This window comes from Syngnathus leptorhynchus, chromosome 11, assembly GCF_054491065.1.
Source record: "Syngnathus leptorhynchus isolate UIUO chromosome 11, UIUO_Slep, whole genome shotgun sequence".
NCBI lineage: Eukaryota > Metazoa > Chordata > Actinopteri > Syngnathiformes > Syngnathidae > Syngnathus > Syngnathus leptorhynchus.
The window spans coordinates 7,397,365-7,517,166 of record NC_141205.1 but is presented as its reverse complement, the minus strand read 5'-3'; the positions used below and the strand labels follow the sequence as shown (position 1 = coordinate 7,517,166).

General features: G+C 42.5%; 11 protein-coding genes, 1 long non-coding RNA gene and 1 other non-coding gene across 18 annotated transcripts; 10 read left to right on the top strand and 3 right to left on the bottom strand.

Annotated features, from left to right (window-relative positions):
• The first annotated feature begins 6,439 nt into the window (after nucleotides 1-6,439).
• Nucleotides 6,440-20,851, top strand: LOC147049224 (G protein-coupled receptor 22). The gene is made up of 2 exons (XM_085924310.1): nucleotides 6,440-6,590; nucleotides 18,107-20,851. The coding sequence occupies exon 2, from the start codon at nucleotides 18,196-18,198 to the stop codon at nucleotides 19,876-19,878; it is 1,683 nt and encodes a 560-aa protein (XP_085780436.1). The 5' UTR covers nucleotides 6,440-6,590; nucleotides 18,107-18,195; the 3' UTR covers nucleotides 19,879-20,851.
• Nucleotides 20,852-23,506: 2,655 nt separating this feature from the next.
• On the top strand, nucleotides 23,507-23,579 carry trnaf-gaa (transfer RNA phenylalanine (anticodon GAA)). The gene has a single exon. It is a non-coding gene; the product is annotated as a tRNA-Phe (tRNA).
• A 15,681-nt stretch (nucleotides 23,580-39,260) lies between these two features.
• LOC147049222 (inositol hexakisphosphate kinase 2-like) lies at nucleotides 39,261-44,061 on the top strand. Of its 2 annotated transcripts, XM_085924509.1 has the most exons (6): nucleotides 39,261-39,278; nucleotides 39,512-39,867; nucleotides 41,576-41,807; nucleotides 41,897-42,060; nucleotides 42,172-42,347; nucleotides 42,439-44,061. In XM_085924509.1, the coding sequence occupies exons 2-6, from the start codon at nucleotides 39,648-39,650 to the stop codon at nucleotides 43,030-43,032; spliced, it is 1,386 nt and encodes a 461-aa protein (XP_085780635.1). In that variant the 5' UTR covers nucleotides 39,261-39,278; nucleotides 39,512-39,647; the 3' UTR covers nucleotides 43,033-44,061. The 2 variants fall into 2 exon arrangements, with proteins under 2 accessions (XP_085780635.1, XP_085780634.1); XM_085924508.1 differs by lacking the exon at nucleotides 39,261-39,278 and having other exon boundaries at nucleotides 39,288-39,867.
• A 2,556-nt stretch (nucleotides 44,062-46,617) lies between these two features.
• On the top strand, nucleotides 46,618-50,612 carry sec61a1a (SEC61 translocon subunit alpha 1a). The gene is made up of 12 exons (XM_085924718.1): nucleotides 46,618-46,742; nucleotides 47,313-47,380; nucleotides 47,461-47,526; nucleotides 47,658-47,736; nucleotides 47,819-47,950; nucleotides 48,030-48,139; nucleotides 48,324-48,477; nucleotides 48,559-48,719; nucleotides 48,827-49,024; nucleotides 49,116-49,307; nucleotides 49,384-49,460; nucleotides 49,596-50,612. The coding sequence occupies exons 1-12, from the start codon at nucleotides 46,736-46,738 to the stop codon at nucleotides 49,780-49,782; spliced, it is 1,431 nt and encodes a 476-aa protein (XP_085780844.1). The 5' UTR covers nucleotides 46,618-46,735; the 3' UTR covers nucleotides 49,783-50,612.
• Nucleotides 50,613-51,043: 431 nt separating this feature from the next.
• On the top strand, nucleotides 51,044-52,506 carry chchd4b (coiled-coil-helix-coiled-coil-helix domain containing 4b). The gene is given in 5 exon segments (XM_085924148.1): nucleotides 51,044-51,257; nucleotides 51,259-51,289; nucleotides 51,530-51,628; nucleotides 51,798-52,078; nucleotides 52,080-52,506. Coding segments are annotated over 5 exon segments (531 nt in total). The 5' UTR covers nucleotides 51,044-51,194; the 3' UTR covers nucleotides 52,137-52,506.
• A 786-nt stretch (nucleotides 52,507-53,292) lies between these two features.
• uroc1 (urocanate hydratase 1) lies at nucleotides 53,293-57,775 on the top strand. Its single transcript, XM_085924825.1, has 19 exons — nucleotides 53,293-53,471; nucleotides 53,852-53,982; nucleotides 54,079-54,172; nucleotides 54,245-54,304; nucleotides 54,521-54,649; nucleotides 54,727-54,788; nucleotides 54,855-54,921; nucleotides 55,062-55,205; nucleotides 55,268-55,356; nucleotides 55,433-55,495; nucleotides 55,574-55,753; nucleotides 55,824-55,921; nucleotides 56,184-56,256; nucleotides 56,324-56,513; nucleotides 56,601-56,699; nucleotides 56,953-57,052; nucleotides 57,157-57,238; nucleotides 57,323-57,422; nucleotides 57,496-57,775. Exons 1-19 carry the CDS (start codon nucleotides 53,346-53,348, stop codon nucleotides 57,634-57,636), a joined length of 2,028 nt encoding a protein of 675 aa, XP_085780951.1. The 5' UTR covers nucleotides 53,293-53,345; the 3' UTR covers nucleotides 57,637-57,775.
• Nucleotides 57,776-57,887: 112 nt separating this feature from the next.
• On the top strand, nucleotides 57,888-60,960 carry LOC147049218 (MAP kinase-activated protein kinase 2-like). Its single transcript, XM_085924827.1, has 10 exons — nucleotides 57,888-58,592; nucleotides 58,724-58,863; nucleotides 59,193-59,257; nucleotides 59,343-59,422; nucleotides 59,493-59,619; nucleotides 59,887-59,962; nucleotides 60,038-60,162; nucleotides 60,284-60,369; nucleotides 60,447-60,527; nucleotides 60,610-60,960. Exons 1-10 carry the CDS (start codon nucleotides 58,284-58,286, stop codon nucleotides 60,787-60,789), a joined length of 1,269 nt encoding a protein of 422 aa, XP_085780953.1. The 5' UTR covers nucleotides 57,888-58,283; the 3' UTR covers nucleotides 60,790-60,960.
• Nucleotides 60,961-62,865: 1,905 nt separating this feature from the next.
• On the top strand, nucleotides 62,866-70,435 carry pfkfb4b (6-phosphofructo-2-kinase/fructose-2,6-biphosphatase 4b). Of its 4 annotated transcripts, none has more exons than XM_085923646.1 (14): nucleotides 62,866-63,011; nucleotides 67,068-67,184; nucleotides 67,273-67,369; nucleotides 67,467-67,533; nucleotides 67,607-67,681; nucleotides 67,742-67,798; nucleotides 67,866-67,987; nucleotides 68,054-68,261; nucleotides 68,334-68,480; nucleotides 68,554-68,658; nucleotides 68,738-68,867; nucleotides 68,950-69,012; nucleotides 69,089-69,153; nucleotides 69,224-70,435. In XM_085923646.1, the coding sequence occupies exons 1-14, from the start codon at nucleotides 62,969-62,971 to the stop codon at nucleotides 69,281-69,283; spliced, it is 1,356 nt and encodes a 451-aa protein (XP_085779772.1). In that variant the 5' UTR covers nucleotides 62,866-62,968; the 3' UTR covers nucleotides 69,284-70,435. The 4 variants fall into 4 exon arrangements, with proteins under 4 accessions (XP_085779772.1, XP_085779773.1, XP_085779771.1 ...); XM_085923647.1 differs by lacking the exon at nucleotides 62,866-63,011 and adding an exon at nucleotides 63,969-64,216; XM_085923645.1 differs by lacking the exon at nucleotides 62,866-63,011 and adding an exon at nucleotides 65,756-66,296 and having other exon boundaries at nucleotides 69,521-70,435.
• Nucleotides 70,436-70,579: 144 nt separating this feature from the next.
• On the bottom strand, nucleotides 70,580-72,419 carry arpc4 (actin related protein 2/3 complex, subunit 4). Its single transcript, XM_085923648.1, has 6 exons — nucleotides 72,285-72,419; nucleotides 71,698-71,816; nucleotides 71,512-71,623; nucleotides 71,343-71,438; nucleotides 71,009-71,179; nucleotides 70,580-70,918 (listed from the first exon to the last, which is right to left on the bottom strand). The coding sequence occupies exons 1-6, from the start codon at nucleotides 72,285-72,287 to the stop codon at nucleotides 70,913-70,915; spliced, it is 507 nt and encodes a 168-aa protein (XP_085779774.1). The 5' UTR covers nucleotides 72,288-72,419; the 3' UTR covers nucleotides 70,580-70,912.
• Nucleotides 72,420-75,781: 3,362 nt separating this feature from the next.
• Nucleotides 75,782-79,875, bottom strand: LOC147049215 (ras-related protein rab7-like). 2 transcript variants are annotated; one of them, XM_085924618.1, is made up of 6 exons: nucleotides 79,528-79,875; nucleotides 77,737-77,803; nucleotides 77,531-77,657; nucleotides 77,192-77,410; nucleotides 76,977-77,105; nucleotides 75,782-76,906 (listed from the first exon to the last, which is right to left on the bottom strand). In XM_085924618.1, exons 2-6 carry the CDS (start codon nucleotides 77,787-77,789, stop codon nucleotides 76,811-76,813), a joined length of 624 nt encoding a protein of 207 aa, XP_085780744.1. In that variant the 5' UTR covers nucleotides 77,790-77,803; nucleotides 79,528-79,875; the 3' UTR covers nucleotides 75,782-76,810. The 2 variants fall into 2 exon arrangements, with proteins under 2 accessions (XP_085780744.1, XP_085780746.1); XM_085924620.1 differs by having other exon boundaries at nucleotides 77,737-77,800.
• A 597-nt stretch (nucleotides 79,876-80,472) lies between these two features.
• On the top strand, nucleotides 80,473-83,903 carry LOC147049214 (fibroleukin). Its single transcript, XM_085924451.1, has 6 exons — nucleotides 80,473-81,664; nucleotides 81,905-82,094; nucleotides 82,384-82,461; nucleotides 82,890-83,002; nucleotides 83,110-83,372; nucleotides 83,457-83,903. The coding sequence occupies exons 1-6, from the start codon at nucleotides 81,278-81,280 to the stop codon at nucleotides 83,797-83,799; spliced, it is 1,374 nt and encodes a 457-aa protein (XP_085780577.1). The 5' UTR covers nucleotides 80,473-81,277; the 3' UTR covers nucleotides 83,800-83,903.
• Nucleotides 83,904-84,278: 375 nt separating this feature from the next.
• On the bottom strand, nucleotides 84,279-94,050 carry LOC147049213 (uncharacterized). The gene is made up of 3 exons (XR_015067583.1): nucleotides 92,812-94,050; nucleotides 87,803-87,883; nucleotides 84,279-85,578 (listed from the first exon to the last, which is right to left on the bottom strand). It is a non-coding gene; the product is annotated as an uncharacterized LOC147049213 (long non-coding RNA).
• Nucleotides 92,923-99,999, top strand: gata2b (GATA binding protein 2b). The gene is made up of 6 exons (XM_085924150.1): nucleotides 92,923-93,073; nucleotides 93,157-93,595; nucleotides 93,728-94,306; nucleotides 95,312-95,457; nucleotides 97,365-97,490; nucleotides 98,769-99,999. Exons 2-6 carry the CDS (start codon nucleotides 93,373-93,375, stop codon nucleotides 99,045-99,047), a joined length of 1,353 nt encoding a protein of 450 aa, XP_085780276.1. The 5' UTR covers nucleotides 92,923-93,073; nucleotides 93,157-93,372; the 3' UTR covers nucleotides 99,048-99,999.
• Nucleotides 100,000-119,802: the final 19,803 nt, after the last annotated feature.

Below are 119,802 nucleotides of genomic sequence, written 5' to 3'. Positions count from 1 at the left end.
CATGATTTCTTCTTTCCGAGTCGGAATCTCTCATGCCATCATTGCCATCAATGGGGGAGTCAAAATCCATTAGATACGTCAAGAGAAGATATTGTCTATTGAGAAAAAAGAAAAGAAATTAAGCCAATGTGACATGCAGAAGTGCTCTCAGAGTGACGATTAATGAGTTGTGACCAAGGTTATCTTGGCTGTATTACTCGGGCACTTTTTGGTTCTTTTATCACAAACAGGGTATTTTAGGTTGCATTACGTGACATGTTTCGGCATGAACTTCCGCCTTCATCAGAGTGAGAGAGACACTCTGATTAAACACCATCAGAGTGTGAGAGAGACACTCTGATGAAGGCGGAAGTTCATGCCGAAACATGTCAGGTAATGCAACCTAAAATACCCTGTTTGTAATAAAAGAACCAAAAAGTGATTGAAAAAGGAAACAGAATGAACTTAGTACAACTGTATTACTCGGGGTTACGCTGCCTAAGGGCTTCAATCCAGTCTGCATATCACGCCTCGACAAGCCTCACCTCAAATGTGTGCCCTATCAGCATCAAACGACACCCTGGTGCTGGTTTAGTGAAAGAAAACGCTGACACCCATCCACTAATGTTTTGGCGAGGTGATGACCACGAGCTGTTGGAAAGTTTCCATGCAGGTTGGAGAGCGGGGAGGCAGCAGATGCCGCTATGCCAGTTGCGTATGGCTGAGTGGGCAAGGCAAAGTGCTGACAGGTTGAATGCTTGGAGGAAGGAGGGGAACCAGAGGGACAGCGGAGAACGCAAGACAAGGGTCAGGAAGAACAGGCCCGGAACGGAAACAGGCGGCATTGAAGTGACAGGTCAGTGAACGTCTCATCTTCGATCCATCACACACTTCCTCAGAGCTTAGTGAACGTAGCCGCCAATGTCCGTCCGTCTATCTGCTGCACACATCTGTTCAGTCACATGTATATAATATAAACACAAAAATACTTTCAAGACATTTTCCATCATTAGTGTGACCTATAACCAACCAATACAACTACAAATTCAACTGTGATAATGTAGTTGTAAAAATCCCAACTCAGAATAGACCCAAAAGTTCAGATGTTTTCACAAGCGTTTCCTGACTTTTTAAAATATTTTGCTTTCTAACAGAAGCTTGAAGCTTTTGTGCTAACACCGACACCAATTTAGAACTGTTCAGAGCTCCCTAAAACTAACGCCCCAGTTCCAGGAGAAGACAAAGAGCCCTAAAGCATGATGTCATCACCAGCATGCTTCACTGGAGGCAAGACGCTCGGTATAAAAATGGATGTAGCATCATTTTCATGCCAGCGGAAGTCTTGTCGAGTGTGTTGGTGGCAAGCCAGTCTGGGCGTGCCAGGGCACAAAGCAGCCTCGCCCCCGACGGGGCAGTAGACTGAATTTGGTAGAACAGCGTTTCTGCCTCGCCTCAGCACATCTGCAAATTTGTGTGCACAGAAATTCGACTAGATTTCAGACTCAATAAAACCATGTCTAACTTGAGGCGCAGGTGGTTTAACTTGATTTTGGAGTATTTAATCGGGGCGCCAGTTAATGGTGGACATCTTTGTTCATCATGAATTGGACTTTTGTACAAATCAATTCATCCATTCCCGAATTCTAATATTTATAAAGCAGGAGCCAGTAAACCTTCCGAGGTTGCATAAACACCAACAGGACAATTACAGTTTCCGGTCACCCCTGAACAGACGTTAAAGGTGCATAGTGGGTCTCAGCGGGTCGTGCGGTCATACGGACAAAGTCCATAGTGAAGTGCCTTCCGGGTGCACTAATGAGAGGCTGAAGCCGGCTGCCAACCTTTTTAGAATCATTTTCAGTGAGGTGCTTTAGTCACATGTCTCTGGTTGCCCTTCCCGAGGCTGGCAAAAGGTAAATGTGAGCTCATTTATGATGCAGCGTTTTAATTGGCTCGAAGTCATTTCATCAGAGCGTCTTGTCTTTTGTGTCTCCTACTTGTACCTTCCCCCTCTTAATCCATTTGGCTCCAGGTATTACTGGCCATCAAATTTACCCACAATCCTCTCTGCCTGCCCTCTGCCCCTGGCTTAGCCTCTTTCAAACATCAGCCCAAGGTCATTTGGTGAGGCCACAATGGTCTCTTTCTCACCACCATCACGATGTTTGTTGTATACAGATCTGATTCTGGATTATTTATTAGCGATCTGAGTCCACTCCCCTCTCATCGGACTCGCTCTCAAGTCTGCGGGATCAATCTCTTCTCTTACAGTCAAGTGCTTCCCAGTTTGAGCAGAAAGTGTCGCTGAGTCAGTGGCTGACACGGGGAGGCATTGTGACATTTTCATTTGCACTTTCTCTCTTTAATAGGATACTCCAGCCAGAAGTCCTTCGTTGCCGTGACTGTAATAAGGTCAGCTATGAGGGTGCGTAGACAGCACGCTGCTTTCAAGGGCATTCACAAATAATGCTGGATATAAATAAGTGCCAAAGCATCCCCAATATAGAGAGAGATGGCTTGACATAGGAGTGACTTATACGTTTTTTCAAGATTTGAGCAGTGGTGGAGTTTTATAGCCTTTTAAGTAATGAATATTTGAACACAAACGATGGAGCAACCCATATAGGCAGACAATATAACAATACTAACAGGAATATATTATTAATCCTCTGAATGAGAATGACTGTCTGAACATTTTGCCTAAGTTGCGCAATGACCCTTATAATTATATTTTGCATGAGCCATTCAGTTGCCATATGAGTTTACAACCTAGTTTGAACTTTCTATTATTGTATTTTATCTTGACTGGTGTTGATGATTCGTAGAGGTTGCTCAGCATCTTGAATTAAATAGTGTCTGACCTTTCATGTTCCTTTTTACCAAGCAGCTACGGCCCCTGGAGACGTTTGGAAGTATAGTGATGACATCCGAGCAATCTGATTGCACGCTTAGTAAGTGCTTTCGTGCAATACCAGGGTTTGGTTGCCACATGAATGCTTTACTTCTTTGACTTCCAGTATTTAGTCGTGATTCTGAGTTTCGACATTCATAATGCCAATGAAGCAAAACTGAGCAATATTATACTTCAATTTGTGATACAGCCTTCATATTGGCTCTTTGATTGTGCTATACTGCGACTCCAGTAATGTTGGCAAACGTTTGCTGCGACTATCGTCGTCTACTGTACATGGAGCGTACAGTGTAGCATGCATTTGACCAATGTGCACGCTGTGGTGTGATCTAATCTCAGCTTTGAGCGTGCTGCGAGGTTGAAGGCGGGATGAGCCGCAGGGCTTGACTGTGGTCCAGGTTGACCAGAGGCTCCGCGGGGCTCTCTGATGCTGACACAAACACACGAGCATATGATCCATACCAAAGCGGCATGGGCAAATCTGTGACCCTGAATGCATTATAACTTCAATGAATGCTTCATCTCTACATTGATTTGAAAACCTGACCAGGAACACCGCAGGGAGCAAAATGGCGTCATGGTTCAGCGCTTGCTATTTACTGTCATGAAAATGGAGATAACTTCCAAGTAAATCTTCAAATATCAGGAGGGGGAAAGAAAAACCTTTGTGTATCAAAGGATCAAACGGCATGTGTATTTTTGGGGCTTTATCGTTCTGAACTTTAAAGAGCTGTAAAGGAAGATGTTTGTCTACTGAGGAGAAACGAGAGATACACGATTCTCCAGAGATGTTTTAGTCCAATCAAATGTTCGGCTGCTTATTGCTCTGAAGCTTCGTGAGTGGCATGTCATGTTGCTTCCTGATGCAGGAAATATGGAATGTAAAATATGGATCTAAATGTATCAATCTTTTAGCCATTGCGGCCTCCCCAAAAACCCAACAAATGTTTGCATCCTTGGTTTTTTTTTTTAATAAGGGAAATAGCACTCTTTTATATTGTACCATATAAAAACACATACTAATAACGTCATGAAATAGAATGTAAAGAATTAAGCAGCTTGTGCATTATAATTGATTGTGCTCGCTTTGGCCACCTGAAGGCAGTAAATATCCGATATACTAATATATACTAAGACGATCGCAACCAAGCAGAGCAAGAGGGGGATGAAGAATATATGCCTGTATTTATTCTTTTATATTGCTTGTCTACATGTGTTTCTCCACTGTTTCTATTCAAACATCCATTGCCTCAAGAAAGAATATACACTAGCTCACCTGCAGTGTTTTGCATTATTTGTTAGGATCAACAAGCGAAGTGGATTTTCCTAAGGCAAAAAAATGTGGTTATTTTAAATGCACATTGTGTAATACCATTAATTAGTCGGGGGGTAAACTTCATTTGCGAGTGGCATTAAACAGCTTGAAGCCTCTTGTTTTTTTTTTTTAATTGTTTTCTATCTACTCTATATAGGAATGTTGGAAGCATCCAATCAGAATGTTAGAGCTTCAAAATGTCAAATCGCTTAAAATGATGGCGTGTTAAACTTTATACGTGTTCATGTCAGTGAATGTGTTGTCATTTGGTTTCGTCGAACGTATGTGTGTGTGTTGGGGAGGTGTATGTGTGTATGTGTCTGAGTGGCACAAGCATACGGCATGTGGGTGTTTGGCACATGCTCCTAATTGCTGGCCAGCTTTGTCACTGTTTTCACAAGAGATTCTGAACGGTAGCAAGCGCACATCTGTGTTTGCTGAAAAAAGAAGGAAAAACTAATAAATAACCATGTGATGGTAAATGTGATGTGAAAAGGGAAAGGTGGGCTCCAGAAAAAAACCTGGTGAGGTGTGACTGTGCACGCCTAACACCTTTTAGCTGAGAGCGTAAGAGATATATGTCATACTGTGCAATCATACTTGGGCCAAACATGGAAATTAGGACCAGAGAGGAACCATATTTAGAAACATAAGCGTCTATGTCTTTGACGCCGACCTTGTATGCCTCCTTGCCTCAAACCCCATAATTAAACATTCCAGATAAGATTGAAAAGGGCGGCAAGCTGAACGAATAGCTTGCAAATCCACCTTCCAGAAAATGATCATAATAAAAAAAAAAAAAATCAAATTAGCAAAAAGAGAGAAAACCGCATCAAACCTCAGTCAATGAGCAGAATGCGGAGCTGCAAGTGTATGTAGCAATGTCCATGAAAATTCAAACACTCCATTCCCATACTAGCGAGGAGCAGTCTAATGTGGGCGAGACTAAGTTTCGATATTTTTGCAGGCACATGCAGCTTGGTGCAATTAAAAATGGGCGTTTGCGCCGTTGTGGCCGTGAACACAGCCGACATGCTTCACAGCCAAATCAAAATGGCTCCATTCGTACCCAAATCAACACACGAGAGGCACAGTCCTTGATATGGCACAAGAAGAAACCAAAACATTTTTGTAACACAGATTAATGTTTGTGTTTGATTAAAAAAAAAAAAAAAAACACTGGAAAAGGACATTGATAAAATATTTTCACACTCCAGTCACACCTAATAGAAAGAGAAGGTGCATCTACTGCATTAAACTCTCCTATTCATCAATGCTCCAATTTTGCACACGCCCATGCATATTTAATGGCCGTATAATAATCACGCTGTGTTTATTATTGGCCGATGATAAAAAAAAAGCTCCATTCCAGCAGGTTTTTCTCCTCAAGATGTGTGGAGCAGTGCGCTGCCGACATCTGCTCATGGACACCGCCCTATGCAGGTGTTCTCACCTTACATTTAACCCCATCCCCGTCCTCATCTCTTTCCTCATTCCACTTGATGTCTCCTGCCGGTCCTCTAACAAGTGTGTGCATATCAGCAGCAGGGGGACGTGGACCTCATATTTATGACATGACCAAGGTCACCGTTTAAACAGACTGTGACCTTGCTCATAGCTCATTGTGACAAAGTGGAAGCTCACGACAGAGGAGGATGATTCCATTGGCACCCGCTATAGAGTGATGTGGAATCCCACATCCCTCTCCAAAAAAAAAAAAATGGCTTCCTTACACGTTGAGGTGCTCGGCATCCGTTTCCATCTCTTTTTGTGCGCGTGCGTGTGTATGTGTGAAAGGGAATGCGGGGGTGCACGTAATTGGGAAATCTGCTTGAATTGAGAGTGTTCACCCTTGAGGAATCTCAGGTCGTCCTTGTGAAAAGCGTCTCTGCCTCTCACCCTGTCTCGTGCGCACACTCCTGTCCCTCATCCCTGTACTCCCGCATCCATGACTCCTCCCCCTTCCAACAAACACCCTCCATCCTCCCTCCCTCCCTCCTACCCTCCCTCCATCCTTCTGCAGATCAGCGTATCAGAGAGACTGCTTGAGAGCAGATGCGTTTGGCCGGTCCGTTTGTGGGATGCGGTGGAAAGTGCGCTGCGGCGCAGTGAAGAAGTGGAGTGCAGAGCGTGGAATTTAAACGCTGAGACGGCCAGGCGATACCTGTGTGCTGCCGCGGTGGAAGTTCCCCACCGCCATCAACCATCTTTAAACCACCACCTCCTGCCTATGTAATATTTATGACAAAAGGGAAGCGAAATATTCTGCTCACGTTTTGGGGCTGTCCGCCGGCTGTCCTGGGGAGCACCGGAGTGGAACCCGGTCCAGAAGCGGAGACGGACCCCTGTAGTAGGATGTAAACCAAGTTCCCACTCTTCATACTGGTGAGTTGACTTCTTAACATAAATCCATGAAAATTTGAAACAAAAAATTGAAGAAAAATACATGAAGGATTTTTTTCATATATTTTCTCCACAAATGCAAAAGGAATATGTTGAACAGTGTCTGACAAATAAAAAATAGGGACAATGGAATAATTGACCCAATTGAAGGTGTTTGTAATAGAATAGTCCTCAACGCAAATATGCACTTTGTAATCTGAAGTGCATTATTTTGTGATGGTGCTTGTTGTTGACGGGCTCCATGCAGTCACATGGACGGGCCACGCTTAACGCGATGTTCATTTTGGGGGCCGCATGCATCACTTCCCCAACTAATGTCCGCAACTGTATTGTTTCCCACAAATGGAGTTAATCACCCGGGACAATCATGCACCTTGGTATGCATCATCTCCATGTTCCTCTACAGGTCTCCTAATTGGCACATTTGAATTTGAAATGTGACATGATTTGAAAAAGCATGCCACCAGTGTGTCACATATGTGCTGATGAGATTGGTGAAATTGGCTCATGTGTGCACGGTGACAGCAGAGTGGTGCAAAAGTAGCATCTCATCTCATTAGGATGACGGCGATGCTCAAGGTCCCAATTAGCTGTATGCATAGCAGGTGTCACGCAATCGCTGAGCACCAGACCGCCGAGCCTCTGCTCAACTTTACATTCATTGCTTTTTATTTGCATTTTCTCTATCGAGACATCACCCAAATCCCATTTTAAGCTGCAGTTTGCCATGGGACAGGGAGCTAGTGGTTAGCATGTGTGCATCACAGTCAGGAGATCCGGGTTTGAATCTCGGTGTATTGTCTTGTGTGGGCTTTCTCCTGGTAGGCTACTCTGCGTCCTTCCACATCTCAAAAATGTCACTCATCTATCAACATGTGACTGACTGGCGACCGACCGTTCCAGGAGATACTTCTTGTCTCACTCAGTCAGCTGGGATACGCTCCAATTACCTGCAACTCTAATGAGAATAAATGGGATAGAAAATGGTTGGGGGGGAATTCGCAGCAGTGTAAAAGTACACTGATGTCTCTTTCTATTATTTGGTCAATTTTTAAATAAAATCTAGATTATAAACAGAACAATATTAAACACAATTTAATATCTATCAACAAGATGATTTAAAACGGTCATTATTGTTTAGGCTGAAAGTTCTATAGTCGAGAATCACATTAGATTGTGTGAGTGTATTGAGGGAAGAGTTTTAAAAACATTTTTTTTGTCATGTTTGTTAAACTGGTCAGTATGACGGAACAGGTTTTTGTGATTAGTCAATTAGTCATTATTTTGATCTGCACGGAACCACCACGTCAGAGGGGAAACAACCTTTGGAGGTGTGCCTGCTCTGGAATCTTAAGGGCTGACTTATGCCACCGAGTGCACAAGAAATGACTGACAGCTCATCAGTCACATTTTCTTCCTCTCACTGGTTGCTTCTTGTAAATAAAATTGAAAATTGAAGGCACAAGATGGGGCCAGGGATGGCTGCTGAACACCACCACCACCACATTCATTTTACTCATTATTTGTAATCACATTAACCATTATAACTATGTCAAAAAATGTTTTTGGAAAGTTGCAAACTCCCATTTAATGTAGGTGCCATTTTATTTTATTGTTATTTCAGTAATAAAATGTTCATTTAATCATTCTCAATAATCTTAATGTGGGTGATGTTAATAGATCCTATTTAAATGCTTCCCTCTAAATTTCTCTTTTTAGTTCATTAACATGCAACCTCAGCTCCTGAGATCGGTCAGCCCAAATTGAACTTTTTAGTAATCAGAGTGATTCAAATATGCAATGATTGCAAATGTCAACTAAAGCCCATCTCTCCTGTGCTGTTTACTTCAGCTGCATGTTTGCATACATTCTCACTCTGAAATGATTAGAAAGTATTTCCCATTTGCTCTCCGCTGATGTATTTGCATTGCATGTGGGTCATTGAGAGTTTGTGTTGTATGCATGTATTTATAGAGATGCTTTGATGCTGCTTATGAGGGAAATATTCCACCAGCAGTCACTCTGCAGCCAGACGCCGCAGCGCCGCCGAGGCCGGCTGTCGTATTTACTCGCTCGCCGTTGAGCAAAGTGATATGATGTGTGTGTCCACTTGTGGGTCTTTTCTACCTTTCACGTATGCCGTTGCTGAGTGGATGGCCAGACTCTCGCTGAGCCGATTAAAGAGGCGTCCCTCGTGTGCAAGATTTATGTAAGAGCTGCTCCATTGTCATACAAAGGAATCCTCAGAATGCCTCTTGCTTGCATTGGATTCAATTTAGGTTTTATTTGACTAGCAAAGACAATTGCATAGCATTTGATCTAATTGACTGGGCTTTTAATTAGTCAGATGAGGTACAGTTTTTGGAAAAGCACAATGGTGCCTTTAGTTGGAGGCTGAGAAAAATATTTCTATACATAATCAGGTGCAAAACAAAGGAAACCCAAAAAAGCCCACCTAGCCCCTGTTTGTGCAATGTCAAATTAACAGCGCTTTATCACCTGTTTCGTAAACAGCACGGCTCGCTGAAGAGCGCCTGTGTGTGTAAATGAGAAGGTGAAAGAGATCTTAGCGCAGTGGGACAAAAAAACAGGTGGATGGTTGTACAAAAAAAAAAAAAAAAAAAGATAACCAAAGAGGCAATATATAGAAGAGGCAGAGCGATAAATCAAAGCAGCACAGTGTTGTGAGCTGGCTGGAATTGACTATCAAGAGCCGGGAAAGTATGCTTGTATGGACTCCAGGGCACATGTATGAACACTTTACGGACTGAGCATGAGCCATCTGTTGTATACAATGTGGCTTGCATGTATTCCTGACAATTTGTATTTCAGAAATTCACCTAAGTGCTTTATTTTGAACAGTTTCTTATGACAAAAAACTGATTGCAATGTTTCATCAAGGTGCAACATACTTAAAAAATAAAAAAGTCATCCTACTTCTACTCTGAGTAAGCTTCAAAATGTTTTCATAAGACAATCACACTTGATTTTACCGTAATTATATTTTTCTTCTTTCTGGCTGGTAGTGGCGGGCTTATTTTCTAAAATCAGCAGTGGTTTTCACTCAAATTGTGCATCCAAAAATGCTGCCATTACGTGACGGAACGATTTAAATACACAATGGCTGACTTTGTGTGTGCAGCTCATTGTCATTCCTTTTCCTTGCTTCAAACAATACTGTTGTTTGTCATGATGGCCTTTGTTTTTCTCACACTGATAGAACAGAAAGGTCTTGGCCAAAGTCATCTGTGATAGGCTGTAGCTGACCCGTGACACTAATGACAACCAGCGCTATAGAAATAGTTGGACGGACAATCTTGTATTGTCAGTCGTCTGCTCAACCCATTGCTCTTGTGTTGTTGATACTTGAATCATGAAAACAAAATGGCTACGATTGGTTCTGAGGGAGGTGGGGTTGGAAGAGAAGCGATAAAATTTGAAGGACACTTCTGGCATCTTTAAAAAATATTCACCACATTGTTTTTTGTGGATAATAATCTTATCATTTCATTTTTAAGATGAACCTGTTTCATGTTCTCCTTGAGGTTAGACCTCCATCTGCCATGAAGGAACACCTGCAGGATGTGCTCACCTCTTGCCCAGCAATGTCCTGTCTGCAGCAGATAAATGGCAATAATTAAGTGCTAATTGCTTTGTTGAGCGAAACAGCTTAATCATTTTAACCTACCTCACCAGTTCCACTTCTTTCTTGTCACATCTTTTCTTGTCGTGACGGTTCCTCCTTGTTCTTCTCCTCCTTCTTGCATATATTTAGCAGCCTTACATAACATGGTGCCTAAATATAACAGCACCAAAAATCAATTTTAGGTGTAGAAATAGCGAGTGCTTCTGCTATTGGATGTTGTTGGAGTCAAGTATGGACCACAACTTGAAACTAGAAGAAGATGCCTGGAAGAGTGAACATGTTGAAGCAAGTGTGAAAAAGAAAGTGGAAGCAGCCACAGTATACGAGAAGAGAAGATTTCCCCAATCATGCACTGAGAGACTGTGTCCACTTTTGCCAAGTCGGCAATCGACAAAATGGCGAGTTTGGTTTTCTTGAAAGATGAAACTGCAATACTCTTGCTCACACACAAACTAATTTGGGGTGGAAGGCCATCTCCAAGTGTCCACTTCACAGCAGCGATCTTATTCCTTATATTTTGCATGCTTTGTTCTGCATATTGCATGAAAATGAAGAACCAATTTGGATAAGATAAGATATAGGAATTTCTACCATGTGACTCACAACAGAGGAGCCATCCACCCACTTGAAACATAACGGCACCCAAGTCCATTTGTAATCATCAATGAATCAGAAAGCCGTCTGCTAACTGGTAAACAGATGGGTAAACTAATAAAAGTTTACTTTTCAAAATATTATCCACAAATAACAATACAATAAATATAACCTGTCCATCTCAAATGTTTTTTTTTTCCTGGTTTCCAGGAAAAGTCTAATTGATTTATTAAGCTTAAGCCCTCTGCTAGAAAGCAAAAAAAAATAAACATAGAAAGCCAACTGAAGCTGCTGAAATTTATGTGGGGTTAATCAGAGGTACTTTAATGAGCGCTGGCGTTCATGAACAAATTTGGATAAGGCTGATTGATTCTGAACACAACCGCATTCCAGTTACTATAAAAGGGTGTGCACATTTGTGCAATCTCAATATTTCAGTCCTTTTATCTTACTTCCCCTCTTTTTAAAAATGTAATGTCCCGAAACCTGCCATCAACAGGGGTGTGTGAACTTTTTCATATCAACAATAGCGAATAGAAGCAACATCCATAAACGAAATGTTCACTCAGCCATCTGGCCGAGTGTGACTTCTGGGCCGTCGTCGCACAAAAGCTTATTGAGGCCTTAGAAAAGAACAGCAAAGAGGCTTGCTATCACACAAATAGCCACGGCAAAGTGTAAGATGACCTCGCGCAAAGACTTCTCTATTTAGTCACAACACAGTGCAACAGTTTGATTGTGCATTCCCACTGCGTACGCGTATAAAATGGCGCTGTAATGGAACACTCAAGTGAGCAGAAGGAATGTAGGCGTCCTTGCCAGCACGCTACACGTATAATACACGCTCCCCCTTGATCATGATCTTATTGTCTAAATAAGTCTCATCCTCATCATCATCATCACGGCCGTCATAGACTGTGGGATGCGAGCGCTGACTGTGATTTCAGCATTGTTGCCACTTTATCTTGATTTCTACCAGTTTTAAAGAAGTGTGATTGCGCGGCGGCTTTGATTAGAGCTTATTGATGGGCGGCACGTGTAATGGCAAAATTGCAGGCTAGGGACGTCATCGCCGCATATAATGTGGCGAGCTGCGCCGCTAATGAATGGCGGGACTAAATGAAATCCATCGAACAAGCTGTCAAGTGGTAATGATGTCTTGCACCCTGCGGACCGGCTGCCTTGAGACCAAAATCTTTGCTTTACGTACAGTTCACTGTATGGATTATCGGATGTGATAATTAACTGGACTTCTATTGCTTCTTTACTGATATTCTAGTAGATCAGTTTCAGAAGATAACATGTCAGAACGTCCTTGTCTTTCTTCGGCCAAAATGACATGCGTTGATATTTCTTGCTATATTGTGTCAAATGTAAAAGTTACATTGGTTTTGTTCAGGAGAGTGATTGGTTTAGTGAAGAAAACTTTGGGCCACTTGGTGAGCTGAATGGGGATGAATTTACTGTGACTACATTATGCAGCCATCCATAAAGTTTCATTGCTCCAAATTGGTTCATGGAAACTCCATTTGCTCAGCACAGCGTGCCATAGGGGATGAAATATTAAATTTCTTTTGTAGTCGACTATAACGTGATGAAAGTCAAAGTCGGGAGTTATTAGTTTTTGTTGTCACACAGTTGTTGCCCACACATTATTGGTATAACATTTTGACAACAAAGATGAATTTTCGCTTCCCTCTTTAGCTAAGGCGAGCAAGGCTAAACCCGATCCTCCACCAGCTTCTTTTTGTACTTTCAGATTCACGCTAATGTATAAAAAGTGTCGTCGGCCAAACATTTCAGAACTGAACTGAAGCTTTAATTCTTCAAGTAGCTAAGTCAACTCATTGTTGAACCCCTAATAGGTCATGTTTTGTTTTTGCCATGGCGATTGTAGAATTCAAAGGTTAGTGTATCTCTTTCGCTTTCAAGAACTCCCTCTTTGAGATTTGAATATCCAGGCTCTTTCTATTGTCACGGATGAGCAAAACAACACTTTTGTATCTGGCCCTGAGTCATAACAAATGTGTGAGCGAGGTCGCTGGCGACTTTCCCGGCTGACTAGTAAGGAAACATGATGGCGTGCAACAAGCATGTGTAAGTCAAAGAGGGATGGAATGAGGGGCGAGGTGGCCCGACTGGGACATTTCCAAAAGGTGATGGATGGAGGTGGCAAGCAGGGAGCAAACATCCCCCGCCAGCGATCACACCACGCCACATCCATCTGCGCACCCCCTACGACCCTTCATCCATCATCCATTCTTTGCACCTCACCTACAATTTGTATCTAAACTTCCGTTAGCTACTCCTCCCAAGTCATTCGGCCGTTTTGTATGTCGTGCACTTCGTACAGCCATCCGTCACATGCCTCATCCGCAGTGAGCGTGCTGGCGGGGAGCATGTGCAAGGAGCTGTGTGGGTGTCTGTGGGTGCGCCGTGTGGGCGGCGGTGAGAAACCGCTTTGCGCGAGTACAAATTGAAAATGTGACACTGGGAGCATGTTGTTGCTGTAGCTAACATAGAGTAAACATTGTTTTATGAACCACTTCAATTAGTTACATAGCAGGAAAACGACACATTTGTTTTTTTCTCATATGACAAAAACAAAAACAACCAGAAGCAACTTTATTTTGGGGGCAAGAGGGACAGTGCCCCACCATATCCAACAGAGGGTGCTGTTTTTCTTTTAAATGTGTATCGGAAGGTCATCAGCCTTGTACAATATTTTGAGATTATAAACATTGTGAAGTGGTGTAGGAATGTCATTGAGAAGGCAAGAATAGTTCTGCTCTACTTACTATTTTCTTTTCCAATCATGGTTTTACGAGACTTTACATCTGCTACCATGGAAACGGAACCAACAATGAATTGATTCACTTATGGAATGAATGTGTCCAACCTGTCCCATAATCCCCATTCAATGTTGTTTTTCTTGGAATGTGAGTCATCTTGACACTTTCTGCTCCTGTGAACACTTTATCCAGGGGCACAAGGTCATCAGCCCCTTGTGTCATGCAAACAGTAGACTGGGTCTTTTCGACATATGGGAATATTTTGTATTGATCTATGAAGCAATTATGATGAAGCCAACATCCTTGCCAGCGGCTATAGATGCAATATATTTCTTCAATGCCTCAGTTTTTCTTGTTGCTTTTCTTTTTTTTAATTCTACCAGACTTCAAGTTACCACAAAAATCTGAAATGAACTAAATCAAATGTTTTGTGCATTGCTGCATTTAGTGGCCCAATACATTGATTATTGTATCATTGATGATGATTTTTGATTTTCTAAGAAAAAAATTTGTATTCAAGACAATGCTGCCCATGTCTTGGATGCTGTAAGAAATTGAACCACAGCATTGTAGCAAGAGCGATCATGGCATCGGGAGCCTGCCACAGATGTTCCTGGCCACCTGCTGGTTACGCGCTGTTTGCGCTTCGAGAAGACTCGAGTGAGATAATGAAAGCATCGATCACTTGTTTCACTGCAGACATCGGGAATTCGTAAGACAGGGTGCTGTGTGCGCTATCAGCCTGTTGGCTTCCGTTCCTTCCTTTGTTAGCGCTTCCCTTTCCCATCTTACCTAAATGTCAACTTCTGGTGTCGCGCAGAATCAAAGCTTTCTTCTCGCCTCCCCATTTGTGTTGACATTTCACAGTATAACAAAGAAAAAATCCATAATAGAAGGAGCAGATGACAAGTTTCTCGATCCTCAGTAAACCGTTTTACACAGCGACAATGCCTTCCATCTTGGTGAATGTGTAGTCGGTTGGCACGCTGAGGATGTGACAATTATCCCCATCACTGGGTTGAACCGGGATTTTATATTGAATACCGAGTGTTTGGCAAGAGGTGAGTATGCACTTCTGCAGTATTGAAGGAGACGTTGAAAATAATAGGAGCAGTGGCTTGACACCCCGGCACGCAAGCAGCATAAAGGACAGCGTGCCTTCAAAAGTTTGTCAGGTGTTACGAGCAGGCTCACTAGACTGGAAGTGCACTTTAAAAGCCCGAGTTGACAATTTCTCTTATCGAGTACACAACAATAAAACATCCATCTATTTTCAATATCACATGACGATATGGTGACAGGAAATCTCGAACCACCAGGAAAAAAAAAAATGATAGCGATTCTATTATCAACCGCTGGTTGATTGCTTTGATGAATCTGTTTTAATTTTGACCTTTCATCACACTTCGTACTCCTACGCTCCTGATTGAATAATTAGGTCCTCAGCAGGCATCAACAGAGCCTACTGAGGACCTTTTAACTTCAGTCTAAATAGAAACATCTAACACGCAGGCTCAGGGTCCCCTAGGACCAAGACTGAGAAGCACTTTGAAGAATTGCACGTATGCACATGGAGCCTCTATTCATTTAACCTAACTTTCAGTGCAGTCATGTATCCAAGTACACATGTTGAATTTAGATGCACTTACAAGCCCTTCAAAAGAAAGAAGCTCTTTTATAACATCTTCAGATAATGCCCAAATATTTACTATATGACTGCGATTGCCTCGATTTCCCCACGGCAGACATCGTGTAGCTCTTCCACTTCACTCCATTTTGTTTTTGTTCCCATCTGCCGTTGTCAACATGCATGGTTCCTTGCTTTGTTCTCTGTGCCAAGAACAAAAACTGCTACATGTTGTGCAAAAGCAATTCAGTCCCTGGCAAGAAAGAAGTCTCAGTCCAAAACAAAACAAGTAAACACGATATGAATGTGATTGGCTCATGTCCGTACGGCACATTCGGCTTGGAGGTTTGCATGATGACAGCATGAGGTACAGTCAGGCCTTGACAACCATTAACATGCTGACACCAATAATGATCCTGCCAGCAGGGCCCAGGAAGCTACACATATTAGTGGTACACAGGATCACTCGACAGATCGGATGAAACGAGGTGACAAAATTAACAGCCTTCTTCTCTTTTGAGGGGATTTCAAAATCAATGTTAGTCAACATGTATTCTTTCAAAGTAGTCTCATTTGTCATTCGGACGCGCCGTCTCGTACCGTATCATCTCCGTGCAAGTGTTTCTCAAAGTGTGGTAGTTGGCTCCCTCTGGTGGCACATGAAAGAATATCTCAATTAAATTTGCAAATGGAGCATACTGACAGTGACGTATTTATCATCCAGTGTATTTTTAGAACTATTTCTTTATAAACGTTTATGTGTACTGAAAGCACCGTGAATTTATGTTGGTCATTTTTTTAGGTGGTACGACGCTAGTATACTGGAATGTCATTGGCTGACTCACATGTCAATCATTTCACATAGAAGTTGAAATAAAATAAGTTGACCTCTCTGGAAATTTAATTCCCAATGTTGATCATAGTATAAATGATACAGAAATGAGTTCAACTTTGTAAGGCATTTTTCCCATCGGCTGGTGAGATCGTCATCTCCCTCCACTGAGGGCTTTGACATTTCCCCTCAAAGCGCTAGCGAACGCAATCGTTTTCTTATATCTGTGTCCCTTTGAGTCACTTCCCAGCTCATCACACACGATGTTCATTATCTGAAAAATGGCATTGTCATTGTTGCACTTAGTCAGAGAATGGCACCAATTACACTTGGTGAAAGCTTCTTCGCCTGCTCATTTCAACAGTTCTCTATTAACCCCTTGTTAAGTGATAATGGCATCTAATGAGGACCTGATGCTCGGACAACTTCAGAACACAGTGCAAAATCTTCTTTTGTAAGAACATTGTGTCATTTTTACCAAACAGCTCGTCCGTTTGGGGTAAAGTAACAATTTTGCCGCCTCCTTAAAGATCTGTGGCTTCTCAGTGATTTTTGTAATTTTAGCCCAGTCATTTTCTCTGGCGTGATGTGGTAGTGCACTCTTTCTCATCTTTTCCTCTTGCAACAAACGATATTGTGACCTGTGTCACTCTAAATTAACAACAATCACAAGTGTTGGTAGGCACCACTTCAAATACGATCACAGGTGCCTGTGAGAGGACGATAGGGAGTGTGTTTGCACGCGCTCTTACCCGAGCTCGTCAGATCGATGATGCTTCAAATCAATGCTCCAGCAACACGGCGAACCCCGTGGAACCCATTAGTGGATTAAGATGTACCACTGTTCCATTCAGGACAAACTTCTGCCTCTCTCTTGACAAATGGGAGAGGAAGGTGTGAAATAAAACAAAGCGAAAAGGGCGCACAAGAGGGTGAGAACAGCAATTATGCCAGAGAAAAGGTCAACAGTGGGGCAAGGCTCAACAAGGCACCATCTTTACACAGAGGAACGTCAGGTGTGGCCAGGCCTCAAATTCGAGGGAGCTCAAGTTCACGCATTCATTTTGAATTCATTTATTCTCGTTAAAAGGTTTCACTGAGGTTTAGAGACTGTATTAAAGGATTTTATAAAGCTGGATGGTCCCTTTATGACAGTTGGCCTTTCCCACTGTATTATCTTCACAAGAGCATGGAGACCGGCATGAATACTGTCACCTTTATGCAAAACAGTCTGTCTCTTCCAGTTGAAGCAAAGTGGGAGCAGAGCAAGATGGGAAGAGCTGCTCTTTTTCTGATAGGCTTGTTTATGTGCCACTGTCTGTGGATCATTGATCCATTCGTCTTCATTACGTCCCCCTGTGAGAACTATTAACTGCTGCCACCCTCAGTCGGGTGTCTGAGATGTTGACATTCAGCACACAGTCTCACGCCGATCCTGCTACCTTTACTAAAGAAGGTTGAAGCTGACAGTTTTATTCTGCTCGTTGTATTTTAAATGATTCTTTTACGGCATACCCGCCGTTTGAATCAGCTTTCATTCTCATCAAGCTGTGTGCACTTTGGAAGCGAAAGATGGCCGCTAGTGGGCTAGCTAGTGTTCCTGTGGGTTTGACGACCACACGCACGCTTTCTGACCCATTTAATATACATTGCATAATCATGCATCCGCCTACTCAGTTTGAACAGAATGTTATATTATATTCAGCGCACAATTGGAGGTATTTCTGGAAGAGATTTCAAACTTGTGTGTCTTTTGTAAATCTATTAGCTGTTCAATGATCCCCTGCTAATGCGCCCAAATCAAGACTCTGCGGAGTGTTTCCCAACCTTTAGTGAGCCAACGCTCATCGTTTGCATAAGAGAAATTTCACGGCACATTATAATGATGTCGCCCCGATTTACTCACAAATGTATTTAGGATCTGGAAACAGAAGTTGGACTTGAACTTAAAAAATGGCTTGATCTAACACCTCTTCTGTTTCTCCTCCCCATTTGTTTTGTTCGCAGAAGACCACCCTGACACCCCATCTTCATCGATGACGATGAATTGGCGTGGTAGCAGCTGTTGCTATGTGTAAAGGAGTGCCGCGGCACCAATGGAGACCGAAGGCTATCGTGACCTCCCGGAGACCAGCGATGGTCAGGGGGTAGGCCTCCTGGATGGACGGGGCGGGGGTGGAGTGGAGGAGGACTGGAGCGCCCCATATCCGTTTGGCTTCCAGGTGTCTTTGACCACAGTGCTGATACTGGAGCTGGTCCTGGGCTTCAGCAGCAACTTGACTGTACTCGTGCTTTACTGCGCCCAGTCCAATCTGGTGGATTCAGTCAGCAACTTGGTCACCGTCAATCTCCACGTTCTGGACATCCTGGTGTGTGTATTGTGTGTGCCGCTGACGGTGGCCGTCATCTTGCTGCCGGCCAACGGAAGCGGCGTGGGCAGCTTGGCTACGTTGTGCTGCTTCCACGAAGCCTGCGTCACGTTCACCAGTGTGGCCACAGCCGTTAACGTGCTGGTGATCAGTTTGGACCGCTACGACATCTCCGTGCGTCCAGCCAGTCGGATCCTGAACCCTCGCCGCGCCGGACTTCTCCTAGCGGCCGTGTGGTTCGTCTCTCTGGCCGTCTTCTTCCTGCCTTTCCTTGAGGGTGACTTCTTCTCTTCTCAGGACAGTGAGGATGAGGAGGAAGTGGGCCCGAACAATGACTTTGAGTCCATTACAGGAACCACGACACTTTTTTCTTCCCTTGCACCTTCGGTTTTACCCTCAACATACCCGTCCTCGCCCTCCCACCACCTTTCTCCGATATGGCAAAACAGAACACTGCTGTGCATCGGGGGGCAAGGCTACTACACGGGAATGGCCATGTATTACCACTTGTTGCTCCAAGTGCCCTGCTTCTTCATCGCTGTGGTGGTCATGCTGTTCACCTACTCCCGGATCCTCCAGGCCCTCAACATCCGAATAGGTTCCCACATGATGAGGAGTAACCGTACAAAGGACTCTACCTGCAGGATACGCTGCAGGAGGACCAAGAAAAAGGACCTCACCTTGCCAACAGAGGTAGTGTCCTCCAATCAGAACCAGAATCTCTCTCATCCTCCCCTTATTCCGTCTCCCACCCCGACGCCTACGTCCCCGCCGCCCCTCTCCTCCATGCCCCAGGGGATATCCGACAGCGGCGCTACGGTCACGACCGTCAGTACGGCTGCCACCACTCCCGTCGCTACCACACCTGCCACCCCTGCTTCTCCGACTCCTGCTTCAGGATCCATGCAGACCCACGCCACCTCCCCACTCCCAGCTTCCTCCATGGGTGTCCAAGCTTCGGTTTCTGCGATCATTGCTTTGAGACGGGCCGTTCGTAGACACAGGGACCGTCGGGAGCGCCAACGTCGTGTCCTTAAAATGTCCCTAATCATTATATCCACCTTCTTGGGATGCTGGGCTCCGCTGTCGGCAGTCAACATTCTGATCCTGTGTATGGGCCCCAGCGACGGTTTAGTACGGATCCGTCTTTGCTTCTTGGCGATGGCTTATGGAACAACCATTTTCCATCCTCTGCTCTACGCTTTCACAAGGCAGAAGCTTCGTCGGGCCCTGAAAACACGAGTCAAGAAAAGGGTGGTGTCCCTTCTTCAGGTGGACCCAGCTCCCATCGGTGGGACGGTTATTCATAACTCCTGGGTGGAGGGGGGTGGCCAGAGGAAGAATCGCAAGCCCCGAGTGGAGGCCAGCGACGGCACTGATCGATGCCTCACCGAGGCAGTGAGGGAATGAGGATGGTTGTCCAACGCGTGTGTTTGGAATGCCATTTTCCTTTGATGAATGGTGTGTGTATATCCTTGCATGTGTGTGAGAAGCCATTCGTTTACAAAGGACAGGTCCCACGACTTCTGGCAGATGAGGAGCCCAGAGTCATGGGGTCCAAACAAGAGCCACCTTTCTGCACTCCCAATGTAAGCTAGTTGAGCGCGTTGAACTGTCTCCATGTTAGCATAGGAACTCAAGTGAACACATTATGGTGGTGATACCACACCTGAAAATGTCCCACGGTAGAGCAGAAGTTTTGGATGATTATTTAAAAACTGCTTTTCCAAGCATGTGCACACAACATATACACTGCACACTGATCTGCGCTTAGTCATAAAAAAAAAAAAAAGCACACAAACATCTAGATCTATCTGCACATGTATTCTCAGTGAGAACAAATTTTGAAGTCGATTTTTTTGTTTCCTCCCTCTTCTTTTCAAGCCTTAATTGGGTTCATGAAATATGCGTGTGGTGCTGAATGTCTTGTTTACAGAGGTAAGGGTTGAGGCTTCACAAATGCGTGAAACGTTATGGTCAGTAAATGCAAAGAAGTTTACAATGTGAAATTACCAGCAAACTGGTACAAATAAAAAAAAATGTAAAAAATAAAGAGAAGATATTTAATTTGACTTACATTACAGCAGAACAGAATTCATTTCAAAGGCATGACTTCTTTTTTTTTTTTTTTGAAACCGTTTTGAAAGCCGCATAGGAGACACGGTGGTCCCGGTGTTGTGTTTACATATGTGTATTGAGATGAGCTAAGCATTGACCCCCTTAAGATGTGAACAAAAAGAATGTGAATACACAACTGTTGGTTTTCTATTCACCATACAGCTAACACAACAGCGTTGACTTTTAACTATATGGCTAGCTAATTATGTTTTAACTCTGTGTATATGACGGGCCACTGTATCACTTCAGCTTTTCAATGGATATCAAAGGGCAATATTTTGTGAAATATCTCTGTAGTCACAGCAGGTAGTTTACTAGTTCCTGGACTGCTGACATAAGGGAAAATGTTCCATTTGAAACTCTCAATTTGGACTGAACTTTGAGGCAGATGGGCCTTTGCCATCTCCAGCACTGAGTCCTTGACTATTTACACTGTACCTGTGTTTCTCTATTTCCTCAGGGCTCAACATTTACGAACGTGCTGGACATGAAATAATAGAACCAGCCCTCAATTCCCTATTCTATTGTGTGTGTTGCTGTAAGTAAAGATTTATGTCACTTCTTAGGTAGACAACACGTCAAAGTTTATATAAACTCCTCAAGGCTTGGAAACCACCTCAGGTTTTGGGCTGTCTTCTCCATTATACTCTCACACCTTTTACACTAACGGTAAACCAAACAGAAGTCACTTGTGTGTTCATGTACATTTTTCAGGGATGTAAATATTGAAGTGTCAGATTTGGGTTTTAGTAAGAGATTTTTTTTTTTCCCCCCCAACTCCTTCTTTTTGGTCAAAATCATCTGCCGGACAGAAAGAGAGCCATTGTGATGAAATCAGCTACTGTAAAGAGATACATGTAATCGTATTTGTGTTAATACTGTATGTGTGTAAACAGTATTGTATATTTATGACCCCCGTGTATAGAGAAATGTTAGTATTGTATAAAAATTTATATTACTGTGTTATTGTATAGAACAGAATCTGTATTAAAATGTAATCTATGAGTTGATCCATCTCGGCTTTTTGTATTTGAGTGAATTGTCGACGATGAATCTCTTTTTGTGGTATAAAATCTGCAAGATTTGACACAATCCTTTCCAGGATACTTAACCTATTAACCTATTTCAATCAGTGTCAATGTTTAAGATAAATGAAATGGTTTTTATTTTTTAAATCAGAGGTTTTGTTGCTGTACATTTTCTTGGGAAATCAGCAGGGGGGTCACTTGGATTCATCCTGGTGGGGGTGAATGCGACATCCTTTCATTTTCCCCAGGACCTTAGCTGTCCTTCCCTGTCAGTGTCTTGGCTCTCCGCATGTATTTGATCCCTAAATTTAGAATCTGTGTCCCAGATACTTGTGGTATTTAGTGATGATTGTCATGAACCCTCACTAGTCATTGAGCTTGTACAGTTCAAATGCAGTTCTTTGTGCTGACTTTTTTCCCCCCCCCCTTCCGCTGTACCAAAGCAAATCTCTCCGTGAGTCTGTTCACAGATTTGCCAGGATCATACCATCCATGCCCTTCTTCTCATTCCCAATTTCCTCTCGTGCTTCTCCTCCTGCTTCCCCGGTGCACCGTTCAGCATCTCTCTCATCTCTTATCTACATTTGGGCCTTTCAAAACAAAGTGGGGAACAGCTGCAGTGTCTTGGAAGGAAGGAAAGTCACCTTGAAGGATGAGAGAGGAACCAAAAAAAAACATGCGCGAGCGAGAGAGTGGAGAGAGAGAGAGAGAGAGAGAGAGAGAGAGAGAGAGAGAGAGAGAGAGAGAGAGGTGGAGGGGGAGGCTGCCGTGCGAGCTGGCATCAGAACATTACATGACTAATAAAGGGAGAGACAAGTGCTGCATCACTGCAGATTAGCACAGTTTGCCATTGCACTCAGTCCACTGTATTTAGTCTTACTGTAGCTGTTCAATTCTACAAGCGAATGAGTCACAAATAATGATTAAGTTCCAAGTCCCCTGATCCCCACTGAATTGATATTTAGCTATAAATTAAGCCACATAGCTTTTTTTTACATTAGTACAGACTGCTGAAAAAAAGGGATACTCCATCTCCACCATATTGCTGTTTATTTGTGGTTTCACTGTATCGCTAATTTTAAAACCGTATATTGTGGATTTTGCAGTAAGCATTTTCTACTTCCACATTTTTAAGGTATTGCAGTCTAAGGATAGACACAACTGACGGTGCTTGTTATAGAATAAATGAGCAAATGATATGCAATAAGCACATTCCTACACTAGCTACAGGCCACAACTGCCGCCCAGGGGCCACCAACATGCCCCGGGGGTCCTTCAGACTTTTTGTTCATCCTGCAATGATATTCATACAATTTAATTTAGATGGGTGAAACTGGTATTTCTGAGTAGTTGCATCAGGGACGCCCTAAAATACATACATTTTCACAAAGATAATGTGCTTGCAAAAATGGGGGCGTTTTCAGCAATGAAATTTCCCTATTATTATTATTATTATTATTATTATTATTATTATTATTATTATTATTATTATTATTATTATTATTATTATTCAGGACCTCTGAATAAGATGGGACCGGTTGACAGAAAGTCGTCACAGCAGTTGTATATTTGTGATAACCCTAACCCTAACCCTAACCCTAACCCTAACCCTAACCCTAACCCTAACCCTGCACTGCAGCCAACATTAGATGTGATTACATTGATTGTACAGCAGTTATGGTCGCGTATGCAGCTCTAGCGTCTCCTGGTGTTCAAACATTTAAACAACATCACCCGACCTAGAAACTCAACACGCAACAAGCCATAAGTGGTAGAAAAATGCAAATTTTGACGTTCCACTACGTTAAGATTGTCCTCATTTAAAGTGCAATTCCGCCTCAGGTGACAGAAAATAAACTATAATAAAGCAATGTTTCCCATTTGTGACGTGTGCCGAAATAGCTCAGTTGGGAGAGCGTTAGACTGAAGATCTAAAGGTCCCTGGTTCGATCCCGGGTTTCGGCATATATGTGGAAAACCTTTTCTCTTTTGCTTTGCTAAAGAGACATTAACGACGTACTTTTGTAAAATTGGTAAAAACTACAATTGTAAACACTATTAAACTGTATATTGACGTCATGACTTGTTTACGTTGCAACGTCGGTAAGTGTCACATAACACATGTACGCATACAATGCCTTAATTGATACTTGCATTATTGTGCATCTTATTATGATTTTAAATCATTTACTTGAGTAATTACTATCCTCACATGATAGAATGTTTTTATATAAACGTGCGTCAAAGAGAAAAAATACAATTCGTGGCCAGAAGTCATCTCTAGGGGGCGACCTTGTCCAATAAACAATCTTTACCTCACTTCTTCACCTTTGCCATTGTGGGTGCTCTCACTTCCTTCTGGAACGTCCCCCCCCCCAAAAAAAAAAAGAGGAACCCCAAACTTGACACGTGAGTAGTTTATTCATGTATATGTGTATTGCCACGTCAATGAAAAAAAAAGAGGAAATTATATCAACCTATATACACAATGCACAAGTCATTTGTTCATATGTGGCAAAGAAATAATCAGCTCACACTGCCAATTGGCAAAATGTTCCATTGCAGCATTAGCCAAATAGCAGTCTGCAAGATTTGGGCCCCATGTATTTGATGTCATTCAGAGCACCTGTTCTTTTCTCATTTAAGCTTCACCATGCAAAAGACATGTTGTCTTTGTCTTTCTGTCAGCTGTTTTTCCATAACTGGTGTTGAGTTTGTATGTCAGCATTACACATGGGAGAAGAGAGAGAGGATAAGCAGTTTGTTTTGTAGCGCACTCAAAACATTGGCACTTCCTGTATTTAGCCAGACCCTCCCAAATCTACTTCCTGAATTCAGAAGCCAGTTTGGCCTCATGTAAACTTGAGATTATACCGCTTGTAACCCGTGCTGCTTTTGAGGGCTGCTAGCTTGCATATTTCCTTTCACCAACTCACTTCCTCATTGGCCCCCCGTCATGTCGCGTGAGTCTTTGAACGTTGGCAGGAAAGAGGTTGAAGAAGCAGAGGATGACCTTTCAGCTTTAGTTGGAGAGCTCATTTCTATGATGAGACAATCATGTGTCAAAATCTAATGTTTGAGGTACCAAGACGGACCAGTTTAACTTCTTTTCAATTTTTTTTGTTTTTGGATTTGAATTTTTGGAAAATCAATCTGACCTGCTCTAAATGTGGCCTCCAGCTACATTCCATTATGTAAGAACACAAAACGGGGGGTAATCGATATCAGAACTCAGTGATCAAGTATATGTGGTAGAGGGCCAATTTATTTATTCAAAGTGTATGTTGGAACTTGGGATATATTTCTTTTATCAGCAAATCGACGAAAGGATCCACTAAACAAAGAAATGTGGAGGTTCAATCTTTGGTAATGTTTGTCCAAAGTGATTACAGTATCTAGTAAATCAATAGCTTCTCTTCCAGGTTTGTAATGAGAACTCTACAAGGTCGTCTCGATATCTCTCGTATGACCACTTGCCGTGTCTCGCCTCACTCCAGTTGCCGATAGACACCAACGTAACGTGATCCAGAACAGGACTCAAAGTGCTAGGCCTTCTTTATTAGACTAAGAATGTCATTGACCGGCGCATCTCAATATAGCCTGGGAATTAACCATGACTGAGTTCTGGCTGCCAAAGAGATTTGCGTGCTCCTTATGTACCTGTGTTGGAACTGCTGTTCCACCACATGACAAAAGTCCCAGTGCGGTCTTAAGAGTTGACATTGGAAAGCGTCAGTGGGTTAACACCTGCGGCCCCGCACGTCGTCTGCGGCGGGCGACATGACCGAAGTCGTGTTACGTGCTAGCTCGGCAGGTGTGATAATGTGAGAACGTCAGGCAATAACCTTCCCTCTGTGTTTGTATGTTTACAAGGTGAGGGCTCACAGCTACAAGCATTTATATTATCCAAATGGAAGATGAATAATTATCTTCATATCGTTATGAAGTATTGAGATAGGGGCAACTTTGTTTTGTTTTATCCTTTCTTAAGAAGCAATCTACTGTTTCCTTGAAGATACTGGTGGGATTCCCCTCCCAGGATCAATAAAGTACAATCTTATCTAAAACACTGCTAACTGTCTAATTGATTAGGAGGGTTGTCTCAATACTATGAATAATATCAATATAAAATGTTTATCTCCACAAGCACTAGAAAAATTATTTGGGGAAAAAATGTCAACTTTTCAATTTAGATTTTTTAAAATATTTACTTACAATAATTTTGTGCATTACATGGTGCTTTTAAGCCACAAAAAAAAAGTACAAAATAATTGTGGGCTTTTTTGGGGGGGGCACTAAAGTACTTCAGTTGAAGTGACAATTGATTTTAACGGACAACCTCTTCCCTGTTGATGTGTTAAATTGAGGTTCCCCTGTTCATTGATCGTGAGTGCAGCATCGATTTCCTGATTCCGCTTAGAAGTAGCACACGTGAAACATTATCTTGTCCCTGCGTCTAAGAACCTGAGGAGGTTGGCCTGGATAGATGACATCGTAAATAGTCACATGAGGTTGTATCATTCCCACGGGGCTATGTAATAAGTATCCTTAATGTAGCGCTGTACAATATGTAATGAGTGACTCCATGGTGATGTAAAAAGAGAGGCTTGTTTTCATTTTAACAAGGTAGGATTTCTCTCCAAAACAAATGCTGTTTTTTTTGTTTTAGTTACAGAAGTACAGGAAACTTATGTAAGGCAAATGTTCCCCGTTCAGGACCTCAGCGGTGTCGTTGACCCTTTGCCTTGGCTTCCTTTGACCCTTTGAGGTGGTACCCGCAGGGGTTCCAGGTCAACTCAAGTGTGCTGACTCGCATGCTTGCCGCAAGAGATAAATGTCTGAGAACAATGTTCATGCACACCACACCACACCACACACACACACACTTTCCCAACAGGAATTGAGTTTAGGCTGGTGATGACAAGCAAACTGACGAATGACTTCAGAATTGAGGGGTCGTTGTCTTTAGGTGATGATGGGGCTACAAGTGGCGGTCATTCTAAAATTGATGGACTCACATCTGCCATGTACATACATCTTGACCTCTCGATTCCCATAACTAGATTCAAAAGCGTTGAAATCGGTTGAAGCTCTATAGACGATGTGAGGAAACACACTTCCTATTTGTGGCAGAATGCGCTCATCTTATTACTGCCACCTATAGGACAGGAGTGGAACATTATCACTTTGAATGTCTTTTTTTTGTTTTCATTTTGTTTTGTCTTGAGTCAACCAGCAGACAACAATGTTTATTTTAGGCCTTTCCTGTTTTCTATTATCTTGGTGTCCTTCTGGAAGGAAGCAGCGATGCAATTCCAGTGCCAAATTATTCTAATCACATCACCGCAATTGTATTAGCACAACCATCGTATTGCTCTACAAACTGGGAACAACAGAGCAAATCTGTACTTTATTAGATTTGCTATGGCTTGCGTTTTCCATTGACTCCCCCCTTCTCTTGGCGAGGATAAGGGACTCTTGTTCACAATAAACTCTGCAAAACAACGGCAAACAAAACAATCATTGAGCAGAAATTCATTGCGTAAGCATCAACGCAGATTGTAAATGAGCATGCGCCTTCACATAAGAGGATGGCAAAGGATTATGAGAAGACCTTTAACATGTCCCCGGTCACACTTGAAGTGTTCAACACAAGCTTTCACACCGATACGTACGACACATTTCATATAGGTGACTCAGAGGAGGAGGGTTGAGGCATGAAGGGCATGGCTGTTGCCAACATTAATCCCGGTGATATCGGATGGATATAGCCTTTGGATCGTTACACTCGGTGCAACTGAACTTTATTTATACATTGGGAAAGCCTTTCCCTTAAGTACCATAATGAGCAACATGTTTTGTGATCTACTCGTGCACGCATGGTGCATTTGATATTGTTTTCGTTGTTGGAAATGATAGCGGGTCATTTGTGGTGATTGCCAACTCTTTCTGTCTGGGCATGCCTCCTTCTTAACTCTGGCTATATTTAAACTTGTTCTTATTAAAAGCAAATGTATCCTCTTAAGTGTCGGCTTGAGCTCTAATTATTTTTGATTCCCAAGTCTTGCTAAAAGTCTCTGGAGTTTGCTTCTTCATTTTGTTTCAAATGACCCAAGAGAATGTTATGTCTGTTGAGACGATTGCATCACGCTAACAGGGGTGGGATGTTCTAGTTCCAAGATCTTAGACTTTTATGGGGGGGGCATGACTTATCTTCTAAAATTGAGAACCGCCTTATTCTCAATTTACAGCTCTGAATGCTCGCATTGTTTCATCTGCCAGTTGTCTTTTATCACAGCTTTTCACTTCACAGGCTTCCTTCCTATTCCCGACAGCACAAACCAACTGGCCATGTGCTGAAATGACTTTTCGCAGAGTAAACCTCGCTCATTTACTGGCAAGGCCTCCCGTCTGCCGCCTCAGCGTTCTCTGCGATTCTGTGTTCTCAGAGACAAGGTCCTGATGTCCTTTTCTGATAGCCAGCCCAGCAGTGTTACACCCACAACCTGTTCTATTTTATCCCATCTCTACATTGTTCACACTGTCCTCCTTTTGTCTGATCCCTTTCTTGATCTCTGGGATTTTCCACCGCTTGTCATCGTGTCGGGAGGAGGAGGGGGGGTCAAAGTTACGCAACCCCAGGATTATTTCCATGGACAAATTGTGTCCGACAGGCTGAAACCACAGGACATAGGTGAAGTTCAAATGCATTCCCACACCGTCCAGTGAGAAGTGATCCCACGCTCCGTTGTTTTAGCGCTAGCTTGAAAGATAGAGGATTTGTCCAGTTGCTATTGGACGATAACGTTAGCATCTTCAGATTAACCAGTTTTAAAGAAGATCCTTGCTTAACAGGCTTTAAGAATATTCAAACCAAACATCAAAATGGACAACAGATTAAATACCAGCCTTCATGTTTTGAAGTGCTTTACTTCTGGGTTTTGCACTTGTGTATCTAGCTAGTGTACTGCAGTGTAGCGGCACAGTGTCACTCCGGTTCTGACCATTCATGACCATATTATAGTGCTTAGCCATGATCCAAATACTGTTGTTGACTTTTGTACAGCTGGCGTGGGTTCACTTCTCACTCACGCACTCTTCATCATCACCCTTTGATTGTCCGACACAGTCCATGGGGTTGTCCAGCTTTTATCCTGAGTTAAGTGGAAATAGGCTGCAGCCCTCACCTGCCCTGACCTTGAACAGAATAAGCCATCGATAAAAAGAATTCTTTGTCCTTTGTATAATATGCTAGAAAACCCTTTGGAGACATTGTCGAACTGTGCACTCAATTGCACCGGAGCTGATTAGCAAATAAGCGTATGAGGTTCACCCTGCTTTAACATTGCTCATAGTAGGAGCACAAATGACTGGCACTGACTTGCTCCCCCCTCTGGCCCAGATCCCAAGCCCCTCAGGATTCCCACTAAAGCCCCTCTGTCACGAAGGACTGCCGGCTCTAGTTTCTCTTGGCACCATAATGAGAGCCGATGAGAGCAACAAATGACGGGAGGAGATCAGCTAGTGATGAGTGACTAAGTTTTCTCGCATTTACACAAACACATTTATTGCACAAGAAACACCCTCTCTAAGCTAATATGTGATGTGGTTCCCTATAAAATCCTGTCAAAATGACTTGGCGTCATCCTGACGGTATTTGGTTTACACCCATCTGTTTGGGGTGTTGTGTTATCTCGGCTGTTATCACTGTAGGCTTGAAATCATATATAAAAAGTTGCGACTATAGTATGTCACGTGTTTTTAGTTTTGCCAGGAGCGATGAGTCACAAATAGATAACATTTACTCTTTTGTGCAGGCAGTGCTTTAAGTAGTATAAAATAAGTGCCGGTATTTCCCTTTTATTGATTTTTACCAGGTAAATTAAGAGGTGGATTTAGATTTCATGATCAGAACTTTAAATGTAATATAAGGCAAGATACCTTCTGATTTTATACATGGACCAAGAATGGAAAAAGTACTCAACACACTAAGCAGTTTGACAGATAATTCTTCAAAAAAAGAGGCTTCAATTTGTTTTATTCCACTTCCAGATGACATCTATTGTTAAAATATACATAAAACAGAGAATTACACATTGTAAATTAAAAAAAACAACATAACTTTGTCTTAAAGTCTGTTAGCTTCATGCTAACATTGTCATATCAAAATATTTTAACCTCCAGCTAAATTGCAACCCTATTGACAATGAAGCATTATAGAAACTAGATGGATGAATAGATACAGTAAATTATCACCAAATCCAGCAAAGTTTTTCTAACAGGCTAGCATTTGATTCGTGGGACTGTAGTCTAACTTCCATCACCTTCAGTAGGTCAAATGCTATCATCGGTGGCTTCGCAAGACCAAGGTTTTCCACTTTGATCCACAAACATTCCTGCTCTATAATCATCATTATGTCATTACTCTTATGTCGTTGCCAGAAGATTACAGCAAAAGTCCTACTTGAGTCACATCCTCACCAAAATGACCTCAACTGCAACCACATTGCAACAGATGGCCACAGTTGTCACACTCACAGATTGTCATTAACACATTTCCACTCACCGCCTCCGTTTATTCCGCCACAAATGTTGCGGTGGATTAACATTCCTTCAACATAACCAATGTACAGTACTTCTCGACCTGCAATGAACGAGCTTAAAACATTATGATAAGCCTACTTTTCCATCAAGAAGAAAAAAAACATTTGAAAAATGAAACTCCTTGGGGTAGTGCAACAAAAATGTGATTTTAATGACATGAATTGATCCTGCTGAAAATTGAATAGCTGGACATAAATGTGGTTTGCTTGCATCTGGATCTTTCTACATGCACGACCTGTTTATGCGCTGGTACTTTTCCACTAGATGGATGGAGAAATATGAGAGGCCATTCATAACTGTTTTTCTTTTCTTTCATTTTTTTCAACTTTCATCATACCAAATTCACCCGTCCTTACCCGTCCTACTTCATCAGCATGAGCCCTAATACTGCAGCTTGGAAAATTCCACACTGCAGCAAAGAGACGGGTGGCAGAGAGGGAGCGAACGAGAGAGAGAGAGAGAGACAGAGAGAGAGACAGAAAGAGGTGTGCGGGTAGGATGAGTGTGGGAGGGACAAGATGAGAATATTTGACGACGGCAATCGTTGAATAGTGAATACATTGGCATGACAAAAAGACAAAATTTGTATGGATGAACAAAACCATTTAAAGATGCCGAACACAACGTTAACCCGAAGCTAAAGACTGCCCTTGAATATATTTGAACAGCTCGCAGTCTTGCAATAAGTATAAGCACAAAAAGTAGGACGGCAAATTGCTGCAGGAACTCGCGCCTATAACATAATGGACAGAAAGAGAGCTGCATTTTGAATTTGTACAAAATGGGATGCAGGCAGACGGAGCTCGAGTGAGTGAGGGTGGAGTGATGCGGCCGTGGGTACGCCTAATTCCTCCGAAACGTGCATCAATCATCACGTGCGCTGAGATTAAACAGAAAAGCACTGCAGTGCCCAAATACTGCTGCCCCCCCTCCCCGGACGCAACTCACGAGGCCTCATCTTCATTGTGAATCATCACACAGTGGCCATGGGCTCAGGTACTGTGCACCTGCACCACTTAATACTGCACACTAAAAGCAGCACTTGATATTGTTATGAGTAAAGGTACAGTGGGTATAAAAAGTCTGCACACCCCTGTTCAAATGCTTATTATAGTCATTCAAGAGGTGAAAACAAACAACTGAAATAATGTGTTTGCACAAGTGTTCACACCCTCAAATAATTTAGGAATGGCTGTGCTCGGAATTAATAATATTCAAATTCAAATTAAATAGGAGTCTATATCTGCCAGCAATTATAGTTCCTCTGAATAACCCCAAATACATTTTAAATGTTCTAGTAGACTTTCCCTGACCAGTTCCGGCTTGCAACCTCAAAGCATCACCACCATTCTAAGAGTGTGTGTGCACACTTTTTTTTTTTTCTACCTCTTTGTAAAACATTTTTGTGTGTTATACTGCTCGGTTTTAAATTCCATACTCTATCTAAAGTCTTGCATTTGAGCAGGGGTGTGTAGACTTTTTATATCCACTGCATGTAAATGACCTATTTGCACCATGCATGGATAACAACAGACGTCATTACTACACTCAATCAAACTGCATGTCGGGCATTGAAACATCAATTCAAATAGCAAGCTGTACAAATGTGTTATCGAGTGGCCGCGTGAAGGTTGCAAGCAGACGGATGCAACTGGCCAACACATCATCAAGTTCAAGTCGAAATTAATTTTACATATTGTGATTTTTTTTTTTAAACACAATCAGCAACATTATTAAGGTTCTCCATTTTCCAAAGTTGTGGAGTGTTTCTTGTTGCACTTTGCATTGCACTTTCATTTGTCTTTGTCTGATTTTGTGCTTTTATCTATTATTGGAAATCCTGCTGAACTTTCTAGTGAATTATTTACTCTGGGGTCACGGTGTGAAATGTCAACAGCCAAGCTCTTGTTACGCAGCGACTTTACATGCGTCAGTCTCTATACAATGCTAAAATGGACATGTTTGCATTGTGTTCCTTTGCTTGACCTCAGAACTCCTATTGCCTGGAGTTCCACATGTAAAGTTTCAAGCTCAAATTCCCTTCTGTTTTGGGTATGAAAGGGAAAAAAAAAGCAGCACATTGGTCAAACAATGTGGATTAGTGTGTACACTCAGCGACTCTGATCCTTCACAAACCCGGCGAACTGTAGAACATGTAGTTCTGGATTCTTCATAAAGTACTTCCAGGAACTCCGCCTCAATTTTGGGGGAATAGTTTATAACTTCCAGCTATCCACCATAACTCTTAACTGTCAGCTGCACCACTGAAAGAATTTTTATTTTGTGTTATACAACAATACAGCCATCCATTATTTTATTTCTTTTTTTTTTAACGATTATTATGCTAAAATTCCATACACACGTGCTATTCCTTCTGTTCTAGCTGGCTTTTTTTATGTACCTTTCTCACTAGTCATGTGAGCTTTTTTTCTATACATAAAGTTTTTGATTTTTTCGCTATTAGATTAATGTAAGTTTCTCACCAGTCATGTGACCTTTTTCCTAAATATAAACAGTTATTGAGTTTATTTGCTATTATGCAATATTGAGAAAACCTCAGCAATGTATGACGGACGGGTCAATGTTTTTCCCAGTATAATTGTATCTTTCACTACAGAACATTCTGTGCTCTGTCGTCGTCCGTCATACGTCTGTAATGTGCATGCCTAATGTTACATAACTGCGTCAACGTATACTCCCCTCTTACCCGCCCCCCACAACTATGCATGCACAAGACCACAATCACACGCTGAAAGCGGCAGAATTGAGAAACTCCAAAAGGCTGGACACAACAACACCAAGCCATGTGGAAGGAGGAGTCTGCATTTTAACAGCAGGCCATGTTTACTTTTTTTTTTCCCCCCCTTCCCTGATAAGACAGAAAAGTAGCAGTGAACTTGACAGTTAGCCAACAGGGTTTACAGCATTCATGGCCATGACCTTTGTACATAAATAAAGATTATGTTTGCACTTTTTTTTAGCTTGCTCCAGTCGATGTATTGTTTGTAACACGTGTTTAATAATTATTATGTTAGAAATTGAAAAAAATGAAAGTTCAACAAGGTCCTGCACCATTGTAGAAGCCGGGTGTTTCCATATGACCTGTTAACTTCTTGGAAGGACTTTGGATTGTAAATATCTTGCCTGTTTGTTTTGGGATCCTTAGCATGCGTGTGTCGCAGCTAGTGTGTGTGTGTGTGTGTGTGTGTGTGTGTGTGTGTGTGTGTGTGTGTGTGTGTGTGTGTGTGTGTGTGTGTGTGTGTGTGTGTGTGTGTGTGTGTGTGTGTGTGTGTGTGTGTGTGTGTGTGTGTGTGTGTGTGTGTGTGTGTGTGTGTGTGTGTGTGTGTGTGTGTGTGTGTGTGTGTGTGTGTGTGTGAGTGTGGCTGTGCACGAAAATCACAATATTATGGTTCTGGCTGCTGGCAATCTGAGGCTACACGTGATGTCCTGTGCAGCACGTGCGAGCCAAAAGAAGAAGGCTTGGTTTGCTGTTTTGTTCAATCTGACTGCTTGTGTCATATGTATAAATGCAGTGTTTACATTTTGTCACACTGTAACCTATTTTTTTTGTCAAGACTGTCTTAATGAGAATAATGAGTTGATTTTGAGCCAGCATAGTGTCAATTTAATAAGCGTCTCATATTTGAAAGAAAAAAACTGAAGTAGGTTATGAGGTTTGTTTTTCTTTTCTTGTTCTCATCTCCACCCACTAACCTTTCCAGACATACGGGATTTTTGCAAGTGTGTCGTGCCAATATTGGACTTGATCCAACATTAGCTTTAAAGTGGCATAGCATGCAAATAACTCGATTCAAGTGGGGGCGGGTTGAATGCCGGAGGCTGTTTTTGTTTTTGACTGTCACAATGACAGTCTGTCATTGGGTAATTGTCCAGAGCACTGAATGTCCTTGCACATTTTTGATCTGCAAAAATATGATGGTGATTTTGTCTCTTCAGTCATTGTAGAACTGACATTTTGGATTATGCTATGTTTGTGCTGCAAGATTTTTGCATTTACATCCTTTTGCAAATGTGCTGTTTGCAGGAAAAAAGGGAGTGAAATAACTGCTTGAATGTTACCACCGTGAAAGTATGAGTATAAAGCTGCCTAGTTATTGGACATCATCAAGCACATTCCTGTAGGCGAGATTACGAGGAACAATAATTTAATTGCCACTAAACAGATTTAGTCATTTAGCGGATGAGTGGAACACGTTTTATCGAGCATTGAGTATGTTGTGTTGTCACGTGACAAAAACAGTTCTTTCTGGTGCACGCTCAAATTTTGGCTGTGACGGGATGTTGATGTCGTTGATGGTGGGCCAGACAGGATGTGGGGCAGAGGCAGGGGACGGGGCCACCACTGAACAACGTAGAATGAAAAGATCACTTTAGACTTTTGACTGTACAGATTTAAGTTTTATCACACAAGGAACCATTTCAATCAAATGAAGGCAACGGTGAAGGTATCGGATGATGTTAAATTTCCCCGTGTCTGTCTGCAGCTTGTCCTTACGCTACACAGCAATTTAAACATTGACTAAATCGTCCTACAGTGCTGTCATGGCTACATGGTGTCCTCTGGAAACTGTTCCCATGGTGACATACCAGTGATGAACCTGCATTGATCCACAACGAGGAAAAAGTAGGCCATCAAACCGAAGCTGTCACTGTTTACAAGTCGTTACGTGTCTTTTCAAACTGTTTCGCCCCTTATGTGATTTATTTTTCACACTCTTTCAACCATGCCTACTGAAAATGCCTGCAGTATGACATATGTTTACAAACACAACTCATACGGGAGGTCCTCCTCCTTGAACCGAGGCAAAGTGGGTCATGGTTCTGTTGTTAGTTGACAGACGGGTTAAAGTGCTAATAGTGTAGCTTGAGCTCTCAACATTTCTGTAACCTGTTGACAAGACATGGACTTGTTCATCTAGGCCTCTCGGAAGGGGCTTTTTGGGTCATGAGGGGCTAGTTTATGTTGGCATGATGCCATGGGCTATTTCATGCTCTCAGCTTTCACCGCACGTGATTTCCTGCTCTTGTATTTAGTCGCCTATGTTGTTTGTTTTTGCACTGTTTCTGATTTTAAAAAGCTATAGTGTGTCACTGATTGAATATTTTGAGCTAACGAGATGTGGCACGTGTTATGATGTGTCAATATCTGGCCGCATCAGGCAGTAGTTTGTGTTTCCATGCATCATCACTGTGCAAAGACATGATTTAGAGGGGAATGGGCTATGCCAAGCTTCCGGAATGCATGTGTGGAATGTGTCAGTGGACTTGAAGAATGTAATCTCAATGTGTGAGACTGGTCAGGTGATTTCCACCTCACCCCACTATATTTGCACGTGTAGGCCTCCAATGCAAACATGGAATGTGACGTCTATGTACTAAATTTAAAAGCACAAAGGGACTTTATTGTTGGACTATTTACATTTGCTAGATTGCCCTTTGTATTGTGAGGATAAGACTGAGTTATTTATTTACCTTGAAAACTAAAGATGGCTGTTTGACTAGATGTCATTGATCACCAACAGGGCATTGCATTGGGATTGCCTAGTGTGAAATATCTTTTGATAAAATTTTGGATTAAATGTTTTGGATCAAATTAAATTAAACGCATGGATAAGCTTCTCCAGGTCTGCTTGGTGCGTGCAACCAATAAGAAGCCATGTTTCACAAAAAGGCTAAATGTTGGCTAAATTTAAACCACCTTTTCCGTTTCCCAGTAACACCCATTTCCTTGTCGTGAATGATGTTTTTATAACTTTACTCACGTTTTATGATTCCCAAGAAATACTCTTCAAACAGATGAATCACATTCCGTCATAGACAAATGGAATGATAAGAAATGCTGTGACGGGTGCTGGAGAGCGCGGTAGTAAACAAGGTTGTCCTTGATGAGGCATTTTGTGTCACCGCACCTTTGACATTCGCTATTAACACTGCTAGCGCCTCATTTGACAAGCAGGCCCCTTTTTCTAGCAAGCTATCACCCTGAGCCATGTTTCGCTTGCTCACGTGTTGGGGAAAAGAAGGGGGAGGATGCGTCGATCCAATGGGATGAAAATGGGATGTCCACTAACTACAACAAAGCCATGTGACTCCCCCAACCTTGAAATTCAATCCATGCTTTGCGTAACGACACATTTTGGCTTCTAAACTCTTCCCATATGTTTACTGTTTCTTGGGAGCAATAGAGGACAGCGATAATAGCTTTGGGATAAAGTTGCGAAAAATGAAAACAAGTCCATTGTTTACAATTTCAATCGGAGATTTATTGCCTTAAGGAATTCACAGAAAACATCAAGTTCATATGTGAGTGCCTTTGAATAGTAAACAAATAAATATGTTGACATTCAAAACAGATTTTTAGGAGAACTGAAGAACAAACAAATTTGTCTTCCAAATAATGCCACTGTGTTGAAGAATGTAAATGTAGGCTACAAAAGTAAAAAGATAAGAATAAGAAATATGAAACCAAATGTTGTAAAATGGCCGTATCACAGTCAATTTCGTGGAAAAAGAAAGTGAAACAAAATGTCTATAAACAAAGGCCTCAAATGCCCCTAAGTTTCCAATTCCACCAACATGTTTCAAAGAGTATTCACAATGTTTAAAATAGACACCATCGAAAGGTTCATGTTCTACTCGAGCCATAGCAATGTAAAATTAGGTTACAATGAAGATGAGCATCACGGAGTCTTCTTACGAGACCTACTGTGGTTGGAATTCTGCTGAAATGTACAATGTGTGTGGAAAAAGTGTTGGAGATTACATCACTACCCTGAGTCATTGCTGGTCTGAAGACCCGGTGGTACTGCCCGCGTCTATTGTCCATGCGCAGGGACCCATGACATGAGAGGAGCTAACAAAACACTGACAAAACAGTGAGGCCAGAGTGACGAGGCCAAAACCACGTCAATGGACATTTCTATGCGGCCAGGTTTCTAGTTACAGTCTAGGGGAAAAGCATTTTCTTTGGCCTACAAGGTCCAGACATACTTGTGTGCAGCAAGGTGATAGCCTCGGACCTTTCAAGCACAGACTACTGGAAATTTTTTCCCAGGAAAAGCAAATGAGAAAAGACTTGGTGTCCTGTTTAAGGGCTGATCATTTAATCCCTTCTCTGTCTGGCTCTGGGATTCTTTCTTTCCATTTGTAATCCCAGTGCTGAACTGGAACATCAGAGATTAGTGTAATGAGACTGTAACCAGTGACACATTAGTCTGACCTATTAAGTTGACCATCACTCAAAAAAACATTATTCATTCCCCAAAAATAAGAAAGAAGAGGAATGACATCACTTAAGTTATCTACAATAAGAATGCTTATTATGTGACACATTGATTCAAAATGTGTCACATGTGTGATACTAATGGGAACAGGATGACAAGTGCAGGCGGAATTCCAAGGAAGAGCTTGCTCACGTGCTCGACATGTTGAGAAGGTTACATCACTTAGCCCCTACACATTATGCTTGGTGGATACATATTAGAATGATAAACATTACCTATGTTATGACTAGCCACTGTTCCACCTAGAACAAACAAACTTCCACGGACATCTGACTCAATATGTCATCCATCCAACACACTGGTCAACAACTCCACCGCCCAGATGCAAAAATTGTTTTGCTTGGGTGAAAGTGTCAGGCAATGAATGTTGTTAATTAACCCCAATGTATCTAACTTGTTTTCATCACAGACATAATCATTATGGTTGCCATTGGGGAAAGTAGAAGTTACAAAATGCTAATGTAAACTGCTTATATTTTATGTAATTTAACAATATTCAAAATGCATTGGATTTTTATCATCTTATAGCTTGTTTCGAACAGAGGTCAAGGAAGATTGCGGCAAGTTTCGGGAGATCTGGCCCACGGGCCTTTTATTTGACACCTATGGTCCATGACCTATAGTTGATGTATTGAAAACTCCAGTTTGTGACCACACAGAGCACCTGATGATGGGCATGTCTGGAGTCAAACGGTCACATAAGCTGCCACTACGTAAGTACTCAAACAAGGTCTACTGTCTGGACATACAATTCTCGTGAGACGTCGGACTGTTACACTGTGTTCATGGTCAGCTTTTGAACACAAGTGTCATGTTTCCCACTGAGAGGCTTTAGTGCAATGCAGTGGGCAATTCACATGTTGCTCAAGTTCAAGCTCATTTAATTACTAATAATTAATGTAATTAAATCTGGATGATTTTTTTTACAAGACCGTGTGTCCCAATGTGTATTTTGAACACAATCATAAGCACTGGCTGACTTTAAACCTACATTCTTATATTATGAAATTCCTCGTGTTAGTCTTCCCACCTCTGGTCCTCCAAGAAACTATGCATTTTTCTGTCCCCTGATAGGTTGGTGAGTCAAAGCGAAACTTGTTCCAACCAACTCCGACCACGTCTGTAGCAATATGATTTATATCGGGTGCTTATTCTTTCATGTTTTTGGCATGTTATTGGATGAATAATAATTCTGAACTGCTCCAGATGATGTGTGGCACAACTGCAATTAGCTATACTGCATTTTTGAACAATAAAGTATAAAATATTGATGATTTCTATAAATGTGACATGACAGTGCTCACTTGTCAAATGCCAAATGCCCTGATTGTGATGACATATAATGCAGCTGTTCTGTCATAAATTCATGCATACCTCTACTTGTTGTTTAGTTACATGCTCTTTTTGGGTTTGTTCACTATTGTTGACATTTCGAGACCAAGTGCAAACCTTATATGCAAGCTGCAGGTTGTCTCCTGGGCAACAAAAGTGAAAAACCTGCAAAATGAGTAAACGACCACCACCAGGCGCACCCCCTCCCAAGAAAGTCTTCAGTGTTGTGTTTTTGTCTAGTATTTTTCCTGTTCTCCCCTCCCACTATTTTTTTTTCTCTCCCCCCCTTTGTTTGTGTGATCCTCTCGAGATGCCTTACCTCCTCCCAGAAACAACAGCACCTCCGTGATTGGCTGGTTTTCAGTGAGGAGGCGTGGTTTTAAGGCGGAGCTTCCTGTTCTTTACCAAGCAGCGACATTTGCTGGTACGTCAGTCGAGCCATAGCACCGCGATAGGTAACGTCCTTGCTAAGCCATTACGTTTTTATCAGCCTTTAGTGACGCACACGTAGCGTTTGATGACACGAAATTAGTCGCGGAAGCTATATAGTTCTACAGAAGAGCGATATACACTGTCCCAGGGCAGGTGACGCGTAGGGAATAAAGGGTTTTTCTTGCCTCCGTCCTTCCTGCCTAGGCTTTGTTTTTTTCCCCGCAGTCGCTCGAGTAGGTGACCGGCAGCGCCCCCTGTGGGCCCCATAGGAAACAAGTCCAGGATAGGGAGCCAGGCGAGTGCCGGAGCCCCTTGCCTCGCTTGCGACGTGGGTCCACCACGCTCTGATGTCCGATGCGGAATGAGGATGAGTCCCGCTCTGGAAGCCCTCATGCAGGCGGATGGAACTCCCTATTCGGGAAAGGGGGTGATGCTTGAACCCTTCGTGCACCAGGTGGGGGGGCACTCCTGCGTGCTGCGCTTCGGGGAGCAGACCATCTGCAAGCCGCTCATTCCCCGCGAGCATCAGTTCTACAAAAGCCTCCCCGCCGAAATGAGGAAGTTCACCCCGCAGTATAAAGGTAAGACCGACTCCCGGAGCTGAGTGTCCCATCATGGCGGTTACAAGCTAGCTCGCATGCTTCTCATTTACATGCTAAGCATTACGTAACGCTTTCTAGGCTGCAGTTACAGACTGATGTTGGCTTGAATAGTTTGCAGTAGGATTTGTTGAAAGCGCCTCAAGAACAGAATGTGAAAATCAATAGACGTTCTAGGAAATGTTATCTATAGATTTTAATGCCCTAGTCGTGTTCGCAGTTGATGGAAAAGCTGGGACCGGGGCCTTGCCTTTAGTACCTTGGTCTTTGGTGTGGCCTTACATATAATGTCACACATGGAGAAACTATCAATACAGGGGGAAATATTATAACAGGACTGGACTGTTGACTCATATGTACAGAACCCATCTGTTAAGTTTTGTTAGTCAGTTATTTCAATTATTGTTGGCCCGTAACCTTGGCCCTTAAGCAAATTTGAAATTTGAAGAAAGAATCCTACTGCAAATAAAATTTGAATTGTATCAAATAGTGCTCCTGATTCTGAAGCTGGTATTCATTGTCAGTATAGAGGTGAATAAGTCTTAGTGTCACCATTTTAAAAAATACTAATCCATCTCTTAACTTTGTTGGAATGTTTTTAAGCATATCATCTTAGGCAATAGAAAGACAAATGGCGCAGACAGTTCTCTGGGTCAGCAAGACAAGGCAGCTTTATTTAAAAGCACACTTCAAAGCATTTAAAGTCAAATTTAAAAGCAACGTAAAGAGAGATTTTAAAAAGTAGCTTAATAAAAAGAAACATACACTGCAGTGAGTGAGTAAAGCGACACTCAAATGTAATAATAAATGTAACCACTGACAATTAGTCCCCAGCCACCTTTTTATTGTTTTTGTCATAACTGTCCACTAGGTCTTTCTAATACCCAATTAGACAAATGACATTTAGTATAGACTGGTCCACATATCCAAAGGCCTCTCTGTTAAGGAGGTGAAATATCCATGTTATTTGACTCCGCCGAAATGCGGCGCGGTACTATAAAAAGAACGTGTGTGATGTCTGAGCAGTTACACGGCAGATTTCAAGGACTAGCTGATACTGCTAAGACACTACAATGATGAAACTTTTTCCTACAACTTCCAAAGGTGGCAACATAATGTTCCCAAGGACAATCGTCCACTCCTGGCGTATTTCACCTCTGCTGCCTCCGTATTCATTTAATAAAGAGCCGTTGAGTCACAAGTTCCCACACTGTAGTGGAATGACTATGCAAGTCTCCATTGGGCCAAACTGGTGGGGGCGAAAGGGCCTAAGGATGCTGATGTTAGCAGAGATGACGTCAAGCGTGAGAAGCGGCGTGGTTGCTGGGTCCTCGGGCACGCAGATTTAATGCAACGCAAACGTTTACAAAAGAGCTGCCTTGTCCTGTGAAAGTGTTTTGCTCTGTTAGGACACTACGTCCATGTCAATGTTTTGAGCTTGTATGTCTGTTAAATGCATGAGCCTGTGGTCTTGCTTACTCTGTTTGAGTTGCAATTTTTGAATAAATGCTTTGAATGACAACTCAAACCGTGTCTGTCTTTTTTTTTTAGTTGAGCTTTTATGGCCATGTATCATGATTATTTTTTTCCTTGTTGAGCGATTTCATTCGTAACATAATGATGTTCATGAAACTTCAGATGTCCTCTGGTGTGTTATATATTTGTAACGATGTTGTCCTCCTTTTCACAGGTGTGGTCTCGGTCAGTTTTGAAGAGGACGAGGGCGGGAACCTGTGCCTCATTGCGTACCCTCTTCATAGCGAAACGGGTGACCTGGAAAACAAGGACCCATCGACGGATTGCGAGCCCAAGAGCAAGATGTCGAAGCGGAGCAACAAAAAGCAGTCCCCTTTGCACGTAGAAAACGACAACTATAGCAAAGAAAGAGCGCGACAGAGCCGGAAAGAAGATAAGATCATAAGGTAAATGTTTCCTTGCTGTACATTGAAAGGCAAAAGCACTTTGTGACACAAACGCTGACCTTTCTATTTCTGTGTGCTTTTCTTTTTAGCTACCGTGACGATGTCCAGCCACAGCAGCAGGCCGAGGTCCTGTACTTAAGCCTAGAGAAGGGCAACATGGTGCCGCAGATCAAACACAATCCCTGGAGTCTCAAATGTCACCAGCAGCATTTACAGAGAATGAAGGACAACGCAAAGCACCGGAACCAATACAGTATCCTTTCATCACGCTCGTCGTGCAACACGTGACACATGTTCATAGGAAGAAACCGCATGTCGTATCGGTCTTGTGTTGTGTCGTGCATTCCTTGACTCGCTTCCACAGAGTTTATCCTTTTGGAGAACCTAACATGGCGTTACACAGTCCCATGTGTGTTGGACTTGAAGATGGGGACCCGCCAGCACGGCGATGACGCTTCAGAGGAGAAGAAAGCCAATCAGATCCGCAAGTGTCAGCAAAGCACGTCGGCCTCCATAGGAGTGCGCCTCTGCGGCATGCAGGTAAGATCAAGCCCCGAGGCGCTCATCCTGTCGTAGTCAAATTGTGCCGCCAGTCTGACTTAGTTGTCATTTTTCTCTCCGATGCCCGTAGGTGTACCAATCAGATTCTGACCAGCTCATGTTCATGAATAAGTACCACGGCCGAAAGCTGACCTTCGCAGGGTTCGAGGAGGCCCTCTACCAGTTTTTCCATAATGGACGTCGCCTGCGGCGCGAGCTGCTGTCCCCGGTGCTGCAACACCTCCGCGAGATGCAAGCCGCTCTGGAGTCCTGCGAGTCGTACCGATTCTATTCCAGCTCCTTGCTCATCATCTATGACGGAGACCCTCCCAGAACGCCATCTCGACCACGGCACCGCGGTGGAGAGGAGGGGGATGAGGATGAGTTGTCTGACGATGAGGAAGAGGAAGAAGGGGCCTTCGGGTTCCCTCGTTCCTCCTCGGCGGGCTGCAGCGCCGGCGGCGCCGCGGTGAGCGGCAACGGCAATAGCGGCCGCTCCGCCCACAGCCCGGCGGACTCCAGCAGCCCCGCCGTGGACGTGCGCATGATCGACTTTGCTCACACGACTTGCCGCCACTATGGCGAGGACAGCGTGGTGCACGAGGGCCAGGACAGCGGCTTCATCTTCGGCCTCCAGAACTTGATCACCATCATCTCCCAGCTGGAGGATCACAGCACTGACTGAGGTTCGCATCAGAGACCGCATGTTCTGAATTTCAATCCTGGGGAATGAGCCTGATGTGCCGACGCCCCGCTACTCCGAGGCGCACCGTCGTGGTGGTGCGACCCTGCCCGCCCGCTTGGAGGGAACCTCGGACCCCCTCGGGATCAGGAGGGAGAGTGCGCGGTTGGTCCCGTACTCGCCCTTACCCGCCAGAGGACGGGGCCGCTCGAGCCCCTCCTCACACTTTATCCTCTTTGAGACTGCTCCTTTTCTTTAGCGTGTAGTAGGAGGACCGAGATTGAGGTCTCACAACAGACTTGTAGCATCCAAGAACACTCCACCCACCTCCTCCTGCGGCACACACAGGTTCCTTTTATTGTGCATTCTCTCTGAGAGAGAAACGGCGTGCTAGATGGTTGAAATTCGAGTGTACTGTAGTTCAAAGAGGCTGACATGGTGCTTTAACCTGTGGCGTGAGTTTAGTTGGTGTTTTTAGGGGAGTACAGTTACAATTGGGAGTATAGCACATTCGTACTCTGGGGTAGGGACTTTTGAGGGCTGACCTTGGCTGGCTAGGTCAGCTGCCTTGTAGCAATTTCAAGTGAAAGCTCCTCATAACGACATTTTGCGTTTATGTTGATGTTTGCAAGAAATGTACGTTTTGTGTCCAATCGTATATTTTGATGGATTCTTGATACAGGACGGACAAGATTGAGACAGAAGAAGGGGTTTGCCTTTTTCCAACAGTCCTTTTAAAGATTTTTTTTTTTTATTCCCAATGTGTTTTTTCTTGGAATTTCTCTTATTCATTCCTTAAATGTGGACTTGAAGAGAATTTATTGATTTAAAATGACTAGCCTACCAAGAGACTATTTATTAAAAAAAAGCATTGTTGAAATTGAAAAAAAAAAAAATCACATTCCAAATAACCACTGTTGTATGTTTTCTTGTTATACTGAATTTATTTTGTTATTGCGAGAGCCGAAAAGCTCGCTTGTACACTTGTGCATTAGCAATGTCTTGAAAATAAAGACATTCATTTGTGGTAAAGACTTGTAATTATTCCAGTTTTTCATGAAGGAGTTAATGTGAGCTAAACAAATAAAGCAATAAATAATTTCAAGAAAAAAAATCCAAGAAAGTGAAGCAGTGCACGTCGGCACTAGCCGAAACTACACCCACATGAATTAAAATCCTATCTTGCAGTGATGTCACACGCTTGATTGTGCAAGAGAGTTCGCAAGAAGCATTGGAAGGTGTTGGCCACTGCCCACACACCATTAGCACAAAAAAAGAGAAAGAAAAAAAACCATGCTGAGCAATGGAATGTATTTTATCAGACAATACTCCGTTGTCAGTCTTGCGTGGGCATTGTGTCATTGGTAACAAAGAGTTTCTTCAACTGCCTGTCACAGGCACTAAACTACTTTGATTAAACTCTGTTTAATTAGGCCGCATGACGTGAAATGAACATTGTTGGCAAAAACAATCAAAAGCTTGGCCATTCATGTGATTTTAATACGGCAAAAAAATGCAGTCACAGAGCCGAGTGACTAACTTTAACGTGATCAGTTTTGAAGTCTAGATCTTGATTGTTATGCAACATACTGGAAGAACAACTAAAGCCAGGCTGACCCAATTGTACACTGGATGGTGTGGGCCATGACCTCTGTGATTTACAATAATATTGCTTCATTTATGACGCACAAAGAACAGCTCATTTTGAAAGGCCTCGCTGGGTGGAGGATTTTTAATCAGACTACATTGTTTTTCTAATATTCTGTTTTGAGCCATTTCTTTGCTTTGACTTACGAGCGGAAAAATTGTGATACAAAAGCCTTACAACAAGAACTGGTTTGGAAGAAAGTCAACAATTCTTTCAGAAATAGGTTTCAAGCTTTTAGAAGCCGCGACCACTTGCAAAATGCCGAGCTAACAAAATTCCATGTCCCAATGCTTTTTAGCTTCGTATATTTTAAAATAAAACGGTTTGGGATGATTTCATCATTGGATCAAAGGACACACTTGCGTATCTATGTAAACGTGTACCATGGGTGGAGCAGCAGTGCACACGTGTTTTTTTTTTATGTTCATAAATGCCATGGAAGTCGTCACAGTTCAAAGGTTGTGAAATATATTTATCTCATTGCTGAGTAGCATTCACGCACACCATCGCTGTTCATTATTTTATTTTGTTAATATAAAATTTCAGCATTTGGACATTTTCAAGAATAATTTTCCCTATTTATCCCAAACATCACTATTTATTTACGTGTATGTGGAATATCTATGCTGTTTTGACACAACAAATATAAGAGCGACACTGAATGGTAACTTTCCAACAGCTCCTGGCCTACATTATCACGAGCTACATTTCAAATGTGCACAAAGCAAGGGGTGTGTGAGTGTGTATACGTGTGAAGGCCTGATGATGATTATGATGCTTCTTATAAAACAGAAACCACCGAAAAAGGCTGTAGGGGGAATATATTTTGCTGCACATGACAGTGCAAGCATGATTAATTATCCTGGAGGAGTTAAAAATAGCCCAGGTCAAGGCGGGGCAGCATCTGTGGTAATCTGAATTAATCTCTATCTCAATTTCAGTAGTTGATTTGGATGGGTACATTTAGTTTGTGCCTCACAGTATTTTCTTCTGTGAAGTTGGCTTTTTGTCCTGATGGGTAAAAAATGGCTTGCGATGCATTGAGATAATTCGACGCTTTGCAATATCTGTGCTGCTGCAACAAATGACAGAAGATGCAATATACAGGTGTCACATGACCTTTACACGTGTTACATAAGAATGTTGTGGGGCTTTACAGATGTTGTTGCAAGCCTAGCGGGACCCAATACAGCCAAAACACGTATTCATTTCTAGTGTTATCTCAAAGTGTTCAAATGTTTTCACGACCTCTTCATTTTCACAGAATGGACCTTGTTTGCTCTACTTATTAAGGACATAGTTATCTTTTAATGAGTGGTCATCACATTTTGTGTTTGTGATTGATATCGACTAATCTGTACTTTAATCATCAATTATAATCTGTTTGCTAATCATTTAAATTGTCATCCAGTGATTAAATGATGGTTGCAAATTTTAATTTGTCCCAAAATACTATCATTAATGACCTTTTTTCTAGCTATGCCAGTGACGTGTATTGACAAACAGAACAATAAAATGATTTCCCTTTAGGTGGCAGAAATTACAGTAAACAAATATTTTTGGTTTGTAGTGTGTGATGAGATTTATCTCATGTAAAATAGGTGCAGTGACTTAATAAAGGTTGAGAAACTCGAATTAGGACTTTAACTCCTTGGTGCAAGTCTCATCGGTGAACATCTCATCTACTGTTCTCTGCTGCTGTCTCCTGGCTCAGAGGGTATAACACAATTTCACAATATCATTTTTTGTCATTGTCATCATATTTTGCTACTTTGAGGTGATTATTTGTAACTGTAAAATTTAAAGGTCATTGTAAAAGGGAAAATAAAGGGAAAAATACATATCTTCTAAATAAAGAGAAATCCGCGAATATGCGGGGGTACACTGTTTGGTGTACTGTCTCTTTAAGAAGCTTGTCTCGCGTGAAGTGACGGTGACGTGTCTGTTGTGCTTGTCAGTACACACGCACACTCCCGGCCGGTGTCGACCCAGATTCATCGCTGTGCTGGACTGTCTATCTTAACACAGTAGGACAATCAGGTGGACATTCCGGACACCATGGGTAGTGAGTATCCTCTTGTGGTTTAACTTGAACATAGTTTCTGGTCAGATTTGTGCTTTGAGAATCGAGTCAACGATCACGTAGTAGCGCAGGACATTAGCATGTTAGCTGGTGTTTCTAGCTAGCGCCATAGAAATGTCGCCCTTTTTATGTTTATATGTTGCTGGTGTATGGTGGTTAATTCAGAAAAACGGATAAAGCAATGTTTTTTTGGGGGGGGTTGTGTGGGGTATTTAGACCCGAGGGCTGTTGGGTGGCTGACTGTAAACAGTTGATGCTAACTTGCTAGCTACTCATTCCAATCCATTGATAAGTTAGTGATGACGACGCATAACACCGATGACATCCCATTGTCAATTCCCGATGTTTATCATCAGTTAGCAGTTGTAAACAAACATTAGTGCTACAGTGGGGTTTAAAGAGTGATTTTATTTGGTTGGTATTGTTTTGATTTTCACGTTTATCGGCTACGATTCTTCCTCGCAGCGTAAAGTCCGCCCCTCATTCATTGCCACGTCTCACGGGTGAGCAGCTGACATTATCTGAGAAATCTTCATATTTGTTTGATTTCAGTCAAATTCTTGGAAGTGATCAAGCCATTCTGTGCAGTTTTGCCAGAAATCCAAAAACCTGAAAGAAAGGTATGCGTTCAGTCAGTGATTACAGGTCACACAATTGTATTGTGTTGTAAATAAAACATATTATAATGTTCTTGGTTCAGATCCAGTTCAGGGAGAAGGTTCTATGGACCGCCATCACACTCTTTATCTTCCTGGTTTGCTGCCAAGTGAGTTTTTTTAATTTACGTTAATTTAAACATGCTTTTCAACAATTTTGTCACATTTTGCATATAAAAAAATACTCTTGGTTGTTTGGAGTAGCAGCAGCTTGCAGAAATGTATCCATCTTTTCTTTTAGATCCCTCTCTTTGGCATCATGTCATCCGATTCTGCAGATCCATTTTACTGGATGAGAGTGATTCTGGCCTCCAATCGAGGTGTGTGTCTATTATGAGCATGCTCAATATTTTCCCGTGGCACATGACTACTTCACAGTTTAATGTGGGGGTGTTCCCTCAGGCACATTGATGGAGTTGGGCATCTCCCCTATTGTCACCTCCGGCCTGATCATGCAACTCCTTGCTGGGGCTAAAATCATCGAAGTTGGAGACACACCCAAAGACAGAGCCCTTTTTAATGGAGCGCAGAAACGTACGAAAAAAGCCACCACTATTTTCATTTGGGTGACTGAAGTCAAGACAGGCGTCTGATGCTTCTTGATCTCTTTCAGTGTTTGGAATGATCATCACCATTGGCCAGGCTATTGTTTACGTGATGACTGGCATGTATGGTGACCCTTCAGAGATGGGAGCTGGAATCTGTCTGCTCATCATCATTCAGGTACAACCAACTTAAATGAGAAGGACTGGAGTGACAGCTAGTTACTCACCTTCCTTTTGATATGTTATCATCCGAATGAGCTCATCTGCCCACTCGTTAGTGTGACTTCCTCTAGTCACTTAGCAAATCATGATAGTGATACAATGTTTCTAAGCTGTTAACAACGCACATGTTTCCTCCAAAGTTGTTTGTGGCCGGACTGATCGTGCTGCTGCTGGATGAGCTGCTCCAAAAAGGCTACGGTCTTGGCTCGGGCATCTCACTGTTCATCGCAACCAACATTTGTGAAACCATTGTTTGGAAGGCTTTCAGCCCTACCACTGTGAACACCGGCAGAGGTAAGACGAATCAGCCCGGGAAGTCCCGATTATAGTTTTTATTTTATTTAATTGTACTTGCTATGGTGATGACGTTTGCAGGCACAGAATTTGAGGGAGCCATCATCGCCCTTTTCCATCTGCTGGCAACCAGGACGGACAAAGTGCGCGCCCTGAGAGAGGCCTTCTACAGACAGAACCTACCCAACCTCATGAACCTCATTGCCACCGTCTTTGTTTTTGCCGTAGTCATATATTTTCAAGTGAGTTCTTCTTTTTCGTGTGGGCGCAGGTCCCGCCCAAAGCTCCCAACGACAAAACATTTGTCGTGTTGTCAAATGATCTCCTGACCTCTCTCCTTGTGTCACAGGGATTCAGAGTGGATCTGCCAATCAAGTCTGCTCGCTACCGCGGCCAGTACAACACTTACCCCATCAAGCTCTTCTACACCTCCAACATTCCCATCATCCTGCAATCAGCGCTGGTCTCCAACTTGTACGTCATATCCCAGATGCTGTCCACGCGCTTCAGTGGCAACTTCTTGGTCAATCTGCTCGGAACGTGGTCTGTGAGTACACCTCCTATTTTCTAGTATTGACATTTTACACTCATTGCAAATAGATTTGATTTGTTAACAGCGACGGTTGTTGTATTTGTAGGACGCTTCAAGTGGCGGTCCAGCTCGGGCGTATCCCGTGGCTGGTCTTTGTTACTACCTCTCCCCGCCTGAGTCATTTGGATCAGTTCTAGAGGATCCAGTGCACGCCCTTATCTATATTGCCTTCATGCTTGGGTCATGCGCTTTCTTCTCCAAAACCTGGATCGAAGTCTCGGGCTCCTCTGCAAAAGATGTAAGATCAAATTTCTTGGATTGCATGTGCAGACAACTCAGCGTGACTCTGGAAAATAATAAATTTCGATGTGCAGGTGGCAAAACAGCTGAAAGAGCAGCAGATGGTGATGAGGGGACACAGGGAGACTTCCATGGTCCATGAACTCAACAGGTAAAGTCATCATTGAAAGACCTATTTTGATTTGCATCCATATCATCAGTTAGTATGGAGTTTTTGCTACGTTACTCAAAGTGTGACACTTTCCTTTATTTTGATAGTATTAATTCAACTTTATTTCTACTTTAGGTACATTCCGACTGCGGCTGCATTTGGCGGGCTGTGTATTGGCGGTCTGTCGGTCATGGCTGACTTCCTCGGCGCTATCGGCTCCGGCACGGGAATCCTTTTGGCTGTAACCATCATTTATCAGTACTTTGAGATTTTTGTCAAAGAGCAGAGTGAAGTAGGCAGTCTGGGAGGATATTTCTTTTAGGAATTCCCATGTTCGAGCAACTCCTATCAGCGTATTGCGTACTTTTGACACCTTTTGTGAAGCACTCCCCTCATCAGCTTCCCGTCAGTAGGACTTTTTGGATTCTCTCATCAAATGAGGTGTCGGACGTGTGAGATGACAGAATTTGTGCTACCTCCATTCATCCCCCAAAAGACATGGCAGTTGAATTTTTTTATGCTCCATTTTAAAGCTCCCCAATATTCATTTATAGACTGCCTTTGCAAGGGGCAATGAGCTTTTTTTGATTTATTTCATCGACCGACATGATAGAACGTCCGTATGCGGGCATGCTGGGATGGATGGTGGTGCCCCAATGCTTGCTGTGCGCATGACAACCGTCTCACAGAGCTTATACATTCTTATTCCACTTTGCTTTTTTTTTTCCTAATGAGCTGCAAATTTTAAGAAGCCGCAAAAAGCTGGCTGTACTGTGTCAGATCTTACCAATTGATGCTTCTGTGGACGTTTTTAATGGAACATAATGTAAGGGAAGAAAAAAACGATGTGAGGCTTACATTTGTGAATGGCAGGAATTCCAACTGCTTCTTTCATAAAAGGCAACCCTAGGGAGCTTCAGTATTAACTCAGTGGTCACGTTCATGTTCTTAATTTTTTCTTTGTTTTTATTGTCTGCTTCGAGAAATATTTTGTCACCGGCTAACCCCCCTCCCCCTCGACAGATAATTTATTGTTTTGTGTACATAGGCAATGTGGAATTGTTTTAAGTGTATAATAGTCTTTGGAATATGTAAAAACATGAAAACATTTCAGAACGAACATTTGCAAATAAAACAATTTTGGAAAAAAAATGTGTATTGTTGCACATGATAATCATTTGGAAGGTAATTTATTACACTGACTTGGACTCAAAAAAGGCATGACATGATCAAACCCAGGTGACAATGGAGAACAGGCAGTCACTTCCCAGTTTATAGCAGTTGTATTTGTAATGTTTGCCTGGTTTTTAATTTAATCATGAATAAGCAAAAGGGGAACATTCAAATAAGGTGACTTGTGATGCAGTGAGGACTGCAAATGCTATTTCCTGTTGACTCAAATAGTTGAAAAAAATTCTGACAGTTCACAAACAATGTAAGACTATTGTAATAAGTGAGGGAAATAGATATAATTACATTATTATATTTTCCTCAAAAGAACGAGTAAAACCAGGAGTCAAACTCCATACCAGTGGGTGGCAGTAATGCAACCATTAAGGTGTTTACCAATCCCTTCAAACAAGAAGAACAGTCATGCTAAAGCTAATAAGCTTTTCCCTTTCCTTCAATAGGAACTCGGCTCCTCCGAACCACCACTTGGATAATCGCCCGTCGTTGTGAAACAGTTAAAGATGCTTAACACGTGACACAATCGTATGTCTGTGACATGTTCAAATGACCCCGGTTGTACCCGACGGGTTGCTGTTGCTGCACTAAATCGAATTGTTCATCTTCATTTTGGGAAGAAATGACTACTGTCAGGCAAGAGGGTAAGCAGAACGCTGTGCTAGCTCGGCTAACTCATTCAATACAACTTGTATTCGGAAGTTTTTATGGCATATGTTTGAGACAGTTCCTCAAAATGTATTCTATAATAGTATTATGAAATGAAAATGCGTTGCATCAAATAAGAATTACATTCTTTGTTTTAATGTTTTTACTTAACCTTGAGCTGGTAACGTAAAGGTTCAGTTGTTCGTTCCATTCATTGGAAAATAAATTCTATACAGGAAAAGACAAAATAATCTTTGTCACCAAAGAAGATCACGCAACACCCAGCAACGCCGAGCTTGTTGAGGAAGACCCTGATGATCCTTATGAGGAGCGAGGTGAGTGACCAAAATAAGCTTTAAAAGCAGCGCTCATGCCACAAGATGTCGCCACAGCAGCCGTTCTAGCAGGAAAGTAGTAAAAGTGTCAAGTAAATATGTCGAAAGGAAATTATACTGTGCAAAACACACACAAAACAATTAATTCTCAGCATCTTTGTCTTATTAGGGCTCATTCTTCCCAGTGGGGAGATTAACTGGAGCTGTCCCTGCCTGGGTGGGATGGCCAGTGGTCCCTGTGGGACCGAATTTAAGGAGGCCTTCTCCTGCTTCCACTACAGTAAAGAGGAGCTGAAGGGCTCAGAGTGTCTAGATCAGTTCAAAGCAATGCAAGAGTGCATGCAGCTCTATCCGGAACTCTACCCTCAAGAAGAAAATAAGATACCTGAAGAAAATGCAGAGCAGACTTCAGAAGATGCCACAGCTTCTGATTCCATGGCCACATCTGACCCCCGTGCAGGACTTAAATAGCTCGCAAGCCAGTGCAGGGAGTTCACTGGAAAACTAATACCTGTCATCAGTTTGGGAAAGACTTTAGGTGGGCCCTGATGTGCTAGTTACCCATTTCCACTTTTTGTTTGTCTGATTCGGAAATAATAATCAGAGCACACAAATTGTTGACTACAGAACAAATAATTATTTCCAAAAAAATCTTCCATGTCCATACTTTTCTCACTGGTGTGTCATTTTTATTTCGTGTATCATGTACATTGCACTTGTTTTCATGTACTGTACTGTAATGCATTCAGCAGACTGATTTAAGAATTGAGCTTCAAAGTGGGGCCAAGCCTTCTGTAAAGCAGACACAGTATTTACCTCAACTCTTACGATGGCATTCATGTCACTTAAATAGTTACCAATAAATACCATTGAACGTTTTGAAATACGATTGGTCTTTTTTCAGTGTTTTGTGGTTGGAAGCACATTGGGCTGAGCTTGCCTGATTCAACTTTTCAATGAAGTTAACATGCATATTTATTTTTTTATTTGGGAGGAAGCCAGAGTACTCTGGGGATAAAAAACAATCACAGCAAAAACACAAACTCCATACAGGTATGGTTTCAAATCCTAAACTACAGAATCTGGCCACTTGGGGGCAGTATAATACTCATGCAGACAAATTTTACGTTTGAGTTTTGTGAGTGATTCTGTACACTGAATTTGAGTTGAGTGCTTTATAAAACATGTTTAACTGCAGCATAAGGAGTTTTTACCAATTATGCAGCCTTTAACCTAAATATCTAAAATACTGTGATGTCACCTGAAATGGATAATTGCTCCTCAAACCTCATACAACAGTTCTTAGCATGCACTATTCGCTCAAGAAATGTCATGAGCTACTCCAACACTTCAAAGTCACGTTCTAAACCAAATATCAAATATTACATCCTCTTTAAAGTTACACTTTGTCACCTAATCTGCCTGCCAGCTGTTTTCACAAGCTCACTTTTCTGGCTGCTTTTCAACCTGTCAGCTGCTGTTCCATCAAAAATGTGTCTGACTTTAGTCCCTTGTTCAAAGGTTCTGGCATTCATTTTTGTGTAAGCAAGTACCTGGGGTCAGAGGTCAGTTTAAGCCGCTTCAGATTCCCTTTGAGATCAATAATTACCAAACATCCTTTCCCGTTAGCCAATCAGACGATTCGGACGCAAGTCTTCTCCCTCAAATATTCAGCAGCGGTCTTTCCACATTCTTTTTAAATTGAGGACTTAACAGGATGGCCACCCTTAAGGAGATATGCAGCGGCTTACCTCTGGATGTTTTACCCCCAAACCGAGGACGAGACCCCAATGTGCCTCATGCGCCCGTTCGGACCCCAAACCTTACAGATCAAGAGGAGCGGGTAAGTAGATTCAGTCAAGGCTACGTTGAAAATCTAGAAAATACTTTCCTGGGTCAATTGTCCTCATTTGGGTCGTTGGTGAGCTGGAACATATCAAGTGATAGAGATTGTATTATTATTTATTATTATATTCTTGCATCTCTGATTTAAAAAAAAAAAAAAGTTGTTGACTAGTGTCATGTGGTGTACTTATTGCGTAATCACTGTTGACGGCTAAAATATTGATTCTTCTCCAAGGTCCTTCACTGATTGGCCAAAAGTGAAGCAAAGTCTTCAGTCAATAATTAAGAGAAGCTGGCTTTTTTTTTTTTTTTCTTTTACATATTATACCTGTTTCTGATAAACATGCTGTGATTATAATTTTTTTTTTCCCCTCTTAGCTGGCACTGAGAAACGCCCTGCGATATTTCCCCCCGACCCATCATGCAACTCTCGCACCAGAATTTGCACAAGAGCTGCGGCAATATGGGCACATTTACATGTACCGCTTTTGTCCTGTGCTACATCTGAGGTAAGACAACATCATAATCAGAAACTCAAATGAAGTTTTCATTTTTTAGTGTCTTGAGAGCATATTGACAGTTTTGCGCGTTGCTTCCTTGCTCAGAGCTTACCCCATCCACGAGTACCCGTGCCGCACACGCCAAGCGGCCTCAATCATGTTGATGATCATGAACAATTTAGACCCAGCAGTAGCCCAGGTAAGATTCTTCCACAATTTAATTCATTGAATTTCTTACCCCAAATAATCTAAGCCGCCTTTTTGTTTTTAGTTTCCCCAGGAGCTCGTCACCTATGGAGGAAATGGGCAAGTTTTCAGCAACTGGGCTCAGGTACAGTTAGTTAATATTGAAATATAATATCTTTGAAAAATTAAGATGTTTCAAAATTAGTCCATTTAATACGTCCAAGCTCCCACCTTTTTTTGGGGTGAAATAAATAAATAAATGTATCACATTGTACCACTCATGTTTTTGTCTTCTTCAACTATAAAGTTGCATTGAATCTAATTTTGAAAGACCCAACATATTGTGTGTACGTTTGTACAGTTCCGTCTCGTGATGAATTATCTGAGCGAGATGACCGAGGAGCAGACTTTGGTCATGTACAGTGGTCACCCCATGGGTCTATTCCCAAGCCTGCCCTCTTCACCCCGCGCCATCATTACCAACGGCATGGTACGAGCTAGCAACACAACACACACACTTACTCACCACATTCTAATGTGATGATCATCTTCTTGGTTTTTGTTTAGGTTATTCCAAACTACTCCTCCAGAGAGCAATATGAAAGGATGTTTGCTCTCGGCGTGTCAATGTAAGTCTTCAAAGTGTTCTTTGCAACAATGATGGTAGCCTGTTGCTCTATTTGCATATTTTGCAGGTATGGTCAAATGACAGCTGGCAGCTACTGCTACATTGGACCTCAAGGGATTGTTCATGGCACTATGGTACACATAATGAACTCATTTTGTTAAAATGTTCATTATTCTTGCAGCACAATGAAAACGGGATTAGTTTATCTGCACATCAATCCATTTTTTTTCCACCGAGCCTGTTGTCAAATTAGAAGTACTTATTTTGTGTGCAGCTGACTGTTCTGAACGCCGGTCGGAGGTACCTTGGCTCCGGCGACCTGAGGGGACGTGTCTTCGTGACCTCCGGCCTCGGGGGGATGAGTGGAGCTCAGGCTAAAGCCGCCGTCATTGCCGGTTGCATCGGCGTTATTGCGGAGGTGATGCCAGCCGTGACTTTCGGTGGGAGGTCTTGTGTGTGACCCGTGTGATTCCCTGTTAGGTGGATGAGGCTCCTCTCAAAAAGAGACACGAGCAAGGCTGGTTGATGGAGGTCACCGACGATATGGACCGCTGCATTAAACGTATCAGGTAGCAGACATGTTTCCATGATCATTAAATGTTATCGAAAGGAACACGCTGATTAGTTGATTTTGTTGGCTTGCAGAGAAAGCAGATCCACAAAGACTCCCCTTAGTTTGGGTTACCATGGCAACATTGTGGACTTGTGGTGAGTGGCACAATGTTTCGAATGAAAGTTGGATCTCGTAGACATGAGTTAAACTTTGATATTTGTATTCTTGATTAGGGAGAGGCTGCTGTTGGAGTACCAGAAGACAGGTGAGCTCCTGGTGGATTTGGGCTCAGACCAAACGTCCCTCCACAACCCCTTCAACGGAGGTTACTATCCGGTACAACTCAGCTTCCGCCAGGCCAACCAGCTCATGTCCACTGATCCGAGTCGATTCCGCAACATGGTCAAAGAAAGGTGCAAAAAGCCTGAAATCAAAGTATGTTGCTGTGAAGCTGACTCGTTCTTTTTTTTTACTATTCCATAGCCTCCAGAGACAAGTGAACGCGATCAACAAATTGTCAGATGCCGGCATGTTCTTTTGGGACTATGGCAATGCATTTCTACTGGAGGCGCAAAGAGCTGGTACAAATAACACTTTGAAATTGGCTCATATTCACAATAACAAGAAAATTATGCTGTCGGGCTTTCAGATGGACTTTTATGATGAACCTAAAATATGCTATTGTGAACTTATTGTGACCCTCTGTCAACTTTGGGATGCACATGTTTAGTATACTGAATTTTAAATATAATTATATAATTATATATTTTAAGTACAATTTTGTTGAAATCATAATTTTTTCATTTATTTTTTATTTTTAACATGTATTTGTTGTTTTTATAGGTGCCGAGGTGGAAAAGGTTGGTGGAGGTGCAACAGAATTCCGCTACCCATCCTATGTCCAACACATCATGGGGTAAGTTGTCCATTTTATTGACATCCCATTTTCTCTCTCATGCCCATTTGATGTCTCCATCCCTCAGAGACATTTTTTCTTTGGGCTTCGGTCCATTTCGTTGGGTGTGCACGTCTGGCGACCCCCAGGACCTCGCCGTAACCGACAACATCGCCGCATCTGTCTTGGAGAATTTGAGCGCCAATGTGACCGATAGAGTCCGACAGCAGTACAACGACAACATCCTCTGGATCAGGGAGGCGGGAAAACACAAAATGGTTTCTAACGACACTTTTGGACGTGGCTCACAAATCACCACTCGTGAGATGATTTTCTTTTGTGTGTGCGTGTGCGCTTTTTTGTAGGTCGTGGGGTCCCAGGCAAGAATTCTCTACTCGGACCACAAAGGAAGAGTTGCCATTGCTTTGGCCATCAACAGAGCTGTGGCTGAAGGAAAAGTTTCAGTAAGACTGTTTATGTTATACTTTTGCAGAAATGAAAAATCTCCCGCCCCGAATGTTGGCTATTTTTTATTCTTTTTATCTAATTGAATATTTTTTCTTTTATTGTAACTGTGTCTAGTAATATTTAGATGCCTAAAAATTCTAAGGTATTAGTTTGACATTCAGATTTTAATTTTTTTTTTTTTTCCTCCTACAAAAATTTCCCGCCAGTGTTTTATATAGTGAATGTGGACCTTTTTAAAATCTGTGTCAGGCTCCGGTGGTGATCAGCAGAGACCACCATGATGTGAGTGGTACCGACAGCCCCTTCAGAGAGACCTCCAATGTGTATGATGGCTCTGCATTCTGTGCAGGTTGTCTCATCTGATTTCAACATTCAAGTTGTACTTATTGCACATAGCCCACTTTGATTCCCGCAGTCTCCACCTTCATTGAAATGACTCCTTACTTCTTCTAGATATGGCAGTCCAGAACTTTGTTGGCGATGCCTTCAGGGGTGCCACCTGGGTAGCTTTACACAATGGTGGCGGTGTTGGCTGGTAAGATTTGGTTCTTGATTTTTATAAACCAGGGATGTCCAACGCCCCGATACGAAACCATGAACAAGTTGTTACTTGCTCCAGGGGTGAAGTGATGAACGGAGGATTTGGTTTGCTTTTGGACGGCTCTGAGGAAGCAGCGAAGCGAGCCTCTCTGATGCTCAACTGGGACGTGTCCAATGGGGTGAGACGATGCAGAAAAGTGGATTTGACAGATGGCTTGTGTGTGATGCTAATGACTTTTTCTGTTTGTGAAGGTGGCCCGGCGCAGCTGGTGTGGAAACTCCAACGCTTACGAGACCATCCAGCGCACCATGGAGGAGGTTCGACAGCTGCGCGTCACTATGCCTTTTCCGGTACATGATGAGCACGTACTGGACCGGGCTCTACAGGGCTAACTTCGAAGAACCGGAGAATCCAAATGAAAACAGCAGACATTTAAATTAAAGCAATTGCTTTCATGCAGATATATTATCAAAGAACAATACAGGTGTGTTAAAATAGTTTAGTAATTCCATAATAAATCACATCCACCAATTTTCTAGATATCAGATTTTCTCTCTCTCTCTCTCTCTCTCTCTCTCTCTCTCTCTCTCTCTCTCTCTCTCTCTCTCTCTCTCTCTCTCTCTCTCTCTCTCTCTCTCTCTCTCTCTCTCTCTCTCTCTCTCTCTCTCTCTCTCTCGCTCAATGCTTTTGTGTTTCGCTAAAATTTATAAAGTTATACTTTGGGTTCCATCAAGTGTATTTGTGCGTTGTTGGACCTTTAAGAAGCTGGGTGCATTGGAATTGAGTGACGTCACGGAATTGGAGACGATGTCCTGCAGGGAGAGGCACATCCTGTTCTGTAAACATCATGCACCACTTTTTGATGATTTGTTATGATTACGTTCACCTTTACCTTCTGCGAATGTACAGCTTTTGCCTTTTTGTGCCAACGACCCTTTTTCTGTCGTAAGTTGAGGATGTTGTTTTTTTTTTGTCATACAATGAAGTATGTTGCATTTAGTGTTTAAAGTTGCCCGGGTCGTACAGAGGTGAACTAAGAATGGACACACCTCGTGCACCCGGAGCGACCACGCACAACAACATCACGCAAGAGAACACGGGGACGATGACGACACTGCGTGATACAAAAGGCATCTTCCCGGTATGCGACTCTGGCTGCAGCAGCAGCAGCAGCAGCCTCGTCGCGCTTCCCGACCTGCAGCCTGCTGCTCACGTGACCCAAGTGAAGTTGAGGAAAAACGCGGTGACTGATGACTATAAGATCACCTCGCATGTGCTCGGCCAGGGAATTAACGGCAAAGTGTTGGAATGCTTCTGCAAGAAAACGGGACTCAAGTGCGCCCTCAAGGTTACCCGCATTCGTTCTTTCATTGGGGGCACAATCTTTGTAGTCACAAATATTTTCATCAATGCTCCTACACATTATAGGATATTTAATGATTTTTTTTTTTTTTCTCGAATCGTTTGTGTGCGGAGCAGATTTTGTACGACACACCTAAAGCCCGCCGTGAGGTGGCGCTGCACGCAAGGGTTTCTACTGGTCCGCACGTGGTGCGCATCCTCAGCCTGTATGAGAACATGCACAAGGGGAAGAAGTGTCTCCTCATTGTCATGGAGTGGTGAGCATCACGTCCTCTGTGGCACGCCAATGCTTTATTTAAATAATCGATCAATATGTTCAATATTAGAATTGTAGCATGCAGTGAGGTACAATTGTGCTGCACGCAACTCCGATTTTTTTTTTCTGTATTTACTATAATTGTGACATTTCTAGGTTACGTAGCCAGGTAAGGATCAAAAATATATATCATGATTTCATTGCTAACTTGAGTATAAATTGGGAACTCCGAACTCATTGATAAAGGGAAGGCCAAAATGATGCCATTGTGGTCCCTTAATGGTGTTTTGGGAACACTGCTTTCTCAGTGTTCATCGATTTGTGTTTCAGCATGGAGGGAGGCGAGTTGTTCTGTCGCATTCAAGCCAGAGGGGACCAGGCCTTCACTGAGCGAGGTGGGTCACGCTCCTCACGTGGCCCCCACAGAAGGACAATTTCCACACGTTTGCAAAACTGATATTATTGCGGCTGTCCAATTAGAGGCATCGGAGATCATGCGAGACATCGGCTTGGCTATCGAGTATATCCACCACATGAACATCGCTCACAGGGATGTGAAGGTAAGACGGGGGATTATTAAAAACACAGTGATTTACGATTAAGTTGATATTTGTGTTCTCGTGACTTCAGCCTGAAAACCTGCTGTACAGCACCAAGGAGGCGAATGCATCGCTCAAGCTGACCGACTTTGGTTTTGCAAAGGAGACCACTGTGCACGACTCTCTCCAAACTCCCTGTTATACGCCGTATTATGTTGGTGAGTTTATCATGTTGAATCAAATAATAATTTGCATTCATATTATTCATTGGGATTAACAAGCTTTATTAAAAATTGTTGCATTTGTATGTGGATCCGCCACCAGAGGGCGTATTTGTGTTGTATGATCTGTGCGCTGCTATAATTTGACGTTCTGACGTAGCAACTGTTCATTTCCTTGCAATTTGAGGTCGTTTACAATCATGTACAATTCACACAAATGTGCATTTTTCTCATTTGTGCCATTTCCTTCATCGGTCCTGTCAGCCCCTGAAGTCCTCGGCCCAGAGAAATATGACAAGTCATGTGACATGTGGTCTCTTGGAGTCATCATGTACATCCTGTGAGTGTCACATGCAGTGTGTGTCCAAAATGTGGAGCAAGAGGAAATCACTGAGGCCAAAAAATGTCTTCCCAGGCTGTGTGGATTCCCTCCGTTTTACTCCAACACAGGCCAGGCCATCTCACCTGGGATGAAGCAGCGGATCAGACTGGGACAATACAAATTCCCCAACCCAGAGTGGGCGGACGTTTCAGAGGAAGGTCAGACTTTTAGTCTTCAAAATTAGGAATAAAATGTTAAAATTAGAGACGCGGGCTTGGATCTCAGCTCTGACCTCTCCCCATGCTTGTCATATAAAAAAAAAACACTTTTCCTCTGCAGCCAAGCAGCTCATCATCCAGCTGCTGAAGACCGACCCCAACGAAAGGATGACCATCGGTCAGTTCATGAGCCACCCTTGGATCAGCGTAAGTTGACAAGCCACACATACTTCCTCGTGCACGTCTCTGTTTTATTCTCAGATGTATGCGTATCGCTCACACAGCAATCCATGGTGGTCCCGCTCACACCTCTGCACACAACTCGCGTTCTGACAGAGGAGAGGGAACTGTGGGACGACGTCAAAGTGAGAAGGCTGTTTTGCCAATTTTGTCCACAAGTCATGAGGAAAAAAAAAAAAATTCAATTGTGCTTGTATATTTCATCAGGAGGAAATGACCAGTGCTCTGGCCACCATGCGTGTCGATTATGAACAAGTGAGGATTAAAGACCTGGACACGTCCAACAACCCTCTGCTCATTAAAAGACGCAAGAGACCGCTGCCTGTCGAGGATGACGCTCATTTAAATGGCAATACACAGACTCCTTTTTCCGACCAGGGGAATTGATTATCACGATACAACTCTATAATTCCTATAGAATGTATTCCCCCCCTCAAAATTCAAGAATAATTTTGTATTTTGGTCAATAAAGCGTGCTTGACCTCTGGATATATTATTAATGTATTACTTTCTCTGAACCCAAAAGAATAAACAGGAATATTTACAATAAATAACAAATGTTTCATATACTTATTTTTAGACGAGCAGGATTAATAACAACTACAGTTGCACAAATCTTTCCCCATTGGCTCAATGTTGGACATATGCCGTCGCTTCTCTTCAATAGGTGGGACTCAACATTCCAGTGAATGGTAAATTATGTACCAATGAAGTGAAGACATCACTATTGCTGTTTTGAAATTATATAATGATATTAAAATAATGTCATTTCTTTGAGGGGGGGGGGCACCCTTTATACGCGTCATGATAATAGATTGCTGTATCGTGTCCATCACATACGTATGTAAATATTATAAATCTACTAATACTACTACAGTATTTCAAATAAAACTGTACTTTTAATGCTTTCTGATGTTATGATGTCTCTCATACATGAAACCAAACATGTTAAATGAGTCTGCATTTTCAACAGCTGTAATTTGCGAGTCTTGCTAAGGAGCAACAGCGACAGGTGAGACATTAGGGATTAACTTGAATTCAGGTTCTGCAATAATCCAGCCCGGAGGAGATTGACCATGTGGCGGAAAGAATCCCGAATGGACTTCAGAAGTCTTTATCAGTCGTCATGACGCGTTTTAGGGTTTTAAGCATGCACGGAAAGTGCACAATGACAACTTTGTTGCACTGTTTCTGTGATTTGGGAATGCACCTTTTCATAATAATAGTCTCATGTTGGAGGGTGTGTCTGTACTTTTCCATTTGTGCATTATCACATTTGCACAACTTTCCGAACATGTATACGTACCGTCCTTCACGTTACTGTAGGACCGGTTCAGGTTTATTGTAACTTGCAAATTCTATCACTCTTTTCCTGGAAACCATCAAGCCATAGGGGCTTTTGCATAACTCTGTTATGCATACACTGCGTCTCTCAGCAGTTAAGAGGTGAACTTTAGGCTTGAACTGTCCTGGCTGCAGTGACCCAGAGATGAAGGAATTTTAGCTTGTTTGTTTGCAAAAGAGGCAAAAGTTTAAGTCCACGCCATAGAATCCAGTTTTAAGTTGATTTGGAATAGCTACTATGCTATTTGAGAGGGAGGGGTCGTATTTTCATTCTTATCTATCTTCTTATCTATCATCTCTTATCTCGCTATCAAGTCAGCATGAGACTCTGCCCTCGTTTTAACACTCTACTAATTTTTGTTTACTTCCCTAGTGTGGTTTGCATGAAAGGAATTGAATATTTTTCTTCACCGCGTTATGATTATTTTCTTGGAATGCAGGCAGGCCAGTCAAACATCTCCATCCAGATCTCATTGGTGCTTAGTCCCTGTACACTTTAATGGAGGCTTTTTGATCGAGTTTCTAAATCTCTTTATTCCATTCATAATATGATAATAGTAAATTGTTGACATTATTTAGTTGATCTTTTTATTATTCCGTCATTTTATTAGATTATTGGTGAAATGAATAGTTCTATTCTTAGAATGATCTAACTTCCTCCATTTGTTTATCTTAATAATAATGATAACAATATACTCATAATATATTATATTAATAATTATTATTTTATTGAACAATCAGTGTTACTGTTATGTTGAATCATACTTTTGAAAATGGGAATACATTATGCTTACATAAGTCAGTTACAATATATTTTAAGATAAATGTCAATAATCAATTGTATAGAATTATGTTAGTAACATTAATAATTTGACGTACAAATACAGATTTTCAAAGTAACTTTAAGAATAAATCACAGTTTTAATTATTTATTTATTCTATTTTTTTATTATGATTATTTATCTCGTTTATCTGTTCCATTTTCTGGACACAAGATTATGAGGGGCGGTTAAAGAACATGTGCGCGAGCCGCAAAACAAAAACAAGCAAACGTGCGCGTGCACTGCTTTACGTGAGGAGGCGTGTTATGGAGGGCGCGCGCGCGCGCTATTCATTCATTGCTGCCCGGACAAGCGACAACCCACCAGTGTGGATGTCCTCCCCTCTCTACCCCTCACTGTCTGACTGTCTCCATCTCCACGCGTGGAACTAGAGCCGAATTATGAGGGGCTCTTGCCACCCAAGAAACACGCGGGACGGGGCAGGTAAGATCTGCTCTGTGGCTTTTCGAGGAGCGTGCAAGCTTTTGGAGCGGCAGCTGTGCAGCTTCGAGTAGCAGCGGGCTGAAGTAAACAAGCGTGTGTCACGTAGGCTCGCTTCCGGATGCCGAGCAGAAAACGCCCACTTACACTAAATTACATTTAACGAAAAAACGACGACCCTTTATGAGGTCAGACGCAGTTTGTGGCTTTGTTGTCAAGTGTTGCCAATTGCGATGTTTTTTTTGTTTTTTTTAACCTTGAGTCTGCAAGCAAGAAAGCAAGCTGGTCTTGTAGATAAGCTGTCTAAAAGCTTATTTTTTTTTAAGTGACATGTTTTTGTTGTCCTTTTGAATCACGTCAATGTTGGCACAACCGGTCAGCTTTGCAAATAGTCACTCAAATGTGGAAAGTGTTGCATAAGGTCATAAAATGAAAAAAATATCTCAATCTCAAAATTTGCCCCTCCCTCTTTCAATGTGGCCAAAGAGATTCTGGGACGTTTGCTTCATTTAGTGCCCTGGCTGGTTCACCTGAGCATCTGACAGTTCCTGGCTGAGAGGAGCCTAACCACCCTAAATCTCCACTCACTTGACCTATATTTTTATTCCCTTTTATTTAAGCTCAGGAAAGTCATCAATGAGACTTGTGTTGATTGATTATTGATTATGACTTTAAACAAATGGTGTTATAATTATTTGGGATTTTTTTTTGTATGAGAGTTATTTTTATTTTGCTTTTCACACAGATTAGGGGTTGGGTTTGACGATTCCCAGTTAGGCCGTCAAGCGGTACTCAGAGGTCAAGAGGTCATGAGTTGAGATCTTGGCATTTCAAGCGTGCATATTGTGCAGTACAAGTTGATTGATGTGCGCTTTGGACTATGACCTCATTTATCTGCTCTAAAGTGTTAAATTAAACAGCGAGTGTGAGGTGTGCAGCAGCCTTTGTACTGCGTCCTATATAATCCAATGAGTCCGTTTTAATACAATACAGGCTGTTACTGCATTATGTAATTCATATTGCCTGGAGGGGATGCTGGAAAGTAGCTGCACTCTGCGACATGCCGGATGACTACGTGCCTGGCGAATACACGATAATGTTGAGCCCAAGGATATGTTGGACTGAGAACATGCAAGCTGGCATCATGGCACCGTGCTCTGCTCACCTTAATCTACTCCTAATGACTTGCTGGTCATGCTAACGCTACGGTACGAGGTGGTGGTAAAGGCATCCAGACAGTTTTGCCACATATGTGCTGCAGAGGAAAGGCAACATCTAGCTTTAGTGTCTATCACACAGTTCATCTTTGTATATACCTTTGATATGTGTGCGTTTGTGTCTATCACGGCTTCTATGAATAATGCCAATAATTCGTCCCTCTGGCTGGCTGGTTCCCTCCCTCCCTCCCTCCCTCTCTGGTGGAGTCTGTGCAGAATCTGGGGGAAAGTTCACCCGCTCGCTCCGAATCCCATTATAGGCTTGTGGCGGAGCTGCGTCTGCGCACGCGTGCACCGTGTTGTTATTATGGCCGCTTTTACATCTGGAGATGGGAGCTATTGTTCTATTAGGCACACGTTGAATGCCACTGTGGTGATTTCTCTGCATTAGTTTTGCTTGTGGAGTAAGGAAATGTAAAGTCATTGTTGTTGTCTTTGTATTTTAGGCTAAATTGTGATATGGATTTGTTCTGTTCACAGCCCCTTCCCCCATCCAGATCTCATTGGTGCTATATATATATGTGACAATATTTCTGCCCCTGGAGTGTTGTCATGCTTCCTGCTTTACCATTTTGTAGCAGAAAAGAACAAAACAAGATGTAACTAAATGATTCTGTTTGCTAAACGGCTTGAGCGTCGATCTTGGAAGATTGATTTTCAATCATCTATTTTGCAGACATTTGCATGATTGAAAATTGAAGAGTCACTGCTGCACATATTCCTGGTCTTGAATTGTAGAGATAAAATGGGAATGTTAACAATGATGCTTTGTTTATGAGTTGCTACTTAAGACTTGAGATCTTGGCCATTTGTCCCTTCCTGTCAGTGAGTGTGTTCTTGAGGGAATTTGGGAGGAACACAGCCACCTCCCTTTACTTCTGCTCCCACAAACACACACACACACACACACACACACACACACACACACACACACACACACACACACACACACACACACACACACACACACACACACACACACACACACACACACACACACGCACACACTTTCTGAACATAACAGATTCAGATGTTCTTCTCAAACCTTTTTAAATAGACAATAACCTTACCTATTGAGTTATAATTCAAAGGTATCAGTCCATAGCAATTCAATTTGGGCCGGATTAATCTGTGCATTCCGTACTGTTGGTTTTCCAAATAAATGCAGTGGACGTTAATGTGAAAGTGGTGAAACAGCGCAATCTAGCGGCGATTTCTGTCCCTACATGTAAGTGACAAGAAACGACACCGATTGCATGCATTTCATCAGTCACTAATGACAAATAAATGCACATTATAGTTACAAAACCTTTTTAAAATCTCTATTTATCTTATTTATACAAATGAATTCGACTTGGATCAAACATAAAAAAGTAAATATTTAAATGTGTAATATTGTCGGGCGACCCATTCGTGAAGTTAAAGAGTAATCATGAGTACAAATGTTGAGTTTCTGTTTGGTTTTTATATATTGGGCCTGCCAGCTGTCATGCACGAGCATGTTGTTGTGGCGTTCCGCTGTGCTCATTGGCTGCCAGGCTTCCGGTCTGTTCTCTGATTGGCCAAGATCGTCGCATGCACTCGCTGTCCACGTGCAGTTCACGCGAAGGTTGTTTTCCCCGTCAAGTGTTTTCTTATTGCGTCTCTCGCTCGGCTTTACGGTAAAAATCTGTTATACACATGCAACTCTTTGTGTATTTTCAGTTTTTTAATACCGTTCATTTATTAGTGCTTTCAAATATCACCCTGCAGATGTTTTATTGACACATTTGAGGTAGAAAACGATCTTGTTTTGCTCATCCATTCTTGTTGCGCGCTCTACCAGTCATTACGGTAACGACAACCTGCTGTTCCTCAGCTGATATGAGACATCCTCTCCCCAGCAGCCTCAGTGCGCGCAGAATCGAGCTTTTAGTGAGTTACTTGTAGACAGCAGCAGGAACAGCATCGTCGTGAATGATGTTAGACAACAAGGAGTATCTGGTAGAAGCCTTCCCGCGGGAGCTCACTCAGAACCCGCTGAGGAAGATCTGGACACCGGGCAAGAGCGGCCACATTGCACAGAGACGTGGTAAGAAGATGCAGTAGATGGACGCCAAAGGATGCGCGTCTTCCTCGAAGTAGTCTTAAGTTGTGTATGCGTTTGATTTGTTTGACGTGAATATTTCCCAATGGCATCATTTCCGCCGCAAATGGTCACATGCTTCTTCAACTGGACTTAATTGAGTTTGTCCACAACATCGGGTTGTTTTGAAACGCACTCTCCCATCTGGATGCCTCTGTTGCAGGTCCCTTTTTGTTTTTGCTGAGTCAAGCGCTGCGTGTTGTGCTCCTGTTTTTCAGCTGCAGCTTTCACTGAATCTGTCATTGGAGTCCACTCTCTACTCACTTTGCAGATATTCTGCAGAAACACTAGGAGTTAAATTAAGGTCACAATTAGTCATTTACTGCAGGTATTAAAATTATGACCATAGTAGACCAGAAAAAAAAAAACATCAGAAAAACGCTATCCATTGTCACCAAAATTAATGTGTATTCAGACATGAAGCGTCTTTAACATTTTTATCACGTGAACATTTTAGATTCCCTAACAGGGAAACAAATAAGCCTGTCGTGATTGTTTGGCTTGTAATTTGAAAAAGAAAGTAGCAGACTCTCCAAATGTACGTTGAACCAATCAGAATGATTTAAATATGCTAAAAATCATCTCTTGTTACGTTGTCCTCTTTCCCTTGGCTTGTAAGTCGCTTCCTGACTTCCCGTCTTACTTTCACAGTGAAGTTGACAATTGAGCAACATTGAGTGAGCAGAAATTGATTTTTTTTTTTTTTTTTTTTTACAGTATGCATGACCAACTGCCCCACCCTCATCGTGACAGTGGGCCTTCCAGCTCGAGGGAAGACCTACATCTCCAAGAAGCTAACCCGCTACTTAAACTGGATCGGAGTACCCACCAAAGGTATTTAAGTCACTGAAGCGTGAGCAACATCTTCTGTAAGCATCAACATCGTCTTTTTTTTATTTTATTTTATTTTATTTTTTTAAAGAGTTCAACGTGGGCCAGTACCGTAGAGAGCGTGTGAAGATCTACAAATCCTTTGAGTTTTTCAGTCCGGATAATGAAGAAGGCTTAAAAATCAGACGGTGAGTAAACTAAATGGTGTAGTTTTCCTCATCATTTAGTTTCAACATCTTCTTTTGTTGAGCTGCATCTGTAAAGTGTGTGTTCCTGTTCCTGCAGTAACTGCGCCATGGCAGCTCTTAACGACATTCGGCAGTACCTCAGCGTTGAAGGAGGGCAAGTGGCCGTGAGTGTTTTCCTCTATTCAAAACGATAACAAAGCTCTCGAGGATGATTCATTTACTTCTCTACCCGTTCAGGTATTTGACGCCACCAATACGACGAGAGAAAGACGAGGAGCCATTGTCAAGTTTGCCGAACAAAACGGTTTCAAGGTAAGCGCTTCGGCTGCTGTGAGACCAACCCTTTGACCCAGTGACTTATCATGCGTGCAGGTGTTCTTTGTGGAGTCTGTGTGTGAAGACCCAGACGTCATTGCCCAAAACATCGTGGTGAGTTATCATCGTGGAGTCTCCGTTTACACGCAAACAAAGCCGACATCTTTACTCTTTGCGATAGCAAGTGAAACTCGGCAACCCGGACTACATCCACTGTGACACTCAAGAGGCCATTGAAGACTTTATGAAGAGGATCAAATGTTATGAGTCATCCTATCAGCCTCTGGATGAGGTTTTGGACAGGTGAGGTGACACCTGAGGGAAAAATATAACTGAAAGCATTTTTTAAATCACTGTCTTGTCTTAAAGAGACATGCCCTACATCAAGATCATGGATGTCGGCCGCCGTTACCTGGTGAACCGCGTGCAGGATCACATCCAGAGCCGGATCGTGTACTACCTAATGAACATCCACATCACGCCGCGCTCCATCTACCTGAGTCGGCACGGCGAGAGCGACCTGAACATCAAAGGACGCATCGGAGGCGACTCGGCCTTGTCGGCGCGGGGGAAAGAGGTGCGACGCCTACAACGGCGTCACAACGTTCAACGTTCTGACACTTTGTCGTGTTTGGTATCGTTCTGCTAGTATGCCAAATGTCTGAGGAAGTACATCCAGGAGCAGAATATCAAAGATCTGAAAGCGTGGACCAGCCAGATGAAGAGAACCATCCAGACAGCCGAGTGTCTGGGAGTGCCGTACGAACAGTGGAAAACTCTCAATGAGATCGACGCTGTGAGTGGAATATTGAACACTGTCATAAAATTTTTTATGGCACCTTAACTCATCGTTTCCTCTCATCTCGTAGGGTGTGTGTGAGGAGATGATGTATGAAGAGATCCAGGAGCATTACCCTCTGGAGTTTGCATTGAGAGACCAGGACAAATATCGCTACCGCTATCCTAAAGGAGAGGTCAGCCACCCACCTGCTAGATTGAAAAAATAAATAAATAAATCATGCATTGCGTTCTCACCGTGTTCTTTTCTCACAGTCGTATGAAGATTTGGTGCAGCGTTTGGAGCCCGTCATCATGGAGCTGGAGAGGCAGGAGAACGTTCTGGTCATTTGTCACCAGGCCGTGATGCGTTGCCTTCTCGCTTACTTTTTAGACAAGACCGCAGGTATGACACACAGAATTAAGTACACGCTGAAAAGATGCATCACAACAATTATTTATTAAAGTTGTGTCTTGTTGTTCCGCAGCGGAGTTGCCTTATCTGAAGTGTCCGTTACATACGGTGTTGAAACTCACCCCACTGGCGTACGGTAAGCTTTCTTCCTCCTCATCATCATCATTCAAACGGATGTTTTGAAGACGGCTGACGGGCATCTGTTTTCTCAGGATGCAAGGTGGAGTCCATCTATTTGGGCGTGGATGCGGTGAACACGCACCGAGAGCGACCGGAGGTGCGTAAGCGGCCCGCCGTGACCAATCAAGGAGTGATTTAGCTCTCCTTACCGCATTTTTTTTACCCAGACTCATCTCAGCCAGGAGGCCGACTTGATGTCCACACACGCGCCTCCATCCTTGCTTTGAAAGATGCTTTACAAAACATCTTCCTCCAGTGTCTGTCTTATACTTTAACCATGAAGCCAATACACAACTTGTAACCTCTTATAATTGTCATGTTAAATTTATCTTCATTGTAAAAGATGTTCCTTCATGATCAGTATTAATGTCCCATTTGTATTTCTTGTTGTCTTGGAAAGACGCAATCTAATAAATCCATTTGTTTTATTTCCCTGTTGATGTCAAAAACTGTGGCTGTTGCAGAATGTGAACGTGCAGCGTAGCACAGAGGCCGCTCTGAAAACCGTGCCGACGCACTTCTGACGCTTCTCGTGTGACTTCTCGACTGCCTCGTGAGGACGCTCGCCGTCGAGGTTTGGCACCGGTATCCTGTTTTGTACTATTCCGAGTACTTTCCGAATGAACGGCGTGTGTGTTTTTTGTTACTACGTAGCACTGCCAAAAGCGCTCACTTAATGTCTTGCTGTTTTCTAAAGCTGTGGGTGAAAGAAGGAACTGTTTGTGTTTCAGTAGTTTGAACGTTGCAACAAAAAAATAGTGGCCAGAAAATCATTTAGATTTAGATCAAGCGACCTCATAAATGGACACAATTCTTATGATATATTAGAAATGTCCTTAAGGTTTAATACAACTGAACTGGACTTGGGCAGTCATTCTTCTGGAGGCCACTAGAGGGAGCGTGGTACCCACTTTGAGAATCACTGCATTGGAGGTCAGCTACTATTTGAGGAAACATTGTCATAAGTTGTTGAAATCCTTCTATGCATGATTGGTGTACTATCAGAATGAGTGGGGACGATGTAACTGGTGCTTTTTTGGGTCTTTCCGACTTTTTAATGAGCCTTTTCAACATGTATTGTCTTTGTGAAATGTTCCGGATGTGGACATGAATGTCAGCGATAGGCCTGGAAACAATGGAAATCATCTTTGGGGTAACATTTAGTGGCTTTTCTTTGACTGTGATGGACAAAAAAAACAGAAGTGTTATTTTCCTACATGATTGGTGTTTGACGTTAGGGTGAACTATTTTAGTGAGCCAATTTTGTTGTAGGATTGTTAATCAGTTCCACACATTGCAATTAACAGTGCCCATGCCCAATGTTTGTTTTCACTGATGTATTCAGATTGGTGCCTGTTCAAAGCAAATCTAAAAATGTTTGTCAAATTGTTGTTATCGTAATCTTCATATGTTTTATTACTTTTTATTCTATTCTATAATGGTTTACGTACACGATTATTGTGAAAAGTGTACTTTGCCTTGCTGCTCTCTTTCAAAATAAATGTCAAAGTTTTTCTGCTTGGTATATAAAAACACATTCATTTTCCCTATTAGTGAGTATATTTATTATTTTGGATGATTTCAATCTACAATAGGTTGGACTCTGTAATAAAACATCATGCACCAATTGATTGCATCGCAGTTGTAACAAAGCATAGCACAATAAAATATATATATATAAAAAAAAAAAAAAAAAAAAAGGATTTCAATCATCAAGGAAAACAAATCCAGCCTGTGCTCCTCAACACGGATTAGAAATGTACCAAGAAGAAGCACAGTACAAACATTATTGATATTTGTCATCTTGGCTGATGTCTTCTCTCACACTGGCATTCATGGGGAATGTTTCTTCTGTTTCAGAACTGCAAAACAAAAATGTGTTAGATTTATAGCACCCGCCCTTTCGACATAATTTTAGCAAATAAAAAGCGCAATTAAGGTTGAAATCTGACATTTTTGAGAAACTCCTCAGCGACAATGCGAGCTCTGGCGTTGACGGACAGTTTCATCTCGCTTATCTCCTTGTCGATCTCCTCCATGAAGTGAATGACAAAGTCCACCAGCTTGTGTTTGTACATCTGCTCCGTGTGGAAGTTGGTGATCAGGAAGCTGATGTCGTAACCCTGAACACGCAAAAAAATTTTTGGGACATAATTTATTTGACATCAGTTAGTAATACAATACAGTCAATAGGTTTCTCAGAAAATGGGGTAATACTAAATTAATTAAAATATTGGACAATATTCAAGCTAGAATTGTCACATGTTCAAGCAGCACTCTGCTCACCTCCACCGGTTTCCTCCTCAGGATGAAGAAGTTCTCCGCCCTCATCATCATGAAGCGCATGAATTTGTGGCACAGGATCTTCTCGATCTCGTCGGCCTGGTGGATACAACACACGAGTATGTTATCGCGCGGGATGAGAGACCACAGCGTGGGCGCCGGCCGGTCTCACCTGTTTGACGGCGATGCTGACTCTAACCGAGTTGATGGAGCCCTCAATGAGGACTTTCTCCTTGTCGTTGCGGCTAATGACAACGGGCTGGAGGAGAAGCTCCTTGCTACTTCTGTAGGTGGACATGAGACGGACAGAGTTATTCACAGACCTTCCCTGAAAAGAAGCGAAAACTAACACACTCACCGTACTTCCACCTCAGGCTTGTTGTGTCTCTCAACCACCTGAGAAGAGAAGTTCTCCAGGCACAAGGCGGCCTGTAGTGTGGCTCGCACCGCATTCAGGTAGGGCCGCAAGGTGGCCGTCTGAAGACCATTAAAATATTACAACAACATAGGCAGAATGTGAAGAATTAAATAGTTGATGGTGATTCAATTGCCATTGTCCTGTGTGTTTGGAGTCAGTGCACTGTGGAGGCTGGTCAAATGACAGCTGGAAGCATCAGCAGCTGTTAGCTTTAGCTTGCTAGCATTTACGATCATAGTCGCGATCCTTTATCGTTGTCCTAAGAGACATATTGCTTCCAAAGGATAATAGTCGACCCTGTTTGGATTAAATACTAAAGATATATACACATATAACATTAAAGAGTCGACTAGCTACAATTAGCCTGTTAGCTAATTAGCTGTCGAGTATATTTGAATGAGAGCAGTGGCTACATGCTGTCCAACGAGTTAACGCCAGTGACGCATTTGTCGAAGGCAGAAGACACGGTTAAAGTTCGGAGAGAAGCGAAAAGTCATCGAGGAGCAAATATGTACAGTGTAGCTCACCATTTTGATGTGTCAGGAAAAGCAGCTACAAGGCGGAAGTAGCCGCTCTCTGCTCGAGTTATTTCCGCAAAGGTAACGGAACTCGAGGAGTGGGTATCGCACGTCATGTTGTCTCGCTCCCCGTCTCGAGTTACGACTGTTACGGTCGGGCGACTTGCGCAGTTTTGTGTTTCGCGACTGCAGATTCGGAACAGCGACTTGGAACTTCCCTGATTCCAAAACTGTTCAAATTCTTAATAAAAACGCTGAACGAAATGTCTCGTTTATAATTCCGACAAGCTGCATGAAATAGCAAACACTAAATAAAAAAGAAAATAAATAGAAAAGTCAAAAGCAAGGTTTGAAACTGTGATGCAAAGAAATAAAGTACAGCATACATGACATCGTATGTTGTGCAGAAAATGCAGAAAACGAAGAAGAAAAAAAGAATAAGAAAAAGGCTCAAAAAGAAGGCGCCCGTTGTGCTATCGTGATAGCGATTGCAATACATAATGTTCAATGTTGCGTTCCAAGGCTTGATTTATTGGATTTATTCTGTTAAGGTCGACATCAGAGCACTTTGCACAATGTTGACATTCACAAGTCCTTAGAGGCGCGCCCAATCTTCAAGTTTGACAGCTTCCTCGCGCGAGTCTAATTTATGTTGTATTGTGTTATGACGTTATATTTGTATTACACAAATAAAATTCACCTTGATTGACTTTACTGTTGTTTGTCTCTATTCCGCATTTTAACGGTCCTTACACTACTATTTCAAAATCCATGCATTGACGTCATAGAATAGTTAAATCATCATTGGCTGTGCAAGTGTACCATCTTTCACTGCTCACCCTCCGCGCGTCGCATGACAGACAAGCATTTGTGAAATCTTGTTCTCTCCACACCCCTATTAATACGCAAAGCCGATCAATATAACACCGCTGAATGAGAGTGAAGGAATCGCTTCCTAAATTGATTCAGGTTTTTTTCCAGTTAATATGACTTCAACCAGTAGGTGTCTGTAATGTACATTGAAGCTGGTGCCACCTCGCCGTGAAACAAAACGAAGAAGAAAATGACGTAACTTCCCGTTCACGAACGAATAAATATTACCCAAAGATTACAAATGTAAAATTAAAACATCAACGTCAGCATAACTTGTGTCGGCTGGCATAGCAGCAACGCTGTCTGTCACTCACTCGTGAATCCTCGCGAACGAACCTGAAAAAGGCGGTATACTTAATAGAGTGTCCGAATGACGTCACATCAAACAGCCAATCAGAAAGTGGGGGTGAGGGCGGGTGTGGCACTTTTCACTTTCAGTTAAGCTTTGACCGTGATTTTTCCCTAATGAAGTGGCCTGTGATTAGGTACACCTGAAAATGGCGGTGTACCTAATGGAGTGTCCTTGTGACGTCACAGATCAACCAGCCAATCAGAAAGTGGGGGGTTGTTTGGGTGTGGCACTTTTCACTTTCATTTAAATTTTGACCGTGATTTTTCCCTAATGAAGTGGCCTGTGATTAGGTACACCTGAAAATGGCGGTGTACCTAATGGAGTGTCCTTGTGACGTCACAGATCAACCAGCCAATCAGAAAGTGGGGGGTTGTTTGGGTGTGGCACTTTTCACTTTCATTTAAATTTTGACCATGATTTTTCCCTAATGAAGTGGCCTGTGATTAGGTACACCTAAAAATGGCGGTGTACCTAATGGAGTGTCCTTGTGACGTCAGAGATCAACCAGCCAATCAGAAAGTGGGGGGTTGTTTGGGTGTGGCACTTTTCACTTTCAGTTAAGCTTTGACCGTGATTTTTCCCTAATGAAGTGGCCTGTGATTAGGTACACCTGAAAATGGCGGTGTACCTAATGGAGTGTCCTTGTGACGTCACAGATCAACCAGCCAATCAGAAAGTGGGGGGTTGTTTGGGTGTGGCACTTTTCACTTTCATTTAAATTTTGACCATGATTTTTCCCTAATGAAGTGGCCTGTGATTAGGTACACCTGAAAATGGCGGTGTACCTAATGGAGTGTCCTTGTGACGTCACAGATCAACCAGCCAATCAGAAAGTGGGGGGTTGTTTGGGTGTGGCACTTTTCACTTTCATTTAAATTTTGACCATGATTTTTCCCTAATGAAGTGGCCTGTGATTAGGTACACCTGAAAATGGCGGTGTACCTAATAAGTGTCCGAGTGACGTCACAGATCCAACAGCCAATCAGAAAGTGGGGGGTTGTTTGGGTGTGGCACTTTTCACTTTCATTTAAATTTTGACCATGATTTTTCCCTAATGAAGTGGCCTGTGATTAGGTACACCTAAAAATGGCGGTGTACCTAATGGAGTGTCCTTGTGACGTCAGAGATCAACCAGCCAATCAGAAAGTGGGGGGTTGTTTGGGTGTGGCACTTTTCACTTTCAGTTAAGCTTTGACCGTGATTTTTCCCTAATGAAGTGGCCGGTGATTAGGTACACCTGAAAATGGCGGTGTACCTAATGGAGTGTCCTTGTGACGTCACAGATGAACCAGCCAATCAGAAAGTGGGGGGTTGTTTGGGTGTGGCACTTTTCACTTTCATTTAAATTTTGACCATGATTTTTCCCTAATGAAGTGGCCTGTTATTAGGTACACCTGAAAATGGCGGTGTACCTAATGGAGTGTCCTTGTGACGTCACAGATCCAACAGCCAATCAGAAAGTGGGGGTGAGGGTGGGTGTGGCACTTTTCACTTTCCGTGAAACTTTGACCATGATTTTTGATTATTTGATTTATTTAAAAAAAAAAAAAAAAAGGATCAGTGTGTGTGTGTGTTAAAAGAACTGGAATGCACATCACTACAGTTAACATGAGTGGGTCAGATCAACGCTTACCCTCGGCGTGTAATTTAGTGTTGACTATATTTAACATTATTTGTTCAACTACCTGATTGTCACGATAGCACAGTGGGTTCGGTGGTGCCAAGTTAGTAGTGCTTGTTTCTTTGTGTCATGGGTTCATACCTCACTCATGATTTTTCTATTTTTTTTGTTATTTTTGTAGTGTTGGCTATTTTTTGCAGCCAGTCAGAAATGCAGATGAGACGTTTCGTTCAGCGTTTTTATTGAGAATTTAATCAGTTTTCAATCAGGGAAGTTCCAAGTCACTTGTGACGAATCTGCATTCGCGAAAGACAAAACTGTGCAACTCGCCTTAACAGAACAGTTGTATCTCGAGACGGGAGCAACTTGACATGTAACACAGGAACATTTCGACGGGGGAAAAAAAACCTCGGTACATTAAGTCATGACTCGTAATTACTGTTTTTCGTGTAATTTTACTTTATGGTTGGCCATTTGCTAACGTAATATTTATAGTTGCGTTTTGAATGAGTTAGAGTCGCCAACTGCCGATGCGTTTAAGTTCCACCAAAAATGTGGGAATATGTAGCGTTTCACACTCGGGTTAAAATAAACACTTTTGGGGTATTTCAACCCATTTCCTTTTCTGCAACTAATGCAGAGTAAGAATGATAGAAGATATATTCAAGATCTTTTATTTGATGTTCAAATTCTCATTAACAACATTATTGGCATTGCAGTGATTTTACATGGAGAAGGAATAATACCATGGCAAAAAGATGAATATTTTGTTGTCATTGACATTTTCATCCATCGACCAGCCTTTTGACTCATCTACACACTGTAACACACAGTCCATTAAAAATGTGAAGTACTTGGCCGACCTGAGCTACACGCCGATAAGTGAGAAGAGCGACGTGTAGGTGTGATGCATATTTAGGCATTTGGTAGCATTGAAAGATGAACACAAAGAACGATCCAATGAGTGTATTATTTGCAGAAGTGAGAAGCAGTTAAAAGTCTGTATTGGAGGAGGCCATACAATCAACGTGTTCAATAGGGAAATTTGAACAAGGAAAAGTCACGAGAAATATATTACCCTCACAGGAAAGGCATGTATTCATGTATTCAGTGGCAGATGTTGCCCAAAATCAGTCATCCCTCTACAATTAGAACATATAAAGGCAAGAAAGTGCAAAACAAAACAAAAAAAAATGTGTTTCAGATCGGCTTGAGATTCGCCCATTCAAATATGTAATTTTTATATACAGATATTAGGATAGATATAGTTCAAGACGATTACTTTTGACAGGCAATGGAAACAGGACAGAAAAAAAACGAACAGGCTTCTTGGGATGCTGAGCTGAGCCAACATCACACATCAACCAGTCCGGTTATGCTCCCAATTGGTTTCAACGTGGTGCCTTCATCTGGCCCAACAAGTTGACAGCTCACTGCGGAGTGTCAGTGAAGGGGAAGGGAGGGGGATGGGGGGTTGTTCTCCTCTTGTGTGATCTTTGTACACAAAGTTTATCAGGATACATTTGAATTGAAGTGAGAGAAGGAGGTGGTACACCTGTGAGTAACTTCTTATTGCGTAAGGAGGATGAAATGAAGGAGGAAGACTTGCAAGGAAGGCCGTTCCCTGGGAGCGAGTTGCAGGTGACTGATCCGCCCAAAGCCAAGAGAGAAGATGTTCCAGGTTGTTCCTCAGCAGCAGCCGCCGCCTCCTGGCGGCTTCTGTCTGTCATTGCGATCCAGTTTGATGGGCTCCGGGAAGTCGTTGTAGGGCTCCACCTCGGTCTCCTACAAGAGAGACGAGACGACAATGGTGGGAAGAAATGACAAAGCACAAATACAGTTTGATGAAACTCACCTGTTTGAGGGCGTTGCGTGCGATAGTCTGGAACGCCTGCTCTACGTTGATGGCTTCTTTAGCGCTGGTCTCAAAGTAGGGAATGTTGTTCTTACTCTGGCACCAAGCCTGAGCCCTTTTGGTGGTTACCTGACAGGCGACAAGAAGAAAGACATTCAAGTGAAGGTCGGTCACCTGGGCAACAAGGAGGCAGTGACATCGTTCCTCACACCTACCTGTCTGTTCTCCAAGTCGATCTTGTTGCCGAGCACCACAAACGGGAAGTTCTCGGGGTCTCGAGGGCTGGCCTGGATCAGAAACTCATCCCTCCAGCTGTCCAGGGTTTTAAAGGTGTTGGGCGCGGTCACATCAAACACCAGCACGCAGCAGTCCGCTCCACGATAGAATGCCACACCTAACGATTGAAACCTCTCCTGGCCGGCCGTGTCCCAGATCTGAGCGGTGAAATCGACACCAATGATTTGATGACTCATTACTGCTAACCGTAAGGATCGGATCGCGCTGTAGACGGGAATGAATAGGATGTTACTCTCGCGTGTCGAGTGGCGACAAACCTGCATGGTCACAAGTCGATCATCCACCATCACCTCCTTGGTGAGAAAGTCTGCGCCGATTGTAGCTTTGTACTGGTTACTGAACTTCTTGTTGACATACTGGTTCATGAGGGACGTCTTTCCGACGCTGGTGGGGGGGAAACAACAGACATGAGAATTTGACACGACAGCTAAAGGAATCCAAGAGAAAAAAAGTCCCAACTCACCCGGAATCTCCCAAGATGATGACTTTCAAGAGCACTTTCTTCCTGGAGGTCATTTTTCAAAGAGCTGCTGAAAACAAAGTACAAATGGTTTGCCATGATCTCTCTGTGTTCAAATCAGAAGGCTGTACAAGTAAATGTGGGCGACACTTGATACAATCGGGCCAATCGGCTGTGAGAAGCAGTCATGTGCTATGGAAGTCGTTGGACAAATCACGAGAACCACATGACTCCCCTACGCACCACCACGACTTCTGTCACAACAGTCTATTGATTGATTTAACAATTAGGTATCCACGCTGCCAAACCACCCTAACGGAAAACAGTAAGAAGTCGTGAAATACTTGTGCAAGAAACGGCAGTTACGTATTGGGCAACCTGTGCTTGACTTCTTTTTTTTTTTAATATATACAGAACAGCATAAAGCATTCAAGTGTGATAAATTGAAATATCTTGATTTCGATTTTGGCATTCATCTCACATTCCTAGCCAGGACTTAATCTTTAGTCCTGAATGCAAGAATATTGACTCTGTTTTTAATCGAGGAAACCAGCAAGCAAGCTGTTCAAATATCTGATTTAAGATTTCAGGGGGGTAGAAACAAACAAAAAGCTGTCCGTGTTCATATTTGTATCTTGAAATTTATCTCTGTGCAAATATGCTCCCACAGATTGGAACCTGGCTTCCATACATGCATGTTTGTCATGTCTGACTGCCAGACAGCAACAAGTCTTCTAAAAGCAGATGTTGGCTGCTCTACTCGACGTAATCAGCCAGACATGTGTTGCTGCAATCAATTGTTCAAAACATTCTTGCTTTTAAAACCACTCGGGTCACTTGTATCTCAAAGCAGCACCGTGACTTCTTTGAACACTTTTATCACAGTTAAGACTGATTAATAGTGTGACACATATACTTTATTCCTGCTTTGAGGGGAAATTGGATTTGCATAATTGCATTATTGAGTAATCTTCCCTATTTGCTTTCCTCCATGTCACATGTCACTTTGTTTTTTTTTTATCCGGCTTCAATTTATACTTGCAAGACAACGTGCTTAGTGAGCAGGGGGCGACTGAATGTTAGTTCACCATGCTGGTAATTGGGTGAAGTTATTACAATCTGAAGCTAGAGCTCAACCGTTGACTGCGTAATGTCAGCCATCATGTGATATTCAAGCCCATGTAGTCATTATTACTATTACATTGTAAGCATCAAGCATGAGAAATGGAAAAGCAATTTCTGATCCAAAATTTGAAATGTGTAATCAAATCCAAGAGTCAACACGACACGAGAGCTTCTTGTACTGCAAGTTGATTCCTTCTACTAAAAGAACATGGACATGTCTCCGCATCAAAACATGATGGTTGCCAGGTGTTGGTACATTCTTGTATAACTTGGGTCTCATCTAGTCCAGAGTGAACAGCGTGTTTTGACGAGAACTCAGTGAGTCATATTAGAATTGAAACCTGACATGCACAAATAAACAGCCTCACTCGCCAGTGGCAACAGAAAAACACACGATTTTAAATTTGGATCTAGAATGCGTTGAAACATATCCGGATAAATGTTATACCATGCATTTATGTACTAATTTGATTTTCATTGTCCCAAAACTTTACATTTTAGACAACACCTTTTATGATTATACAACTTGATCCTGCCGTCTTGATAAAGTGGGGCCCAGAGGCCTGTTTTTGGACAAACAGTCCCCACTCCCCAATCACGTTAGTCCCAGCAGAGTCATCACCATTTGCGTCAGTCCACATTTAACAATCGCAAAATGACAACACTTACTTTTCGTTTGTAACACAGAATTTGTCTTCTTGCCGGCTGGGACGTGTTGGCTAACGAGCTTGCTACTGTTGATCGCTGACAGCTAACTAGGCGGTACGTTAGCTAGCTCGCCCGGCACCAAAACCTTTGCCAAAAATCGATGTCGTATTAACTATTTTTGGAAACAAATAAAAGAAAAAATATCATACACAAAAGAGGCTGATTATAATCACTTGGCAAATTTGGCACTTTGTCGAAAAACTAGCCAACCAGCGAGCCAAGTTTGTGCTACGCTCCCTTCTTGGATTCTCTCTTCCCCTTTCACTTCCTTCTCCAAACCCCGCCCACGTCGACGTCACTGCCAGTGACGTAAAAATCGCTTCGCTGCAGGGATGAGAGAGAGAGCGAGGGAGAGAGAGAGAATTTTTAAAGCAGAAATATAATCGTGATACAAATAAATTGTGTGCCCTGCAATTGGCTGGCGACCAGCTATATACCCCCACACCCAAGTGAGGTTGAATAGAATATATTTGGAGAACATATTGTGATGGTTTGTTCTGAGAGAATGAAAAACCAATAGAAATGTCATCCCTCACCACTTGGTGGCAGTGTTCACTTACTTAGATAAATTCATTGCTGTTCTGAGGTCCATTTGATTCTATTTGACAGTACACTTTGCTTGATTACTCTGGACCTATAGGTTTTCACAAAAAAAAAAAAAAAAAAAAAAAAAAAAAAATATATATATATATATATATATATATATATATATATATATATATATATATATTGAGGTTTTGAGGGCATTCCATGAGAATGAGGAACTGATATTGTGCGACCATATTAATGCATCCAAAACATAAAATGACTGAATTTATATACATTTAGTGTATTAAAAAAAACAACACAATTCTGTGAGGTCAGACGTCACTTACTCCAACTCCTCATTGTTTAATTACTTGATTTTTAAGCAGCTATGGATAGATGTTGTGGTTTAGGACTATTTTTTTTCTGTCAAATGAATCTTTACGGATTCTTTCCATCTTAATCTTGTTAACTGGCCCTTACTTTGGTGTTTTGGGAGAAATTCCTGCTCTCTCTCACCTATTCATCAAGGCGGTCTTTATGACCACCTCGGAAGTCCGTTTGTAAACAAAACACTGCTACACAAAAGAAGGTGAGTGAGGAGATGACATGAATGTCTGAGCTAATAGAGCCACATTCTTGAAGCATCTGCTACATTGCTGAATCCCCATCCAGAAGGCATAACTAAGACTTGGTTGAAGAATGTCGGCATTCAATTTCAACGTAGGCCTGACCAATATTGGATTTTTTTTATTTGTCAGGGTAAAATTCCAGTCATCGATTAATCATCCAAGGAATTTAACATTTATACAGTGAATAAAATAAAGCTTAATGTTCCCTTAACGCTTACAATATGAATTATAGGTTGTCATTATTTGCATCCTATGTTGTAATTGGTTATTGTTAAAAATATTAACGATAGAAGAGCAAATGTACCGAATTAGTGGGATGTGTGTTGCACATGTGTGTATGCGTATCAGGGGGGGTGGGTGCATTAGTCCGTGTCGGACAGCAAAGAGTGTCACAGTTATCGAGGAATCTGAGCCAAAGCAGAGTGAGTGCAAGAGAGAGAGGATGACCAAGACTGAGATGCACTGAAGAAGAAAAAAAAAGAGATGACAAAATCAATTGCAGGAGGACAACTAGAGAAGAATCTAAAATCAGAGGATAATCCAGCCAACACTAAATGAAGAGCCACTTCCTGAAACGCGATAAGAGTGGAAGTTTACAAAGATCAAGAACAAGACAGACACCTCCAAGTCGGACAAACATCACTTTCAGCTTCCAGGAGCAACATCTCAATTTGCTCATGATTCCTCTCGGTTCACCGGGCATGCTTGCTCTGTTGTCACTGTCTGCGGGAGTGTTTCTCTCCTGTCAGGCATCTGTGGACTGCACACAGCCTGCCTGCAGGGACACTTTGGTGGCAGCTCCAATCTCACCTGCGACCAGAATTGGAAGTGACGCGTGTGAGGGTCAACAGCCCTGCAGGAAGGGCGGCTCGCTCGCGGCCATCTCGAACGCTCCTTGGAAGGTGGAGCACAGGTCGGACTTTCCTCAGGTTCAGCCACAGGTGAGCGATAGCTTGGTAAATCAAACAGCACTGTGGCCAGAGATGGTCTTTTCCCACGGGACATAAGGCCCGCTAAATTTAGCAGCACCGAAGAGCGGTGGAAAGATAAAATTAGTTGTGCTACAGAAATGTCCTCATTGGATGCTTTGTGCTGAGCTCAGGCGACAACAGGTGGATGAGGGAAACAAAACGCTCGCCGGTATTGGACTTTTGAATGTACGGCTGCTACTGTCTTTGCAGGACGGAGTTGTGAAGGAGCGCTTGCTTCAGCTGCAACGCTGCATGCTGTCTCTCCAGGAAACAGGGGGAGCTTGGTTTGGCCAGGACAGCAACTCTCTGGGGGCCATCCTGGCGCTAATGGGAGCCGTGCTGACAGAGTGTGACCTCCACTGTCACGGCCAGGCCCTCGGGGCCATGGCTAAACGACTGGGTATGCACCGTGCATTTTTATGCACCTCCCTCTTCTCCGATATGCGCAAATGGATGAACAAACACACACATGCTGGTGCGCTCACTCGCTTACACGGAATAAGCAGAATCCCAGTGAGGTCATAGGTGAGTGCATCAGATGGTAGATGTATTGGGAAGGATGGAAAAAAAATGCGCAAAGACAATGGTTTTATGGCTCGAGACATGAGGCACATTTAAAAAGAGCAATTTCTACACGTGACATGAGCGTTGCGGCACGCCGATAACCTCGTGTGTCTCGGCGTCGACAGAGGCTGCAGCCGTGGGAAGAGAACGGGAGAAAGACCTGCTTCTTTTCCTCAAGAGCATCACACATCATCATCCTACAGGTGACACCGTCAAAGCGCAACCGAGAATCGTCTGGAAATATAACACATAGGTTATGTTATGTGTTCAGCATATACACAGATTAACTCATAAGAACTCATTGAGTTTTGCACAGCAATTCATTATGTTGGTGCAATTAAGACGAGAACAATTTCTTCTTGAATTTAAACTCACGACCTTCATTCAAAAAGTAAGGGACTCGTCCTCGACCCATGCGGTACTCCGTGACATAGTTTAATGGGGTTTTAAGCCACCCTGCTGACTACATGGCTACTATTTCAATCAAAAAGGCCTGTTAAAGATGGTTGTGGCCCATAACTTAATTTGACTAAATGGTTTGCTAGCACGTTTACAGAGCAGGCTAAAGCCATGTGTATTATTGACTACGATTTGACAAACTCAAGGAATGAAATCCAACTCTGCTCGCCAGTCGCCCCTTTGGAAAGATTGCATCCTCAGGACTGTGCGGAGATTTACAGGCTGGGGATCAAAGAGAACGGTATCTACACCATTCAGCCTGACCTGCACAGACCGGCACTGGAGGTATTTCACATGTAGCGCACCTATTAAACACACACACGGACCCCCAGTTGCCCCCTGCTTCTTTTAGACCCGGGCTTTGGAATATCAAAGTCTTTGTTTTGGCTCAGGCTAAATGTGACATGGTGACGACGGGAGGCGGCTGGACGGTGATCCAGAATCGTCAGGACGGCTCAGTGGATTTCAACAGGACATGGCAGGAATACCGGGAAGGCTTTGGCAATCCGCAAGGGGAGCACTGGCTGGGCAACGCGGCACTGCACGCGCTCACGTCAACTGGTCAATACCAGCTTCGTATCGAGCTGGAGGACTGGCACCAGCAGAGGCGCCACGCCACCTACAACAACTTCAAAGTGGCCGCAGAGGCACAGCGGTTCGTCTTTGTTTACAAAACACACACGCTCCGATTCTTGAAAACATCTAGCCCTGAAATGACCTCGTTCTCCGACTCCTCCAGGTACCGCCTGACATCCCGCGAGTATTCCGGCGATGCGGGTAATGCACTGAGCTACAGCAAACGTTACAACCACGATGGCAGATCTTTCAGCACCACTGACAGAGATCACGACCGCTACGCTGCCGGAAACTGCGGTCACTACTACGGGGCCGGCTGGTGGTTCGATGCCTGCCTGGCTGCCAACTTGAACGGGCACTATTACCGGGGGCGCTACAGCGGCGTGACGAACGGCATCTACTGGGGGACTTGGTACATTTTGACTGACGGGCGAACTGGTGAACGATACTCATTCAAGAGGGTAGAGATGAAGATAAGACCGCGGACTTTTGCGGGGTCGTCGTGAAGATGGGGAAAATTAATGAGCTGCACAGTAGACATATTAACAAGCATTTGCTAGTTGTAGTCACTTGATGGGCTCAATCATTTTTGTCTAACTAGACGTTCAGGTTAAAGGGAAAAAAATCTATTACAACTATGTCTGAGGAATAAATGAATGATGCATGAATAGTATAAATAAACTGGAGACTTCAAAAGAGCACGCTGTGGTACTTGAATTAGCTTTCAACTCTCGGCAGGACAGCGATGACAAGCATTCTAAAACCTTGCTAATAGACCTCTGTGGTCGCCCTGCAACTCCGTTAACACCTATCTCGGTAATGACACCGAATTTTGTGATATGAAAAATGAGACCAAGATAAATCATTTTAATTAAAAAAATATATATTCCAAAGGAATGTAAAAATAATTTGGTTGCACAACTCTTGTGACTGAGGACATGGCTCAGAATGAACCAATCACAAATTAAATTGAAAATAACTGCCATCACTTAAAGTGCCTCTGATTACTCTAAAGTCCAAATTAATTAATAGGGGTGTGTAGACTTTTTTTTTAATGTCCACTGTTGGTACAGGCCACACGAAACCACACTTGCATTGGCATCAAGTGAGTGTGTGCGTGCATGGTCAGCGATAGTGTGAATGGACGTGCCAATTTTAGCAGCATTCACCATGACCTGTCAGTCTCTTCATCCGGAGGTGAGTCTATTGTTAACAACTGAGGTGGCTGTCATTGAAACACACTCTTGCTAACCTGTCGCAGTACACTTCACTACAAGCACGCACGTGTGCGCACACCCATAAACACACACATTTGTTCTCTCAACAGACATGTTGTCAGAAATAGTGACACAGCAGGAGTCAATTTTTATCACTGCTTGTCAATTATTAAACTTTAACCTAAATTTTAAAACCTTTTTTTGCACTCACACCTTTGGGCAAATTAGAGTCTTCAATTAACAGGCCACACATGTTTTGGGAGTCAGGATTTGAACATTAAAATCTTAGTGTTTGTATTGAGTTTGGAAAAAAAATGTCATTAGAAGTAATCAGGGTAAAAGTCCCCTGAAAACAACAACAAATCTCTTTAAATTTGAATCTCCCAGTGCATCAAACGGTACAGATGAGAAAATGTTCTGCCCCCTGGTGGCTCAAGAGCATACTGAATAATTGTATTGATGATAAACTGCAATTGATTAGTCCCTTATTGACAAACGTCTCCTTTTGTCTATCTAATTTAACTCTGGCTGCTTTAGACCTTTAAACTCTGATAAGTATGCAAACTACTGATAATGCAGAAACTGACAAGAAGCAGTAAATCACAAAAGAATGCATCGTGTCCATGTCATCAACGATGTGCCGATAAACGATGTCTATCGTATCCGATTCTGTTTGTCAGGCGTTTTCCCTCTCTAATTGCCCGCAGAAGGTTTTTCTTTTCTTTTTTTTTTTTTTTTATCTCGCGCGCACCTTATTTTTTTTGCATACCCGTTATTCTGTGGTGTCATTAGATATCAATCAGTCCTCCTATCATCTCCTCTTATCCTTTCTGTATCCATCAGTCTTGTTGACAAGGGAGGAACAGCGGCTCGCAGTTGTGTCACCACAGTATCCTGGCACGGTGTCTGGAGTGGGGTGATAGTGGTGCTGTTGTGAGCTGCGAGGGGTACCGGCGCCCTCAGTTGCCCCAGAGCCGGAAGCCCAAGCTGGCCAGCGGTTAGCTTGCACATCCCTCTGAGAAGCTCTGAGCTGCCTTAAGGGAAGTGACTTGTGTCATTCATTGATGCCTACATAACAGAAACAGATATCAGAGTGAAAACAGAGACTTTCCGCATCTTCGTACCATTTTTGGCCTACTGGTATAACTGACAGTGACCTCTGTGCCCCCTGGAGAAAATAGACACAAGAATTATCTTCTGGTAGTGGCACTTAGAGCACAGTTTGAAAGAAAGTACATTTATCGTACATTTAAAAAAAAAAAAAAAAACTTCTGTGGTGACATTAGTAAATCAATGGTGACATTAGTAAATCAATTCGAAATAATTGTTAGTTTCCAGGCAATATTATCTTCTTGGAAACAAATAAAGCCTTATTCAGATTTATTTACTTTTTTTGTCATCATAAGATCTTAATGTTATTTACAGGTGTTTAATGACAATATATACAACTAAATATTATGTGAAAGCCTTTGCAGGTCAGATTGCACAAAATTGTGTCCTGGCTGAAGATTCACATGCATTCAAATAGAATAAAATGCAAAGAGTAGAGCGACCGAGGAATCATTTAAATAATAATAAATTTGATAGATTGTGACAGATGAAAACAGACATCCTCCATCTTCACATATCAGGTCTTGGAGGGCCCAACAACCCTCATCATGACTCCTTTGATGCCCGCAGAAAGACAAGGGCCAATCGAGCAGCAGATGGCAGTGTTGTACAGCAAAAGAAGAATCTGTATTCTCCTGCATCGCCTTGTCAGTCATTCATCACTTGTTTTAATTATTAGCGCAAATTTGTTGCAACGAAAATGGTAGAAACACTGCATGAATCAAGACCAAACGATGGGAAATTATTATTATTACTGTTATTATTATTGTTATCAAATCATTATTATTGAAGGGAAAGGCATCACTAAAAGCCAACCACTGTGATGGATATTATTAAATAGATGTGTCTCGGGCAAAGTCCCACAAATATTGTCAATTATGATTTACACTTTGGGATCTGATTTTCAAACAGATTTAACTGCAAGTCGCATCATTTTCAGAATCCTCAGGATTGGAAAAAACTTGTAGTGTTTATTTTAAACATAGGGGGCACAATACTTAAGGTCAAATGTCAAAAGGACAAGTGTCTTAAATTACAACTGTGGAAAACATATAACGGCAAATATTGTTTTGTTGGTTCTATTTAGAATATTAATTTGTTTAATATTACGCTACCTATATTAGTAGCACAATGAAATGAGCCAAAGGATAAAATTGGCCAAAGGATAAAATTGGCGATGAACTTAGTCACCCTGAACTTAGCGGAGGGAACATTGTATGGTTTAATGTGCTCTGAGGGTGATAAGGGCGCTCATGTGTCCTGTCGGAGGCGGGCAAAAGGGGGTCTGATTGTGAGGGGTGGTGGTGGTGGTGGTGGTGGTGGTGGGCTAAGGGGCAGGAAGCGGGAACAGGCAAAGTTTCAAAAAGGTGTGCGAGTGGAAGAGGCCGTTAGAGGCCTCGCCCTCCCCTGACCACAGGGCCAAGATGGAGACAGCATGTACCTGCTTGCATGAAACCTGCAAGGCAACACAGCAAGCGTGGCAGCGTTCCGTTTGAAACCGGAATTCAACAGAACAAGTGTATCCTGATGTGGTGAAGGCTTGGGGTGAGTGCGGGGGGGAGGAGGTAAGGCAGAGAGGGAACGCACAGATGGCACCGCATTGCAGGCCTCACTCCACCTCATGTCAAATCTATATTTGCACAACAAGGCAAAAGATGTTGCGGGGAGGGGGAGGAGACTCTCAAAGTTGACATGTGGCCCTTCTGAAAGCAATACCAGTAAAGTTCTAGATTGATTTTTTTCTTTTTATGATTTATTTTTGTCGTAGTTAAGTGATGGCACACTCCCGTGCAACCTTCGAATGGGAACTGAGCAGACACTAAATTAGGTACGCCTGAACACTCAACAAGAGTTGCATCAACATTTTATAATGCTCATGATACCTGCAGGGAGGTGTTAATTTAAGAATAGACTGTTGTGGATGTCGTTTTTAGTGGTGGTAAATTGAGAGACATTGCACAAAGTGAAAAAAAGTAAACAGATTTTATATTTTAAATTGGCCCATATTTAATGGGTAACGGGGAGTGTAGAATCCCACAGAGGGAGATTGTAAGTAAAGGAACAACGCCCGGTGGCTACAATAGAGGCAAGGTCAGAGGCAGCTCACTATAATCCACATAAAATGATGACGTATATTCTATAAATGTGTGTTTATCAGTGTATATACGTTGCGGGGTCTTACCTCCCTTTTGGTGTTTTCATAGCAGATTTCTGGGGCAAGATTTAGGGCTGAAATTTTCGACATGGGGATGAGTAAGACGGTCTAAAATTGAGAAAGACAAACAAACATGATAAATGCAGACACAAAGCCCTTTTGTTTTTGAAAAAAAAAAACATCAACATTTGTTATTTTTGAAGGTTTGTAGGTTTACAATTGCAGCAGTGCGTGAGCTGGAAAACAAAAGGAGGGATGAGAGATGACAGAATGGTAGAGATAGAGGAAAAAATGTTGAAAGTGATGCTTATGTGTGTGTACGTGTGTGTGTGTGTGTGTGAGACAGAACGAAAGAGAGGCAGGGCGGATTGCCTCTGAGAATGAGCTTACAGTAAGCAAAACAGCAGACAAGAGAGGGAAAAGCAGGATTTCAAGACTCGGGATCAGTGTCAGATTTGACACACAGAAGCTTGTGTGTGTGTGTGGGGGGGGGGGTGAAACAAGGGAAACAGAGTTTATGTTCATGTGATGGCAGTGAAAATGGTTGAAATTGAATACATGGTTGACCTTTGAACCCTTGTGTGGCAATTTAAAATTTTGGAGCATGATTCACTTTAGTATTAGTGTTCGTGTTTTGCTCAATTTTAATGTTCACTTATTTTCACATGTGTAGGACAGTTAAGAATTAAAACAAAACTGCCAGTGTTTTATTCTAAAGTAATTAATTGTAACCCAAAAATAAATGTCATGCAAGAATGTAAGCCGTTGGAACTTGAACTGTGTGAATTTTGTGGTTATATTTTCCCATGTAAAAAGTTTACAGGGGAAAAAAAGCAGCGTGTCATAAAATCGTTAACCTGATAGCAAAATAATTCTTAATGTAATTTTTAACTTAATGTCACAATATATATATATAAAAAATGGCATTGTGGTGGCTGGAAAAAGTTGTTTGGGGTTCATATAAAAAAATGAATGGAGCAATAATGCTATTTGGCTAAGGAAATGGAGTTTAAAATGAAAAGCTTTTTTTTTTTAATACAAAATACTCACGGGTGTTTAGCTGACATTATCAGACGGACAGACAGACAGACACTCACAAAACACACCCCGGCACACTAACACACACGGTATATCCCCACAGGAAATGAATTAGACAAAATAAAGGTGCAAAGTCTGAAATTGGTGAACCGACTTCGGGGTTGAGGGCGGCGGGCAGAGAGCTGTTTTGAATTCTTGAACTCCCCGGACAGCGTTGACTGACAGGTTGTTAGTGACAAGGTGTTGTAAACGCTCAGTTCCTGCACGTCTCTTGGCAGGAACTGAAGTATTACACCTTTTGACCTCTAATTAGTCATTAGAGATCATTTTCAAGACATCCCGCAGTGATGCAGAAGGCTTTGGGATGCAAAGGTAACAACAGTTTTTAAACATACGTAAAGACGTCACATGAACAAATGCGCAAAATACATTCATAAAGTATTTGCAATAAAGTAACTGTTCATGCAGGTTTGAAATTTTTTTTAGGGTGCAAAGTTGACTTGACTGTTTTCCGCTAGGTGTCGCTGCTCGCTAGGTTATTACATCACAGTGAATGGCCTGCTTGTAATCCTTTATCGTCTAATCTTTCAATCAAGGGCCCTTCTGAATTATATCTGCCAGTTGAATGACGTCATTCACAAATGACTTGATTCACAATGGCATTAAGTAATTTCAAAATAGTTTAAATTCACATTCTTTTTGAAGGTGATATATGCAGGTTAAAATGATCAAGATGCCAGTGACACTAGAAATCAGAATCCAAGTCGTATATAAAGATTCCATGACTTTTAGGTCAAGAGAGCATGCATAGCACCTCTGTGACATAATTGCATTTTAGGACTATGAAAACAGATGGGGGGGGGTTGGGGGGTCCAAACCCAGTCTGGGCTTCAAGAAGAATAAATCCAGCAAGAGGTTGTGTTACTGTTGGGTAGACTTTGCATGTCAGCAAAGGTCATCTTGCAGCGTTTTTAAATATGGAAAAAAAAAAAAGTGAAACGCTCCGTCACTATAGAAGCAAAAGGAGGAACACTCTTGACTGGCTTGACTTTACGTTTGACCTTTGAGGGAAGGAGAATTAATCCTTGAATATAATAAGAGTGTAAGATATGGAAAATGAGTGCACCGTTATCTGCGTTACCCTGGAGACCAGCAGCAGTAGCAGCAGCAGCAGCAGCAGTAGCAGTAGCAGTAGCAGCACCCTGGGCTGCTACAGTTGCCAATTTATTAAAGCATCCAGCTTGTATTTATGGCTTGGGAAGTATCCCTGCCCCCCCCCCCCCCCCCCCCCCACACACACACACAACACCCGCCAACATACAAAAGCATCACCCTTTTTTTTCCCCCAGAATAGCGCAAATCTTTAAGTAAACTTTAAGAAGATTTCCAGACTTTGAAATTAAAATAATTTCAAACTAAATTTCTCGTGATTTAGAACAAGATAAAAGAAAATCATGACAAAACGGTTGCGTATTAAGTGGCAAAGATCTAACACAGCCAACCGTTTAAGCTTGATACTTAATGCGTTTCAAATTTTCTATCTGCGCAGATTTCAACGCAATAATATTCAAATATATTTTTCCGCGTCTGCGTCTATTTAACCCTTATCCAGTAAAATCCGACATGAAAGAAATAATATTCGTGATGCCACAACAAAGAAGCGGAACCTCAGATGGCTGCCACCGATAACCTAAAAATAAAAGAGAGGGAAAAGAAGCCCACTGCACACAATAAAAAGACTTTGCACACGCAGAGCGTTAAATGTGCAAATAAAAAGCTGACACGCGTCTCCCTCCTTGCATCTATCTGTGTGTCTATCTATCAATCATTCGCGCAGATCTGGACCAGCAAATGATGCATTCCCTGCATTAGATGTATTTGTTGTGCCAATTTGAAAAGGCGGCGATAATCTGGGAGCGAGAGATAAGAAATACCATTTATTCTGCGCCACTTGGGAGCCTATTTCCCGGGCCGATCAACCCCCCCATTCTCCGCGACACCTCCAGCAGCCCGCTGATAACGATTAGGCTATTTATTATCTTCACAAAGAACAAAGATTAGCCTGCACCGATGAAAAATTACCCCGGGATGGGTTAGATTCAGAGGGACCTCAGCATCCGAACGGCATTTCTCTTCTTATTTGGCTTTCCACTTTAAGATGCACAGCACGGGCACATAGTAATATTAATATAAGGCCAATACTACAATTATTATTACAACTACTAATAACAATAATATATTTTTGATTATCGCACCAAAAATGACGTTGCATTGTGTTTCTTATAGGCCAAAGCCACTCCCGTTTTTTTTTTTTTTGCATAATAAGATTTTCGGTGCGGTGCTGAGACCTCTTTTTCTCCTTGGATCGTGAGAGGAAAAAAAAGGAGCAGGGAAAAAAAAAACAAGAGGAGGGATTGAATTAATGTCAAATCCTAAAATGGAAGTGGATGTTTGTCGCCGATAAGGTTTTATCATCAGGCCGGATCAAAAGGGCTCACACGAGAAGCACGTGTCTGCTCATATTATCATGTTGATGAGCTCTAATACGATATACCGCAAGCCACTCTGCTCTCTTTCCTCCTTTTGCGTCAGTCTATTTGGCTTTTCTTTCCCCCCCGGATCAGTAAATAGTAAATAATCTCCCTATTGGAGATGATAAAGAAAAAAATAATATGCCAACCGTTTAACTGTAAACCAATTAGGGCAGTGTGTATTTTATTTATTTATGGATTTATTTTTTTGCTGCTGCCCATTAATTCTACATGTGAGCTTCCTTTATTGGTTTCAAGTTTTTGTGTATTGGCTGGAAAAGGTGATTGTGATTCTACTTGGTTATCACTCTCACAAAAGTGAGGGAGGTTAACTGTAATGTACACTTAAATACTTATTTTTATGATAAAAAAAAACAAAGATAAATAAAAGAAGCAGAACGAAACCAAATTAATGAATGCGACCGTCCTGTTAACAATTATTTAGTTGGGTGTTATCAGTACAGTTATCAATTGTTTGGTTGTTAATTTTATTTACAGCCCGGAGCGAAGGAAAATAACTGCAGATGAGATATATCACAACGTCAATATTGTGTCGCATCACGACGAAGAACAACAGTTGATTAGTGAGTAGAACGTGATCACTTTCACAATGCAAGTGAACTAATCAAGAGAAAGTGTTCCTCTGATGGCCGCGTTTCAATGGGCACAGTGTCACTGGTGAATAGCCTAATCTCGTTTAATCTGATCTAATCATTGTAGAGAATTTGACTTTGCCCACTGGAGTTTCCTCGCAATTAAATAATAATAATAATAATAATAATAATACTAATAATAATAATAATAATAATAAGGGCTTGATATATAATAAAAGATGCCACAAAGTAAATATAATTCCCAGAAATTCATCGGCTGGGCAACCCCGTCTATGCCTCTCTTCATTGCTATTGCTTGCTCGCAGCTAAGATTAAAAAAATAAAATAAAGTCTTGAATTAGTTTTTTTTCCCCATTCCCTGTGATGCAATGACGTCAGCAAACGGCGTCAAGCAGGCGGCAGTGTGGACTTCCTGGGATGCACGCGCTCCCTCTTCAATTATTGCCTGTCAATCACGCGCGAGGAGGGAGAAGGACACGTACACGCGCGCGTGCACGCACCCAAGCAACAACACGATGGGACGTGACGCAAGACGAAACTGGCGATTAGTGAAGCATTCTGAAATCACAAGCATTCTGAAATCTATCTTTTTCTTTTAGATGCAATATACCAATTTAGGGTTTACGTTTTTGGCTGATTTTCACAATTCAAAGAGTAATAATTGACCATAATTATAGTAATCGTCATCATTTTCATGATCCTGGAGGACTGACTTTTTAATTTAAAAGAATGGAAATGACCAGAGGAGAAAAAATGCTTCTGCAACACTCTGAAGGGATCCCTACTAATGGTTTTATCAAGTCATACCAGAGCTCTAAAAATCAAGCATTCAATTGGAGATTATCTAAAATACCTTGAAGAGTATTTGGTCCGGAAGCTCCGCCTCCTATCTTCTTCCCGAGCCTCTAATTGGCCGACAGGAAGCCATTCCAGATAACTCCGCCCACAATTTGACGATGGTGGCTGCTGGCTGTCAGGCAAGGAGACGCAGTTACGTGTTGCTTCAAGTCCCAGTGGACGGACCAAATCTTGTCTTGACAAACACTCGGACGCGAGCACAGAACCGCACACGGACGCAGCACCTGAAGGAGGAACAAAGCACAAAGTTTGTGCATGTGAGTATACTTCAACAGCGCTCAAATGCTGCTCATCTTTTTTTTCATGTAAAAATGTGAATAATTGCATTTGTTTACTCCAGGTTTGGACTCCATGTGCACGAAAGAAGTTGAATTGAATTCGGATGACAGTAAACAAAAATAGTGATTCCCCGCAAATGGCCAGTGCGGAGATCTTTTGAAGAACAGAGCATTTCCTCCACAATCCTGCGTGTTTTTCCCTTCTTTGGATGATATATTTGGCTGTCCATTAAATAAAATTATTCATAATAAGCGACCTCCAGCGACGTAAGCAGAAGATGGATGTGGCGGCTGATCAGCCCCGCTGGATGCACCCCCACGCCGTGCTGAACGGCCAGCACCCGGACACGCACCATCCCAGCCTGGGCCACAACTACATGGAGCCATCCACCCAGCTGCTGCCCCCGGACGAGGTGGATGTCTTCTTTAACCACCTGGACTCTCAGGGAAACCCGTACTACCACAACCCTGCCAGGGCCAGAGTGTACAGCCAGGCGCACGGTAGGTTACAGATGCAAAAAACAATCATTTCGTATATTCATAGCAAATGCACCATCATCTAATAAATCCAGATACATTGACGACAATCCATCTCAGTGGGCATGTTTTCACCGCCACTTTCACCCCCGACAGCTCGCCTGACCGGGACACAGGTGTGCCGGCCACATCTCATCCACAGCCCGGGGATCTCATGGTTGGACGGGAGCAAAGCGGCTCTGTCGGCCCACCACCATAACGCGTGGGCCGTGAGCCCCTTCAGCAAGCCTAGCCTGCACCACCCTGGCTCCGCATCCCCCGGAGGCCTGTCGGCGGTCTATCCGTGCAGCGGCACGTCGAACGCGGCCTCTGCAAGCTCCCTCACGCCGCCGTCCCACTCCAGCCCGCACCTGTACACATTCCCCCCGACGCCCCCCAAGGACGTCTCGCCAGACCCGGGGGCCACCTCGCCGAGAATGGACGAGAAGGAATATATCAAATACCACGTTTCGTTTTCCGAGGGGATGAAGATGGAGAGTTCGAGCTCGATGAGAAGCAGTCTGGCCCCCATGGGCGCTCAGAGCGCCTCCACCCACCACCCCATACCGACGTATCCTACCTACTCGCTGCCTTCGGCTCACGAGTACGGCGGCAGTCTCTTTCACCCGGGCAGCCTCCTCGGGGCTTCCACCGGCTTCAGCACCAAGGGCAAAGGCAAGACTCGGTCCTGCACCGGTGAGTCGTATGAAAAAAAAAAAAAAAAAAATCATATAAATTCACTACCCGGTAATTGTGCGCAAATGTGACGCAGTTAATATTACTAAACGCTTTCAATTTCCATCATTTGAATTTAGAAGAAACTTAAATATGTCTACAGCATAATTATTTGACATTTTACATTTTCATTGTTTCGCAAAGAATATAGTGGTTAGTAAATCCGCTTAAGACAGACAAAAATAAGATCATTAAATTATATGGTTTAAAAATAATTAAAAAAGTGTCGTAAAATACACTTTAGTTGATGAGCAAAATTACTGCCAAAATCTAAATAGGATTGTTGTTATTTTAGCTTTATTCCCGACAGTCCATAAAATCAATTTGCATCAGTCAAATGCGGCCTGATTTATTCATTTTAGTGCATCTTGATTTTAAAGAGTTTAAAATGGCCAGCTTTTGGCTGTAAAATAATATCATTTCTTAAATTAGACAATAACAATAACAGTCTTTCCTGAAAAAGAAAAGAAAAATGATTATTAAGCATGAGGCTGCACTCATGGCTGAACACACTGACAATAATCCTCTTTTGTTAACCGTGACTCTGTAATTACTTCTGAGCTGGCTTCAGTTCAACTGCATCCAAGATCTGGTACACACAACGTCCCAAAACGTCAGATGTTGCTTTAAACGAGTCTTTAATACCATCATACGTTGTTCCTGGTTATTATTTAATGAACATTTTATTTTAAGAAATTCATAATTGATTATCTATCTTTATTTTTCTTGGACTACAACATTATAATGCATTTATCACGTGTTTCTTCAGTTAGTTTTATTTATAAATTATTTTTAAAACACGATGGCAAAAATGGTATAGTACATGACTTGTTTTATTCCAGTGGCGCGTAATCACCACAAATAATCGTTGATGTGTGACACTGGTGGTGCAGCTCTTTGCATGTATTGTATTTTGATCAACTTGAATCTCAAAAGAATACGTGTGTGTTTGCGCGTTTCCTTCAGAGGGCCGAGAGTGTGTGAACTGCGGCGCCACATCCACGCCTTTGTGGAGACGGGACAGCACCGGACACTACCTGTGCAACGCCTGCGGGCTGTACCACAAGATGAACGGTCAGAACCGACCACTCATCAAGCCCAAACGCCGACTGGTGAGTCCCCGCTGTGTTTGTCTTGTGGGAGTAGTAAATACGAGTGTTGGCTCGAGAGAGAGGGGGAGGGAAAACACAATTCCAGGAAAGTTATATTTTCCCAAAGAGTTTCCAGGAATTGTGTCCGGAGGTCACCTCTTGCTCCTCTAGCTCAAGATGTCAGCCCAGCGAGACCTCGCCGCTTGTTTCTGCTATCATTATTACTGCTACTTCTGATAGCGCCGCTGATAGCGCCCCTCAAAACGGCCAGGCGGGGAGCCACTTTTAATATGACATCATGATTTTATTTTCATGTGGTTTACTGAGAAGACTCGCGTCATGCGTCTGTGCTGCTTTCGGCAAGGTTCCATGCTTTGTTTGGAAAAGATGTCTGTTCAAACAAAGTCAAAAACAACAAGGCATGGTTCAGAGATTCAAGTAGTAGTGAAGTCTAGAAGAAAACGTCCAAGCCAAGTACGTGACAGACTAATGATTCCCAAAGTGTGGTATGAGGGGCACTGATGGGACGTGAAAACCCACGGAATTAAATGTCCAAAATTTGCATATCGGTACAGTTGATTTTTTTTTTTCAGTACAATTCAGTAGTATTTAACTTGTAAAACCTCAATCCGTTTGAATGTCATCTTTTAGAAATATATTTTCAACAATTATTCAGGTTTTTTTTTTCATTCAACCTGTTGAAATACTGAAATTGAAATTTTAATTTAATCATTCATTTTTTAGTTAATTTTATAAAAAGACTATAAACGCATTGTACGAACTTTTGCCTCATTAAAGATAAACACTTAGGCCTACTACGCTACGTGCAGTTATTTATGCCGTTCATATTTTTAAGGTGTTGCTTGATCGTGATTAACTATAGTATGTTGATGGAAAAAGGAGCAAGTTAGAATTTAAACGACTTGAAAATTTATGGCATGACAAAAAGGGCATTTCGTGTTCTCACGAATGGATAACCTATGAGAATTTGTTTACCTGCGGGGATCAAAATTGTGTGGCTGTGCACATGTAGACATTGAATCATCTGAATTATTCATCTCAATTATTCCACACAGTGTAAAACAATGTATGAAAACAGCTTTGTGATTGATGCAAAATAAATGACTTCAACACATTTTATCAATAATAGCGTATAGAGCCCATATATCAGGCCCGGTTTCCGTATGGCTCAGCAGTGACTCTTGTGTTCGGTGGCAGCAGCCTTTCAGTTGTTTCCTATCCGGATATCTGACCGGTCCAGATAAAGCGGCGGGCCTAGCGTCTGTTTCCTCCCTCGACCTCCTAAATAGACTCAGACCTCATTTTTTCGAGTGGTCAAGCACTCTCGTGTTATCCGTGGCGCAAAAAGCAGCGTTTAAAACGAATTGAGAAGATTAGGAACATTGCGCAACATACTGAGCGTTGTTGTGCCCGTTGTTGGAAATGTTTACTTCCTTTATATGTGGTGCACATTAAACTGAACATGCATATTTATAATGATTGTGAATAGTTAAGCAAATATAAAGGAGGCATGCAGGTGAATAAGTATTTCAAAAATAAAGGGCTGGGCTAAAACAGTCATTTATGTTGAAACAACTTTAAATGATGCCTTATTAACATTTGATGATGTTAGCACAACAAAGCAAGCAGTTGAGTTTACCCAACTTTATTTTTACAGTTGAGTCTTAACGCAAAAAGGTTAATTTAATATCATTATATCATTAGGAGTGTTTTGGATCATTTTGGAAAAATGATGTTGGCACCAATTTTAGTTCCAGCTTTCGTGTTGTGAGAACGTTTGGGTTTTTCCAGCACTGCAATAAGAATAAGATTAATATCTTCATTACTGATGTAGTCGAGTTCTGCAAACAAACATCCAAACAAGGAATGCAAACATTAACATCATTGCCGCTAATGTCTCTTTGCAGTCTTCAGCCAGACGAGCAGGCACCTGTTGCGCCAACTGTCAGACGACCACCACAACGCTCTGGCGGCGCAACGCTAATGGAGATCCAGTGTGCAACGCCTGCGGCCTCTATTACAAGCTGCATAATGTAAGTCTCAGAGTCCTGATCGCCAGGTTGGGCCCGCACAAAGCCGACAGGGTCCAGTAGTCGGGAAGTGAGCGGGGCAGGTTTCACTGATTGTTCAGGCTAACGAGGCAGCAAGGGGAGAGTGAGAGTTGTTTGACCCGCACGCACACCGCTTGGACTTGAAGCGGCTCTGTCCTTTTGTGCTTTATTGTTTCCATGGTTTAGTCCCCTGAGAGTCACAATGGTCCGACTGCTATTGAGTGAAACCACAAGGCTTAGATCCGTATGAATAGCATTAAGAAGTCCACGTCTAAATTCACAACAGCTTAGAGAAGTGACGCTTGGTGAAAGGTAACACTTGGGCCCACCGTCACCAAGTGATGCAGCCAAACATGACTATAGTGGTCAATCATGAGGAAAAAAAAAAAAATAGAAATAATCAACACACACACAGACCAGGTGATTAACCATCGCAAAAGCACAAACTACTGCAACAACAACAACAAAAACTGTCGGGGGCAACGTTTTGAGGCGCCACATATACTACGCTATTATTTTGGATTAAGAATCAGATTTCCCTTGACGTAGCTACGCTATAATACAAAGAGAGGAAACATCTGTTAGTCAGTGAGGTAGTTTAATCCTCCAAACAGAAATAAGGGATGAAAGTAACAATTATTGTGATCATCGATTTAATCTTGACTATTTTGACTATTAATCGATGAATCGAAAATATAGCTACGATGCAATTAATGACAGAGACTCTCAACGCTTCACTTTTTAGCCACAGCTATGTTTGAAATGATCAATATGGTTAAACATTACTATAAAACCCAATATAGGCTACATATAGACAGTGTTGGTATGGCTTGTTGGCGACCTGGGCTGGATACCCGGAAATGTTTGTTTTTGCTCATGTGATGTGACACAGTATTTTTACAGCTGCCAAGAACATTACAGATTGCCGGAATGCTATTTTCCTTTGTAAAACATGTTTATTTCCAAAGCTTTTATTAAACTGAAACACAATATTATTTGGTACTGCTGTTTTGGTTAGCAACAGAGTACAAATGGGTTCGGCCATTAACGATTTGATTTAGTGTGTGTGAGTAAATTGTCGATAAACTAGTCTTTTTTTCCTGATATGAAAAGAAGGGCATTTCATTTTGGCAATAACACACTTATCAGAAAACTAATTTTGTTTTGTTTTTTAATGCTATTTTAAGAGGGACTTTTTAGCTGTGACAATTTATCGTACTTAACTCCACCACTAACAAAACCACCCTTTTACCCCAACAGGTGAACCGCCCCCTGACCATGAAAAAAGAAGGAATACAGACACGAAACAGGAAAATGTCCAGCAAGTCCAAAAAGGTCAAACGGAGCAGCGAGAGTTACGAGGAGTTTACCAAGAGTCTCCATGACAAGAACTCTAGTTTCAGCTCCCTGGCAGGACACATGTCCATGAGCCACTTGCCCCCTTTCAGCCATGCCGGACACATGCTGCCCACTCCCACCCCGATACACCCTTCCTTTGGCCACCCACACCACTCCAACATGGTGACGGCCATGGGCTGAGGCGGGTCACGTTGGACGACACACTATGTAAAGACATTTGATTGATTCTGATTGATTATGCAAACGGTATGAAATAAGGCCAACCTCGAGGTACCTAACTCTTAACGGAGGCAGACAGACATACTTCCTGTCGGCCCGATACAAACACACACACACGCGCGCGCAAACACGCACGGTAAAAAAAAAAAAAAAAAAAAAAAGTCAAAGCTCCTAAATTCAACATGACAGCATTGTGGTTCAGTTGGTGCAGATATGTTTATAGTAACTGTGAATATTGTATAGAAGAAGGTGATGAATTAATTACATTAAAAATAAATGCTGGAATTGTTTTTTGTCATCACAGAAAATTACAAAATACTAAGCAAACAAACAAAAAAAATGCTTTATGATTTATAATTTGACATTGTTAATTGTAATTACTGTTATTATAATTATTGCTATTCAGATAATTTATTTTCTCTGCTTTGTTCCTTGATTATATTATGAATACTGTTGTCCCCGTTCTGACTATATTTTTTTGGCTAAAGCGCTTTCTTCTGACCTGGTCATCATTTATACTCATGAAATAAAGATATCAACTTCAAACGTATCTGCTTCTTCTAAACTTCATTGTCACATCCCAACAAAAATAGCACAAAAAAAAAACAACCTCTCACACCATACTGAGGTCAAACATGAGTAAAATACAAGCCCAAACAAATATGCAAGCGGGAAGCTTGCATGATGACACGGTTCAACTCAAGTGCAGCGCATGGTCGCCCCTCAACATTTCCCTGACCCTTGACCCTAAAAGCACTTATTCCGTCTTTCTTCTGGGCCCTCCCACATTGCTGTTGGAATTATTCATAGACACAATTAAAATGTCACGTCCCCCCCCCTTCAAAAACATGACCAAGCAAAACAAGGAGGCACTTTTAGAAAGAACGGAAAGAGTAACTTTGGGACTGGGTGGCCATTGTAAATCAGCTCATAAGCAATCTTCATATATCCAGCAAACAACTTTGTACACACATCCTCCCTGTTCATTCCATTTGTTTTTCTAGCTAACTCAATTATCGAACTCCGTGACAAAGACAGGAATGATTTTAGAGAAGTGAAGTAGCAGAAGAAAAATGATAATGGATAAAAATCTCTGAGACTTTCAGGACACAACGGACAAACATACAGTGCGTTCTGAATCGCAAAACAATGTCCAGGACACATCAAACCTCCAGAAAGATAAAATACTATTATTCACATTCAACATCTTATCTTGGAGAATTACAAATGAGGATATACCCCGGAAAAGGAAGAGGGAGTGGTTAGAAACAATTACTATGCCGAAATGACCAAATGACCCTTGATTTCGAGAATATCCGTATCACTTCCCCCGGGGTAATTAAAGTCCAATCCCAACTATGAAGTAACTGTTTCCTATCCAGCAGCAGCAGACTCTAAAGCGCCACTAACTGCACAAACTGGGCTGAGTTTCAGTGACATTTGGGTGGCGTACACAAAGGTTAAGTCTTTGCTAGGATTTGAATACAGTAATACCAAAACCACACAACAAGAAAGGGTGAGAGAGAGAGAAAGCATGATGAAGAGTGTCCCACACAACAAATGAATACACAGAACTTTGATCTCCACAGATAAGTCGCCGGGGTGATGATAGTCTTAATTACAAACTTGAAGTGGTCTAGTAAATGCCATCGCTATAAAGGTTGTGCTTTGCCGCCCGCTGTTGTATGGTGTACCACAGGGTTCCATTTCGGGACCCCTACTGTTTTGACTGTATTTGCTGCACCTGGTTTCCATCTGAACAAAGCATGGTGTTTCCTGATTATTTAAAGCTAACTTGGGTTTTAAATTGGACAGTGATTGTGAAAGCGAGCACTGCTCATGAAAGTACAGTCACAGAAGAAGTTGACGCAGAGCATTCCCACTGGAAAGTGGGACACTCTCAAACCACCCGAGTCACATCCACTGACAAGTCCCTTTCAGAGCGCTTTTCTTCACCTGTCCGAGGCAGACAAATTTATCCCTCTTGTTTCCGAACAATCACCTCTTTTCTCCTGTCGCTTGCACCGCTGACAGGAGGAGGGAGAGTCGCTCAGAGAGGGGAGGCGGTGCACGGTGTTGCACTCGGCCAAAGTCCTGCGAGTGTGTGTGTGTGAGCCCCTTGGGACTGGGCGTCTTTGTCCACTATCTTATAACACCGTTGACAAAAAGCCTAAGGCTCAGCCCTCAGGAAATCTGAGCGGCGACATATCTAGGCCGGTAAAGAGATGTACCGTCACCGATCCTAAATTCATGTCGCGCAATGAGGTCCAACGATACATGAAGCAGCAGACAAATTTATTTCCATTCCAATTGTCGAACAGTACCAAAATAGCACAGTAGTTCTTTCTTAAGAGGTTAATCAATTTTCCCCATCTGTACTTTTGTGGTTGGTTTTAATAAGTGACAGGTTGGCTGTAAATCAGTATGACGATTCAGATAATGGTGCAAATCCATATTGCTACACTGAACTGGGACAATCGTAGTACTGTACGTCAAACATACATTTGCATGTGATGGCAAGAATCGAGCTGTGACGTCCTCCTCACTTTGAGCTGACTGCCTTTGTGACAACTGCATGACTTATCGTCTTCCACCATCAAGCTGCTTTTCATTTCCTCTCCATTTTATTGCTTTTCTTCCCCTATACTGTTTATAATTTACAAACTGCGTGGCACCGTAACCACTCCACATCTCTGACGTATATTTTATACATCAAGCATTTTGTATGCAGGATTGTCATTTTATGGCATTTGATTAAAAAAATAAATAAAAAAAAGGAACGCAAGTATCGTATTGCTTCGCAGCATTGTGTGAAGATGAAACAACAACTTTCACACACGGAGGTGGGGCGAGGGGTCCGGTGATGGAAACGGGGCCAATGGAAACTGGAGACATCGACGTGAGCGCTGAGAGGAGAAAGAGTGGCGATAAAAGAAAAGACAGACACGGATCCCTCTCACCTGTAGCTTCTACTACTGCTGCACTGGAAGCCCCTCCCCCTTTCATCTGTCCACACCAGATTCTTTCATTTCAGTGCCATTGTTGCGCTGACCAACAACACCCTGTCGTATTGTCCGCTTTACGGCGGCGATATAAGGAGGACGTTTTGTCACCTGCAGCAGAGACCCGTGGTTCGGACACAAATCGCTGTTCGGAATTCACAGCTGCTGCAAGTCAAGAAGCCTCCACGCAATTCATAAATATGTCAATTACAGTATTAGCGTACATCTGTACATAACAATACGACATATGTGACACACGCACTCAGTTTATAGTCAAGAGTGAAATGATCTTCTTAGCTCTTCAAAACTTGATCTTTAGTGTAACGCACAGGATCAAAGTGCATTGTCCTTTTTATTGTTATTTCAGAAAAGACTTCCTTTCATGAACCATGGCCTTGAGCCACACATTGAGACAATGCTGCAGCAACATCGTGGATTGAGTGACACCATTTGTGGCCTTGACACCTCATCTTGAATTTTTATGCAACATTCTATCAAGAAATAAATACTGCATCCTAATCTGCTTTTCTCCTTTTTTACGCTGCTGTTGATTGGTCGAAATTCACTTTCATGCATACTTGAACCCTATCGACTTGAGTCAGAGGTCATTTCCATGGTCAGCGAGTCTTTTCATCATTCGTAAGAGTTGAACACAACTCCGATGAAAGGTCAAAGATTCCAAAGATGAGTCTCTATTTTATATTATTTGGTCATATTTCCTTGCCGAAATGTGTGCGTATGTGTGTGTTGTTCAGATTAATACTCCATTGTGAATAATGGAGGTTTTGATGGGTGGGGAGGGGGCTTCAGGGGATCATGTGACAAGAGTCAGACTGAACCCGGCGCCTACACGCTTCTCAGGGGTCACGACGAGGTCGTCATGTGGCTAATGTGCCCACTGCCTCAAGCGCACACGCGTGTACACACACAAATCATATACAGTAGCTCAGCCCAGTGTCCACACAATTCATTTTGGTCACATGACCACATGTCCATAATGTGCACATAAGACTCATTTGATGCAATTAATTATCATGGCTTTCTTTAACAGCTCACTTGTGCCACACAAACCCATCTTGCGCTCTCCTTGCCGGGTAACTTGACACTTCCACGTTCTGTCCTCTGCCATTAATGACATCAACACAGTTTGGACATCACGGCAAGGAGACGTCAGGGACGTGACCAACCAATGGGACGGAAGCAGCGTTATGAGAGGAATATTATAAAGACATGAGAGGAGGAAGTCAAGGAGAAGCACTAGCTCAGGTTTCAGTGTTTTCATGCCTCATCCCCATTACAGTAATGTGCCGGGCCCACTTAACGGGAGCATAAAAGGCCCGTGATACGCACAATAAACAGCATTACACAATGAATTAGAGTAGAAGAGGCAGACTGTTAAATGTACTGACCCAAACTACTCCCGGCGCCTCTCCACACACACGCAGCCCCCGTGCGTCGGCTAACTTCATTACCCATTCCTCTTAGTGAGCACAGCCAATTGAAACCTAATTACCACACCGGAGTCAAATGAAAAGCTTTTGCTCGCAATCCATCTCGTGACAAATGAACGGCAACACTTGCACTGTGTTCCAGACTGCGCTTTGCACGGGAACATCTTCATCGACGATTCCTTTCAGACTAACGGCATAATATACCAATCACACCTTCGAGACATGACAATAGTGAAGAAATGATTACGGTTTATTTCATGCAATGTCGTTTTTTGGCTAAAAGGTCACTGATTTTCAATTTCATCCAAGCTAACAGGCGATCTTGCTTTAAAATGCATGTAATGCAGACAAACCACATTACATCACATATGAGAAACACAAACTACTCTTATTCCCGGAAATGCTTATGCCCAAAAAACAATCAAGGTCCATTACTGTTTGTGTTATTCCCATTTTCTCTTCTACTGTAATTGTACTTAGTAGTAATTAATAATGTCAGGTATCCGTTACATATCAGATGTTTGGGCCAGCGCTTAATCCAATGATGTCCTCTTTTAGAAGATAATGGAGGCCAGACACGAAGGTTATCGCGATGGTGGGACACACAAGAGATTGCAAATCGTATATTCTCCTTTTGTTTTTTTTTTGTTCATGGGATTTCTGTACGTTGGAATTTCTTCCAGGAAACTTATCCCGCCAAATTATGTTTAGAACAAAACAAATCTCTTTAGCCTATATTCCAGCTGGATGATGCTCGATGCAAAGCTGTTTTTTGATCAGATTCCATCAGTAAATTGATTATCAATAACACTCATACAAGTTAAGTGAACTCTCGATTGGGAGGTCGCTGCTCTTTGAGAAATGTTTATCACGTGGAGGGCAAAGTGCTGTTCATTTCAAAGTCTTTATCACCAGTGAGTCTTGGCCAAAAGACATTTGGATTGACAATTGATCAGTGCTGCTCCGTGTGCAGGTACTAATAGCATTAATCTCCCGGCTCCATCACTGTCTGTCTATGCTAATCCACTTAGACACAATGAAACAGGCCCAGAGGGGCAGCACAGGCAGGACCTATCCAAAACAAATTATTTCGTTACACTTTGTCCAAGGTGAGACCTCTTTAGAAAGGGAATTGTAATTGACTGTATTTATGAATTGATTGAGTCATTGCACTAACTCTGAGAAAGTAGCTGTCAGCTCTCACAAACAGCGGCGGTAGTTTTATGCAACACCTTAATTTGTTATTTGAGTGCTCGCCGCATGCTTTGTCATGCCAACAAAGCTGCCGGTCCATGATGGGTCATTTTACACAGGGCTGCCTGCTTGTTAAACTGAGTACGCATGTGGAAACGTATAGGAAAGCGATAAGGAGGGACGGGATCCGTATAGGTAAGAGACGAGATTAGTCATGCATTCTTTCTTCAAGTCGTCCTCGACTAACAAAGAGCTGGCATCGGTTCAGAAATGTACACAATCTGGTTTATACAGTATGAATAAGAATGAGTCGAAGAATTATTTGCGCACATCTTATTTGAAGACACAATATTTGTACAATTAAAAAAATTGTCAACAACATTCATTTTGCATAATTCCTTTATGCCTGCTTTGAAATGTCCAGTTATTTTCGCTTTGTTAAGGCTATCCATGTGTTGCCCTGTCAGACATCATGCAAAAGCTTCATTGACATGACATCACATCTGTGGCTTTATCTGCTTTTCTTCTTTTGGAAACATCAGATAACAAAGTATTTTATTATCTCGGTATGTTAGAAACTGTTTCTTGTTTTGCATAAACTAAATTTAGCTTCATTTTATCTAGCACGCACTAATCTGGCATGTATCCTTGGGGGTAGGGGAGATAAATATCCCCATATATATGACCTAATATGACACTTTGGCTTCTAACATTTGGAAATATTTACAGTACTCCTTTTCTAATTCAGACATAAAGTTGTGGGAGCCTCCCCAGGAGCACATCCAAGGAAGGTGAGCGTCAGAGCAAAGTCGCCGGCAGCGAGCTCGAATTTTCTTCACCTCCTCGCTCTTCTGTCTCGATGGCTTCAAGCGATCTTACCTATGGCCGGATCGCAGCATTGGTCCTTTCTTTCCCCTATCTCCTCCTCTTGCTCCCTGCTTTCTCCTCTACCGCATTGGCCAAATCACACCCATGCGGCCGAGCCAATTAAAGCGGCTTTAATCGATGGGTGGAATTGTCAGGCAACCTAACTAAGTTCTACAAATACAATTACTGGGAGCCGGTTCTAAATAAAATGAGTGGTTCTTGCTTCCCATACCTGAATATTACTTTTTGATTAATTAATCTGGTAATTAGGAAGGAGATATCACGTGGTTCTGCTGCCTCATAGCTGTGGTTTTAACAAGGGCAAATATGATTCATTTTACAATAATGTGGATTATTATTCTAGTGCTAATTCAGGATTTATATTTTTATTGACCTTGCTTTCCTAAAAAAAACAAAAACAAACTACAATTGGTTTGTGACAATAATATGATACTCATTTTTTTTTTTTTTAATCCATCATGTATTCAGTGTAGCATTTGGGCCTTGACGGATAATCATCCTATTTCTCAAACTCTTTATTTACTCTCTCCATCGTATTCAGTCTTTAACTTGCCAGATGAAATAATTATGCATCCTAATTGTTTAGCAATGACGCAAAACCCAATCTATGAACCTTTTACACTAAAAAAAGAGAAGACGTGTAATTCTTTCACAGGAAAAAGTCACTGCCGCATGGCTTTACTTCTACCGGAATGACTCGAGCTTAGTTTTTAACAATGTGGGTTAAAGCGCACACAATCTGGAACAAATCCTCGTGTGCACAAACGCACACATACTCCCACATGCACGCACACACAGACCGAACACTTGGCCTCTAGCTGGGCGAGCGCTACCACACACTGAGTCGCATGAAACCAGAGAAGGATATAAAGAGGAGATGGAAGGAGAAGTGCTGTGACATTCAATCAGGTTCAGGATTATCTGCCAAAGATCATGCTTGTCTTTCTCTTTTCCTCCCGTATCTGACGGCCACGTTTACCTTTTCCTACATCACGAATTGGTGCCGAAGCGTCCTGGTCTTGTCTCATTGGCTCTTTGTCCGGGGACGTCCCCAAGTGCCACAGAGAAGTAACAAGTCATCAATACAAATGAACCTATGGAGGAGGAGAAGGAGGGAAAAAAGCAATTACAATCTCTTCCTTAATCCCCAGCAGTTTCAAAAAGTGCAAGATTTAGCTTGTCTTTGCTCACCTTGTATGTGTGTGTGTGTGTGAGTGTGTGAGAGAAATAGAGCGAGAGACAGGGAAAGTGCTAATCGGGATATAGTGAACAGGGATCACGTCTACCTTTCAAAGATCGGGATAACACGTTTAATTAATCCAATCACATGCGCTTGAATCTCCATTCAAAGAGAACGTAATGGTTGAAAACCCCTGTTTCTTTTTTTTCTTTGAAAAAAAGGGGGACAAAACAAGAAGAGAGAGATGAAGGGTGTAGCGCGGGTGTCGGGAATAAAGTGATGTGATGGAAGAAGAAGAAGAAGAAGAAGAAGAAGAAGAAGTGGCGGAGGGCAGGTGTTGGCCCTGGATTATTCCCCACCTTCAAGCAGAGGAATTAGACATGGCGGTGGGCGAGGAAGCCTGATAGTTTTAACAGAATGGAGTCCAGATAAGAAGCAGAGAGGGCCCGGTGGAGGGAGAAGTTAATTACCTGAGCAGAGGGCATGCAGCGAGAGGTGATTGGAATGAGGGATGGCGAGATATCTCACATGGCTTCCCCTCTACAGCCCTGGATGCATACAGAAACAGACTTTTAATGGAGGCTTGCTGGTGCTCCCAACACCGCAGAGCACCTTGGAATATTGAACAGGAATCAAAGAGACGGGGTGAGGCATACTGGGTAAAAATAATGACAAATAAAACAGGGAATGTTTTGGATATTTTAAATAGGCACAATATTCGCTACACCTGAATCCAGCAAATGGGGATTTGGGGTGCGAGTATGAAATCTAATGAACACTGCTACAGGGTGGTTAGCTAGCAGTTGCGTATTAGCCTTAGCTTAGGTAATGCTTGCATGGCCGCCATGACTAGCCGGCTGTGTTACGTCGGCGAATGGCTCGTGGGAGTTCTGTACAAGCGTGTTCAAGGACACACCAAGTTGACAGCCAAGAACTTTGCATTCCTGTTAACTTTATTGAGTGCAAGCAGAGAACTCTGGCTCCATATAATAGCAGCGAAAAAAACTTTATGTTGGGAAGATTTCACGAATATATCTTTCATGTATTTAAAATACTATTCAAGTGTGAATACAGGCAATGTTGTGTAGGTGTATCTAATTTTGTGAACATACATATTTTGGGTGAGCATCAACCCAAAGAGGAACGCAGGATGCGAAAAGGAAAGGACACGAGAGGGTAAAGGCAAAGCAGCGTTCCATTAATAGAGCAAACTTCAGAGCCAAATTACTGAGGCGCCGCCAAGATAGCGATCAGAGAGCGGCCATGCACCCTGAGTCTGTTAACGCAGCGCTCGCTACATTTACATCAGCATCATTACAAGCCTTATCACTCACATCATTCAAAGCGGCGCATGAAGTGCATAGAAAAACTGAAATGGAGCACATTAGTTCACATCATCAGAGGTGAGCCGCTGGTCAGGTCCAAAGCTGTTAGGCACGACATCAGTATCGATAAAAAGTACACATTCTCAGTCTCCCCCCGTTGTTCTTTCAAATCAGGAACTGGTAGGGCCGAGAACCTTCTGTGATTGGTCCCCGCAGACCGGCCCCGCGGCTTATTCGCTGGCTGGACTGTAATTTTGTTAAGGGCATGGGTTGCTTCCTGTGCTGGCTAAACATGTCTGTGCAAATGAGGTTTGGGATGCCTAGGGGGAGCGGGATGAATGAAAGGGGCGGCAGCGGGGGGCTTCTGGTAATGGAGCCAGTCGAACACGGGAAGGAGGGAGGACAGAGACGCGGAATGAGGAAGCCGGGGCCGAGGTAATGGAGGTTCAATGAAGTGGAGATACAGCGGCATCAAAGTTGCATTAGCTTTGATTAACGGGCCTGCTTTGAGTTTCAGGCCGAACATTTCCAGACGTCAAACAAAGCTGACCCCGGTGAGCTGAGGGCTGTGTTCTCGCTGACCCCGAGGGTCACTAGCGAGCCTAATGTCTCACACGAAGCAGAACGAAAACAAACCCGGCACGACCGTCAACATTTGAGACAGCTTTGAGTCAAAAGGGGGAGATGCGCATCCTTAGCCTTGTAAAGTATATTGAATTAAAACATCATCGGGGGAACCTTTATACTCAAACATAACTGGTTCTTACCCCATTTGCCATTTATTAGTTTTGAAGAAACCATATGACATAATTCAAGCTTTACAAACTCAACACAAGAGTTTTACTGTGCTAATTTAGAAAGAGGTCAGGAAAAAATGGACCACCTTATTTCTTTTGCTAAGACACATCTCGTTGAGTCCTCAGTCTACACCCCGCTCAATCCAAATCATGTTACGTCCAAACAATGACAGTTAGTGGCCCCCAGGAGCCAGGTATTCCCTCAGGAGCCACGTTACTCCACCCTCTCCAGGCCACTCTCCTCTCCACAGGCTCCAACAACCCCTTGCAGGCTTCTAATCGGATTGGTCACAAGTTAACTCCATTACGGCGCAGCGGCGAGCCACTTGATGCGCTCGACTTGTCGGCAGTAATTTGCTCCTATTAGCAGCTTTTACTGAAAACGAGAGCCACCGCGTAAACAAACTTTTAAGTAGCATTCTGGGGTGTGGTTGGATGTTTTGTTTGTTTGTGTAATCATGTCCATAAAAGGGTGTTTGTTACAGTAGGGGGATTCAATTTGAGGAGTCAAATCTAATCAAGGGACGTCGGAGTCGTGCAGGGCGGTGGGGTGTCGGAGGGTGGAAGTCTCGGGTTACCCTAGAAGTGCTGCGGTAATAGGAGCAGGAGGCTGAAGTGTAAAGTCATCATTATAATACAATTTGTAAGCAGCAAAAAAAAAACAAAAAAAACAATGAAGACGTGAATCAAGGAGGCTGGACTGGAATCTACCAGCTAGTATGGTTCTGGTTTTTTTTGTCACAGTTTTTAATTTACTAATATGATGCCAAACTTTGTGGTACAGTCCGTACTTTTAAAGGAAACAACCCAGAACTAAAACCAGGCAGTAAGTACTTTTGGTGGAGGTTCTTTTCTGACTTTTTTTTTTTTTAACTGATACTTTTGTCCAGTTTATTGCAAGTAGTAATAATTTGGTTTTAGCTTTTATCCGGGAACATAAAGTAGACAGGGGAGGCAGCTCCAGGTCTCTACAGGAAGCAATAAGCTCACCCACGATAACAATCTGAGTGAAGGGAAAAGGGAGGTGGGTGGATTGGAGAGGGGGGGGGGGGCTGACAGAGAAGCGTTTCAGTCTTCTCCCACTGCACTTCAGGCTGGTTATTTCTCCTGTTTAACCCCAAGAAATGTCTGTCAACTACTTGCTGGGTTGGAATTGGATGAAAAAGGTGCCCGAGATGAGAAACATCCTGACAAGAGAGTGGGCCGATCTGTTCGCATGAGGTGACAATGGCATCCCAAACCTGATCTATCAACCAGCGGAACAAAATTGCCACAAGGGAAAAATAAAAGGAAACGTCTGGACTCTTGTGCTCATGTTAAGTCAACTTCAGTTTGCCTGCTTCCCTCTCTCTGGTCTCGCTGAAGAAAAGGAGAATGGTTTCCTGTCATTCAGTCTTCATCCATATAAGGGAAAACACAATCAGTAGGACTTTCTTGTATGTCTTTGCTGCTTCTTTTGGCTGGTTAAACTTGTGTTCAATCGGCATGTATTTTATATAAAACAATGAATTTGATTTTTTTGTTCACTGTGTGTGACCAGTCCACCTGTTGGAGCCCACATTCCGAGGATCCCACAGACAAAGCATGGTGAGAGGGCCAGGAACTGACCTTGGCTCTGCCTGTCAACAGCAGATCTTTTTGATAGCGTCTACAAGGGGCCCATATTAATGTGACAGGACACTTTTCTCGAAGACCATTGTGTTTTGGAATTCTAACTGTTCATTCGATATCAGCATATTGCGAATGTGTGCGTTTTGTATCACCATTCTATTGCTAAATTCACAAGATGAAGAAACAAACAGAAATGGCGTGCTAACTATGCTAAAGAAGGAAGACGAGCTTTATCTGAATTTCCTTTGCAACCTATGGTCATCTCGAGGAATGTCGTCATATTTTGGAATTCATTTTCAGACGTCAGAAGCCTAAAATACCACAAAGCAAATTCTCCGATTTCTGTCTGGCCACCTTGGTTTCATACCACCATAAGCTTTGAGGCGTGTAGCATTTCATGTGCTAACAGAACAGTGGGAGGAGGGTGGCGGGGTGTTCAGGAGTGTGCATGGCGGATGCCACGATTCATGAATGGCCTTCATTGAGTCCATTTCAAAAAGGCCTTCATCTATCAGCCAAATGGTACAGCCAAGTTCACCATCCAGCTGTCCACATTGGGTTCCACGTGCGCTAAGAATGCCGAGCCAAAGTTGAGGAAACCTTTCCAAAGCACAGGTTATCCTCTAACACTGCTGATGTGACCCCATTTGAATTAAAGGGGCACAATTGCATCATGGCTCAAATAATAGTTAAGAATTTGTGGTTTGGGAGAAAAAGCAACATCACCGCACAAAGAGGTGTTCCTAATATTTGGGTTGCCTTATCAGAAGGGCAAAATATTCGAAAGTCTATCCGACGGGTATGTGTGAAACATGAAGATTAGCGCAATGACTTCCTCTGCCAGCCTTGAAGCTGAAAAACAGCATCTAAGCAGTCACACGTCTGAGTGGATAAAACCATGTGACAGAATCAAACGTTCCGGAAATGTTTCCTGCCCACCAGCACTCTAGTAAACGTCGCCTGCCGATTTCGCCGGCGCGCCGACGCGACTTCTCGGTGGGCCGGCCTTTTGTGTTTGCGCTGCAATTATGCACGCTCGTTCTCCTCGACCGTGCCCCGCTTTGCGACCCCGTGGCGAGGGTCAACGTCCAAGACGTCCTTTGGAACAACACACACAATAGAAGTCCATTGAAGGAGGACAGGCTGGAGGAGAAGTTTCGCTAAAGCGTCAGACGGCCTATCGGTCCATCTCTCAATGGTTTCCCCCGTCAGTGCCGCTGAGTTGGGCCCACTGTGGAGACACTGCCCACATCCTCCCACAGCAACAAACCTCTGTCACATACAAAGCCATTCAGCCCACATCCCCCCTGCTCGACAAGGACGGCTTGTGTGAGCCTGTGCCAAAGCACACTAAGAGCAGCCTGCAGCTCTGTGCATGTTGAACAAACTGCAGCGTGCTATTAACAAAACACACATACACACACGTAGACATCTTTGCCTGATTGGCAGCTGATCCCAAAGCATCCGCGTGTCACCTGCCGGCCCGTGTGAATCCCGCCCGGTGCCCGTGCCACCGTACCACTGACTTGCAAGTGGTAGGGAGGTTAGAGTGGACCCTCAGGGAGTGGGTGGTGCAGGGTTGGTGTTGATGGCTGGGTGGGGAGGCAGCCAGGATTTAAATGGAGATTGACGCCCCAGGGGTAACCTGGCAACAGGCTGGAGCTGCTGTCAGATTAGAATCTGCGAGAGAGAGATAACCACTTTACTGCCCCCTGGACTGTGTGTGCGGGTGTGTGTGTGTGTGTGTATGAGTGTGTGTTGTGCCATGCTGCTGCAGGAGGCAGCTGCAGGTTGCTTTTCTAAAGGTCTGGTTAAAATGCCACACAGTAAAATGCATCCATTAGTGACCACGTCACCCCAAGCTCCAGGACATTTCTGGTTCTAAAACATTGGAATAACTAAGTAACTTCCACTAACAATCCAGGCTAAACTTAACTCGTCCCATAAATACAAAAACGTAACTCTCAATCGAGCATCACTTTAAAAATACTTTTTTTATTGAGTTGCAGAAGAAGGTGAGTTTTGCAGAAAATTTCAGTGTACAAAGAAGTGGATCGTGACTGAGGGTTTATCACACAGGCACAATGACTAGTTGTGTGTACGACTCAGATTTCACACAGTAAATATTGAGATATTATTGATTAAAAAAAATATGAAACAAAATCTTAATACTGTAAATCGATAAGATTATGTAATTAGATAAGATTATGTACAGGGTGGCTGCTGGTTTAGTTGAAGTCTATTTTTAAAAATACATTTTAAAGTCATCTAATTCAGTACATTTGAGCTACATGAAGTCCTTTATTTCGGAAAATCTCATTTCAGACTTCTTAAAGATTCATCGACATCACACCGTATAATCGATAAACATCCATGACATTTCACCTGCTCGGTTCGCATGTGACATCCGACTGTACACACATTTGGACACACACAGTAACACGGCGGAGCGTCTGAATGTCATCACAGACAAAAGACCACCAGCAGCCCACATTAGCATGACAATAGCCTGGAGCGCGTTTTATAACTCCAGCAAAGGCAAACAGCGACCCGCTTTATGCGGCGTGCAAAGGGCAAAGGTTGTTTAAAAAGCTCCATTATTGATGAGAAGAACTGAGCAGCTAGCCAGTAAATGTTACAGCAAATTGAATTGCACGAAAAAGGGGTAGATTTAAACTCAATTAACAGAATGGAGATTGTGATGGAACTAAACTAAAAGAAATCAAATATATTTGAAGGTCCACCTATTGATGAGTGCAGGTTTTGGCAAGCTGATGAAATGACAGATTGAAGCTGTAATAGATTGCAAAAGGGGAGGCCGCCAACACTCCAAACGTTGAAGAGGCGCACACGCTGGCTGGCACAGTGAGAGGCATTTGTTGGACGGCACGCGACTGTGTCATGGCAGTGCCGGACTCCAGCTCCTGTCAGCTGTGTTTGTACAACGAGGGAGTAGTGTGTGTGTGTGTGTGTGTGTGTGTGTGTGTGTGTGTGTGTGTGCGTAAGCTTAAAGAGGAGGACAATCTCTGTATAAAGGAGGTTGGAAAAATGAGCATGTAAATCTTCCTGACAAGGAAGAGGGCCCGCCAGGGGAGAAAATAGAGGACACGGGTGAAAGTTGAAACAATCACTTTTTCTTTTGTGCAGGTGTTTGGCTGTGTGTGTGTAGGGAGGGGGGGGGGGCGTGAGCAACCGTTATTGTGTCTTAATGGCATTAACCAAATAAGCTGAGTTCAGATTTGCTTTCTTTCTTTGGTTTTAACTTTGCAGTGATTTGCATTTGCCCTTTAGCGACTGCAGACTGTGTGTGTATGTGTGCATGCGTGTTTAGGATGATTACAGATTGATTGCGCAGGTAAAAATGTTAGCGTAAACTTAAAATATGGGTTCACTCAGAAAGAACATATATATGCTACAAAATGATGAATTGAGACATGGGTGTCCAAGGTCTGGCTCGGGGCCATTTGTAAGCTGTTGCAATTTTTTTATTGGCCCACAGCATATTGGACTGAAAATTTTAAACATGACCCCAACAAAAATAGGGGGAAGAAAATGTCATTAAAAATGCGGCAGATGTTTTATTCCTAATATTGTAAGCCCCTTTAACATTTTGTACAGTTTGCACATTAACACGGTGCTGAAATATACAAAGTTTACCCGAAAATTAATATATTTTCTTGTACATGCTAAATAAATGCTTTTTGAAAAATCCAGCACAGCGGCAAGTTTCATTCTAAAATGTTAGATTGCAGTTCAAGTTTTGAATGATGTAAATTGCAATGCATTCAATCGGTGTGCCTTGGTGCCACATTCCGAGGATCACTCTGATGCATTTCCTTGTAGATTGGGATCGAATCCATTGAGAAATAGCGATGCTATCGCGTTAGCATTTAACGTTTGGAAATACCGTCGGAGTGAACGCTTGACCCTCGCTCCATTCAAGTGCCACGTGCCAAATAATTCACTGCTGCATTCAGATTTTACACTGCAACATGACCCCACAAGGGAAGCGCAGAAGAGTCCAAGCCGGTTCCTTCGTTACCAAGGAAAACATATATAGAAAGGCCAATAAACGGGCAGGAGATAAAATGAACATCTCCGCAATGTTTTATAGCACAGCTTTAAAAGCTAATTTATGTTTCCACTATAAAGCTTATCCAACACAAGAGCTATGAGTGTGGTCCGCTAATCTTTAAAGCACATTTAACTGAGACAGTTTTATTTTAGTCTTAAGGGTTAAAGTTAGTGTGCCTGCACGTGTGAAGGTAGGCTTTGGAAATTGGTATATATTCAATTTATATGGACTATGACTGTTGCGGCCACCGTAAAAAAAAAAAAAAAAAAAAAGTAAAGAAAAAGACCAGTTGGGCAAATTCGATCATTTTAATTTGACTGGAAAGAGGGGAGTTTACATAAAAGTGGCAGCGTGGTGGTTTAGTGGTTTGAAAGTCTGCCTCACAGTTTTGGGGTGTAATCTCAGCTCAGTTCGTATTTATTTTATTTTTTTCCAGGTGCAGTTTTCAAACTCCTGCGGATTGAAAACCCAAATGGACTTCATTTTGCCACCTTAGCTCTGGAGCGGACCTAATTACACAACACCGTCCTGTGAGCATCAAAATGACAAATTCCATATCATCAATCAGCAAGTCACATTCAGTCCTGCATTAGAGACTTCATTGCTTCTTTCCATTGTATCAGCAAAAAAAAAAAAAAAGACGGGCCTCGGCTTGAGGGCGTCGTAAAGACGAGGGTATAAAAGACGGTTCGCATTTCCAGTTGGTGGACATTAGCGCTTCATTAGCAGGCGGCATGTGCTAAATATTATTGGGACGCTGATGGCTATCGCGTTCCTTTGTAATGAGGCGAAGGCCCTGTGAAGGCGCAACGCCGCGCCACCTCCTGACCTTCCTTTTGTACCACTCAGCAGGCATGCCTGTTCACGAGCGCACGCACACACAATAAAAGAAGAAAGAAGTGCAGAAGAGGAAGAGAATGATACGCATCCCTGAACTCTAATCCATATCATAGACTAGGAGGTCTTTCCACTGCTCATGGGCAGATCTCATTTCAGTTTTCAGGGCTTTAGGACATCACTCTTAACTCCTATCTCCCCGCGGCCCATTTAGAGAATTATTCAAATGAAGGAGAAACTTTGTCCGATAAAAGGCCCTCAGATGTTCTTTTGAGGACCTTTGAAGGTTGCGGATGTAAAGAGGGATTCCTCCAGAGTCGCTCCCTCATTAACAATGATAATTGAGATCTGCATGTGTTTGATATACACCATTTAACTAAAGGTCTGAACAATGGAAGGGAGGCTAAAAGAAATTCTTTGCTGTGCCTGCTGGCTGGCTGGCTGGCTGGCTGGCTGGCTGGGAAAGCTGACGACTATTACAAATGACTTGTGGTACCGATTAATTCCATTCTGCAGTATTCAGCGCAGGCCATGTGTTGAGCACGATGGGTTGAGCGTATCTTTATTGGAGAGAGAAAAAAAAAACGACACGGGCAGATTGGGAGCCTACAGAAATTTAATTTATTTTGTGTGGAATTCTAATGTTATTATTTTATTATTATTATGATTATTATTATTTAAATATATTGCACTGTATCAAAATATCAGTATATATATTTTCAGGGTAAGTCACTATTTTACTTTTTCTCTCTCATCACTGAGTAAGTAAATGTAAATACATTTCATTATCAATTTATTTGCGAAGTAGAAGCACACAATAATAAAGTAATGTGGATCACTTCTGTTATGTTGTGTATTTTCCAAGTTCTTTTCTTTGTTTCAGGGGGCATCACATAAATTTACATTAATTTCCTGGAGACAAAATGAGCAAATATGTGCAGAGTATGTGAAGATATATTACATTAAGCTGCTACATGATCACGGTTTACAATAATCACTTCACCCGTCATTCTTGACTACACTGCCCCCTAGAGGAACGTGGCTCAGCAAAACAAAACAAAAAACCACAAAAAAAAAAAGCATAATCTTCCAAAAGTGGTTCATTGCCGCTACAACCCGGTTGTCCATAAATAACAAAACATAAACGAAACAGGGCAGTGTGTAGGTGCCGAGAGCAAATCGCTACTGGGAAAGGTTACGAGGTCCAGGATGTAATATTAAATATTATCGCTTGTTGGGCCTCGACTTTGTAATGGTTGTGTTATCGCGACAATTTTTGGTCTGTTGCAGTGAGACCTATGAGTACACACAACCACACACACAACCACACACACACAACACCCCCCCCCCCCCCCCAGATAAAAAGCAACCAGAGCGCAGAGGGCTGATAAAAGCCAATCAGAGAAGTACAAAGTGATAAGGAAGCAGACGTGACCCTGCAGGTGATGAGTTGCAGCCTCCCACGCCACATGCAAATACAACACAAGTGGAAAGAGGAGCTACACATTGTACACAAGAGCGCGTTTACTGTAGAATACTTTCACCCAAGTAAAAAGTAGTCCAAGTATTTTCTCGAGTACGGTGATATACTGTTTTACAATTCGACAAAAATATCCAATAGAAATGTGCCACACAATATCACTTCAATAAAAACAATAAGTTCAATCTTTCTAAAATAACACAGTAACTGTCAAGACTTTACGGTGCCGAGCCTGAATGAAAGCGATCATTGTTCATCCTTTACGAACATAACTTTGCATCGACTCTCATGCATTTTAAACAATGTCCTCTTCCTCGGAAGCCACAAAAACTTTTAAGAGGAAAGTATGTTTTCTTTGGAGCTGTGTGTCGCATATATTCAAACTATCTCGAATACTACCCCCTGTTCACTTCTTTCATAACATTGACAGTGCAGGACAGGGAGGGGGGAGAGATTTGTAGCCAAACAAAGCAGAAATGGAGCCTTTACTAGACTCTTACCACATGTGTAATGTTTCCCTTAATGTCCACATGTAAAAGTTAAACACGACGAAGGCACCTGATGATGTTTTCTCGCCAATGTTTGGATTTTTATCTCAAAGCGTGAGGTATAGTAGGTTATGTTTCCACCAGCGTTTATCATAATAAAAAGATAACCAAAGAACAACAAAAGCAGATTTTCATTTTGGAGGAACAAGGGATGACAGATTCAGTCATTGTTACCAATTCTGAACTGTTGAATCGGTCTGAGGAAATGTAGTCAAATGTGCATTTGTAAAGGAAATAAGATTAGGATTGGATCCAGATTTGCTTCTAGTAATAGGTCAGTAAAAAAAGTTATCTAACCGGCAAGAACCCACTGAACTTTGGTGAGGATCGGAATCGTCTTCTTTCTTTCTTTTTTTTCTAGCATTGAGTGGGGCAGTGAGCCTCGGCTTTCGGGAGTTGTTATTATTGTGAAAACTTTGATCAATGGAAGTTGATCGAGGGCTGGCAACACTGTGCCGTAACATGTGAGAGCAACTGAAAGTTTTGTCCAGGAAGAGAACATATGCAATTAGTACAGCACGCCGTTGCGATGGAAGAGATAACGCAAACGCTCTGGGAACAGACAGAATGCTGGCACACCACAACAACCCATTTTGGGCTCCAAGTCCCGGGTTGCTTTCAAAGAGGTCGCCTGCAGGTCAGGCGAGGATCGCGCACAGGAAGGAGTTGGGGAATGTAAAGCGTAATCACAACATCTCATCTAATAGCAGCAGTGCTATGTTTTGCGTCTTTTCATTTGGGTTGTGTGTTTGCGGTTGTGATTGGTCACGCTTGCGTGCAGCCTGCCATGACTCACGTCTGTTGAAAGAAAACGTTGCAGTGTGAGAACCTTATACGGATGGCCGGCCGATGAAAATCAGCAAAAATAATGTAAAGTGTTCGTTTAAAAAAATTGCGCAAGTGTCGGTAAGACTTATAAAAATGGCGTTGAGTTTTTCGAAACATTCGACGGGAGGTGTATCCCATGCATTGCTGCCACGGCAACGGCAATTTGGACAGAATTTTTGCGCTGTGAAAAAATCCAAACCTTGTGTCACGCAGTGAACACCGCAGCGCACCACGTACACACTTACTGTATCCGAGTACATACACACACATGCTTACACACAATGACGTGCACACACACGAATCCAAGCAGACGCTCTCACAATTCACCTCTCTCTCACCCCTCTTCCCTGGGTGGGAGTCCATTTCCGTCTCCTGATACATAAATAAATACAAGACCATGTAGTGCCCCAGGACGGGGACGGAGGAGACGGGAGTGCTGAAGTGAGTCAGGCAAAGAAAAGAATAGCGGTGAACAGACGAAAGAGAAGTAAGAGGAGAGGGGCCGGTGATTGTTTCCCAACGCTGGGAAGTCCAGTCACGATGCGAGCCGGCCGCCAGTCCCGACGGAGCCCGCCGGCCCGCACGAAGACACCAGGGAGGGGCCTCAATCAAACACATGGGGCGCACAACACGACCCGGCGAGTTCACCAGGAAAAGAGGGGAGGAGGAGAAAGAGGAGGAGGAGGAGGAGAGCGTTAGTGTGAACTGATTGAATTAGGCTCATTAAAAGGCCATGTGTGGGCCTGATTGGCGAGAAACTGACGTGACGGCTGCTTGCACACTTAAGGACAGCTTCTTTTTTCTTTCACTCGTATATATGATGGAGGAGATTTTGATACATGTTGCTTACTCTTCCCATAGACTTTAAAAAGTGTGTTTTATGAGGTTTATGAAGATGCAAAGTGTGCTTGCTTCAAGTTTGCTACTCCCGGTTAAAGTAGGCCACAAGGCCAATCCACGTAGTTTTCTTTAAAAGGGGGGTATGCTATTCTAAATAAAATAAAAAAAAGTATATTTATTATAGATGCCTGTACAATAGATGACTAGTAAAATGTGTTGGAAAATATCCCTTTCTGGCTCCAATTGTACATCTATTTTTATTATTTTGTCAATGTTAACAGACACGTAGCGGCTACACATACAAAGAGAGCTTACAACAATAATAACGGACACAAACTCTGACAGCTCACTCGTAACAACGAATATGTAAACGGTAATGCGTGCTTCTTCTTGCTCTTAATATGCTGCATTGTTTCCAGGACAGCTCAGTGCTGCCTGCTTTGTATGTTGTGGCACAATGTGGTACTACACTGAAGATATGGCAATCTAGAATCTAAATGTTCGAAATGTTGAAAAGGTGAATTTTCAGAAGTATGGGAGTGCTTCTCTGTGATTAAAAACACATCAAGTTCTTGTTTAAAAATTGGCAATGTTACACGTGTGACAACAATGAAGGGCAATATAGAGTATCGGACAACACTGCAGTCCACAGCTATTTGT

Coding starts and splice junctions, on each gene's coding strand:
- LOC147049218 (XM_085924827.1), top strand. CDS start 58,284: ATGGACACACCTCGTGCACCCGGAGCGACCACGCACAACAACATCACG. Junction 58,593..58,723: donor GACTCAAGTGCGCCCTCAAG/GTTACCCGCATT, acceptor TGTGCGGAGCAG/ATTTTGTACGACACACCTAA. Junction 58,864..59,192: donor CTCCTCATTGTCATGGAGTG/GTGAGCATCACG, acceptor TTTGTGTTTCAG/CATGGAGGGAGGCGAGTTGT.
- LOC147049222 (XM_085924509.1), top strand. CDS start 39,648: ATGAGGATGAGTCCCGCTCTGGAAGCCCTCATGCAGGCGGATGGAACT. Junction 42,061..42,171: donor AAAGCACCGGAACCAATACA/GTATCCTTTCAT, acceptor TCGCTTCCACAG/AGTTTATCCTTTTGGAGAAC. Junction 42,348..42,438: donor TGCGCCTCTGCGGCATGCAG/GTAAGATCAAGC, acceptor CGATGCCCGTAG/GTGTACCAATCAGATTCTGA.
- gata2b (XM_085924150.1), top strand. CDS start 93,373: ATGGATGTGGCGGCTGATCAGCCCCGCTGGATGCACCCCCACGCCGTG. Junction 93,596..93,727: donor AGTGTACAGCCAGGCGCACG/GTAGGTTACAGA, acceptor CACCCCCGACAG/CTCGCCTGACCGGGACACAG. Junction 97,491..98,768: donor TCTATTACAAGCTGCATAAT/GTAAGTCTCAGA, acceptor TTACCCCAACAG/GTGAACCGCCCCCTGACCAT.
- uroc1 (XM_085924825.1), top strand. CDS start 53,346: ATGGCCACCCTTAAGGAGATATGCAGCGGCTTACCTCTGGATGTTTTA. Junction 55,357..55,432: donor CGCTGCATTAAACGTATCAG/GTAGCAGACATG, acceptor GTTGGCTTGCAG/AGAAAGCAGATCCACAAAGA. Junction 55,922..56,183: donor ACTGGAGGCGCAAAGAGCTG/GTACAAATAACA, acceptor TTGTTTTTATAG/GTGCCGAGGTGGAAAAGGTT.
- LOC147049215 (XM_085924618.1), bottom strand. CDS start 77,789: ATGACCTCCAGGAAGAAAGTGCTCTTGAAAGTCATCATCTTGGGAGAT. Junction 77,411..77,530: donor ATCGACTTGTGACCATGCAG/GTTTGTCGCCAC, acceptor TTCACCGCTCAG/ATCTGGGACACGGCCGGCCA. Junction 76,907..76,976: donor CACGCAACGCCCTCAAACAG/GTGAGTTTCATC, acceptor TCTCTCTTGTAG/GAGACCGAGGTGGAGCCCTA.
- arpc4 (XM_085923648.1), bottom strand. Junction 71,624..71,697: donor AAGCCTGAGGTGGAAGTACG/GTGAGTGTGTTA, acceptor GTCCACCTACAG/AAGTAGCAAGGAGCTTCTCC. Junction 71,439..71,511: donor TCAGCATCGCCGTCAAACAG/GTGAGACCGGCC, acceptor TGTATCCACCAG/GCCGACGAGATCGAGAAGAT.
- LOC147049214 (XM_085924451.1), top strand. CDS start 81,278: ATGAAGAGCCACTTCCTGAAACGCGATAAGAGTGGAAGTTTACAAAGA. Junction 81,665..81,904: donor TTCCTCAGGTTCAGCCACAG/GTGAGCGATAGC, acceptor CTGTCTTTGCAG/GACGGAGTTGTGAAGGAGCG. Junction 83,003..83,109: donor TGCACAGACCGGCACTGGAG/GTATTTCACATG, acceptor GTTTTGGCTCAG/GCTAAATGTGACATGGTGAC.
- pfkfb4b (XM_085923645.1), top strand. CDS start 66,182: ATGATGTTAGACAACAAGGAGTATCTGGTAGAAGCCTTCCCGCGGGAG. Junction 66,297..67,067: donor CCACATTGCACAGAGACGTG/GTAAGAAGATGC, acceptor TTTTTTTTACAG/TATGCATGACCAACTGCCCC. Junction 67,534..67,606: donor TTGAAGGAGGGCAAGTGGCC/GTGAGTGTTTTC, acceptor CTACCCGTTCAG/GTATTTGACGCCACCAATAC.
- sec61a1a (XM_085924718.1), top strand. Junction 47,381..47,460: donor TCCAAAAACCTGAAAGAAAG/GTATGCGTTCAG, acceptor TTCTTGGTTCAG/ATCCAGTTCAGGGAGAAGGT. Junction 48,478..48,558: donor CACTGTGAACACCGGCAGAG/GTAAGACGAATC, acceptor TGACGTTTGCAG/GCACAGAATTTGAGGGAGCC.
- LOC147049224 (XM_085924310.1), top strand. CDS start 18,196: ATGGAGACCGAAGGCTATCGTGACCTCCCGGAGACCAGCGATGGTCAG.